Here is a 144,179-nt window from a genome sequence, read left to right on the forward strand (position 1 = left end):
AACCCCCCCCCCCCCCCTCCCCTCTTGGGATTACACTTAAATTCACATTTGACATTAGAGCCAGACAACTTAGACTTAACTGTTCTTTTGTAAAAGATCACGATGACTTATGTTGGTGTATCCCCATTTTTTGAGGGAAAATTTTCTACAAGCCCTCCAATGTTTTATGGTGAAAATTTCACCAAGTGAAAAATAAGAATGACTATTTTTATCAAATCAATCAATTAGAGGACTTGAAGAGTAATTGCTTAGGGGAACTTTATACCTATAAAAATTGTTGAAAATATTGAATTTCCTAAATCGGAATATGAGCTGAATAAGAATGACATGAAATTAATGCAAATAAATTTCAGTGCCATGAATATTCTATTGCTTGCTTTAGATACTAATGTCTTTCATAAAATCAAGTCATGTCAAAGTACTAACGAGATATGGGAAGAACTCGATAGGAGATTTGGAGAGACCAATGGAAAGAAGTCCACCACTTGGGAAGATTCATGCTCAAATGATCAGGTAGTGGAAAATTGTAGCCTAGTTGCTTTAATCGACAAAGAGGCACACTCCTCTCCTTCTACTTCTCATAATGATTCTCAAAATGATTCATGCAATAATTGTGATACATTTTGTGATATATATTGTGATAATTCTGGTAGTGAATCTTATGATAAATCTAATAATGATAACAAGCCATCTTATAAGGAATTACAAAAGAGATTTTTTAAGGCTCATAAGATTCTAATAAAGATATCTAAAAAGAAAACAATGTTGGAAATTGAAAATAAAAACTTAGCAAAACAATTAGAAGATTTTAGAGTCTCATACTTCTTGGGAAAAAGAAAAGATTGAAAAGGACTTAGAAATTAAGAGATTAGTAAACAAAAATGAGACATCACTGAAGGAATTAGAATCAAAAATTCTTGTTGGAAAAGAAAAGGATTTGAAAATCATGAAATTAGAAAACAAGAATGATACGATGGTGAAAGAGCTGAAAAAGTTAAGTTCCAAAATTTCGAGTGATAATGTAAAAGATCTTCAAATTTCTGAACTTGAATGTAAAGCAAACAAAATGACCAATGAATTTGTAAAATTACAAGTTGTTTGCAAAGGCTTAAAGAATTTAAAAATTCAAAACCTGGAAAGAAAGATAGAGGGTCGAGATAAGATCATCCACACATTTACTAGGGATAAAGAAAATTTTGATAAACTCTTGGGTTCTCAAAAGACGACTTTAGACAAGGAAGGTATAAATTATAATGGAATTGAAAATAGGAGAAGAAAGAACATATACATGGGGTACTTTGTTAAAACATCAAAATTCTATGCTAGTACCTCCTCCAGTTCGTATGCTCACACTACCTGCGTATTATGTAAAAATAAAGGGCACATTAAATTTGATTATCCATTCAAAAGGAAAGGTGTGAAACCTAAATAGGTTTGGAGAGTCAAAGAAAAATGGGTACCAAAAACGAACCCCAAAAACTCCTCCTTAGACCTCAGGATAGAGAATTTAGTGGAGCCAACCACATAAAAGAAAAAGGGTCGTGATGGCTAATAGGCTGGAGAGTCAAAGAAAAATGGGTACCAAAAACAAACCTCAAAAACTCCTCTTTAGACCTCAGGATAGAGAATTTAGTGGAGCCAACCACATAAATGAAAAAGGGTCGTGATGGCTAATAGGCTTGGGGAGTAGTATATGCTTAGAATGTAAAATCTTAGTATATGCCTTTACACTATTTTGTTATTCTAAGAATCCTTAGAGCAACAAGCCAATATGAGATTTCTTGTAATATATTCAATCTGAATTTAATACATACATACATACATATATATATATATATATATATATATCATAATTGGATAAATATAAAAATATTGGTTAAAGCATGCTAACGTTGATTTGTTCAAAGTAAAAGATTGAAGGCTTAACTAGCTAAAATGTAACGACCCAAAATTTCTAACCATTTTTTTTTACTGTTAAACTATATATCATAACTTTGATACGCTGTATATATATACTTGTCATCATCACGGCCCAAAGTGGATGTCGTGGTAACCTGTACATTCCATGTATATCATCTATGCAACGGAAAATCATAAATATCCAAACCATATCCCAAAATACACAATACCAGAATACTACTGATCCACCTATAATATATACACACAAGTACATCATTTCCCCAAAATACCAAAATACTAAGGGCTCTACCACTCAGCTCGAGACTCACCCCAAAACTATGTCAACTCAGCTGCCTCCTCTATCTCTAAGCCGACCCAGCATGTCTCTCTGGGTTACCTGAAATGTTCATAATGCTGGGGTGAGACACCTTTCAGTAAGTAAAAACATGTTATTACCAGTGTGTCTGAATAAAAAACATAATCTTTAATTAAACTATAAATGAGAAGTCATGTAGAAAGTATCTATATAATAACCCACACCTATGTCATTTAAAATACAGAATTTCTGAGTTATCTATTCAATCATACTTCTAACTATAATAGGTAATATATGTTTCATGTACATACTATATATATGTACATCATTATGAAAACTTACCTGGATGTCTGTATGTCATGATTTAACCCCTCATAACAGGGTTGTGCGGTCCGTAGACGGGACTAAACACTGGTTGGTCCAATAGTGCTAGCCTAACTGTATGCATATGTCTGTATATGCCTATAGCACGAAAGGCCCGCTCCAACTGGTCTGAATGCCAAGGAGCCCTATACTCTACCTATGACACAATCAACAATACCATACTCTATCTGAGACGTATGGTTGCACTTTCTATACTGTATAGCTACGGTATCGTACTCTGTAAATTGCTCTATTCCATTAGGGTCTGATACTATATAATATTATTTCTATATAACATCTAACTATTTTGCCATGATTCTATATAAACTGTATTTACCATGATGCTGTAATTCTTTGTATTAATCACGACGTTGTATTAACTATATTTCTGTATGTCATGGTTCAGCAAAACTCTATATAATCATGATTATATAAAATACTATATAATCATGATTCTGTAAAATACTGAATATTCATGGTTCTGTAAAATATTGTATATCTTAGTTCTGTAAAACCTATTTGATCATAATTCTGTAAATCTGTGTAAAATTCTGTAATATTCCAATATTTCTCATGCCACACAATTAACTAAAGTTCATTAAATGTAATCTGTAAGTTTGTATAATTGTCATGCTCTAATATGTTCAAAAATCATACTCTGGAAACTCAAGACCTAATACTATACTTTACTGATAAAGTTTCTAATTTAAATTGTATAATATATTTCCCTTACCTAACTGACTGGGAAACCTGACCCAACGCAATCCTTACGCCCACCGCATACCACACTCAAAATCCTATAAAATATACATTTCCAATTAACTCGAACTCAAAATAATAATTATACTCATATTTTCCCCAAGCTCACATATCCCACTATATTCATAAGATTCTAATCTACTAATCATTTATCAATATTACCTGATTTCCTGAGGAACACCTGTAAGGATACTCAACCCATGCCTGAGGTGTTTGGAAACCCAAACTCTGAAATCACAACACCCTAGTTTAATCAACCCAAATAGCAGCATATTTCCATTTTATACAAAATCTAAGTTTAGGAAAGCCTGATAATCATGAAAACCCTGAAATAACCTGTTTACTCTAATTTTGGGATGGTGCCTAAACTTCTCCAACCAAAATTCTGCTCTAGCTAAGTTGCAGAGAATCTCCCCAAGAGTAACGTGCTAGCTTCTGATAGTTGAAACGGGGCCAAAATCTTAGAGAAAAGGTGAGAGGGACGAATTTTAGAGAGAGAAATAGTAAAGAAACAATTCCTTTGCTGAAAATCTGATTTTTCGTATATATATAGGCTGCTGCCATGTGATTTTTTCGATGAAGGTATAGAGCTCATCGACAAACCAATGGGTCTGAATTACCCCCTCTCGGTATCTCTTTGTCAACGAAACCAAGTCGTTCATCAATGAACCCTACTTTGTTCCTTTTAAATTTTACCCTCTCTCTATTATTCAATCATAATAATTTTCGAGTCTCTACATTCTCCCCTTCTTATAAAATTTCACCCTCAAAATTTGCTATTTATGCTATACACCATCTTCTGAGGGAAAATTCACTAGTTATTTTATTAATTATCCTCACTTATGGCGGAGGAATATCGTGGTTACAATTAGGGTTCTAAGAGATTACAAGCATATACATAACAGAAAATTCTCCCATAACCAAAACACTATCTATCCTAAAACTCAACTTATACATCAACTACTTTGTACTATATAAACGATATCAAAACAAAACTTACTTTATCTTAATTATTGTTGTCTCTTCTCTGTCTAATACTGATCCCCACTGAACAGATGTGGGTATTTCTGTCGTATCTCCTCCTTTAACTCCCACGAGGCTTCCTCCTCTGCGTGATTCCTCCACAGGACTTTTACTAGTGGAATCTTCTTGGTGCACAACTCCTGTTCTTTCCTATTTAGAATCTGCATTGGTGTTTCCTCATATACCAAAGTATCTCTGAGTTCTCTCTCCTCATAACTAATCACATGGGAGGGATCTGTGATGTATTTTCTCAGCATGAAAACATGAAATACATCATGAATCCTAGATAGAGCTGGTTAGCTTGTAAACAACTAGACCAACTCTCTCAAGTATCTCGAATGAGCCAACAAACCTAGGGCTCAGCTCACCCTTCTTCCCAAACCTGATAACTCCTCTCAACGGTGCTACTTTTAGAAATACTTAATCTCCCACATCAAACTCCAATTTTCGGTGGTGACTATCTGCATAACTTTTCTACCGACTCTAAGTTACATTGATTCTGTCTTTAATAAGTCAGACTTTATCATATGTCTGCTGCACTAACTTTGGTCTTAAGCACTCGCCTTTCACCCATTTCATCCCAGTATAGTGGAGAACGACACCTCCTACCATATAATGCCTCGTAAGGTGTCATCTTGATACTGACCTAGTAACTGTTATTATATGCAAACTCAACCAGCGGCATATACTAGGTCCAACTACCCTCGAAATCTAGAACGCACGCTCGTAACATATCCTCAAGTATCTGGATCGTCCTCTCTGTCTATCCATCAGTCTAAGGATGAAATGTCGTGCTAAATGCTAACGGAGACTCCAAAGCTTCTTGTAAGTTCCTCCAAAATCATGATGTAAATCATGGGTCTCGATTTGAAACTATGGTTAGCGGCACACCATGAGATTGAATTATCTCCTGAATGTATAATTCTGTCAGTTTGTTCATAGAATAACTAATTTTAATTGGGAGAGAATGAGTGGTCTTCGCCAATCGATCAAGGACCACCCAAATAGTATTTTGTCCATGCAGCGCTGGCGATAGACCTATGACGAAATCCTTAGCTATATGATCTCACTTCCACTCAGGGATATGGAGTGGTTGTAACTATCCTGCTGGTCTCTGGTTCTCAGCCTTTACCTGCTTGCACGTCAAATACTACTCCACAAATTCTGCTATTTCCCTTTTCATACCGCTTCACTAAAAAGATTCTCGGAGGTCCCAATACATTTTAGAACTGCCAAGATGCACTGTGAAGAGATCTGTGTGCCTCCTCTAGGATAACTCCCCTAATTTCAACATTTTCAGGTACACACAACCTGGTACGAAACCTCAGAGTTCCATCATCTGAAATACTGAACTCCTCCCCCTATCCATCCTGTACTTTATCTATCAGCTTTACCAATTCTGCGTCATCCCTCTGAGCAACTTTAATCTTTTCCTACAAGGTAGGCTGTAACACTAGATTGACAATAAATGCGTGGTGATCATTCTCTATTAACTCCACACCGAGCATCTCCATTTCCATCCGAATCAGATGCTGAATCTCCACTGTTGACAATACTGCTCCCACTGATTTTTTGCTCAAAGCATTAGTCACCACATTTGCTTTCCCTAGATGGTAGCTGATAGTGCAATCATAATCTTTAATGAACTCTAGTCATCTTCTTTGTCACATATTCAATTCTTTTTTAGTGAGAAATACTTCAAACTTCTATGGTTAGTAAAGATTTCACATCTCCCACCATAAAAATAATGTCTCTAGATCTTTAGAACATACACCACTGCAACTAACTCTAAATCATGTACCGAGTAGTTCTTTTCATATTCTTTAAGCTACTGAGAAGCGTATACAATAACTCTCTCGTACTGCATCAACACACACCAGAGTACCCTCAATAATGCGTCACTGAATATAAAAAATTCATCCTCTCCTGACAAAATAGATAACACCGATGTGCATAGACAAGTCGCTGCTTCAACTCCTAGAAGCTCTACTCACACTTGTCGGTCCATTCAAATTTCACATTTTTTTCTTATAAGTCGTGTCAGTGGACCTAACAATCTGGAAAAGTCATCCACAAAACGTATGTAGTACCCTACCAGACCTAGGAAACTTCTGACGTCCTAAATGTTCCCCGATTTCACCTAATTCACCACCGCTTCTATCTTAATCGGGTCTACTGATATGTCATCCCCAGAGATCACATGCTCGAGGAAAGTGACTTGCCTCAACTAGAATTCACATTTTTTGAATTTAGCGTATAACTTATTTTCCCTTAATATCTATCTGCAATACCAACCTCAGATGATCCTCATGCTCCTAAAAAATCTTCAAGTAGACCAGTATATCATCAATAAATACCACAACAAACTAGTCTAAGTACTGATGGAACACTTGATTCATTAGGTCCATAAACATTGCGGGTGCATTAGTCAGATCGAACGACATTACCAAGAACTCATAGTGCCTATACTTGGTTTGGAAAGTTGTCTTCGAGATGTCATTTGCTCTAACTTTTACCTGGTGATATTCCGATCGCAAGTCAATATTGGAGTAAACCTGAGCTAATGAAATAAATCGTCGATTCTAGAAAGATGATATTTATTCTTAACTGTCACTTTATTTATTTCTCTATAATCAATATACATCCTTATAATCTCCTATTTTTTTTTTTTTCACCAACAGGACTGGTGCTCCCAAGGCGACACACTAGGTCTAATAAACCCTTTATCCAACAACTTCTACGATTGATCTTTCAATTCTTTTAATTCTACTGAAGCCATTCTGTAGGGTGCTTTAGATATTGGTGTCGATCCTAATAGTAAATCCACAGCAAACTCTATCTCTCGATCTGGTGGTAACCCAGGTAATTCTTTCGGAAACACATCTGGAAATTCTCTAACTACTGGAATATCAACTTGTTTTAATTCTTCCTTTGGCATTTCCTTTATATAGGTAACATACCCCTAACAACCACCCTAAAGCAGCCTCCTCACCTAAATAGTCGACACCAGCTATGGCAAGGGGCGCACACGTGATCCCGTGAATCTGAATTCCTGTTCACCTGGGGGTCTGAAAATCACTTCTTTTTTATGGCAATCAATGCTAGCGTAAATAGCTATCAGCTAGTTCATACCAAATATCACATCAAATCCCTACATATCTAATACCATGAGGTCGGCTGATAATACTTTTTCTTGAATACCCACTGAAAAGTTTTTAAGTACCCTTCTACACCTCACAGTTTGCAATAAAGGATTTGGGAGCTGCAAAGCAAATCCTTGGTGTGAGAATCATTAGAGACGAGGCCGATTGTACATTGAAGCTTTCATAGTCAGAGTATGTGAAGAAAATTCTCAGCAAGTTCAACATAAGTAAAGCTAAACCAATGAGCACACACTGGGGTAGTCATTTCAATCTAAGCAAAGAACATTCACTGAAGATTGAAGAAGAAAGGGATCATATGAGCAAGGTGTCCTATGTCTCGACTATTGGTAGCTTGATGTATGTTATGATGTGTACAAGGCCAAACATTGCACATGCAGTGAGAGTAGTGAGCAGATTCAAGAGTATGCCAAGAAAGTAGCATTGAGAGGCAGTCAAATGGATTCTGAGATATCTGAAGGGTTCATCAAATACATGTCTTTACTTCATAAGTGCAAGTTTGAAACTACATGGTTATGTAGATGTTGATTTTGCTCGTGATATTGATAATAGAAAGAGTACTACTGGGTTTGTATTTATTCTGGGTCATACAACTATATCTTGGGCTTCAAATCTACAAAAGATTGTTACTTTGTCTACTACAGAAGCTGAGTATGTTGCAACAACTGAAGATGGAAAGAGGATGATTTGGCTAAATAACTTCTTAGATGAATTGGGTAAGAGGCAAGAGATGAGCATTCCACACAGTAACAGTCATAGTACATTTTTTCTTACTAAAAATTTGGCTTTTCATTCAAATTCGAAGCATATACAGACACAATACCACTTTATTTGTTACCTTGTTGAAGATAAGCTGGTAATACTTGAGAAGATCTCTGAATCTAAAAACCTAATAGGCATGTTGACTAAGGGTGTTATTATTGAGAAGCTGAAGCTATGTGTAGCTTCAATTATAAACTTCTAGCTTGAGGACAAGAGGATGAGTTGCAGGGATGAGGGATTGTTCTTTTGGAGGATTGCGGTTGATGTTGGTGACATTAAAAAACCACGCAACATTATTTTGAGTCGGGGCATCATCCAGATCAAACACAATTAGGCTTCACAAAGCCCAACAAATCTCCCACTTGGAGACTAGTTCAGTCACCAACATCAACTGCAATCCTCCAAAAAAACAAGCTCTCATCCCTGCAACTTATCCTCCTGTTCTTAAGCTAGAAGGCCAACTGAAGCTACACATAGCTTCAACTTCTCAATAGTGACATCCTTAGTCAATATGTCTGTCGGGCTCTTAGATCCATAGATCTTCTCAAGTATTACCAACTTATCTTCAACAAGGTAACAAATAAGTGGTATTTTGTCTGTATATGCTTCGACTTTGAATGAAAAATCGTATTTTTAGTAAAAATGATTGCACTCTGACTGTCACTGTGTAGAATGTCCATCTCTTGCTTCTTACAATTCATCTAAGAAGTCATGTAGCCAAATCATCTCCTCTCCAACTTCAATTGTTGTAACATACTCAACTTCTATAGTAGACAAAGTAACAATCTTTTGTAGATTTGAAGCCCACAATATAGTTGTACCACCCAGAGTAAATACAAACCCAGTAGTATTCTTTCTAATATCAATATCACCAGCAAAATCAGCATCTACATAACCCTGCAGTTTCAAACTTGCACCTGTGAAGCAAAGACATATATCTGATGAACTCCTCATATATCTCAGAATCCACTTGACTGCCTCACAATGTTACTTTCCAGGCCTACTCATGAATTTGCTCACAACTCCCACTACATGTGCAATGTCTGGCCTTATACACGCCATAGCATACATCAAGCTGCCAATAACTAAGGCATAGGGCACCTTGCACATATGGTCCCTTGAAATAACTACCCGAGGATGTGTTCACTATTTTAGCTGCATTCATGTTGAACCTATTGAGAATTTTCTTCACATACTCTAACTGTGAAAGCTTCAATGTACCATTAGCCTTGTCTCTAATGATTTTCACACCAAGGATTTTCTTTGTAGTTCCCAAATTCTTCATTGCAAACTATTTTGACAATTACTTCTTTAGATTATTAATCTCCTCAATGCTAGACCCTGCAATTAGCATATCATCTACATACAACAGTAAAATGATATAAGAATTGTCAAAGAACTTAACATAGCAACAGTGATCAACTTCACATCTCTTGAATCCAATTCTATGCACAAAACTGTCAAATTTCTTGTATCATTGTCTTGGAGCTTGTTTTATGCCATATAAGCTCTTTCTCGGTTTGCAAATTAGATTCTCTTGTCCCTAAACAATGAACCCTTCTGGCTAAATCATGTAAATTTCTTCCTCCAAGTTACCATGAAGGAATGTCGTCTTCACATCTAACTGCTCAAGATGTAGGTTTTCTGCAGCCACCATTCCCAATACCAGTCTAATTGTTGACATCTTCACAACTAAAAACAATATTTCAAAGTAGTCAATGTCCTTCTGTTGGAACCCTTTGACAACTAATTTGGTCTTATAATGCTTGCTACCATCATGCTCATTCTTTATTCTGAATACCCACTTGTTGTGCAAAGTCTTCTCCCTTACTGACAATTCAGTCAATTCTCATGTCTGATTCCCTAACAAGGAATTCATCTCATCCTTCATAACTAACTCCCACTTGCTTGAATTTTCATCCTGCAAAACTTCATCATAACTCTTAACTCACCACTATCAATCAACAGGAGATAATTTAGAACGGGTGAATAATGTTGTGAACGTCTAATGGTCCTACAAGATCTACAGACTTCAGCTACAGGTAAACTTTGATCTACCTGTGATTCTTCATTTTCCTTATCCTCTTCACCCATTTTCTAGACAGTACTTTCAATCAATTCATCTAAGTTGACAAATTCAAGTTTCTTTTGATCTATCTCTGTGACATCTCGCACTATAGTTGACCTGTCCTTGTACATAGCTTGTTCATTAAATATCACATTTCTACTTCTAATGATTTTTTCTGTTTTATTCAACCCAAAATCAATAGCCAAATTTATCATCATCATAGCCAATGAAAAAACATATTTTAGAAACACAACCAAAAACTTTTAAATGGGAAAACTTTACTTCTTTATTGCTCCAAACCTCTTTAGGAAATCTGAACTTCATGAGAATTGAAGGTCCTCGGTTTATCAGGTAAACTGCAATACTAACAACATCAGCCCAAAAAGTTTTTTATAGTCCAACATGCAACCTCATACTCTTAACGCGCTCATTGAGAGTTCTGTTCATGCGCTCAACCACACCATTTTGCTGTGGTGTCCTAGGAATGGTCTTCTCCATCATGATTCCATGTGCAACATAATACTCACTAAACCCTCCATCTATGTACTCTCATCCATTGTCTGACCTCAAACATTTTACTTTCAAACCTATTTCTATCTCAACTATAGCCTTCCATTTCTTAAAAGTCTCAAATACATCAGATTTATTTTTCAGAAAATAAACTCATACCTTTATGCTTTAATCATCAATGAAAGTGATGTAATACCTTGAACCTCCAAGGGATGCAACCGGAGAAGGCCCCCACAAATTAGTGTGTACTAACTCTAATTTTTTAGCCTTCGATGTCCTGCCAGTTTTCAAGAAGCTCACTTTTTATGCTTTCCTAAGATACAACTTTCACACATGTCAAAATCAACGAACTTCAATTATGGTAGTTCCCCTTTTGACAATAGCATCTTCATCCATTTCTCACTCATGTGACCAAGTTGCAGTGTCATAAGCTTGTATTAGTACTTGCTTCAGCAACTGAAATTGTATCTCTTGGACTTGAGGTCATATATAGAGTACCAGTCTTCTTTCCACGAGTCAATACTCTAGCTCCCTTTGTAACCTTCGAAGTACCACCAACAAACAACATTGCATGCCCTTCTTTATCAAGTTGTCCAACAGAAATCAGATTCCTCCTCAGGTCAAAAATATGCCAAACCTTCTCCAGTAACTAAATAGACTCATTGGGCAACAATATCCGGACGTTTCCCATACCCACAACATCCAAGGGTGTACCATCAGCCAAATACACCTTACCAAAACCACCTGCAACATAGTTCTATATGATTTCTTGGTGTGGAGTGGTATGAAACGAAACTCTTGAGTCCAAAACCCAATCATCAAGCGGACTGTCTACTGCAAGAAGTAATGCATCATGTACCTCTTCTATTACAGCATTAGCAGAATCATCTTCATTGGTCTGATTTAGATTTACTTCTGTTTCAATTAGAATTTCTGGATTTTGATCTGCCCTAATTTGAATTTGTGTCAGTCATTACCTCTGCCTCTTGTCTCAAGGTTTAAGGCAGAACTAGATCCTGAGGTTTCACGTACATCTTTTTTGCGAATCACCTATGCCAGAATTAAATGTCGTATGTCATTGTACGTCAGTTTTTCTTTTCTTGTAGAATTGATTACTGCCATCCTCATTGCCTCCCAACTGTTTGGCAAGGAAGTCAAAACAATCAGTGCATGGATCTCATCATCAAAATCAATTTGTACAAACGGCAATTTATTTGTAAGTGTTAAACTCGTTCAGATGTTGTGCTACTAATGCATTCTCTGTCATCTTCAAATTGAACAGTTTTTTCATCAGATGCACCTTGTTGTTTGCTGATGGCTTTTCATACATACCAGACAAAGCTTTCATCACATCTGCTGTGGTCTTCTCCTTTACAACATTATGTGCAATAGACCTAAACAAAGTTAACCTAATAACTCTCAGTACCTGTCTGTCAAGAAGAACCATTTCCTCATCCTTCATAATCACATGTTTTTCCCCTAAAAGCGACAAATGCAACTTCTTCCCATAAAAATAATTCTCCATTTGCATCCTCCAGAATCCAAAGTCTGTGTCATTGAACTTTTCTATTCCAAACGTTTTTCCTGCTTCCTCTGTCATTGCTTCCACTTAAACCTAACTCTAGTCTTTGATATCAGTTGTAAGGAAATTATCACAAAATTCCCAAAAAAAAAAAAAAAAAAAACTTGTGAGAAACAAAATAGAGAAAAACACACACCAAAGAAAAAAATAATAATCACGCGCACAAGACAGTATTTACGTGGTTTGACAATTTGCCTACATCCACAGAGTTGTAGGGATTTCACTATTATTAGGGGGAAAATACAGAGTGTGGTCGTACAGTTTTTCCTTTTACTGAAGAGTTTTGCTCCACCCTTTTCTCTAAAGCATCACTCCACTACTATTTACATAATGGCTACCCACCTAATGAGCACAAAACAAGCGGTCATAGGCAAGCACAAGAGCTTGAAAAACTTAACTTATGATATCCGATTAAACCCCTTTTGTAGATATCTCTTCGCACTAGGGGGAGGGGGAGGGGGGTGGGAGGAAAGCTAAGAGGGAGTATCTCCGCATGGCTTTAGAGTCACTAACATGAAAGAGGATGACTTGAGGGTTTCTCGTCAGTTTCTTGTGGATGAAAATACTGGTCCCAACCATCACGTAACAATATTGCTAATAGATTTTTTAGGTCCCAATACTGTTACACTCCTAAAGTAGTGGGAACAAAAATTACAGTTGTAGCGGTTACTACAGGCCACTACCAACATTCACTATGGTCATTAAAGGACTATTGTGGTTGCTATAGGATTTTTATGATGATAAATAATTTTTTCTATCATTTTCCCTTTCGCAGATCAATCAATCTTGATCAGCTATGTGAACATGAAGGTGAGATGATGAGGATTGATAATGACACATAATCATAGTTGTTGAATCAAGATATGAATTTCAAAAATCAATTATAAATGACATGCATATATTGATATATGAACAAGAAGTGAAATAGTAAAATACATTTAAGTTTTGACATTAAGAAAAAAGTCAAAAATCATACATATGCATTCCCTAGACAAATGAAAAGTAAGAAAATGAGTCAAGAAATATTAAAATAAAAAATAAAATAAAAAAAAGAACTTCATGTTGTTTAAGGGAAGGAATCAAGAAAAAATAATAAATGAACTTCTAGCATTTATCATCAATTAAAAAGCAAATAAATTTCATGCATATTCTTTCTTGAATTAAAAAGAAAGAAAAAATAATAAGTGAGAGATAGTAAGAGTATTATGGTCATTGGTATGTACTTTGACATATATTATAAATAGAGGGAGAGACCTATCACTATGATTAGGTCTTCCATTTTACCCAATTATTCAACATGTATTAGGATTGGTTACTAAGAGATCTTGGGTTCTAGTCTTGTTGCTTGTGTTTATTGTATGATGTTTAAACAATTAGTGTATTCCCTGTAATAGGTGTTATCTATCATGTGTTTCTCTCCATGTGCTGTCAGGCTGCACATTAGGGGGAGTGTTAGAGCTTGATACACATTGTTGGCCCACACCCTAATAGTTTAAGCTTTTAGGTAAAATGGTAATAACATGGTATCAAAGCATGGGTTAAATTTATTTGTAACAAGTTAGGAGCATATCATATACATATGCTCCGACTTGAAAGGAAGTGTTGATGGTTATCTTAGTCATTTAGAATTATTAGTATGTTAGTGTTATGCTAATAAATGAGAGTCAATAAGGGTATTATGGTCATTAGGACAGGTATTATGGTCATTATGTTAGTGTTCCATTTTACCCAATTATTCAACAACTACTAGAAAATCCAACTTTTGAATCTTAACAATGCCAAGAAATATGAGAACCACCTTTGCTAATGCTACCCCTTCTTCATTACGATAGAGATGTCGAGCACTATACTTTCTCCATGAGTGAAGAATGTGTTTATGAAGGCAACGTAAGATCTAAAGTTCTATTTCTCCTCTTTTTTTAGCACAAAACTGATGCAAACAAGGGAAGGAAGGTAATTGTGTAAAAATAAAAACAATAAAAAAAAAAATGAAATGTTGTTTTGGAGGTTTTTAACTAATCAAGATATGTCAAGATACGACAGGTCTAAAATTGAGCAAAATGATGGATTTAGATTAGTTTGTTAAATTCATGAAGTGAATCAATAGATTTGGCAACAATTCAATTATTTTAGATTTTCTAGTCAGATTTCGAATCGATTTTGTGTGGAATTGATATGAATCATATGAATCAAATCGCGAATCATAATATTCTAATAACTATGCATGTAGTTATTTATTTTTTTGCTACATTTGCAAGAGGTGCAATTTGATACAAAGAATGTTGTGTTGAAAAAAAACTATTTACTTTGATAATATTAGTACTAATATTCCTATTCTATGTTATTAAACTTCAATCTTAATTCCCTTTCTAATTTTTGTCTTGTTCAAGTGTTAATACTTTATTTTGAAATTATTTTACAATTATAATACTGTAATTCTAAAGTAAAGGTTATACAATATAATTTCTTGGGCTAAGTTTCATAGTTCTTGTTATTTTTACTAATAAAATAGTACAACTTGTTTAGTTTACTTTATGCTTTATGTGCCTAATAGATTGAGGTAGTATATCTGATGTAGGATGAGAAGTAAGACCTTGGGAAGATCCTTATTGGAGAATAATTAAGAAGAATCAGGCCAAGGGATTTTTGGATTTAATTAGTAGTTTATTATGTGTTTAATTTAATCAGTATAGTATATGTGTATTTGGGGGCATGTTTGTAATATTTTTATGTATTCTTGGGGTATGTTTGTAATGTAATGTACTTTTAGGGGTATATGTGTAGTTTCATACGAAGAGGCTTTCTTACAAATAGTGTGTGAAAGTCATGTTGTAGGTAGTTGTTGATGAATTTGAATTGGTTTGAACGTGCAATTTCCCCGTGTATCTCCTATCTTCTCTCCCTTCTATCTCTCGTGGCTGCAGATCCCTAATGCGCCCCCTGCATCATCTGGTATCAGAGTCCAAATTAGATCTACATTCTTCCATTTTAGGACCCCCATATTTCCCTTTCACTGTTCTTCCTCCCCCTCTTCTTCTCTTCTTCTTTCTCTCTGTTCTATAACTTCTCTCTCCCTCCCTTCTCTACTTTTGATCTGATTCCCATCTTTGTTCTGTCCTGTTGCTGCTGCTGCTGCTGCTTTCTCTTCCTCTTCTTCTCTTTGTTTCTCACCCTTAATTATGTCTCTCTCTGAAAGAATAAACGATTGAAAAAAATATTTTCTTCATTATTTTGTTCATATGTACAATCCAATATATAATACGATTACCTATTCTAAATAAGGAAACAATTTCCTACTAAATAATATCAAATCCCCTATAATTACCCACTTTCCTAATTTGTATTTTATTTACAAAGATATTCGGGATTGATATTTTAACACTCCCCCTCAATTTGGATCATAAATATTAATCATCTCCAACTTGCTAATAATATCATCAAAGCTCTATCATCTCAACCCTTTAGTGAGAATATCTGCAATTTGTTCCTTGGTTGGTACATAAGTCATACATACAATTCCTTCTTCAATTTTTTCTTTGATGAAGTGTCTGTCTACCTCCACATGTTTAGTCCTATCATGTTGAACTGGATTAAGAGAGATGTTAATAGCTGTCTTATTGTCACTGTAGAGTTTGATATGAAGGTTCACTAGTACCCGTAATTCCTCCAATAGTTTTCGTAACCACAATCCTTCACAAATCCCTTACGCGACTGCCCTGAATTCAGCTTCAGCACTACTATGAGCCACCACATTCTGTTTTTTGCTTCTCCAAGTTACGAGATTTCCTCAGACGAATGTACAATATCCTGTGGTGGACCTTCTATCTTCTACTGATCCTGCCCAATTTGCATCTGTAAAGATCTCTACTTCCTTACTTTCACATTTCTTAAAAAAGAGTCCTTTTCCCGGGGATCCCTTGAGATATCTAAGGATCTTGTATACAGCATCTAAGTGAACTTCCTTTGGTGAATGCATGTGTTCACTTACTACACTGACTGCAAATGCAATATCTGGTCTAGTATGTGATAGGTAGATCAGCTTGCCAACCAATTTCTGATACCTCTCCTTTTCTACTGATTTTCCACAATCTTCAACCCTCTTTACTGTTTCTATCGAGGTTTCGTTGGGTTTCACCCTAGCATGCCAGTTTCAACAAGGAGGTCAGTAACATACTTTCGCTGAGAAACACTAATTCCCTTTTTTGTTCTTGCCACTTCCATGCCCAAAAAATACTGCATTTGTCCCAAGTCTTTAACTTCAAATTCAGTAGCCAGAACCTTCTTTAATCTCTCCATTTCTATAGTATCATCACCAGTAAGAATTATATCATCAACATAAACTATTAGAATTGTTCTCTTACCTCCTTCAGACTGTTGGAAGAATAGTGTATGGTCTGATTGCCCTTGTCGATACCCTTGATTCTTTAGTACCTTTGCGAATCTATCGAACCACGCTCTAGGAGATTATTTAAGGTCATATAACGATTTCTTTAGTTTACACACTCTGTTTTCTTCACCTGTTCTACTAAATCTTGGTGGTATAGTCATGTAAACTTCCTCTTCTAATTCTCCATTTAAGAAAGCATTTTTAATATCAAGTTATTGTAGTGGCCAATCTAAATTGGCTGCTAGGGACAAGAGAACCTGAACTGTATTTAAGTTTGCCACTGGTGCAAATGTCTTAGTATAGTCAATGTCGTAGGTCTGTGTAAAGCCTTTTGCAACAAGTCTGGCTTTATATCTTTCAACTGTTCCATCAGATTTACATTTCACTATGAAGACCCATTTACAACCCACTAGCTTCTTCCCTTTCGGTAAATCTATCAACTTCCAACTTCCATTTTTTTTTCTAAGGCTCGCATTTCTTCCATAACTGCCTCTTTCCATTATGGTATTTCTAAAGCTTCCTGAATGTTTTTTGGCATTTTCATCCTGTCAAGATTAGAGACAAACGCACGATATCCTGTAGACAAGCTTTTATAAGACATGTATTTCGATCAAGGGTATTGAGTACATGACCTAGTTTGTTTTCTGATTGCAATAAGTAAATTGATATCATCAGGTGCAGAATTATTAGAGGAAAACTCAATTACCAGATCAGGATAAGGCAAGGGCTCATGATTGTTCGGAGCCATCACTGGTTCCAAAGCTCTTGGTGCCTCAGGTATGAGATTCTCTCTCTCCTTTGTTTTCGGCTTTCTTGAGTAAACTAGTATGTCTGCGTTGTTTTGCTCTCCTACATCTCCCCTTGAGGGTAAGTGTTTAGTTGTGTTTGGCAAGTCAAGAAGTAATGCAATGGAAGACTCAATAGATGGGACAAGGAATGGAGTGACTGGAGTAACCGTAGATTCAGTAGTAAAAGGATCAAAGGACCGATCTTCACTCCATTTCTCCCCCTGAAGAGAGGGCTTTGGGAAATAAGGAGTGGTTTCAAAGAAAGTGACATCAAGACTAACGAATAGTCGTTTTGAGACCGGATCATAGCATTTGTAGCCTTTTTGGGTAGGTGAATAACCAAGGAAGACACATTTAATGGCACGAGGATCCAATTTATCGCGATGGTGTGCATGGACATGAACAAAAGCAGTACAACCAAAAATTTTCAGTGGGAGACTAGAAGGGAGTCGAGAGGTAGGAAAGTGTTCCTGAAATCTCTGAAGGGGGGTGACAAATGAGAGTGTTCGACTTGGCATTCGATTAATGAGATGTGTGGTTGTTAAGATGGCATCGCCCCAAAAATAATGTTTCATGTGGGTAGTAAACATTAATGCCCGGGCTACTTCAAGTATATGCCGATTTTTTCGTTCAATAACCCCATTTTGTTGAGGGGTATCCACACAAGAACTTTGATGAACAATCCCATTATCGTGAAGATAAGTTCCCAGGATCGTATTAAAATATTCTGTACCATTATCAGTACGTAGGATCTGAATATGAGTCTGGAACTGTGTATGAATCATGGTATGAAAATTGATGAAAATGGAGCGGACTTCAGTTTTGTCTTTCAGTAAGTAGACCCAACAAAGACGAGTATGGTCATCGATAAAGGTCACAAACCATTTTGTATTGGTGTGATTTAGGGAACGTGAGGGACCCCATACATCACTGTGAAACATAGAAAATGGGCGAGATGGTTTGTATATGGATGATGGGAAAGAAGTACGACGATATTTAGCAAGCTCACATACTTCACATTGAAACTCAGAAGCCATTTTATTTGAACAAAGAGAAGGAAACAAACGTTTTAAATATTGAAAATTGGGATGACCCATCTATGAATGTCATAACAAAAGTTCACTATTTCTAAAAGTAGATGCAGAATCACAAATTGCAATATTACATAGTTCACTCAAACTTGCCTCCTCAAAGTAGTAGAGTCCCTTATACGCTTTAGCAGTGCCAATCGTCTTCCCCAATGATAGGTCATGAACAACACAATGATAGGAAACAAATTTAGCGGAACAATTCAAGTCTTTTGTTAACTGACTGATAGATAACAGATTGCACAATAACTTGGGGACATGTAAGACCGATTGTAAAGTCAAGGAATCAGATATGCGAATACTTCCTTTTCCAACAACTGGTGAGAGAGAGTCATCTGCAATTTTTACCCTCAAATTCCCGGCATATGGTGAGTAGGATGAAAAATATTGATAAGACCCAGTCATATGATCGGATGCACCTGAATCAATTATCCATGGACATTTGTAACAAGATGTGGTTTTTAAAGCTAACAAATGATTACCTCGGTGAGCCAGGGAACCAGAGAAAGACTGACCCGATGTTTGCATTGATGAAATCATCTTATATAACTGATCCAACTGTTCAGGACTAAATGCACTGCTGGACGGGATATTGTTGTTCTCTCTTTGTGATCTTTCAGTTGATCCGTCAGTGTTGGCCTGGTACCCACGATTTTTTTGGTATTGTCTCGGTTTCCAATCTGTCAGTTTGCCATGAATCTCCCAGCAGGTATTTTTTGAATGACCTATTTTTCGGCAATGTTCACACCATATTTTTCCTCTTTGCGGTCGTTGACTAGGTCCCCCTAGGCCTTTTAATACAAGAGTTGAGTCATCTGGCCTAGCGTGTGGCCCATCTAATTTTTGGGCGGATACAGGTACAAGAGGATCCAGCCCAGCGGATTCATTTTGAGGTCGCAACATCACCCGTCTCCTGTTGTCTTCCCTCCTAACCTTTGCGAAGACTTTTCGGGTTGAAGGGAGAGGTCGCCGGCCAAGGATCCATCCCCTCACAACGTTGAGCTCTCGATTCAAGCTGGCAAGAAACTCGAAGACCCCCTCGTTTTCGAGCCTCCTTCGGTAGCGCGTGCTGTCGCCAGAGCACTCCCACTCCTCGTCGATGCTCAGATCAAGCTCCTGCCAGAGATGAGTCATCTCCATGAAATACTCGGTAACACCTCTCTCACCTTGCCTCATCTGTCACAATCGGGTCTTAATGTCGAAGATTTGTAAGTAGCTTTCGACATCGGAGTACGTCTCACGTACGGCTTCCAGACTTCCTTCGTCGTTGGCAAGAACAAGTAAATTTTTCCGATTGATGGTTGCATCGAGATGACGAGCCAAGCCATGACCATGGAGTTTTCGGACCTCCATCTTTGGAAGGCACAGCGTCGGAAGGGTTTGGTTTCCTACGCTCACCGGTAAGATAACCAAGCTTCCATTTTCCCTCAATCACCGGTTTCATGGACTCAGCCTATTCACGGAATTTTTTTCCGTTTAGTTTTTCCAATGAGAGTGGAAAGACTGTGTTATCCAGTCCATTCGTACGCCCACCGGATGTAACCTCTTCGTCACCGGTGATGTATGCAGAGGAGGTAGAGCCTCTACTGTTAGTCATCGTTTAGCTAAGTTTAAGAAACCCTAACTCTGATACCATGAAAGAAGAAACGATTGAAAAAATATTTTCTTCATTATTTTGTTCATATGTACAATCCAATATATAATACGATTACCTATTTTAAACAAGGAAACAATTTCCTACTAAATAATATCAAATCCCCCATAATTACCTACTTTCCTAATTTGTATTTTATTTACAAAGATATTCAAGATTGATATTTTAACACTCTCCTTCTCTTTGTTACTCTAAATTCCAATCCCAAATTTCATCCCCTTTAACCATCTTCTTTGCCCAGAAATTTCAGGAAAAAAAAAATACGTCTACAGCTGTCATCCCCTCAAAATCCCTGACTTCCAGCTCCTTTCTCATCCACCACCAACATCAGTGTAATCCCATCCCCTGATCTCCCTTCGCCCCAAGTTTCATCACTAGAAGGCATTCGTTGGCATGCGGTGTGTGTGCACCGACGATGAGCGTGCACCACATGCCAGCGACTGCGAGTGGGAATCTATCATACTGTTCTCCTACTTCCAGATTCATGAGATATTGCTCTAGCCACAATAGTTTGGGTTTTCTTCATGATGTTTTGACCTGCAGCGTGATATTTTGCATGTGGACTTGATATTTTGCCAGAAAGTTTTATAATTTGATACAAAAAGCAAAAAAAAAAAAATGTCATTGTCAGCATAAAAAATCAAGTTTTATTGCAGCAACTTGCGAGTTTTCAAAGTGAATTCGTTATATTTCAGCATGAAACTCAAGATCTAAGGTGAATTGAAGATACTTCTAGAAAAGTGGGAGCCAAAATTTATGGTTTTGCATGATTAGATTGAGAATTGTAGGCAATTGGTGATATATGGTTGCAGTATATATGAATAAATTCTGCACTATTATTGATCCTATGGGTAATTCCCAATTTTGATAATGACAAATACTCTGATATTTAATGGTTGCTAAGTTTATATGCAGGTTCTTATTAGCAGATATTTAATGATTGCCAAGTTTGTGCGCAGGTTCTTATTAGCAAGTTCATATGAAAGCATACAGCAACCTGAAGAAAAGGAAGACCTTGGCATACTAATTTGTTGTAATTTCTATTTAGGTTTATAATCTTAATTAAGAAAAAGTCTGTAATAATCTGCATATCATGCATATAGGACTATAAACTCAAGACCTTAGAAAGACCTTAGGGATCACCCTTCGGTGACCAAAAGTCGAGCGATGCCAGATTTTTTCGGTGTCCTCAAAAGACCTTAGAAAGACCCTAGGTCCCTGTACTAGCACATAAGATGTTCCCAGAATCACTTAACATATCAGGAGAGTAAACTGAAGCAAAATTATACTTAAATGAAAAACTTTGTGAGTGGTCGGGTGACCAAACCTGACAGTTCAAATTGCCTCGGTCAACCGAACCGTAGACGGGTCAATAAGTTGACGTATGTTCGGCAAATCAAACCAAAATGTATACATCTTCCACGGTCGACCGAACCTGTGTCAGGTTACTTTTCACCAACCCGGATGCCCGAATCTCAGCGTTCAAATCATGGTCGAGCGACCAAACTTGTGAGTTCAATCAACTGAACTTCAGACCGGGCACCCGAACTACGGTCTTTTTAAGGAATCGCTCGGTTCAGCAAATCGAACTACTTTTCAGGAGACTAAACCTCAAAAACACCTTTTTGTGTTGTGTCTGTTCGAGCACCCGAACCTTGGACTAGGCACCTAAAAACTCTCGAGTTGTTTATTTTTTATTTTTTACCGAGGTTAAAGTGGTTAAATGAGGTTAGTTTCTTTAAACAGGTTTAAAACTTTTTTAATAATACCCATTGAGTCCCCAACGGTTATAATTTTGCCTATGCCTATATATACAAGTTCATTTGCAAAATTAAGGGTGGATTAGCAAAATCATTAAGCCAAAATTCTCTCAAAATTTCCAAAACCTATTTGGCTCATACTACTCTCATTCACTCTCATACACTTATTCCTTGATTATCCAAGTATTCTGAGAGTTTCTAGATTGCTTGTCCTCCATTCTGAAAAGCCCACAACTCTCATTTGAAGTTTGTATTGTTTGATTTTTTATCTTGAAAGTTAGGCTAGAGTTGTTCTCACTAATTTTAATAAATAAATCTTGTGTGGAAAAATTCAGTAGCTTGAGGGTCTTTGCATTGATATTACAAGATTCCTTAGGCTTGCAAAAAATATTTTACAAGCTCGTTTTCAAACAACTTTTGTGCTTGCTACATTGAAGAAAATATTTTTGAATTTGTTTGAATATTATTGCTAGCCTCTTTGAAACACTGATCTGACATTGGTATAGTTGGTTTTCAAAGAATAACCTGTTTAAACACTCTAGTGCTTGCTTGAGAATAATCATTAGACTAAGTGTTGATTGCACACGTAGAGAACCGATCTTATAGTTCATACATTCTTGAGGTGCATTGATGCATTGATTATACTGTGTTTAGTGGTACATATTCGCTTATGTAAGAAGCATTTTCGTGTACGTAAATTTTCATACATTTGTTGTATTCCAAGCGTGGACCTGAAAATGAAGACTAGCCCTGTTGAATAGTCCCGGATTGGCTTAGACCCGATTAGAAAAACTAAGTGCACCATCCTAGTAAGGTGTAAGTTGGGGTTAGCCTTATGAATTTACCTAATTGTAATCGGTGCTGCTCCACCCGTTAAGTGAGCATTAGTGAAATCCTCGTACTTGCGAGCTAGAGGCGGAGACATAGGCACAGTTGGCCGAACCTAGATAACATTTTTTGTGGATGCTTTTAATTTCCACATTTTAAATTCCAACACATGAATGTTTGTATTTTGCTATTGTGAATGATTGGATTTATAATTGCATATACAGACCCTAAGTTGAGTAATACTGTTGCTAGATTAGTTAAACCTATGAGAGAAATTTTAAATACCCAATTCACCTCTCCTCCCCTCTTGGGAATACACTAAAGCTAACAAATATGGTGACAGCTTAATGGAAAAATGAATGGCTTTTTTTGCATACTTTTAGCAAGATATGAAGCCATTCCATACCTTTCTTAAGTTTTGGGGAAAAGTCTGCAAATTCAGTTTTGATGGAAGATGTCCTATGAATGTGATTTCTAGAAACAGAGTCACATGCATGCAACTTCATCTGGAAACCCATCCAAAGCCCTATGGCATACCTTGGATTGATAACACTACTTTACATGTTCATGAAATATGTTTTGCTCCTGTCCAAATGAGTGAATATTTTGCTTATGTTTGGTGCTATATCAGACCGATGAATATTGGCCATGCACTCCTTGTTTCTCCTTGGTTAGATGGAACGAGAAACAGAAGAACATAATAGAAATAAGACAGAAGAGAAATCAGAGATCAAACAGGGCGAGAAACAAAAGGAAGGAGCAGAAAGAAGATGAAATAGGTAGACGGCCCAGAAGAGAAAGAGGGGAACCAAGAAGCAGTTCTGAATTTCGAATAATAACTGTCTAATACAACACAAGCAAAATTTTTATATATCCAACGTCACAATCACAACAACTACTTACAAAATAAACCCAGAATACTTCAAAAACACAAAAAACCCTAAATTAACTAAACTTTTAAAATAATCAGAGCGACAATATAAGCATCTAAAATTCCCCATCGGTATTCTCCCTCACTTTAGTTAGCTTGTTCTTCCTTGCTTTTGCGCTTGGGTGACTCCCCTTAGAGTCCACTACTAATATACTTAGTTTTCCTATCAATAAAAAAAGACGATGGATGTGATCAAGGAGGTGATGAAGATTTTATTAGAGAACAATGTATTTGATGGCTATTACCTAGAGCAATAATGTATTTTATGGCTAAGTTATTGACCAAATTTACGTTCAAATAGCTGTAAATGGATATATAATCATTATACGTACATCTCCACTAGGAATTTATGCAAATGACGCATGGTGTTTGAAATACATTTGAACATTTGAATAGTTATCTGAGAATATAAAAAAAAACGATGCACTATTGTAGGAAAGCTTGCACCAACCTTTGTTTCTTGCAATGAAAGACAGTTCCTCAGAATCAAAAAGCTCACATTCAACTTAAGCTACTTCAACAAGGTAAAGTGATTTAGCCACTGCCTTTTCCAAAGGGTGAAGTGTCCACTTACTTTATTGATTCCCAACACTAAATCATGTTTTACCCATCAACTAAGTCATTAATATGTATCAAATTACTGAAAATTTTATAAGGGAGTGGAGGACATGATTTCAAGTAACAAAAAATTATGAATACCATACACTTATGCAAGACACAAAAGAACCAAATAAAATACTGCGTAATATGCATGTGTTTGCATGCAATTATGCATTAATTTAAGTTACCTTTCATTGAAAATATTGTCAGTCTCCTCTTTCAATACCTCATTCCAGAGAGTTCTTTCCATTATCCAAAATGTCCAGATAGATTGCCACACACCTAGAATGTGAGAGGGCTGCATGACACGAAATGAAGTATTAAGCAAAATTATGCTCAAAGTTCAACGGCATAAAATAACTCAACTCAGCTCAACCCAGTCCCTGTCTCAATCACATGGCGCTCACAAAATATTATGTGAATTTCTCAGTGTCCAGCCAAGGTTTAATGCTGGCTGCCAAAACACGTACCTCTTCACTTAGGAATGGCCAGGAATGCAAATGCCGAAGTACAGTCAGCAACATTGCATTTACTGAAAAGTTAATTAAATAACCCAATGTGATTTTTTTTTTTTTGTAGGAAGTTAGATATATAACCAAAAAACCAATTAAGAAAGACCTGATATGGAACTAAATTTTTAGCAGACAATGTGAATTAATAAGAAATAGAGGTTTGATCTCTTAACATACATGAACTCGTGATCATATTGAATGTCTAAAACCCAAAAATGCCAATGCAATTAGAAGAATTCTACAGAAGCGTAGTAAGTTTGATTTGAGATTAATCAAAATTGAACACAATAACAAAGTTTCACCTATATCAGCAAAATAAGTCTCTCCAGCATTTGTCAATGACTGCTCTAGTCTTCTTAGGCTTGCAAAGCTTCTGAACAACCCTTTCCCAAGTGGAGGGTTTTGGTGGCAGAAACTTCTGCAGCATCACTTGTAAAATTCTGGAAGCACCAATAAATCTATCACGCTTATGTAGCCGCACTACAAGCTCATCTAGAAACTCTTGCCCATCTTGAGGTGGGATTACCTTCTCTCTCAAAGTTCTCAAAAAAATGTTGCATGTGACTATGTCAGGATCATAGCCTCGATCAAGCATACTGTTTAGAAGTTCAACAGCATGGGAGATGTTATTTTTCTCACATAAGCTATTGAATAATATGTTATAAGTGAGCAAATCTGGTTGAGACTCAGACTCCTGGCAAAGCATCTCATTGAAAAGTTTTAAACCCTGTTCTATAGCACCAGCATTGCAGAAGCCTTGAATCATTGAGGTGTAAGAGACAGAATCGGGTTTACATCCTCTGCCCAACATGTGCTTCCACACCATCATAGCCTCCCTCAGCCTTCCATCCTTGCATAGGCCATGGATGAGTATGCTATAACAAACCTCATTATGAATACAATTACTACTTGCCATTTCTTCCCACAAGAGAATAGATTTTTGAGCTTCACCTGCCTTGAAGAAACCTTTCACCAAGGAGCTATAAGTGAAAGCATTGGGTGAGCAACCCTTATTCATCATCTCAATGAGAACTTCTTTTGCTCCCTCTGGTTTCCCTTCTCGACAGGGACCATCTATGAGAGCACTGTAAACAACAGTATTGGGCTTGCAACCCTTTTCTGTCATTTCTTTCCACAGTCTCATCGCCTGCTTGGGTTTTTCCTCCTTGAACAATCCACTAATAAGAGCCGAATAAATATACTCATTTGCACAATGCCCTTTCTCTTCCATAGATATTAATACAAGGGTCCCATCAACTGCTCTTCCTTGCTTAACAAGCCCATTGATTATTGTTCCATAAGTGACATGATTAGGCATACATTTTTTCGACAACATCTGATCCAAAAGACCAACTGCCTTGTCCAACTTACCATTAAGACACAAGCCATGGATAAGAATGTTATGTGTCACTTCATTTGGAACACAACCTTTGAGAAACATATTGTCTACAAGCTTGGCCGCACGAGTGATGTCTCCCTTCCTGCAAAGCTCGTTGATCAACACATTAAATGTTACAGGGTTCGGGAAACACCCCTCTATCTGCATCTCGTCCAAAAGTGAAACTGCTTCGTCAATTCTATCATCTTTGCACAACCCATCCATTCGTGTGTTGTAGGTGAATACATCAGGGATGCATTTCCGAAGTGACATTTCTCTAAACACTTCAACTGCTTTATCAGCAAATCTCAGTCTACATGCAGCTTTTATAATTAAGTTATAAGTGAGAACGTTCGGCATAATATTATTATTAGCACCAACAATAATTGAATAGAACTCCAGAGCACGAGAAAAAAGGCCTTCTTGGATAATTACATTAAGAACTGAATTCAAAGATCGAACAGTTCTCCTACAGTGGAACTCATCCACCATTCTATGGAACAAGTCCACCGCCTTCTCCGGTAAATGCGCCCTTCCATAGGCTTTGAACAACACAATGAAATTATTTTCCCTGAGAACTCTTTGTTCCCGTTTCATTCGACCTAAAACCTTCTCCACCGTCCCGAAGTCACCCAAATCGGCATAATTTTCAATGAGTGAATAAAAGGTTGAATCGCCTTGCTTATAAGAACCCATTTTCGGACCTGATTTGAAGATTTCTTCAGAGAGAGGGGGTTCAATTTCACCATCGTTTTCGTGTTGGGTCGCAGAAGCACTACTCGACGAAATGCTAAGAATCGAAAAAAAAAGCGAAGAGAAGAAGAAGCAGGGAGCTTACAAAACTTCGAATTCAGCCATTTTCGGACGTAGCAACAAATGGGCATTTCGTAAACAATCGGTATTTGAAGAACACTAGCGGATTGTGTCGGGATATTTGAGCATTTTGGTTCGGACTCAGGAGGATCTCTATGGGGTTTCTATGCTTCCCGTGCCGCGCCTGAAGAGTTTCTGGTGTGAAAGAATGATGAGACGAATTTGGAGTTTTTTCCCCATTTGTCCTTTTTAAAAAAAATATATATTTAATAATACCTCTCTCGGGAAAATAATTCCCGGAATAACCCTGACGTAATCTCGCTACTTAGAGTAGCGAAATTTAAACAAATCTCGCTACTTCAAGTAGTGAGATTTAAGCCACCTGTCATTTTGAGAATTTGTTTTTCAAAAAAATATTATTTAATTTATATATTTTAAAAAAAATAATAAATCAGGAAATAAAAATTTCCTGCATAATAAATAAGGAAATAAATTTTTTAATATATATTTTTTTAAAATGATAAATCGGGAAATAAATCTCCTTCGTAATAAATCAAAAAATAATACAAAATTTAATTCTTTCTCTTATTACTTTTGGAACAATAAATTTTTGAAAAAAAAATTCCTATTTAATTATATCTATTTTTTCTATTTAATATATTTTTGAAATTTTTTTTTTACTTAAAAGTATTGTTTTGTTCACTAAATTTAAATTTAGAAAATGTATACAAGATACCAATTTCTCTATTTGGTTCATAACAAAAATAAAATTTCTATATAAGATTCTCATGAGTTACATGAAATTAAAATTTTCATATTTTGTAAGCATTGTCACATGTGAGCATAAAGATAAGAGTGTCACATTTTTTAAAATTTTATATTCCTGAAAATATAAAAATTGTCATCATATATGGCTTTCTAATCACCAGTTAAATGTAAAAATAAATATCATGAAGACTTTAAAAAAAATTAATGGTCTATTTAATTATGGAAAATATTTTTAATATTTATTTTTAGTTTAAAAAAACAATTAAAAAATAGCTAATTTTTCATTTTTTAGAAATTTTTTCTAAAATAAATTAACAGTATAAAAAATTTGACACTATTTTCTTGTAGAAATAGTTCTATTTTTATTTTTTTATTTTTTAAATAATTAAAAATGACATTCTTTATTTTTTAAAATTCATATAGAAAAGGTAACATATATTTTTTACTGTTTTTAAAATTTCTAACTCTTATTTTCTTAAAATTCCCCGATTTATCATTTTTTAAAAAAATATATTAAAAGAATTCATTGCATAATAAATTGAAATTTTGAATTTTATTTAAATTACCAATTTTAATTGTACCTGAAATTAATATATATATATATATATATATATGTATGTATATATATTGACACAACAAAAGAAATTACTTTAATATTTACTTCAATACCAGATTTTTTTGTGATAAACTGCTTTTTCATTGTACAAAAATGAATATAAAAAAATAAAAATGATACCATACTTTTAATTTTAATTATTGAGATTAATTAGGTGGTTTGGATCACTTGAGATGTTCCAAAAGACCCATACATATTAAAATTATGCATAGTAAAAAATAAAAAAATAAAAAAATTAGGGGATATTTTAATTCAAGTAAATTATCAATTTTTGGGATTTTTTTTATAAAAAAAATTAAAGAACCAAAGGAATGCATACAAGGTAAGAATTATAGCTAATTATATGAATATTTTAGAAAATTTTAAAATAGTGTAATATATATATATATATATATATATATATATATAGTACATAATAATTTTATAAATGATTTTGTATTTTAAAATTTAAATAAATCTTCATAACTTTTTAATTTTTAAAATAATAAATATAAAAAGGGGAGATGCAAATGTTTTCTTAAAATAATTATTAAAGTTTTTTTTTTGTGTCAATATATATATATATATATATATTAATTTCAGCTACAATTAAATTGGTAATTTACATAAAGTTCAAATTTCAAATTTATTATGCAATAAATTCTTTTAATATATTTTTTAAAAAAATGATAAATAGGGAAATAAATTTATCATTTATTATTATTATAATAATAAGTCGATTTATTATTATAAAAATTTATTTCCCAATTTATCATTTTAAAAAATATATATTAAGAGAATTTATTTCTCAATTTATTACGCAGAATAATTTATTTCCTGATTTATCATTTTTTTTAAAAATATATTAATAATATTTTTTTATGGAAATGACACGTGGCAAAGTAGCGAGATTACGTTAGAGTTATTCCGGGAAATATTTTCCCAGAAAAGGTATTCTTTAATATACATATTTTTTAAAAATGGATAAAATCGGAAAAAACTCGACAAATTTGGGCGAAGATGAAGAAAAAGCATTGACGTTCTCACAAGTGCTGACTATTGGAGTTTTTTCCCGTTTTGTCCTTTTTTTTTAATATATTAAATAATACATTTTCCGAGAAAATATTTCTCGGAATAACCCTGACGTAATCTCGCTACTTGAAGCAACGATATTTGTCACGTGTCATTCCCACCTGGGAAAATATTTCTCGGAATAACCTTAACGTAATCTCACTACTTGGAATAACGAAATTTAAACAAATCTCGCTACTTGAAGTAGCGATATTTGTCACGTGTCATTCCCACAAAAAGAATATTATTTAATATATTTTTTTAAAAAATGATAAATAGGAAAATAAATATAAATTAATAATTTTTTAAAAATGATAAATCGGGAAATAAATTATTTCCCGATTTATTACGCAAAATAATTTAATTCTCGATTTATTATTTTTAAAAAATATATATTAAAAGAATTTATTGCATAATAAATTGAAAATTTGAACTTTATTTAAATTTCCAATTTTAATTGTACCTAAAATTAATATATATATATATATATATATATATAGACACAACAAAAAAAATTACTTTAATATTTATTCAATATAAGATTTTTTATCAATATTAATATCAATTAAAAAAATACTTATTATTAACACTGCAAACCTAGGAGTAGTAATTTTAATATTTATTTTATACCAGATTTTTTTGTGATAAACTGCTTGTTCACCGTACAAAAATGAATATAAAAAAATAAAAATGATACCGTAGTTTAAATTCTAATTATTGAGATTAATTAGGCGGTTTGACGTCACTTGAGATGTTCCAAAAGACCCATACATATTAAAAGTATGAATAATAAAAAATAAAAAAATAAAAAAATTAGGAGATATTTTAATTCAATTAAATTATCAATTTTTGGGATTTTTTTTAAAAAAAATTAAAGAACCAAAGCAATGCATACAAGGTAAGAACTACAGATAATTATATGGATATTTTAGAAAATTTAAAATAGTGTAATATATATATATATATATATAGTATATAATAATTTTATAAATGATTTTGTATTTTAAAATTTGAATAAATTTTCATAACTTTTTATTATTATTTCTTAAAATAATAAATATAAAAAGGAGAGAGACGCAAGTATTTTCTTAAAATAAAATTTATTTTGGATCGTCATAAATACTGCTTTACCCACGGTCAACGGCTAGTTTCAAATAATTATTATATATATAAATTTTCCAATCGCAGGACAGGTATAGAAAGTTTCCTAAAACATTCTTGATTTATAAATACTAATTACTCAAAACTAATAATAAATGTTAAATTTATTATGTAGAAAAATTTATTTCTTGATTTATCATTTTAAAAAATATATATTAAATAATATTTATTTCCCGATTTATCATTTTTTTTTAAATATATTAAATAATATTTTTTTTGTGGAAATGACACGTGGCAAATCTCGCTACTCCAAGTAGCGAGATTACGCTAGGGTTATTCCAGAAAATATTTTCCCCGAAAAGATATTATTTAATATATTTAAAAAAGAAAAAGACAAAACGGGAAAAAACTCCCGACTGTTGCCCCACAAGCCCACACCAACAATTGAAGAGGAAACGCCTGATGTGGCCTAAAGTCGCCTCCAGCTCCAAGAACCTTCGCAATGCTCAAGTTGGAGTGGTGGTGGAAGAAGTTGCTCTCTCTCTCTCTCTCTCTCTCTCTCATTTGTGCTTTTTTTTTTGACAAATTAGTCCACTAAAACATGATCCCTATATTAAATATTGCGTTTGCCAGCATAGATTTTAAATTTTAAATTTAGAAGTTAGACCACTAAAATATATTTGAATTTATATATTAAATATTATCTTTGCAAGCATGTATTTTAAATTTTAAATTTAAATTTGATTGAATTAAAACAAATTTCAACCAATTTTATATGATATCTTATTTAAATCAAATACAAATCTAAATCTAAAACTTCTATAAACATACATTAGTTTAAATATAAAAGGTTACATTTAGAATATAGATTTCACCTTACATTTAGATTTTGGTAGATTTTAACCAAATTTAATATAATTTTTTATTATATTTTTTCAAATTAATACAAATCTAAATTCAAAATCTCTCCTAAACATCACTAAACTTATCACATCACTATATTTCAATTTCTGCAAATAAAATCATGAAAGTTATTGGATTCTTTCAATGTCTTAAAAAATGCAACCAATATTAGGCAGGGATGTGATGGCTAAAGCTTGAGCACTAGTAGAGCCATCATCCACCAAATCAGTGATTAATAACTTTGTAATTTGAGTTCATGAATTTACAATTTTTTTTTTAATACCACGAAACCTCTATGCATGTTGACAACCCTATAGAGCCATAAGCCACACGAAAGAAACAAGAGGAGAGGACAATCTCTCGGACCATCAATGAATATACTTTTAGTTGGTGTTTAGTAATTAGGAATTAACTCTTTTTTTTATAAAAAAAAAAAAAAGAAGGACGGCACCTTCATTTATTTATTGATAAACCCTCACTTTTTGAGGAGGAATACCGTGGTTACAAGACAATCAAAAGGAGAAACAAAAGATAAAACTTCAAAGGTCTCCCAAAAAAACAACACCAACATTTATCCAAAACAAGATTACAAGACCAAGTAAAACAAAACAAAATAAAAACCTACAAAACAAATCTCACGCAACAAAACAAACAATAGATAAACAACATAAAACATAAATCAAAATCAACAGGAAATCAGCTAAACATACCTCATATAAGTCATACTCATCTTCTCCAGTTTATACAACTCATTGATAACTCTAGGGAGTTGACTACTATTTGTAAACAAACTATTCCTCCCTATAGCACCTTGACGAGCCAAGGCATCTGCCACTTTGTTCCCTTCTCTATACCAATGCTTTATCAAAAAGTCTACTCCCTCCAATAAACCAATCAACTGCTCCCAAAAATCACACAAATACCACAAGGAGCACCTACTGGATTTAATCCAATTTACAATAATATTCGAATCACATTCAATATCAATACTAGTATGACCCAAATATTTGCAAATCTTTATTCCCTCCAACACAACTCTTAATTCAGCTTCATTATTTGAACAAGAACCAAAATATTTTAAAAAATCAAAAACAAAAGAACCTGTATGGTCTCTAAGGATGCCACCACCACCCGCTCGCCCTGGGTTCCCCAAGCTACTCCCGTCCAAATTTAGTTTCAACCTCCCTTGCCCCAATTTTAACCATCTCATACATTACATTGTTTTAATTCTTTTATTCACAATTTGCACTTCTAGATTCTGCAATATCTGAAAATTAGCATCCTTTAGTTGAGTCATTCTTGTCATGTTCCTGCTCAAAACCTCCACCCAATACTTAATGAACAGCCACACATATGTACTACTTTCCAATTTTCCCTCCATTCTAGCTGCATATCTCCTTCTCCACAACCTCCAAACAACTAAACAAAGACATTTGGAATCTTTCTTTCTAACTTTGTTGTCTAAGGAAAGTAACACCTACCTCCACCGAAACCTTCCTCCAAACCTCAGTAGTAAGGTCTCCCTTATTTAACACATGCTCCATATCTTCTGGCATCCTCATCTCACAACAATTACACGCCGAAGCAAGCGAAACCCCCACCCTTCTCACCTTTTCATCAACACTTAAGCACTCAAAATCGGTCTTTCACATGCAGATGGCAATTTTCTTCGTTAATCATTTATTTCAAACCTACTTTGCCCAATTAAACTTTGGAGTTCTAACTCTAGTAACATCTCATGCGGACTTTGTATTAAAGCAACCATCCTTTTCCGTGAGCCATAACATAATGTCCGAAGAGTTTTTAAGATTTCCCACCTTTTCTATCATTTCTTCCGCTTTATTATACCCCAGAATCCTCTGCAAATTTTTCACATCTCACGCATTATTGATAACCAAATCTTTTAATCTAATATGTGAATGTGTACCATCTGGACACTCTGCAAACAAAAGTCCTGAATCTAGAAACTTATCATATCACAATTTTACATTTCCTTCTCTAACCTTCCACTTAGATTTACTTAACAGTTCAGGCATACCCTGCAGAACTTTCCTCCAAAAGGAAGAATCTGATCCATGAGGTCTGCAGAGAGTAATATGTCCTCCTTTCACATATTTAGCTTTAAAAAATCTAACCCATAAAGAATTTTGAGTTAATAACTACCAACTAAACTTCATGAACAAAGACCGTTGCACTTCTAAAATATCCTTTACTTCTATGTCCCCCTCCTCTACAGGAACACACAATTTCTTCCAAACCCTCCATTTCATTTTTTATTTTCCATCCTTAAAACCCTAGAAAAAATAAGCAAACATATCTTGTATATTTTTTATCACCAGTTTCGGGACATTTAGAACAACTAACAGATGCAATGACATACTCGAAAGCACATGCCTTAACAAAACTAGACGACCTCCTTGAGACAACAGTCTACTTTTCTAGCCCCCAACTCTCTTACTTATTTTTTTTGAATTAAAGGGTCAAATAGCAGCCCTTCAATTTATTATCCACAATCGGCACACCCAAATACGTAAAAGAAAATTTACCTTCACTATAACCGGTATCTTGAAGAATTTCTCTCTTCCTCTGAACACCCAATTTCTTTGAAAAAAAAAATAATTAATTCATCTTTATTCACCCTTTGGCCGGTCCAGTTTTCATACTCCTTAATCACCTCCATTATCTGTCTAACACATTTTTTTCCAACGTTAGCAAATATAACAACATCATCCGCATATATTAAATGCGATATAATAGGTGCACCACACGGATGTGCAAACGATAAAATCCGCTTCTCAGATAGTTTTTTTTGAATTAATTTAGAAAGAACTTCTTCCATGATGATGAAAATATACGGCGACAATGAATCCCCTTGCCTTAAGCCCCTTTTTGACTTGAAAAAACTTCTATAAGTGTCATGTATCATGACAGAAAACCATGGGGTAGAAATACAATTCTGAATCAACTTACAAAACCAATCTAGAAAACCAAGAGCATAGAAAATCTGGTCTACAACCTGCCACTCCACTTGATCATACACTTTGCTCATATCAAGTTTTAACACTATATTACCTCCTCTCACCCACCTGCGTAATAATTTTGTCATCTCTTGAACAAGAGTTATATTTTCAAAAATACTCCTCCTTTTCACAAAAGCACCTTGTTCTAAAGATACTAAATCACTTATCTCCAACGAAATCTTACCAACAAGGATTTTGGAGAAAATTTTATAGATTACGTTACAAAGGCTTATCGGTCGAAATTTCTCAAAAGACTGAGGATCCTATACTTTAAGAATAAGCACTATGTAAGATGAACAAAAAAATCGAGGCAACATATCACCTCTGAAGAATTCTCTTACCGCATCCATCACATCATTTTTAATAATCTCCCAACAGGTAATATAGAAAGAAGACCCAAACTCATCCGGTCCCGGGCTACTCTTCAAAGAAATAAAAGAAATAACTTCATAAACCTCCTCCTCAGTTGGTTCTTCCTTCAACCGACCTATAGACTCCTCAGAAACCACCGAATGGATATACCGTCCAGATTTGACCTTTGCACTAAACTATTTTGCCTCAAGAATTACTCAAAATAATTCACAGCATATTTTCCAACACCGAACCATCAGGAAGCACCATTGAATTTACACAAGAGTTACGCCTTTTTTGCATAATCACAGCATGAAAAACTTTGAATTTTGATCACCATCACTCAACCATTTCATCTTTGCTTGTTGGGAAAACCTAGCCTCTTCCCTTCTATACCATACCTCCAACTCAGCCTTAGAACACAAGGAACTCTTCTTCAACTGATTCCGAGTACTCTGTCTGTAGTAAATTCTCATATTTTCCACCATTTCCTCCAACTCTTGAATAAAACCACCAACGCGACCAAAAGTCTGTTTATTCCATACCCTAAGTCTTTGTTTTAACCTTTTCAATTTACCTGTCAATTTACACAATCCTGAATCCGCCACAATGTGTTCTCTCTGAGATGATTCAACCATCTCCAAAAAATCCTCATACGACGTCCACATGTTCTGAAACCTAAAAAGCGCTGGCCCATACCTCTCCATACTCGCACACAACTATAAAATGATAAGAGAATGATTTGAAGTATTTCTTTTCAACAAAGAAGTCTTAACTTCACCATATTTTATAGAGAAAACATTATTAATCAGCACTCTGTCTAGTTTTGCCCAACTTCTCATCAAACCTTATTGGTCATTACACCATGAAAATTGACTTCCTTCGAATTTGAGGTACAATAATCCACATCTATTAATACAACCATTGAATTCAGCCATAGGCGAACCCAAGCGAGGTCTACCTCCTACCTTTTCCTCATCAGACTGAATTACATTAAAATCCCCTATAACAACCCAAGCCACATCAAAACTCGACAGCCCCTGAAGCTGTTCCTATAAATCTCTTCTCTCAATATGATAACATTTAGCATATACAAAAGTAAGAAGCAAAGAGCCTCTATCCTCTGTTAATAAAAATGTCACACATTGATTTGAGGCACCCACCCAATCCACTGGGACATCATCTTTCCAGAACAGCCACATCTTCCCACCTTCCTTTACATTAGAGTAAAAGTTAGTAAATTACAAATACACCGCCCCACCTTCTTATCTTTTCTATATCTTGAAAAGGTTTCGAAATTGCTAAAATCGAAACTTTCTGATCTTTCACAATTTGTTTCAATCTTCTTTTTGACGTGTCCAACCCTCTTATATTTCAAAACATAATTTTATCCATCATAAGTTCAACTTTTGAGGCACTGTCTTAGCCCTCTTAGACTTTCTCACTTAACCATCATCTTTATTTCTTCCTTCCAACTCACCCACTGTCACATTACCTAGATCAGAGTGATATTCTTTTTTAGTATCAATGCAAACCTCCATACCTCCCTCAAACAACACATCATAATTATCCCTACACACGACACCCTCCACATCCCCCTCTCTTTCATCCACCTCCTCCACCAAAATCACTTTCCCATCCTTGTCCTTTTCAACTTTTTCCCTCCCCCCTTCATACACAACTCCGATTCCCTGGGTAGACCTAGAACAACCTCCCAATTCTACCTGCACCCCTACCACCCTTGACTTCTGGTCTTGACAACGATCGTCTTTCTCTCCACTATTTTTCTCTACCAAATTAACTTCATCCACTTTTTGAGAGCCCACATTATTAACCTCATTCACAATTTCTTTATTTTTCTCAATCCCATTTGACAGACCACTCACGTTTCCATCATTCCTCTCCTCCACCCTCTGATCCCAACTTTTCAAAACAAGACCTTCCTCTTGAACTATCATATTCTCTTTTCTACCCACTTCTTTCCAAATCATCTCATTTCCCTCCTTTCTCATACCTACCTTCCTTTTATCCTTAAGCTTAACTCCAAATCGACATACTATTTCAGTGTGACCTTGCCTACAACATTTATTATAATAGAAACTCCTCTTCTCATATATTACCTTTTTCCAATTCTGCTTTTGTCCTACCACCAATGGAAAACCCTCAACAGGGTCCTTCTGCAAGTCCACTTCAACACATAATCTCGCACCAGTAGCTCTTATTCTATATAATGTGGCATTATCCGTCCCCCGAAATCTACCAAATCTAGTGGTCAAACTCTACAAATAGTTCATTCTATATAAATATAAAGACAGACCTTGTAGGAAAATCCACTGATGTACGATCGATGGCTCCTTGTTTATATCAAAATTAGGAATTAACTTGATGAATCGAAATAGAAATGGTTGATTCTCATTCCTAATATTTTTTTTTTTTCAGTAATCTCATTCCGATTCTCATTCCATGCAGAAATGGGATTTCTCTTTTTCCAAAATTTTGATTCCTGACTTTTACTCTAGAATCAAATTCTAATTCCTAGAATCATAGTATGTATTATAATATGATAATTTATATTAATATAATATAGTATATATTACATAAATTTTTTTTAAAAATAATATTAATATTGTGATATCATTATTAATATTTAAAATATTTAAATATACTTTAATACAAATATTAAATCATAATTATTCTTTTTTTATTATACACAATAATGTTATAACATGTAAAAATTAATAGAATAATGTTAAATATTAAATAATATGATATACTTGTAATATGATTATTGATTTATTATATTATTATTTTTTATCTTAAAAATAAATAAAATAAAATAAAATATTTATCATCATCTGTAAATATATAATAATAAAATTTAATAATGATATAGTATAGAAAAATATTTTATACTTGTGCATATATATTATGATATAATATTATATATAATATAACAAGATATATACTACATAAATACAAAAAATAATATTAATATAATATTATATACAATATAATATATTACATAAATCTAAAAAATAATATTAATATTATAATATCATTGAATATAAATATATAAAAACATTTTTAATGTAAAATATTTTAATTGTTATTATTAATATTCATATTATATATAATATTATAACACAAAAAAAAAATAATATAATAGTATTTACATTATAGAATACTATGATATAATTGTGGTTATTATTATGTATAATCTTAAAATAAAACAAATTATTAATTATTAATATCATTAATAAAAATATATAATAATAAATTTTAATAATAATAATAATAAAATATATAAAAAAAATAAAATACTATTGTGTAATAAAATATAATGCTATAGTGGTTGTTTTATTATATTATTATTTTGTATTAGATAATAAATTATGTTATAGTGTTATAATAGATGAGATTTTTATTTACATTGAACAAATTACATATTAAAAATGATAATTATAAATACAAGATAAAATATAACATTAATAATATAGTTAAAACAAAATAATAAAAAAATAATAATAATAATAATATTCAAGAACATAATTATCAAAATAATTTTATTACAAAAAAATTATTTATTATATAGTTATTAATAATATTCTGTTTCCAATTAGCTCGACATTTAATGAACATATTAGAGCTAAACCAGCAAAAAGCTGTCTTTATTTATCTGGGTAGAAACCAGAGAGAACTTGGTATACGCACAAGTTGAACTTGAACAATACTCAAAAGTTTTACCTCTGCAGTACAAAATTAAGAAGCCACAAACTACACGACACTGCACTGCACTACCAGTTACATTCATAATATGATGAGGAGTTGGTTCAGGCGGCAGCATCAGCAGTAGAGGAGACCATCTCAAGGACGCGGACAGGATCCCCAACCTTAACAATCCTTCCCTTTGCTTGGGTCAGGGATTCAGGGCAAACCAGATTCTGTCCAAAGTATACCTGCAAAACCGTTCAACACCACATGCAGTTTTGAGCATTCCAATATTGATTAAATTTCATGAACAAATATTGTCATTTTGGATCTATGCTCTCAAATATAAATCTAAGATTTTACATTTGAGACTCACCCTTCCCTGTTGTTTCTGAGTTGGTCGCAAGACTGCATCTGACCGGAAGTTCTTGAGAGTTCTGGTTGGCTCAGACTCAGTAATCCCATTTTCTTGATTAATTGTGGGTATCTGTGGATAAAGCATCATCAATCTTCTAATGGGGTCACTGTGGCGAAATCAATTTTATTTGTGTGCGACAACAAACAAAGAGAATGTTTGGTATCATTCTTCAATCTTTTTTCTTTACTAGTTTCATATTTTTATTTCCTACTTTACACCAAAGCTAAAATTTATGATTTTCAATTGTGATTGTAAACTATACTTTGATACAACTGTTCTTAGACCACTAAAATATTGAGTTTAAAAATACAATAATTATGTAAAGCTGCATTTATTTTTATTATCATATTAAATTTTTAAATACATGAATAAACATGCCTTTGAGGTCTCTTTGGAACAAGGATTTTACTTGACAAAAGGAAAGAAAAAAAAAAAAAAAGTTAAGGAGGAGGGTTGTGTTAGGTAGTTGACAGCCAGTGTAAAATTTGTTAGATCACTATGATCTGAATCCTTACCGAATATTTGCTAGGGCGTCCCATACGAGCAACGCGTTGCACTTGAACCACCTGAGTGTAGCGAAAAGTGGGCGAGAGTGGGCTAGGTCGTCGCCCCGACACAACGCATCATGTCGGCACCCAGGTACGGTGTCAAGTATGCGAGGGTTTTTGTATCATTCTGGACTTGGGCAGGTAAAGACGTTAGTTCAGGAAACTAAGATTAGATTAGCAACTTGGAATATAAGGACACTTACGGGTAAAAGCATAGAAATTGTGAATACAATGATTAGAAGAAGAATTAATATAATTTGCCTTCAAGAAACTAAGAGGGTGGGGAAGAAAGCTAGAGAAATCGATAAATCAACATTTAAACTTTGGTACACTGGAAAAGAAAAACATAAGAATGGAGTAGGCATTATTATAGACAAAAACTTAAAAGATAGCGTTGCTGATATAACTAGAGTAAGAGATAGAATTATAAAAATTAAGATGATATGAGGACAAGAGATAATAAATATCATTAGTGCTTATACTCCTCAAGTTGGCTTAGCAGAAAATCTTAAGAGACAAATTTGGGAAGATATGGATAGCATTATACAAGGCATACCAGGGACTGAGAAAATATGTATGGAGGAGTTCTGAATGGACATATTGGAAGAGATAATAAAAATTATGAGAGGATACATAGAGGATATGGATATGGAGACAAAAATAAGTCTGGGGAGATGATCTTAGACTTTGCTATGTCATATGATTTTAGTATAATGAATATTTACTTTAAGAAGAGAGAAGAACACTTAATAACCTTTAAAAATGGACAAAATATAAGTCAAATAGATTTTTTTTTAACTAGGAGGGTCGATCGTTTATCATGCAAGGATTGTAAAGTTATTCTAGGTAAAAGCTTAACCACACAACATAAAGTCTTAGTGTTAGATATATGTATTAAAAAATGGAAGAAAATGGATAGAATAAACCAGTGTAGGAGAATTAGATGGTGGAACCTAAAAGGAGAAAACATAATAAAATTTAAAGATAAAATGATCAAAGATGGGGATTGGACCTTAGAAGATGGGATAGATACAAATACTCTTTGGAATAGATTAGCTAGTTCTATTAAAAAGATAGCAAAAGAGATTTTAGGTGAATCAAGCGGAAGATTCTCGAATAGCAAAGAAAGTTGGTGGTGGGATAAAGATGTACAAAAAATCATAAAGACAAAAAGAATTTGATATAAAACGTGGCAAAAATGTAGAAGCAGAGATAACTTTGAAAAATATAAGGAGGCAAGAAAGGATGCAAAAATGGCCATTAGTGAACTTAAATATAGATCATTGAATAGTTTGTATGATAGATTAGGTACAAAAGAAAGGGAAAGAAATATATTTAAACTTGCTAAAGTTAGAGAAAAGAAGAGCAAGGACTTAGGAAATGTAAAATGTATAAAAAGTGAGGATGATATTGTCTTAGTTAAGGGCGAAGATATTAGAAAAAGATGGCGAAATTACTTTAGTAAGTTGTTTAACGAAAACCAAATAGAAGACTTAAACTTAGAATTTTCAAATGAGGAAAAGACTAAAAATATAAGATTTATTCGCAAAATTAGAGTTATTCGTTAAGTTTGCACTAAAAAAAATGAAAAATGAGAAAGCTATGGGACCAGATAACATCCTAATTGAAGTTTGGAAATGTTTGGGCAAAAACGGAATTATATGGTTAACTAATTTATTTAATACAATTGTAAAAATTAAGAAAATGTCAGATGAATGGAGGAAAAACACTTTAATACCTATATAAGATATTCAAAATTATAATAACTATCATGGAATTAAACTTATGAATCATACAATAAAACTATGAGAAAGAGTAGTTGAACAAAGATTAAGGTCAAAAACGAAGATCTCAGAAAATCAATTTGGTTTTATGGCTCAGAGATCTACCACAGAAGCTATTTATCTTTTAAAAAGGTTAATGAAAAAGTTTAGGGAAAAGAAGAGGGACTTGCATATGATATTTATTGACCTTGAGAAAGCATACGATAGGATACCTAAAGAAGTTCTATGGTGGGTTTTAGAAAAAAAGGGTGTACGATGGAATAATAACTAGTGTAAAAACTATAGATAGAAGAAACTAGAGAATTTCCAATTACCATAGGTATACATCAAGGATCTGCTTTGAGTCCTTATCTTTTTGCTTTAGTGATGGACCAATTGACTAAGAGTATTCAAAAGGAGGTTCCATGGTGTATGTTGTTTACAAATGATATTGTATTAATTGACGAAATTAGGGGCGAAGTAGAGGCTGAGTTAGAATTATGGAGAGAAACTTTGGAATCTAGAGGCTTTAGGATAAGTAGAAATAAAACAGAATATATGAAATGTAATTTTAGTAATGATAGGAGGAATATTTGAGACAAAGTTAAACTTGATGATGAAGAAATAAATAGCACTTGTAGATTTCGATACCTTGGATCTATTATGCAAGCTGAAAGAGAAATTAAAGATGATGTAATGCATAGAGTTAAAGCAGGTTGGGTAAAATGAAGAAGTGCTTCAAGTGTACTATGTGATCGTAGAATATCCTTAAAATTGAAAGTGAAGTTTTATAGGATAGTTATAAGACCAACTATGCTATATGGATCAGATTGTTGGGCAATGAAGAAATATAATATCCAAAAAGTAAAAGTTACCGAGATGAGAATACTTAGATGGATGAGTGGTATAACATTGAAAGATATATTTGTGGTAAGTTATGCGTAGCTCCTATAGAAGATAAGATAAGGGAGGGACGACTCAAATGGTATGGACACTTACAACGTAGGCCTTATAGTGCACCTGTGAGGAAGAGTGACTTAGTTACTGTGGGTGTTAATAGAAGGGGTAGGGGTAGACCTAAAATAACTTGCGAGGAGATAGTGAGTAAGGATTTAATATCCTTCAATCTATCAAAATAAATGCTCCATGATCGCATAAATTTGTGGAAAATGATTTATATAGCCGACCTCACTTAGTGGGACTAAGGCTTGCTCTTGTTGTTGCTATTGTTGTTAGAAGAAAACTTGTTTCGAAAAATGCATATTCACACTTTTTTATTATAGAACCCCACATGCTAATGCTTCAAATAATTTAGTGACTTGCAATTAATTTAATATAACATATATTACAAGAAAGCTTTAGTTTCTATTGACGAGAAGAAACATCCATTTACTACTTTATAATTTACTACTTTATCGATTATAAGTGAAGTTTAAATTTAAGAAATTATAAATATAAAACAATATCAAATATAGAATGACATATTTTATACTTTTTGAGTCTTTAATGGGATTCTTGTTATTTGAAAAATAAAATATAGACTTTCATATATTAAACAGGAACTACAATGCACAGCAATAGAACATATTTTTTCTCCAAATTAGGTGTAAGAAAAAACACACACAAAAATTAATAAAATTGAAAGAACTAAGATACGATGGATTAATATTCTAATATAAGCCTAAAATCAGAATGAATAATTTCTATATTTCTTGAATAATTTTGTACAAGCCAATACAAACTACTTATAATACAATCTCCACTTTAAATATGGAAACAATCTCCTAAAAGAATCTCACTCAATAATATACAATAAATACCCCCTAAATCTCTCCAATATACACGAGATCTTCCCAATATACACATGATTTCTACACTCCCCTTCAGGTTGGATCATAAATATTGATTATGTCCAACTTGCAGATGAAATCATCGAAACTCTGTCGGGCTACTCCTTTGGTAAAGCTGTCTGCGGTTTGTTCCTCGGTAGGTACATATATCATACAAATGGTTTTTTCTTCAACCTTTTCTTTGATAAAGTGTCGGTCCACTTCTACATGCTTAGTCTTGTCATGTTAAACTAGATTGAGAGAGATACTGATGGCTATTTTGTTGTCACAATAGAGTTTGATAAGAAATTTCATCGGGATCTATAATTCTTCCAAGAGTTTCCGTAACCACAGTCCTTCACATATCCCTTGTGCAGCTGCCCTGAATTCAGCCTCAGTAGTACTTCGAGCCACTACATTCTATTTTTTACTCCTCTAAGTCACCAAATTTCCTCATAAAAAGGTGCAATATCCGGTGGTAGACCTTCTATCTTCTGCTGATCCTGTCCAATCTACACCTATGAAAACTTCTACTTCCTTGCTTTCACTCTTCATGAAGAAGAGTCCTTTGCCCAGAGAGCCTTTGAGATACCTAAGGATCTTGTACACAACATCTAGGTGCGTCCTTTTGGGTGAATGCATGTGTTAGCTTACCACACTAACTGCAAATGCAATGTCGGGTCTAGTATGTGATATATAGATGAGTTTACCAACCAATCTTTGATACCTCTCATTTTCAACTGATATTCTGCAGTCTTCAACTCTCTTTACTACTTCAATAGGGGTTTCACTAGGTTTGCATCCAAGCATGCTAGTTTCGATTAGGAGATCAAGGATATACTTTCGTTGAGAGACACTGATACCCTTTTTTGATCTGGCAACTTCCATTCCTAAGAAGTATCGCATTTATCCTAGGTCTTTAACTTCAAACTCAGCAACTAGGACTTTCTTCAATCTTTCCATTTCCACTGTATCATCTCCAGTTAGGATTATATCATCAACATACACAATCAGCATTGCTTTCCTACCACTTTCAAACTAATGAAAAAACATAGTGTGATCTGATTGCCCTTGTCGGTATCCTTGGTTTTTTATCACCTTTGCAAATCTGTCGAACCATGCTCTAGGAGATCACTTGAGTCCATACAGGGACTTCTTGAGTTTACATACCCTGTTTTCTTCACCTCTCTTACTATAACCTAGAGATATCATCATGTAGACTTCTTCTTCTAACTCGCCATTTAGAAATGCATTCTTAATGTCGAGTTGCTGCAGTGGCCAATCCAAGTTGGCTGCCAAGGATAAGAGGACCCGAATGGTATTCAATTTTTCCACTGGTGTAAATGTCTCTATGTAATCAATACCATAAGTTTGTGTAAACCCTTTTGCAACAAGTCGGGCTTTATACCGTTCAACTGTCCCATCAACTCTATATTTCATTGTGAAGACCCATTTACAACCAATTGGTTTCTTCCCTCTCCCAAATTCATAACATCGCAAGTTCCATTCTTTTCTAAAGCCCACATTTCCTCCATTACAACTTCCCTCCATTCAGAATTCTCCAAGGCTTCCTAGATATTCTTTGGAATTTTTATCCTATCAAGGTTAGAAGAAAAAGCACGATATTCTGTAGACATGCTTTTATAAGACATGAATTTAGACTAGGATATTGAGTACATGACCTGGTTTGTTTTCTGACTACAATGGGTAAATTGATGTCATCAGGTACAGACTTATCAGAAGGGAACTCATGGCCATCTATTACCTGATCGGGATTGGGCGTGGACTCATGATTGCTCGAAGCTATCACCGGTTCCAACTCTCTTGGTGCCTCAGGTATGAGGTTCTTCATGTGTTTTGTGTTTGGCTTTCTTGAGTAAACAAGTATTTCTGTGTTTTTTGTTTTTCTGCATCTCCCCCTAACTTTAAGTGGTCTTTTGTACATGATAGATCAGGAAATGATGCAATGTTGGACTAAGTGTATGACATAGATTCATCAACAGAAAAATCAAAGAACCGATCTTCACTCCATTTCTCCTCATGAAGAGAGGGCTTTGGAAAGTAAGGAGTGATTTCAAATAACGTGACATCAAGGCTAACAAACAATTTTTTTGTAACATGATCATAACATTTGTAGCCTTTCTGAATAGGAAAGTAACCAATAAAAATGCACTTAATGGCATGAGGTTTCAATTTATCCCCATTGTGAACATGAACATGAACACATGCAGTACAGCCAAAGATTTTCAAAGAGAGATTGGAGTGGAGTCGAGAGTTTAGAAAACATTCCTGGAGTTTCTGAAGAGGAGTGGCAAAAGAAAGAACTCAACTAGGCATTCGATTAATGAGATGTGTAGCTGTTAAAATGACATCACCCGAAAAATATTTTTTCATATTTGTAATGAACATTAATGCCCGAGTTACTTCAAGAATATGTCTATTTTTACGTTCACCAACCCCATTTTGTTAAGGGGTATCCACACATAAACTTTGATGAACAATTCCATTTTCTTGAAGATAATGTCCCAAGATATCATGGAAATATTCCATACCATTATCAATACATAAAATTTGAATGTGAGTTTTGTATTGTGTTTGAATCATAAAGTGGAAACTAACAAAAATATAACGTACTTCAGTTTTATCTTTCAACAAGTAAACCCAACAAATGCGAGTATGATCATCAATAAAAGTACAAACCATCTCGTGTGAGTGCAATTAAGAGAGCGTAAGGACCCCCAAAAATCACTATGAATCATAGTAAAGGGTCTGGATGGTTTGTATGTCAATTTTGGAAAGGAATTACGCTGGTGTTTTGCAAGTTCACAAATCTCACACTCAAATTCAGAAGACATTTTATTTGAACAAATGGAAGGAAATAAATGTCTTAGATATTGAAAATTTGGATGACCCATCTTAGAATGCCATAACAAAATTTCACTATCCCTAGAAATAGATGCAGAATCACAAATATCAGTTTTACATTATTCACTCACATTTGCCTCCTCAAAGTAGTAGAGTCCCTCACACTCCTTAGCACTACCAATCGTCTTCCCCAATGATAGGTCCTGAAAAACGCAATGAGAGGTAGGAAATTTAGTAGAACAATTGAAATTCTTAGTCAACTAGCTAATGGATAGTAAGTTGCAGGATAAATTAGGAACATGAAGAACGAATTCTAGTGTGATGGAGTCAGAGAGTCGGATATTCCCTTTGCCTGCGACAGACAAGAGTGATCCATCCGCAATTTTAACTTTCAAATTTCCAGCACAGAGTGAATATGATGAGAAAAGATGATAGGCATCGGTCATGTGATCAAAAGCACCAAAATCAATAATCCAGGGAGTTTTGAATTTAGAGGTTGAATTCAAGGCTTGTAAAATATTATCTCTTTGGGCTAAAGAACCTGAAGAAATATTTGTGGAATTTGAGATCGAGCAACTCGAGCGAGCGAGTGAGCGAGACATGCGCAAACAGCTAATTGGAGAACAAGCAAAGGTACAGTGACACCGTGAGGCGAGGGTTGTCACACACTCACAAGGCTCTGTTAGCTAGTGATGGGCGGTAGTTGGCGATGGTGACAAAAAATGAAAGTATGAAACCCTAACTCGAGAGGTCTTCCCTATGATGCAGAGACGGGGCGAATCGCAGACTGAAACTTTGTTGGAGGACCTCGTGAGATTCAGAGGTCATCGAACCTCTACTTTGGCCGACGATTTCCGCAATTGATAGCTAGGTTTAATCTCCTAGCTCTGATATCATGAAATTAGAATGAATAATTTTTGAATGAATAATTTCTGTATTTCTTGAATAATTTTGTACAAGCGAATACAAACTACTTATAATACAATCTGTACTCTAAATATGGAAACAATCTCTTAAAAGAATCTCACTCAATAATATACAATAAATACCCCTAAATCTCTCCAATATACAAGGGATCTCTCCAATATACACGGGATTTCTACAAAGCCCTTATTAAGTACTTTAAATCTCATTTCAAAAATACAAACATAGTGGATTTGTTCTAAAATTCAAAAATAGTCTACTAATTCAAAGTTTATTTAATTATTTTTTTTTACAAATACCATTAAATCTTAGTAAAATTTGCGCATAAGTATTTATGAATGCACATTACATCTTAAAAATCAATAAGCGATATACATCTCTATATTTTAAAAATAATTTCAATTACTTTTATAATTTAATGTACATAAATGTAAAAATAACCTGGTATACATATTTTTATATTTTATTAATAATTTAACTTTGACTTAAATCTATAATCTTAAGAATAATTTGAATCACTTTATAAGCTTAAATGTATGCAAACATAAATGTAAATTATATACATATTTCTATATTTTTTAATGAATTTGAATTAATTCTATAAATTTAGTGTATGTAAATATAAATAAAGGATAAAAAAGTCGTTGCCAATAATTTCGATTAGTTTTATAATTTTATTCATCTAAACATAATATAAGGATGTAAAGAGGGGAATAATGAAAGCAAAAAAATATTACATATGCCAGGTGTATACACTGGATTTAAAATGATTTTGCGATATATAAAATAAAATTAAAAAAAAAACTTAATTTAGTTAAATACATACACATGACAAAATCATATTCGATCCGGTGTATAAACTCGTGTGTCTAATAATTTTTCAATGAAAATAGAACCAATCACACGAAGAGAGAGAGACTAGGATTAAAAACATAATAATAATAATAATAAATTGAAAAAGACAAAAGAAAGAAAAAACAAATTAGCTGAAAAATGTTGCACCAGCACATATCCCTTCGAGCTTTGTATGATACGAACCATCAATGTCACATCCATAAATAGAACTTCTTCACAAGACCAGCACAGTTGCCTCTCTACTAAAATCCCAAACCCCATTTCTCCCTTTCTAAGAACCCTACACAACCAACCCAGTTTTCTTCTATTCCAGAAACCTAACAAGAAAATCTTTCTTTTGAAGTATGAGAAGAACAAGGAATGTTCATGCAAGAACCTCCCCTCCAGAAATTTTGTTGAATATCCCCTTGAAACCCCCTTCCACCCTTCAACATTTGGATGACTCTTTAGCATCGTCAATAAAGGATTCACTCGAGAATATTCCATATTCCACCAAATAGTAGCATGACAAAAAAAACTATCAAATGGTTTCTTGATGCATTGTCAAATTGTAGCCTCCCCAGGCCATTTGCACAAAGTAATAGACCAATTCATCACAAGAGTACAAGGCTGATTGCAAGAGTGATGGATAGATCTTAAAGAATATCATTAATGATATGCCCTAAATATATCAGCTCATAAAAGGAAGTCAAAACCCAGCAATCACTACCCAAGTCAAATCCTCTGACAAGAGTAATTAGCTCTAATCTAATAATGAAAGGAGAGATCTACGCTAACGCCTTAAAACGCCAAGAGTGATCCGCGCAGCGCTTTAAACCTCCGGAGTGATCCACGCCCCCGTGTCATAATGACGGATCACCCCAAGGGTCAAACCTCACTACTATAAAGAAGGGTGATGCAAACAAGCCAAGGTAACCCACTCTTAACCCACTTTACTGTTGCATTCAACCTCTTTGAAGCGTTCCCTTACTTAGGCATTAGAGTGATCTCTTAGAGTACACCCCAGATCCTCCAAGCCTGCTGTGTTTCCATCCTTTTCAAGTCATCAGAAGTCGAAGAGTGACGTCGCAAGTCATCACCAATTTTATCCCGCAACAGTTGGCGCCATCTGTGGGAACTTGCTTCTGAAAGGTACTCATCTTGCTCTCGACCTCTGACATTCAAATAATGCCAACTACTCACGACTTTAGCTCTGGCCCTACTGCTAGAAAAGAATCACCTCAATCAATCCACTCCACACCCACAGAACATTTAGGAGTCACTAGGGAGGAATGTCTTGCCTTCCAAAAGAAGATGGAGAATATGTTCAACCTACTCTTGCAGAAAAAGAGTCGGGAAGAGCATGTGCCCCACCAATAATAGGCTAGCCCTAACCAACCTAAGGAAGCAGAGGAACTAAAGGAGAGTAAGGAAAAAACTAACCTCACTAAGTAGGCGGAAGACGTGAATAGCATAGGAGTCAACGAGCAAAGATCGACCGAGTTGGAGGAAAGGATTAAAAAGATATACCAAATTGAGAAGACGATCAAAGAAGGCTGTGCCAACTCCTTCTACGGGGAAGCCTCTCTAAGATCCTCGAAGCCGCCATTCACTAAAGGAGTGATTGAGGTCCTGCTACCCAGCAAATTCAAAAAGCCAACCTTTGAAAGGTACGAGGGTTTGTCTGACTTGGTCGATCATCTGGACATCTTCAAGGTGTTGATGCAATTGCAGGGCGTACCTGATGTCATCATGTGCCAGGCATTTGCTGCAACCCTTAAAGGTAGTGCTAGAGATTTGTACCAAACCCTACGACCTGGATCAATCAGTTCTTTCGAGATGGAGCAGCTGTTCACCGACCATTCTCTCAGTAATTAGAGAATCATCAAAACGTTGGCTCATCTGATGAGCATGGTTCAGGGAGAAAGGGAGACACTAAAAAAGTTTATGCATCGCTTCATCACCGTGACCGTGGAGATCCACAACCTGGACATTGGAGGGGCGTTGGCAGCCTTAACCATGGCCCTTCAGTCAAGAAACTTCTTGTCTTCTCTAAAAAAGAGACCCCCAGCTGACATGGGGGAGCTGATGGCAAGAGCGCAGAAGTATATTAATCTAGAAGAGGTAATGGACACAAAAAGAGAGCAAACTTATTTGAAGAAAAAAAGTTCGAAGGATACAAGGGAGACCTCTAAAATAGGGAAGGGGCAAGAGAGTAACAAGTTGCATAGCAGCCCTAGGGGGTTAGGACATACAAGTAAGTTCCGCTTCTACCCTCCCCTGGATGTCTCGCATACCAAAGCCATAAGGGGTTCCGACCCAATCTAGAATGCCCAAGAAAATTGTTCCATAAAATTACATTTCTGTCAGTTATGTACTCAAACAATTTGTGTGCCTTTATTAAATTATCAAATTTTGCATACATACCTATAACTACATTCTCTCTCACACTATTCGATTTCAACCCAAAAAATGTGCACAACTCATTAGGCAAAGAAGAATCGACCCAACTGACGAGCAAAACTCGTGAGGCCAGAAGACTGCCCAACAAATGAGTATAACTTATTAGATGAAATCGGCCCAGTTGATGAACAAAACTCATGAAGCCAGAAAACTATCCAACAAATGAGCATAACTTATTATGCGAGATCGGCCCAACTGACGAGCAAAACTCGTGAGGCTAGAAGATTGCCCAACAAATGATCATAGCTCATTAAGCGAGATCAGCCCAACTGACAAGCAACGCTCGTGAGTCCAAGAGACTGCCCAACAAGTGAGCATAGCTCATTAGGTAAAATCGGCCCAATTGACGAGCAAAGCCCGTGAGGCCAGAAGAATGCCCAACAAATGAGAACAGCTCATTAGGCAGAGAAAACCCAATTGACGAGCACGGCTCATAAGGCCATATAACCGCCAACAAGTGAGCACAACTCACTAAACAAAAAAGACCCAACGACGAGCAACTCGGCAGAAACAGCTCAGAAAGATTTGCCTTGAAGGGCAGCTCGACAGAAAATGCCCACGAAGAGCTGCTCGGCGGAAATAGCTCGGCGAGAATTGCCTTGAAGAGCACCTCAGCAAAAATTGCCCATGAAGAGCAACTCGGCAAAAAATGCCATGAAAAGTAGCTCGGCAAGAAATGATACGATGAACAACTTGGCAAGAAATGTCACGACGAGTAGCTCAGCAGAAAATGCCCACGAAGAGCAACTCGGCAAAAACAACTCGACAAGAAATGTCACAACGAGTAGCTCAGCAGAAAATGCCTACGAAGAGCTGTTCGGCAAAAATAGCTTGGCAAGGATTGCCTTGCGGCTCGGCAGAAGTTGCCCACAAAGAGCAACTAGGAAAGAACAGCTTGGCAAGAACAGCCTTGAAGAGCAACTCGGCAGAAGCTGCCCACGAAGAGTAGCTCGGCAAAACAGCTCGACTAGAATTGCATTAAAGAGTGGCTCGGCAGAAGTTGCCCACGAAGAACAGCTTGGCAAAAACAGCTCGCAAGAATTGCCTTGAAAAGCAGCTCGGCAGAGGTTGCCCACGAAAAGCAGCTCGAAAAAATAGCTCGGCAAGAATTGCCTTGAAGAGCGGCTCGACAAAAGTTGCCCACGATGAGCAGTTCGGTAAAAACAGCTCGGTAGGAATTGCCTTGAAAAGCAACTCGGCAGAAGTTGCCCACGAAGAGAAGTTTGGCAAGAATTGCCTTGAATAGCGGCTTGGCATAAGTTGCCCACGAAAAGCAACTCAGCAAAAATAGCCTGACAAGAATTGCCTTTAAGAGCAGCTCGGCAGAAGTTGTTAACGAAGAGCAGCTCGACAAAAACAACCCAGCAAGAATTGCCTTGAAGAGTAGCTCGACAAAAGTTGTTCACGAAGAGTAGTTCAACAAAAACAACTCGGTAAGAAGTGTCTTGAAGAGCAGCTTAGCAGAAGATGCCCACGAAAAGCAGTTTAGCAAAAACAGTTCGGCAATAATTGCCTTGAAGAGCGGTTTGGCAGAAGTTGCCCACGAAGAGCAGCTTGGCAAAAACAGTTCGGCAAGAAGTGCCTTGAAGAGCAGCTCGGCAGAAATTGCCCACGAAGGGTAGCTCGGCGAGAATTGCCTTGAAAAGCGGCTCAGCAGAAGTTGCCCACAAAGGACAGCTCGGCAAAAACAGCTCGGCAAGAACAGTTCGGCACGAACAGCTCGGCGAGAACAGCTCGACAAGAGCAGCTCGGTACAAATACTCAATGAAAATACAGCTCGGCAAATCGGCTCGGCAAAGCCATGTTCGCCTCCACCTCGGCTCGGACTAGTCAATGCCCCTTCGAGTTCGACTCGGCAAAGCCAGGAGCGCCACAAGATTGGCTTGGGTAAGCCGAGCACGCCCCAAATCTAGCTCGGCAAGATGTAGATAAAGAAGTAGCTAAAAAGGGTGTAAATCGGCCCATCCCGCGGCGCTCATGGACTAAGCCCAAGTAAAAAATCTTCCATTAAGAAACCACGCATCATTACCTTAGATCGAGTTATCACCCAAATCAAACACAACTAGGCTCCACAAAAACCCAACAGGAACAACTTTCAAACTTTGGGAAAGTAATTCAAAACTTCGAAACTAAGGGGCGAACAACTGATATGCCCTAAATATATCAGCTTATAAAAGGAAGTCAAAACCCAACAATCACTGTCCAAGTCAAATCCTCTGGCAAGAGCAATTAACTCTAATCCAATAATGAAGGGAGAGATCCACACTAGCGCCTTAAAAAGCCCAGAGTGATCCGCGCTGGCGCTTTAAACCTTCGGAGTGATCCACGCCCCCGCATCATAATGACAAATCACCCCAAGGGTCAAACTCGCCACAATAAAGAAGGGTGATGCAAACAAGCCAAGGTAACTCACTCTTAACCCACTTTACTGTTGCATTCAACCTATTTGAAACGTTCCCTTACTTAGGCATTGAAGTGATCCCCCAAAATACACCCCAAATCCTCCAAACCTGCTGTGTTTTCATCCTTTTCAAGTCATCGGAAGTCGAAGAGCGACGTCGCAAGTCATCACCAATTTTATCTTGCAACAATCAACTTTAAGCTTACCAAGTCCCATGCCTTGAATGAGCCATGTCTTACGACACCATTGAGTTTTTTGGCCATGTCAGTTGTTATAGTGATCAAGTTAAAAGAAAAATATTTGAAGCATGATGTTGTTCTTTTAGTTGTGATAAAATGTCCACAAAATTTTATGCCATCAATGGCGTGGACAATGTAAATCTCAAACAAGCATTCCTTAATTCATTACCCTATTTGCTACGAGATGAAATAGCAAACTAGTGCACAAAAAAAGGAATGCCTCCAAGCCTAAGAATTACCTCATGACATTAGAGAACAAACCAAAAGAAGTTCATAGGAGATCCACAACCAAGAAGTTCATCCATAACATCATATCTACAAGAAAGAAGTGGGGAGGAGTCTATGATTGTCTATATCTACTCATCAAATGCAATGGCGGAAAATATTGCTCCTAGGAGGAAATAGATCTTAAAAGAATATCATCAACTTTAAGCTTACCAAGTCCCGCGCCTTGAATGAGCTATGTCTTATAATTACATTGAGTTTTTCGGCCATGTCAACTGTTATAATGATCAAGTCAAAAGAAGAATATTTGAAGTATGATGTTGTTCTTTCAGAAGAACAGATTTTGGGAAGCATTGTGATGATATGTCCAAAAACTTTTATGCCATCCATGGTGTGGACAATGTTGTTAAGACCGGAGGAGCCTATGGGTGGGCTTGATACCCATGGATGAACATCAACTTGACCCAAAAGTTTAAGCCTATTGGGTCAAATTGGTGTTCATCTATGTGTATCAAGCCCACCCATAAGCTCCTACGGTCTTAACAAGTGGTATCAAAGCCGACAATTCGTAACTCTGGGTGAGCGACATCCGGTCCTAATAAATGTAAATCTAAAAAAAAACATTCCTTAATTCATTACCCTATCTGCTACTAGATGAAATAGAAAACTAGTACACAAAAAAGGAATGCCTCCAAGGTGGCTGAGAATTATCTCATGGCATTAGAGAAGCTGTCCAACCAAAAGAAGTTCATAGGAGATCCACAACAAAGAAGTTCATTGACAACATCATCTCTACAAGAAAGAAGTTGGGAGGAGCCTATGATTGTCTATATCTACTCATCAAATGCAATGGCGGAAAATATTGCTCCTATCCTAGGAAGTTTAGAAATTCAAGTTTTAAATAAAGCTGAAGGCAAAATTTATAAAATTATTTAAAGAAAAGAAATTCAAATGCAAAACCGCAAACAGTTTCTTCATTTTCAATCTGCAAAAGGAAAGGACATTTCACCTAAATTTGCCGAAAGAATAAAAATAGTGTCTCCTCAACCAAGTCTTTTGTATCCTTGGACAAGAAGTCACAGATTTGTAAATATGTTCCATCAATGACTGCCATTCCATGAATTGTTTCTAGAAATTAACTATTCAGATTTTGAAGATGACGAGTCATCTCGAGTCTAACACTAAATTATTTAAGATTTTACCAGAAATCTAGTTCTCATTTTCCCAACCAAATCCAAGGGCCTCAATTAACCTCAGTACCTGTCTGAAGCCCCTAGTTGTAATTGCCTTCTTTGATACTCTTTAAACAGCTAGAGTCCTAAATCTTCACTCTTTCACTCATTCTAGTTACCTCATTCCTGAAGATCAAGACAGCCATGGTGAGAAATTTATCATAAGAAAAATAACCAAGCTCATGCTTATCAAACTTTTCCATAATATGATTCATTAGGCGCTTGGTTCATCTCTTGTTAAAAGAAATAAAATTAAATTTAAAAAAAAAACTCTCTTTTCTTTTTCATCTGCTCCATGACTAAAATTGAGATGGTCAAAAGAAGGTCGAACCAAAAGCAGTGGTTCTTCCTTTGGTCCCAAGCTCCTTCCTTATACCTATCAATAACAGCGTCTCCCTAAAGTCTTTAGTATCCAATAGTCCAATGTAATAATACCCCAGGGTTAACTGCTAATTTCGCTGACCATTTTCCTTTCTGAAAGAAAATGAAGATTCTAGACCAACAAAGGTAAGTCAAATGGGTATGAACCCATCCCATATCTTTGCCTTAAAATGAATTGGCATGGCTCCAAAAAGGAGGTTTCATAGAAGATACACGATCATCATGGGCATGTGAAGCATTTTAGGTTTAACAAAAGATCATGACAAGATCATGAAAAAACAAGATTGGATATCAATTACCAGCCTCTTAACTACCTGCTTAAAAATGATAAATTTTACAACAACAAAAGCATGTCCTATTTGAGCGACTTTCAAACACAAAAATCATATTCAGCACTGATGTGAAACTAAGATATTTGGCATTTATGAACTCATCCCGAAGATAGGCCAAAAACAACATTTTGCATCCCAAATATTCACCATTAAGGGACAACACACCCTTTAATCTTAAATTCTACCTTATACTTCTAAAAGACTATGGCAAGGATTCTCAAACCGATCATCCAAAACTATCTAATCTAAATTGATGGAATTCTCCTTTTGAATGAGAAGTAGTAAGAACAATTTCAATCATTTGTGCGAAAAAATGGAATCATGCCCCAAAAGAAGAGCATGATCGAACAGTCCACTATTGATTTTTAAGGAATGACTATTTAATACACTCTTCAACCTCACATTGCCTCCCAACTAAATTAGTTTGGTAGATTTACCAATTCCTGGGAATTGTCAATTACATGTCAAATTTTATCTTACGTCTGGCTCCCTTAAAGCCAACTCTCAGCTCTCATGAAGTACCTTCAACCATGGTAGCTAAATCACACCATGGCAATACATGATTTTAAAATGACTGCAAAAAAGCACTTGCCCTGGTGTAGATACCATCTAATGGATCAGAAATCCTACATATAGATGATAGCGACGAACATTGAGAAGCATGTTTGAAAATTTTCAAGGACAAAGAAGATTATGTTGATATTGGATACACAAGTGGATCCTTTTAATTTTCGGAGCAACATTATCACATTGCATAGAAATGGGTATATCCTTTCCTAAATATTACAATTTAAACAAAAGGTCCTTCCATATCCACAATTACTTCCTTCTCTATGTGAAATTTTGAGTTCATCATATTTGGGGAAAGAAAAATTCTTAGTCATTTTCTATACAAGCCCCAAGACCACCGTCTCCATATTCTCAATTAGGAGTACCCTCATTCCAAACTCATCATCGAATCCTAATGATCCCAAACACCACCACGGTCTTCCTATAAAATTCACAAAGTGATTATCCACACTTCTGTCCATAAGGGAGGCACCAAAAAAGATCAAGCAATCCTTGCAAGCCCTCCTTTTCAAATCATGGCTTCTCAATCACAACCAATATAAAGTTCCATCCCTATTACCCCTATATAAACATATTTTTTCCTTGAATTTTCTTTTTCAGAAAATCTTCATACGAACATTAATTATTGAAAATTTTAAAATATTTCTAATTTTATTTATTAGTTTCAATAATAGCTTAAGATGAATTTATTAAACTATGTACTTACGCTATTCGAGACTTCATGTCTTAATTTTTGTACCATTTTTTTTTTTTCAGTTTATAAGAGGCTTATTGCACTAAGCTACTGAAGAGAGTACTTCTTCCATTCTCAAAATCCTCCCTACCCATATTATATAGTTCAAAACATGCATTTTTATTATCAACAAGATTCCATTATTTTAAAAAAAAAAAGATAACTATATTTCAATCCTTATATATGTATTTTTTTTAGCCAATGCATAGCATAGGGTCTCTACAAGTATAGAATTACATATGGTCACAAACCTCCATAGATTTCAAAATATCAATGCCAATTTTACAATTTTAAATTAAAAAATCAAAAATATTAACTAATCCAGTGTCCTTTGATTTTAATATCTTTTTCTTTCAATACACTAAAATACATTCTTATTCTGATCTGATCTGAATTTTCAAAAGAAAAATAAATATATTTACAACTTGCATCAAAGAAAAGTAAAAATATTTTTTATTTTATTTAAGAAATCTTGAAGAATCTTCCAAAAAAATTAAAAAATAATTAAATTTAGAGTTTTGTGAATCAAACTGAAATTTTACTTCATCTTTTAAAGGTTTCTTCTTGTTTTAATATTAAACGTTCAATTAAACTTTCATCCATGTTTGGTTTAGAAAAAAGAATGAAACAAATTTATTGTTATTTAAAAGATAATGAAACCCATCAATTTTTATCAACTAATTGTTCTCAATTTATATAATCTTTGTTTTCAAAAAAACAAATCAACATACATTTACTGTCATTCTCAATCAAAACAAATTAACGCTTCTATTTGCAATAAAATTAGTAAACTTATCGCAAGGTAAACAACTTAATTAGCTCATTTGTTATGCTTGACACTCATGCAAACAAATCTACATCAATTATTTGCATGTAAACATCCATAGATCATGGTATTTTCCCTTTTATGATCAGATTTTCTTATTCTCAAAAATATATTTTTTAGATATTTTTCATTTTCAAGCTGCTTGTCATAAATTTTCATGTCCACTTTTAAAAAAATTAAATCTTGTTTCTTTTCAAGTATGAAATTACTCAATTTCAAAACTTAATTTTATATATATATATATATATATATATATATATATATATTTGTAGAAGTTTCGAGTAAAATTTTATCAATAGCACAAAAGCAAATTTTATCTCCCAAACTCTTCTTGAACTTACAATCTTTAATTACTAGCCAATGAAAGACACACACGCTATGCATGTGCAAAAACAAAAACAAAACAAAACAAAATAAAATAAAATAAATATTATAAAAGGTAGGAGAGACACATTCACATTCGAATTTTTAATCCCTTTTTTGAATTTTTATTTTTATTTTTATAAGTATATAGCATAGGAGCATATTGAAATTTTTGAATAAAATTATGAATATTAAAAATTGCCGCTGAACATTGAAAACTGTGACTAGCTAGTTTTGCTTTATCATTTATCAATAGGCTGATTCAAGCAAATAATTAATTTTATATTTAATATTTTAAAACTTGTTTAAAATAATTTTAAAAAATCTCAGATTATACGTTGAATAACACGTCTGCGAAGAAGCAAAAAAACTACCAAATAATCACAGTAATTTCTACATAAAACAGAATCAGAAATCAAATAAAATATAGTAAAAAAAATGCCTTTTTTTTTTTTCCCACATCATATTCTTTATCATATAAAATAGTGAGATTAAAAGCTAAACAAGTTATTGATCTCAAAATGCATTGCAATGGTTTTAACTTAACATTTTGAAAAATCAAAGTCAACTCTTGACCTATTTTTCTCCTTTTCCTTTTGCAGCAAATATACTATTAACGTAAAGCAAAGGAGAACAAAAATTAGATGGTAAAATTTATTAATACGGTTTTATATACTTGGTACCATAACATCAAAACGTATAGTTATGATAAAGCAAAACTAGCTATCAAAGTGAAATATTAAAGAGGTGGTCTACTTTCATTGCTTCAATTTTATGTTTTGTTTTCCAGTGTTATATTCATTTTTTTTTTATCTCTTTTTCTGTCAAAGTGGTAAGGACAAGCCATCAGACTCACCTCATTCAATTCCTTCAAAGATCAACCTTGGATTTAAATGGACACCATAGCGGGCATCGCTGCTCTAGGTGTCCAATGGGCACTTGATCAATTTACAGCCAGGTCCTCCATTGTCAAAAAATATTATAACATGTTTTATTACTCAATTGGCTAGTTTTGTTGAACAGGAAATGCCACCTATACCAAAGGGGGGCATTCTCTAGGGGTTGTTTGATATCATTGTAAAAAATTATTAAAACAAAAAGCTAGAACAAAAACTAAAAACCAGAAATAAAAGCTAAAAATCAAAAAGCAACAACTTATTTAGTGTTGGAGTGTCAAGCTTAGAGGAATCTAGGCCATCCATTTGATGGGATGATCAGACGGCTGCTGTGTTTTTATTTGTTGAGGGGCATTGTTGTAATTTTATTTTTTTTTTCCTTTAGTTGTAATCTAAACAGCAGGGGCAGGGGTTTTCATCTTGCGGTTTGCAGCTTCAGAACATTGAGCGCAGAGGAGAGGTTTCCTTTCCACAGCCGTGAGGGTCTTCAGCACGCAAGAGGGACCTGCAGCCGAGAGAGATCCTTCACCTACGCACGAGAGAAGGAGACGGCAGGAGGGCGTTCTGCATTGGGGATCTCCAGCGGAGGTGCACGCTCGGGTAAAGGGGAGGTAATGCACAGATCTAATTTCTTGGGAGGGTTTCTTTCAGGGAAATTAGGGAGAAGGATAGGAAGAAGCCTAGGGCTCTTCGCAGGTGCGAAGAGGGGGTTTTCTCGGGTCGTTCTTGAACTGATTTCGAGAGGAGATTGATAAGCCAAGAAAGGGTAAATCTGTGTATATGCGTTTATTTCCACCGTATTTAATATAGTATCTCCAAAGGTGGGTTCCTGCCGTGGATGTAGGCCAATTTTTGGGGCCGAACCACGTAAATGTGTTCTTGTGGATTGTGTGATTGACATGTTCATATTTTATTGAATTTATTGTGGCTTCACTGAATTTTGGATTGGTGAACATATATTTTTCTTGATCAGGCTTAGCACATACGCACACATTGAAATAAACAGGATATCATTTAGGTGTGATTGTGGTTGATGCTTAGGTAAAATCAGATTGTGGTTTGTTTATAATTAATTAAAATCTGAAAATTAGAATTAGCAATCAGCTTAATTACACACAATAAGTGGTATCAAAGTCTGACTATGTGATGGAGACCGCTAAGTTTGAAATAGAAAAATTCACCGGAAAAAATGACTTTGGTTTATGGAGGATTAAGATGCGTGCCTTCTTGGTACAGCAGCGACTTGAGGAGGCTCTTCTTGGAGAAAAGAAAGGGGCTTCCACTTCACAAGAGGGAAAACCAAGTTTACCCTCCGCCGACAAAGTGAAGCCCGAAATCCTCCAAAAGGCACATAGTGCCATTATCTTGTCCTTAGGAGACAAAGTGCTTAGGGAAGTTGCCAATGAGGATACGGCAGCTGGAGTTTGGTCAAAACTAGAAAGTTTGTACATGACAAAATCCCTAGCAAATAAACTCCATAAGAAGACTAAACTCTACACCTTTAGAATGACCCCTGGAACATCTATTGATGAACATTTAGATGAATTTAATAAAATTCTTTTGGATCTTGCTAATATTGATATTAGTATAGATGAAGAAGACCAGACAATTCTTTTATTGAGTTCTCTTGATTCCACATATGAAAATATTAAAGAAACTATGATGTATGGGAGAGATAGAGGCTGACCTTAGAAGATGTGCAAGCAGTTTTGCACTCTAGGGAATTGCACACTAAATTTGAGTCTAAATCAGGGTCAAGGGAAGGGTTAAATGTGAGAGGTAGGTGTGAAAAGAGGGACAAGAAAGGAAAAGACAAGAGGTCTAGATCAAAATCAAAGAGCAAAGCACTAAAGTGTTTTGCATGTCACAAGGAAGGGCATTTTAAGAGGGACTGCCTCGAAAGGAAAAAGGCTGCCAATGCCACCACCTCTGAATCAAAGGATAAGACAGCTATAGTTTTAAATGGGTATGATAGTGCAGAAGTGTTGAACGTCTCTGAGAAAGATTCAGGTAAAGAATGGATATTAGATTCAGGATGTCCCTTCCACATGTGTTCATTGAAAAAATGGTTTGAGTCCTTTACATGCTTAGAAGGAGGTCATGTTATCCTAAGAAACAATAAGTCATGTAAAATACAGGGTATTGGGACTATGAGACTTCTAATGCATGATGGGATTGAAAGAGTGCTAAGAGATGTGAGGTACATACCTGAACTAAAAAGAAACTTGATTTCTCTTGGTAGCTTAGATAAGACAGGGTACATGTTTAAGTCTGAAGGAGGTAGCCTAAAAGTATGTAGAGGTTCACTGGTAGTGATGAAATGGGTGCTAAAAAATGGGTTGTATACCTTAGTAGGAAAGACAGTGATTGGTGAGGCTTCACCTATCAATCACAGAGTAGAAAATCAGGTTTCCTTGTGGCATAAGAGACTAGGACATGTTAGCCAACAGGGCCTAAAGGAGCCAAAGGAATAGGGGCTGCTTGGGGATAGAAAACTTGAGGAATTGTCATTCTATGAGGAGAGTGTCTTGGGTAAGTCTACTAAGGTTAGTTTTAAGAAGTCCACTCACACCACAAAATAGACTCTTGATTACATACATTTAGAGTTGTGGGGGCCTGCTACGGTTAGTTCTCATGGTGGTTCTAGGTATTTTCAGTCAATTATAGATGACTTTTCTAGGAAAGTATGGGTTTATATTCTAAAACATAAAAGTGATACTTTTGAAAAGTTTAAAGAATGGAAAACCCTAGTTGAAACTCAAGTTGGCAGAAAAGTTAAAACACTGAGAACAGACAATGGATTAGAATACTTGTCAAATGAATTTTCTGAATTTTGTAAAGCTGAGGGCATTGCTAGACATAGGACTGTTAAGGATACTCCCCAACATAATGGACAAGCTAAAAGGATGAATAGGACTATTCTGGAAAGGGTAAGATGCATGTTAGCCACTTCAGGTCTACCCAAGACCTTTTGGACAGAGGCGGTGACCACTGTTGTATACCTTATTAATAGGTGTCCTTCCATAACTCTAAATTTTAAAACCCCTCAAGAAATCTGGTCGGGTAAGCCTGCTGATTATCAAGGTTTAAAAGTTTTTGGGTGCGTAACCTATGCCCACATTAGAACTAATAAATTAGAGCCTAGGGCTATTAAATGCATTTTTGTGGGATACCCAGAGGGGGTTAAAGGCTATAAGCTCTGGGTTATAGAACCTGGAAAACAAAAATATATTATTAGTAGGGATGTAGTTTTTAATGAAACTAAAATGAGAGGAAAACTAGAAAATTCATATGAAAGTGTTAGGCACTCTGATACTAGTGACCTGCAGCTTGAAGTGGAACAACCCTCCACTTCTCATAACAATTTAGAAACAGATGCTGCAGATTTTGAGGAGCAAAACTCAGAACCAGAAACCTCTAAATTAAGTAAAACCTACCTTCTAGCACGAAATAGGGAGAGGAGGGTCCTCCTCAAAGGCATGGGGAAGCTGATATGACAACTTTTGCTCTTTCTGTTGCTGAAACATAAATTGAGGTGGAGCCTAAGAATTTTAGAGAGATCATGGATAGTAAAGAGACTGAAAAATGGATTCTTACAATGCAAGAAGAAATGGAGTCTCTAAACAAGAATAAGACATGGATGATGGTACCTAAACCGAAAAAACAGAAACTCATAGGATCCAAGTGGATTTTTAAGAGGAAAGAGGGAATCCCTAGAGTTGAACCACCTAGGTATAAAGTTAGGTTAGTGGCTCAGGGATTTACACAAATATTTTCCCCAGTTGTGAGGCATAGTTCAATTAGAATTCTATTATCTTTTGTTACTGTACATGACTTGCATTTGGAACAACTTGATGTTAAAACTGCTTTCTTGTATGGTACTTTAGAAGAAACAGTTTATATGCAACCTCCAGAGGGTTTTGATACAAAAATGAATAAAAATCATGTATGTTTGTTAAAGAAATCTTTTTATGAGCTGAAACAATCACCTAGACAATGGTATAAACGATTTGATTCTTACATGATTCAAAATGATTTTCGTAGAAGCAATTATGATGGCTGTGTTTATTTTAAATCATGTGATAAATGTCATATATATTTGCTATTATATGTTGATGACATGTTGGTTGCTTGTGGAGACTTGGATATGTTAAATCAAGTTAAGTGCATGCTTAAATCTGAATTTGAAATGAAAGACTTAGGACCTGTTAAAAGAATACTTGGTATGGAAATAACTAGAGAAAGAAATAAAAAATTTCTCTACTTGTCTCAAAAGTCTTATATTTCAAAGGTGTTAAAAAGATTTGGAATGAGTTATGTTAAATCTACTTTTATTCCTGTTGCACAGCATGTTAAATTGTCTAGAAAACAGTGTCCTGAAACTAAAAATGAGTCACTGTTTATGAATAGGAAACCTTATGCTAGTATGGTTGGTACTGTAATGTATGCTACGGTATGTTCTAGACCTGATCTATCTTATGCTGTAAGTCAAGTGTGTAGATTTATGAGCAAACCTGGAAAACCACATTAGCATGCTTTGAAACAAATTTTTCAATACTTGTCTGGAACAAAACAGCAAAGATTAATATTTGGAAAAAGGAATATACATTGTAAAGTAGGGTTAAAAGGATATGTAGATTCTGATTATGCTGTAAATCTAGATACCAGGAAGTCTTTGTCTGTATGGTCTTTTCTTTTTTAGGTAGTGCTATTAGTTGAAAATCACACATTCAGTCGGTGGTAGCCTTGTCTACCATGAAGGCTAAATATATTGCCATGATTGAAGCCTTTAAAGAGGCTATATGGATAAAAAGACTGTGGCTAGAGTTAAGAATGTATAGTGGAACCGTTATAATTTATTGTGACAAACAAAGCACTATTCATTTGGTTAGGAATTATGTTTATCATGATAGGTCCAAACATATAGATGTTAGGCTACATTTTGTGAGAGATATTATTTCTAGTGGTGAAATAGAAGGAAGGAAAATTTCAACAGAGGATAATCCTTCTGATATGGTGACTAAAGCGGTACCTAAATCCAAGTTTGAACATTGTTCGAACTTGGTTAACCTTGGAAGTTGCTAGTGTTTGTTTTGCAGGAACCGCCATAGGAGACGCTAAGGAGGTGCAAGGGTCACAAGCTTGCCAAGGTGGAAAATTGTTAGAGCGTCAAGCTTAGAGGAATTCGGGCCATCCATTTGATGGGATGATCAAACGGCTATGGTGTTTTTATTTGTTAAGGAGGGGCATTGTTGTAATTTGCTTTTTTTTCTTTGGTTGTAAATTAAACAGCAGGGGCAGGGGTTTTCATCTTGTGGTTTTGCAGCTTCAGAACATTGAGCGCAGAGGAGAGGTTTCCCTTCCACAACCGCAAGGGCCTTCAGCGCGCGAGAGGGACTTGCAACCAAGAGAGATCCTTCACCTGTGCGCAAGAGAAAGAAACGGCAAGAGGGCGTTCGGTGTTGGGGATCTCCAGCGGAGGTGCACGCTCGGCTAAAGGGGAGGTAATGCACAGATCTAATTTCTTGGGAGAGTTTTTTTTAGGGAAATTAGGGAGAAGGATAGGAAGAAGCCTAGAGTTCTTCACAGGTGCGAAGAGAGCGTTTTCTTGGGTCGTTCTTGAACTGATTTCCAGAGGAGATTGGTAAGCCAAAAAAGGATAAATCTGTGTACATGCGTTTATTTTCACCGTATTTAATATAATATCTCTAAAGGTGAGTTCCTGCCGTGGATGTAGGCCAATTTTTGGGCCGAACCACGTAAATGTGTTCTTATGGATTGTGTGATTGGCATGTTTATATTTTATTGAATTTATTGTGGCTTTGCTAAATATTGGATTGGTGAACATATATTTTTCTTGATCAGGCTTGGCACACACGCACACATTAAAATAAACAGGTTTTCGTTTAGGTGTGATTGTGGTTGATGCTTAGGTAAAATCAGATTGTGGTTTGTTTATAATTAATTAAAATCTAAAAATTAGAATTAGCAATTAACTTAATTACACACAACATTTAGTTAATACGTATAAAACTAATAAAAATTTTTTAAAAAAAAATATTTAACAAATGCTCATTATTTTCATTAAATCAAATAGAAATTAATATATATATATATATATGATTTAAATAATAATAAAAAACAGGAAATTAGAAACCATTATAATGAAAATAGAAATCATTATATTTCATAATTCACTTTTTAGTGCTACAAGAACAATCTTATTGTACATGAAAATTAAAAAATAGTAAAAATAAATTTATTAAATTTTTTATTTCAATTATATTTTAAAGTCACATATTCATTTTATTTAAATTTTAATTAAAAAATACATAGAAAATGAATTATTAAATTCACAAAATTCAACTTTGCATATTAAAACAAAACAGCTAAAAACCGAACAGCTACATAAACAAATACGTTCTCATAGTCTTTGCTCTTCTTGAAATAAAAGAACCAACTTAGAGGAGAATCCAAAATGACTTTCAAAAACACCCAAAAACCCTAAAATGGGACGAGAGGCTCCCAAAACAAGTAGGATACCAGACAATGCAATGCTAAATGTTCTCCATCATCATAAATTTACTTACGCAAGCAAAACAATCGGGCATTCATCAACATGGAAAATACTAAAACATGCACTTGAGGTGAGAGGAGGGGAGGATATAAAAACATTAAACCTACCGGGAGGTTAAAAGCATTTCTTTTTCTACTCCAAAACGCTATAATGAAACACACATCATGCATATTAACTTCAGCAAGAAAATTCAGAACCATTGCTCTTTATATAAAATGCCTTTTTTTGATAGGAAACATGCAAAACAATCATTATTCTTATCAAAATTAGGTCAATTGTTAGTCAATGAGAGTATAAAATTTTACCTTGCAACGAGCACATAGCTTGACACCGTGAAATGTTAACTTGTTTATCTTGATATCCTTCCACAAGTCCTCAGAAAATGGCTGACAACCATCAACAAGGATGCTGCAACATAGAATTATTAGACTGACAATTTCCAAGGTTTGAAAACAAAGTTGGGGGGAAAAAACAGCACAAATTACATGTGAAAGGATTAAAAAAAAAGAAAAAAACCGCTCATGATTTCTGAATGAAGTTTAAGAAAATATAGAATAATTCAAGTACGTCTTTGGCTCTAACAATCAACTGGTTTGGGTTCGGAGAGATGCTTGCCCCGAAAAGCAGTACATTATCCTTGCTATGTACATTAAGGCGGTTGCATGTCAAAGATGTGAGGAAAAGAAGATTAATAATAGATACGTAAGGAAGAATTCAGAGTTGTCCCACATTGAAAGGGAGGAAGAAATTGGAGCACTTTGCCCAAGACCCAAAGGCTTAAGCTTTTGGTCAATATGGTGCTTATCCATATATTTAAGGCCTTGTGCCAGCCCCTTGATCGCTTGACATGGCCAAAGGCATGGAGACAATTAGCTCATATGCCGCTGCATCAAGAGCTAGTCCGTCATGGGCTGGGTGTGGCAGACAGAACATGGAGAGAGAAACAAAAGATAAATACCCATTACAGGAAATACAATAACTTTTTAAACACCATGCAATAAAAGCAGGAAACAATACTATAACCAAAGAACTCCTGATAACCAGCTCTGATACCAAGCTAAATGCTTAAGCTGTTAGGTTGTGGGCCACCAATGTTTGCCAAGCTTTAACATTAATTAATCACTATGTTGATTTTGTGAAACACATAGCATTCTCATTCAATGGTTGTTGAAGTGCATCACTACATGCTCAGCATGGTTAGAGATGGACATGGTTGGGGCCATAGTCTCTGACCACACTACTGCACTCGCTAGTTTCAATTACGCTGCAAGATATTTGGGCAGTTAACCTGGTGGCTTGTCAAATGCACCATATGTTATGTGGCTACATGCCTATGTTGCTCCAGTAAATTTTGTAGTGGTGTGCATGCCTGTTCTGCCTCTCCACTCACATGATTATAAACTTATACCAATTAATATGATTGTAGAGGATTGGCTGAACCAAGTGGGGCTTGGCGCTATAATAGTGAGGAAAAATTCATAGTTAGACCCTGTAACACCGAGATGCCTGCTAGCCCAACAATACAAATATCTAGATGCTATAAATTAGATTGAGGCACAAACTTCTAACATATATATATATATATTACTTGGGTCTAAAACGGTTGATTGGCAATGGCTCCTTGAGAAGCTCATTCAGTGCATCCAATGAACCCTACAAAAGATACATATGACAAAATTCAGAACTTCGATATTAAAAAACACCAAAGTCTGTTTGCATTTCATATGACTAACCTGGGATATCAGCAAGAATGGATACCCATCAGGAAAAGTAATTTTGAATCCATGAGCATAGTTAGGATCAACAGCCCTAGTTTCCGATGCTGCATCAAAAACATTGCAACCAACATTATCCTCATTCAATTGCTAAATTGCTCAAGCTTTTTTTAATTCTAGCTCTTTTCCTGTCCAGTAACAAGTTCAACCGACACAAGTGAATAAAAAAGAGTTGGAGGAATGCATTTTCATAGGACAACAGAAAAAAAAACCTTAACTGCAAACTCTTCAGAATAAGTGAAGACGATTTCTTTAACAAAAAACAGAACCTAGCTAAAACAACTTTGAGTGCCTGCAGGAGCATGTGAGAGGAGAGAGAGAGAGAGAGAGAGAGAGAGAGAATTAGTGCAACTGTACCAAAAAAGGACATAAAAGAGTCGTGGGACCAGTAAAAACAACCCCTGTTTTCACAATACGGAAATGAGGGGACACCTGAACTCTGTAATCCAGAGACCAGGAGGGGATTGATGTCAAGAGGTGAAGCTAATACACAAGAAAAAGTGGAAGATAAATACATAACAGAACTGTAGGTCAAACAGAACACTGATGTGAGTTGTGCTTCTTTTCAAGCCCAAAAAAAGTGGTACTCATGACTTGTTACACCAAATAATTTAAGGAAAAAAAATCTCCTCCAGATTAATCGAAGCATAACACAGTTTAGAAATATTTCATTTACCAAAACTAATATGAGCATTTAAATTAATAATTTTGAAAAGAATGGTATCTGATGAAACATACAAAAAGAGCATAAGTCCATTTGGATTATATGAAAGCAAAGGATTAAAAATAAAAAATAAAAAATTTCACATCACTTGCTTAAAGATGCTACTTTTTATATGCAACTAGGGTGCTACCTAGTACCTGCATTAAAACGGACTAGTCGAGTAGGTTTCCCTAAAAAATTTGAGAACCAATTCGCTGCTTCATCTCCCTCATCAAATACTGAACCAGACCACTCCCACACAGAGACACCATCAACAACTGCGCCTGATTTACTTAAAGGAACCTTTAGCACATCCATCCCAGGGGCCCTTAGCACTGTAAGAGAACAAATGGAAGAAAATTATCGATCAAAAATCAGTATCAAACTTAGAAAGACATTATATAAGGGTAATTTACAAAGGGATGAAAAGGCAGTAAATTAATTACTGATGCTACTACTGTTTAAGAAAGATGAGCAAGGCTACTAAGCACATACATGAACATGCATGCACATGCACATACAGAGAGAGAGAGAGAGAGATAGAGAGAGAGAATGCATCTGTCTGAGTGAGTTGCTATTCTTCGGCCACATTCCCTTTCAGCCAGATAATTTAAGAAAAATTAACTAGAAACTGCTTTTATAGATTTTTTTTGTCCAATATGATAAATACTTAGATCTTCCTAAATACATGAACTTCAATCATAGAATAGATATTGTTCAAATTTGAAACATATATATATATAATGTTTACGAGATCTATACATGAATGTTAAAGGAGATGTCATGAGGCCAAAGTTGCTAAGTTTACAAGGGTATCGCATCTGAACCACCAATTTATTGAAAAATATCATCCAAAATGGCCAGAATCACCAGTTCATTGATAAATACCACCAAAACTTGCCAGATTTTAATTTACATTGATAATGAAAGCCCACTCTAAGATTCTTTTTTTACAATCAAATAAAATAAATGTAAAAGCAATATTATTATTATCTGACCAGAGGGGTTCATCTCAAACATCAAAACATGACCAGAGGAAATATATTCTAAATTGAAAACCATACCTGCAAGAAATTTCATTAAAAAACAGAAACATAAATTCATAAAAATGATTACACATAAAATAATGATTTTACCTAAATAGGAGCTTTTTGTTGGTTGCCAACCCTCTAGAAAAGCCTCCTTTGGCAACTCTACCTCAACTAGAGCGAGCTTTGGATCAACTCTTTGAGTACATGCCCTCCCTTTGGAATTTATGACTACCCATTCTCTATCCCATCGGAATCCTGCCCATTTAAGAAAAACACAAATGAGATACATTGGCAGTTCTGAGATTCAAATTTTTATTTATTTACACTACCAAGTGTGGTGCAGGACTCATGTCAAACAATTTTAATTTTCTACTCAAGTCCAAACAAAAATTATTATTGAGCCATTTTTAAGCTTGCAATGTTTCTAAATCATCAAAAATACTACTTTCTGAAATAATAATAATAATAACTTTAATAATAATAATACCCTAGAATATTGATTCCTAAATAATAACATCCTGGAATCATGAAAATCCTAACAAGATACCCTAAATAAATAAAAAAAAATCAGAATACAATAAAAATGAGAAAAGTAAAATAACTCTGTTTGCATGCTGCATCGAAGTGTTTCTTGCCATTTTACGTAAACAAGTTGAAGAGGAACATCAAACATTGCCAACTTTTCATACCAAGGAAAATAGAAGAAAGAAAAAATTTATGAACGTCATTCGAAAAGAATTTTTCTTAGAAGTTCAGCATGTTTATCTTGATAATCCAAGATAATTTATCATGAATATAATGTGTTCTAATATAACGACACAAGACAAGATAGATTAGTTCAAGGTACGATGCATGCAATAGCAAGACTTTATAATTAGTGGGCCACTGGATCAAACCACATTCTTTTTACCTAGTTTATTAGTCTTTACATCATAAAGGAACAACAGTTACAGCCAGCGATCTTGAATTCAGCACATCAAGGCTAGCTGGCTGAATTTAGCAAAAGATATGAAGCACAAACTGAAAATGTAACACCCAATGTGCAAGGCTCCCACCCCAATAGGGTTCTGAGGGCATAATTTACACGGTTTTACCTCCATTACTATTTCCGTGATTTGAATCTATGACCACAAATTAAAATAAATATTATGTTTAGAAACAATATTCAACCATAAGCTTTCTTGTTAATAATGTGGTTGTTTTCTTTAAAACTTGGGAACATTCAGAAAATAAAGAGAATTGAAGCTTTGAGTGATCTTTAATTCAGCTTAAAATTTAGATAACACAATATAAATTTTGTGGAAGTTCAATGGAATAAATTAAAATATTTAAAAATGTATATACACCAAATTTTCCGACACATTCAGCACTTCCCACAAGTTTAGACCAAGTCCAAAAGAGGATTCACCTTGACTTACTAAGTTAAAAGACATGCAATTAACTTGTCGAGGCTAACCATAATGAGAGAGTAAATTATCATAACTATATCTAATAAACATTAGAATCCTAATCTGTCATAATCGATATGCGGTGTTGGGCCATACAGAAAGATCCTCTTGAACTTTTCAAAAAAAAAAAAATTCTATTTAAAGCTTATGCAAACCATCAATTTCAAGATAAACCTGTACAAATCTGCATCAGATATTCAAGTGTCAAACACACCAAAAGTTTAGTAAACAGAAGAGACTTAACACTTGACAGCACTTCTGCATAGCAATTCGTCAACTTTTAATCATTTGGATGACTAAAACTAGAAACAAAAAGAATTTTCTATAACTAATTCACCATTTTACCTAAAAGCTTAAGCTTTTAGGTGGCAGGCCAACAATGTATATCAAGCTATAAAGCACTGCCCCTCATTTGAGACGAAAATCCCCATTTCGTACACAAACAGATGAAATTTAAACGTGTGCATAAACACTGAGAATACAGTGCATTGCACTATGATGAACATAATGGCAGAAAATACAAATATCAAGACTTGAACCCAAGACCGACTTAAACTAGAGCTCTGGTACCATGTTGAGTCCCCAATTCACATAAAAACTTGAGCATTTAGGTGGTACCCTGTTTCAGAACAGAACAAGGCAGAACTGCTCATTTCAGTTTAGCGTTATCCCTATACCTATAGGAGCTTTAAACGAGAGTTAGTGTAAGCTAAGGGGGAGGAGCGATGATCTTCCAGCACGATGAGCTAAACAGAATCACTATGTCAATAAGCAATTAAACAAAGCCAATTGACCACTTTCCCGAGGACCCATTGAGAAAGATGCTAGATGAAAGAATAAAATTCATGCCTCTACTTAATCAGCTTGCTTATCCCCTTCTGTTACTATTGATTCAATTCCAAAGATGGAGTAAGCATTACCCAGTATCAAATTGAAGTTCCTTGTCTCAGCATCCTCCTTTTCTATTAGAAGGGGTCCTATTCCTTTGGCAAAGAAGGCCCTTCCTCAAACATTCAATCAACAGGTATAGACAAAAAGTCAAGCAGGTGAAAACTTTATCTCCAAAACTTCCTTGGCAAATTAAAACTCATGCCTTTCCTTAATCAATTACTTGTCACCTTCTCTTTTTATTGACTCAATTTCAAAGATGGTAATAGGAACTTAATCAATTACTTGCCCCCTTCTATTATTATTGATTCAATTCCCAAGATGGTAATAGTTACTCTCTGGAAACTACTGCCTTAGAGCTCCACGTATTTAGTGATGAGTTTGAACATTAAAAGCATGCAAAGGGATAGGTCATGAATAAGTATTGTATGAGTCCTTTAATCGAGTCCCCTTCTTCAATAGAAGCTTTCCAGTAGCAAGGTTTGATTCTCTTTTCACGATTACCATTCAAGTATTCAATATCTCCCCCTCCCTATTCCTTTATCAAAGTCTAGTAATTACGGCGCAAGCCAGTCTCTTCAAGTAGAAGCAATCATAGAGGTCCAGGTTTGAGCTAAGCGTTCTTGTATCATTGGTAGGCCAAGAGTAAGTGAAGATGGCTGTCTTTGTTTGTTTACAAGAAAAATCGTAAGCAAGTGCAAACAGTACAAATCTCTTCCCATACTCAAGCCTGTTTCTAGTTGCTCAGACTCTTGTTCTAGTGTGAGCCTTTGAAGTGCCCAAAGTTAGGCAATCAGCACAAATTCTTTTCAATGGATCACTCTCTCTTAATAACGGTATCTCTTCCTGAATATGATGCTTACCAATAATTGTACAAACCCACATACGTTTCCCTCCCATCAATCGGTATTAGTTGAAGTAATGGAAATTCACATATTTGTTTGATGAGAAATGAGAAATGAAAGAAAAAAAGATATAGGGATCTCCGAGATTTTGTTCCTTCTCATCCTCCCTTCAAAGAAAAGGGTAAGATAAGTATACATCTTCACATATCAAGTTATCCAAAATTTTCGAAAAGTAAAATGCCCTTCTGTTTTTCCCTATGGTATCTAAATAGTTTGTTAAATCACCATTAATAATTGACCTTCAGGCAACCAATGTCCGCAAACTACAAGTCATTCTTAATAATTTTATTTTACTTTTTCTTAATTAAATCTTCAATAAAATCTTACATATTTGGGAGCATGAGTTTAGGCTTGTATTTAGAATCGTGCAGATTTTAATTTTGCACAAATTAAAATTTAGGATATGAATTCCATGCACCCAAATGCAGTGTTAAAATATATCAAAATTTGTCCTCATTTAGTTTTTAAATATTTTGGGTATTTCTGATTTATTTGGAACATTTCCGACATGATTCCTTTATTATTTAATTATTTATATTTCCCAAAATTCCTTTATTTATCAATGATTTGAATTTTCCCATGTTGTTCAAATTGTAGGAAACAGTTTACTGAAATTGCTGGATTCTAGAGCAAAGTTATAGAGTTGTTATTATTATTATTTTGTATTTACTGTAGAGTCAGCCATGCAATACATGGGTTTATTAATTAGTAAATTTGAATAAAAAATTCAACAAAATCAGAACCTAGCATAACCTGTACTATCGAGGTATGTAAAATAATAATAATAATAATAATAAAATTTGAGTGTTGGAAACAGATGAGAAGAGGAATGGAATAAAAAAGTTTTGGGATACCTGCAGCCGTCAAAAGATTAAAATAAATAAAGGATATAATAATTTAAATAAAGGATTATTTAAGACCGGTAGCGTGTATGCATCACCATGATAATAATTTTAAAGAAAATAAAAAAATTTGTTCTTCACTCTTGCTAGAAACGATGGCCTTCTACTGGCGAAGGCCATGTGACAATCGCCAATGGCGTCGGCGGCGGCTGAAGGCCGAGTAGCGTGATGGTGGTGCTGGTTGCAAGAAATATGTCAAGTAGTGAATAAGACCTCAGGCGAGGTCTGTGAAATTCTGAAAATCTCAGGTGGTTCATAAAATATTTTAAGCCTCCAAGGCAGATCAATGTCTTTTATCCAATTAATTAACCAAAATAAGAATCAATTGAAACAATTTTTTTCGTACGCTAGCTAATCTTCTGTAAACATCAAGAATGCACAGCTGAGAAGTAAAGATACGGTTGAAATAATTAGTTTTGTCTTGTAATCTTATGTTTGGATGGCCTCTGGCCCCTGGGTATGCCCAGGTATATGTAGATTGGAATGTCGATTGTTTGCTTGGCAAATTGATGGGGCTTGTTCCACCCTAGCCTGGGTATGCCCAGCGTATATGTATATGTAGAAATTCCTTTTGATCAATATATTTTACCCTTCGATCAAAATATAACACGGCTCAATTCCCAAACAAACTAACTATTTTTCCTACTTTTTTATGCAACAAAAACATATTATATTTATGGAAAGTAATTTTCAAACAAATGATAAGAAATAATTATCATTGAGACATGCATATAAATAATAGTCGAAGAAAAACAGAGAAATTGTTCATGAAGAAACAACTAAAGAAATTAATCATGAAGAACAAAGAATAAAAGAAGACTACAGAGGGAGGAGGAGAAATGGGGTTATGAAGGTGGTCATCACCAGTAGAACTAAGGGATGCTTGAGGAACAGAAATCCCCCGGCATGATTTGATGGGGTAGATGAAGAGTGATGAGACGACAGCCACCGCTTCGGAGCCACCCTTTTCCATCCTCTCTCTATCTCTCTCAGTATCTCTGTGTCGGTTTGTCACTGCATATAAGGAGATAAGGTAGCTTGATTTCAAACGTGATAGAAATGTGTAGGCAGGTTTTTTTTTTTTTTTTTGGATTACGCACCGTTTCCACGTGTTTGGCAGATTTTTGGACGGACAGCAAGTGGAGGTGGAGACGGTGCGTTGGGTCACTAGAAAAGAACCGAGTTTTTTAGAGTTTTTTCCAGTTTTAATTTTTTTAAAAAAATATATATTAAATAATATCTCATTCTGGAAAGTATTTTTCAGAATGACCCTAACATAATCTCGCTACTCTAAGTAGTGATATTTAACCAAATCTGACTACTTGAAGTAGTGAAATTTACCACGTGTCAACTGGAGAATTATTTTTCTGAAAATAAATCTCGCTACTTGGAGTAGATATATTTTACCAAATCTCGCTACTCTAAGTAGCGAGATTTTCCACGTATCAATTTAAGAATTAATTTTGTAAAAAAATATTATTTAATATCTATATTTTAAAAAATGATAAATAAGGAAAAAACTCGGTTCCTTGTGCTGTGGTGTTTTTTGGTTCATTGGATGGATCGTCTCGGGTGGACAGCCCCAAAATGTGCAGAGTTGGATGGCCCACGTCAGCTCAGATTTGTCAGTATCTGATTGGACAATATCAAATGGTTGACAGAGAGTTTAGTCTCTTTGGACGGCAGCAAATCCCAAGATGGGATTTAAAATTTTTTATAGAAATAATTACTAAATATGTTTATATACGTTATATTATTTTTATTGCTTATTAACATTCGTAGTTGATGGATGCTAGCAAAAATAGGATGGTAGGAAATAATGGCTATATGCAGGCTACTGTGCATGCTCTGCAGCAACTGTTCAGAATTCTGACCTGCAGATCACATCCATTATACTGACATGCACAATAAAAATGTAATTCATCTTTTTAGTAATTCATTTCTTATAAAAAAAAAAAAAAGTTTCTTTAATAGGAAGGCCTAAGGGTGGTTATCGCTTGAGACTAATTAAGAAAGAGGAAAAGGAGGTCATCTGTAACACAATTCCTTAGTCCCAATTTTAAGTCTTAGTTACTTTTAAAAATAAAAATAAAAAAATTAAATCTAATTTTATTGATTTTAGCCTATTTTTTAAAAATATCTTTACTCATATTAATATTTAAATTAGAAGGATCCGACAGTTTCATTTATTAAGCCAAATGACAAAAATACTTATCATAGATAGTGCTGGATCTTGGGGATAATAATAATAATAATAATAATAATAATAATAATAATAATAATGCAATTATAATTTTACAAAAAATTCATTAATATTGTATTGCTGCCCCCTTATGTTTTCGGATCCATTTAAATGTTTATTAAGATCAAGCAAGACAACAAAATTAAGAAGTGTATCCTCATATACTATTCAAAATTTTGCATTTAATATTTTTCATAACAAATTTGTATGATATCCCCCCCATAGTACAAGCATGAAGTTATCTTTTACTTTACAAGCCAAGAATTAATTAAAGTATTATACAATATATATTGGAAATATTTTTTACCCTTTTTATAAAATATTAAAACTCAAATCCATTTCTAAATTCCAAAATTATGATTTATTTTAATTTCTCTTTTACCTACCTAACTCCTAATCTTTCAATTTTTCTTTTTTAAAAGATTTCATAATGATAATGATAAATTACAATAAGACACGTAAAAAGTGAATGCTTAATAAAAATAAGTTTAACAAAAACTATTGTTTAATAATTTTTTTTCGAGGGGATTTTAGAAATTAGCTCAGCACTCATATGCTAATATATTAACTATATTTAATTAAATAGGAAAATATTTATATATTTTATTATTGAGTAGGAAATATTTAAATGTTATGTTCCATTTATTACCGCTACCTGTAGCACAAAGAGAGTCGATGATCCATCAATTTATCATATTGTTTTTTTGATCGAAAAGTAAATATATTGATCAAAATGAGTATTTACATGGAACACTGGACAGATATAGGAGGGGAAATGAACTCCATCAAAATTACAAGCAATAAAGTTAACACTCAGGATATTAAGAGAGCCTGAGCAAATGTAGGGACCTTTTGGCCTAGTACTGTATATATATGTTTCTAAATGGTCACAATCAACTCCATTGGAGATATGAATTTTCCTTCAAACATTTTCCTATTTCTGGCATTCCATATGAGATAAATAGTAGAGGCCAAACCAACTCTCTTACCAACCAAAAGGAACAATATAGGTTTCCTTTAAACCCAATACGCCTTTCACAAGTAGGTAGTTTCCTTATAATTCCCAGCGAAAGAGTAAAAGCATGTATAGGGGTACTTCCACTCTTCCAAACCACCATGGACCAAGGAACCGTAGTTTCTTTAGTTATCCAGAAGTTATAGCAAATGAAAGAGTTAGAATGATCGAGGTCCCATTCCTCAAAAAGCTGAAATAATGCATCCAGGTGGTTTCGCACATCTTCACATAATCTGATTCTTAATTCTATTGAGCTTTTTGTATAGTGAGAATTCATCATTTGATATCCTGGCCTCCCACAGACTTGAACCTTTCAGGTAGATTTGATTGACGCATTTGGACCAGACAAAGCCTTTGTAGAGTGGATATTGCAGAGTGTTTTTGTGAGCAAGGAAAGATGCCAGGCTTTCAGATCCAGCACACCTAGACCACCTATCATTTCACATTCCCTCTCCTTTCCCATCTATAATTTCACAGTCCCTCTCCTTTCATTCAATAGTAGTTGCAGGTCACCATCCGAGGGAATGTCGTGTAGTTTTTGTTGGGAGAAGTGGGATGCATTAAGAGCCTTTACAGGTTTTTTTAGGCCCTCAGATCCCCCAGAATCCATCTCTGATTAGCAATCACCCTGGCCAATTTGCTCCAAACAGTACCATTTGTCCAAGTAAGGGAACACCCTAATGATCTCAAATCAGATAGACTAGTCATTACTCCTCCAATGACTACTACAATTATACTTATGGAGTCTTTTGCTCATTTCAAAACTTATTGTTCTTGATGTTGAGAATTAACATGAAATTCCCCAAGTGTCTGCGAGGAAGATAGGCTGCAGCACAGAAAAGTCGTTAACTGTTACAAAGATATCTGATGGGGAAGATGAAAACGATGATTTCAGCGATAAAGATTTTAAGGTGGATGTGGTAGCTGGTCGCCCAGAATATGGAAAGAATGGGGGTAGAAGAAAACAAGTAGCAACAATTGCTAAATCGACAGCAACAGCTGCATGAAAGAAAAGAGGACAAGATAATAAGCAGCAGCCTCAGCTATTAGGCCAGAAGCTGCTGACGGACATTTTGATGCCTACAGAGAATCCATGTATTTCACCAGAGAAGAAGAGCAATTCAGTGTTCGGCAGGGTAGGTGGTAATGAAGAGAAGGCAGCGAGGAGCTGAGAGAAAGTGAATTCTGATTCTACTTCTCCTTCAGACGACAATCCCCCTTCGGATTGTCTTTACATTTCCTTATGTTAAACGGTTTCACCCTTCATGAATCATACAAAATGAGCTAAAATTTGTAAATTATTTCCTTCTTCTATGTTATTAACATGTTCTAGCATATAGAGTTGGGACAACACTGTCCTGCATTTAATGTTTTTTAACTTTTACTTCTTCATCATATATGTATTCATTATCGATAGGAGTTAATAGAACTTCCTCCTTTACAGATCATAGGTTATTATTTTCGTCTGGCTTATGTTTGACTTTCTACATTTTGGATTGTCATTACATTTCTGATTTGATGATTGGTTCTATTGTGCCTTTGCTTAGCATTTGGTTTGTGCATTCAATGATTCCAAAGTATTCCAATGTTTTCCCTCGTTTAGTTCGAATTCCATTTCATTGAAGCTGTTCATTCATATCTAAATTCGCAACTTGGTATTAATTAACAAAAAATCTTAATTTATATTTAAAATAAGAAGACATACCCTCTTTTCCATATCAATCTTATTATGAACAAAAGATTAATGCTCCATGCCAAGGAATCTATTAGTAATATGTTTGTGGTCAAAACATTAAAATTCTTATGTTCATGAAAATTTTGTATCTTCAGTAACACAATTCTGAAGCATTCGAAAATCGAAGGATGCAATGATGCCACGAACCAACTGTTGTAGAAATACAAATGGCTCGGTATGCACTTTTTAGGATTATATTTTTTTTGGTAGTTCTAAAGATAAATCATCATATCATACAGCTCTTTTACTGAGTATACATTTCAACCCTATTCAAGTTGAATTGCACCTAATTGAATTCTTTCCTTTTTCCTCGGGGGCCCGTTTGGTGTTACTTTCAATATTGTGTAATTAAAAGTAGAAATAAAACCTAAGAAGCATACATAGAGAGACTAAATTATATTTCACAACGTTATATTCACGATATTTGTATACATTGAACCTATCAAAATACTATACTAATTTCGGAAGAGTCCTGTTTACAAATTGAGCATATCCATCTACGCACCTATGCAAATAAAACATTATTCAAATACAATTGATACCAGTATGTTCACAACGTTACATTCACGAGAATCGTATACATTAAACCTATCAAAATACTATACTAATTTCGACAGAGTCCTGTTTACAAATTGAGCATATCCATCTACGCGCCTGTGCAAAGAAAACATTCTTCAAATACAATTGATACCAGTATGTTCACAAAGTTGCATTCACGAGAATCGTATACATTGAACCTATCAAAATACTATACTAATTTCAACAGAGTCCTGTTTACAAATTGAGCATATCCATCCATGCACCTGTGCAAAGAAAACATTCTTCAAATACAATTGATACCAGTATGTTCACAACGTTACATTCATCAGATTTGTATACATTCAACATATCAAATTACTACACTAAATGATACCTGCTTGTCACTTTACCTATTGCTGCTCTATATATTCAGAATTAGAAAATTACATTATGTACAAATGATACTCCAAACAAGTAGAAATAAAGGACAAATGATATATTCTATACAAATAGATGCTGTACAAATGAAGTCATTAATAAATACATTATGCCCAAATGAATAATGAATAAATACATTATGTACAAATGAAGTTGTAAACATATATCTGATGTACAAATGAAAGTATGAACTAATTAACAAATACATATATCGGCTACTCGGTACCGCATGGAGGTCGTCTCCGGTGTCGGGGTGGCTGCCATCTGCGTCTGCCCTCACTTGGCTGCTCGTCCGCGTCTGGCGTCCGGTCACGTCAAGGGGCTACATGTCTGTCGTCTCTGCCCATACGCACTGGATGATTCCTCTCTAGGTGAAGCGGACGGGGAGCTATGTCGTATGTAGTCTCTGGACGAGTCCGAGCTGGTAAGCCGGGTGCGTCCACCTCCTCCGCATCGAGAGTGTCGTCTAGTAAGTATGACATCGACGGCGTCACGACAGAGTCAGATCGATAATCCTCTGGTCTACTAAAGGGTCCCGCAAAATCAGCAGCTGTCGATGGGGCATATGGTGCGGACGGCCCAAATACATACTCCTCATGTACAATGGGCGGTGAGAAGGCTGGACTCGATGGACGGCTGGAGGTAGTTGCTCGACCCCCTCATACTGGAGCTGCTCGACCACCTCGTGGGGCCAAGGTCCGGCGTGGGGTAGGGATCCGTCGCCCGTCCTCGTAGACAATGTCCAAACCAACTCTCGCTAAATCGCTGACAGTGGGGTCTGATGATAGCGAGTCGACCTAGTATAATACGTCAGCCTGCAGCATACGAAAATAGTGGTTACAAAATTGAACTACTAATGTAAACGATAACAAATTAGGTATACGTTTGAATAAGCGTACGAGGCTCATGTAGACCGCCGCAGTCCTATCTATGAAGCGACATGTGATGGACCTGTACCACGCGTAATACGAATCCTCCAGACGCATCGGGCCATCTGCCCGCACTCCCACGACAATGTACTCGCGCCTATGTACCCACATACTCAGGTACATGGCGTGCTCCGCAGCCCAATCTGTGTTCCATTGACCGCGACCATCAATCTCGTGCAAGTCCTCCCCACGTACATCGACCCCCGAAGTACAGAAGCGACCGAGAATGCCCTGTCAAAAGCCAAACTGGCGCATCACTCGGTCTGGGAGATGCCACTCGACAATATGAAAACATATGAGTGGCACTCGAGCAACCCTGAGGTCCGACCCAACTGCATAACCAGTAGGTAGGTCAGCAACAATGTCATCAGTGTAGGGTGCCCATACGAACTGCGCGTATACATATAGTAAATGTCAGAGGTGGGATGGGAATATATGCAAATATTGAAAAATACTATCAATACACATAACCGAGACTACCTCGTGCTCCCGGTGCATGTCTAGCTCGAATCTGTACTAGGGCAGCGCGTGTTGCGCAACATTAGGTGCCAACAACTAATCCCTCCACCTGTACACAATAAAACGTAAGTTAGCAAGGTGTAACCACTACTACGTACTACAACTAAAGGAAATGATTTTAAGTTGAGTTACTAACCTCCACGCGAGTGGAGCTGGGTTAATCGGCCGTTCGTTCTCGTCCCTCTAAATAAGATGTCGGACACCGCGGCGCGTAGGAGCTAATGACGTGAATCTCTCCCATGCCCAAACCTACAATAAGCGGAGTGCTCCTCCGATCTGTGAGTGCGACACGTCAGTGGCGCGGCACATCTCCCGGTACAGCCAGGCTAACGTCGCAGCACCCCAACTATAATGGCGTATCTCTCCTCGCTCCACGAGCAGTGGAAGGAACATCAAGTGTGCGTAACTCCCCGATAGGTTGCAGAACAGCGTCCCACATATCAATCGCAGCATGTGGGCACTTGCGTGACACGCTATAGTCTGATCATCAGCATTAGCCGAAAGCAGGCGAAACATCTCCCCCTCTAGAAACCGCATGCGAATGCGGGCACCAACAAGCTCACCATCTGGAGGCACCACTCCTAACAATCTCTCGCACGTGCGGCGAAGTCCTCCCCCCTGACCGACGCCTCCATCCTGTACTGGTCCAGCTGTACGACCAGTGACGGGCAACCCATTAATTGGTAGCCCAAACAACACTGCGACATCCTGTAATGTGATAGTCGCCTCCCCGTGCGGCAAGTGGAAAGTGTGTGTCTCTGGCCTCCATCGCTCGACCAACGCGGTCGCAAGATGCCAATCCAACTAGATATGGCCAATCTAATATATCCCATAAAAACCCGCATCACGTATCCAATCAATAATGCAAGAATCTGCGCCTATCCTATCCTGTACACTCTGATTGCCACCTTGGCAATATAACACCTCAACATGCGAATCGGTCCACGCCAGACTGGACCGGTTCCGATCGCCCATACTCAGTACAGTAGTATCGGACGGCCCTGGATTGATCCTACAAACAAGCCAGAATATTGAAAGCATTAACATAGAAATCACAAGAATTGAGTATCTGTCCCCGGTGCATTGTATGGTGGAACCGAACAAAAATCTCAAGGTTTATCCTATGTGTACAAATGAAAATATCTCACTAAGTTTTCATCTGAACATACACTATTCTCAATTGATGGACACAGTGACTCAATTGCTCAGAGACAAATTGAGCATGGAGCATTCGCATGTTCACCGAAAAATGAAAGCGGTCTGAGGATTTAACATTTGGAAACAAATTGTTCAGAAGGAAGGAGTAGAATGGCAGCTGAAAACTTGCCGTGACGCGAGGAGTATGAGTACACAAATCCCAGATAACCTATAAGTTATAGGTCAGTGTGAAGGTCCAGCTGCATCCCCAGGTTGGGTCCTTCTCAGACATCTTGTGCGGTTATGTCCTTCTTTACGGCATATGCTACACGTGATATGTTTCCGACCTTCCCGAGCATACATCTCGTTATATATACGTGAGCTCCTAGGCCGACCTTTATGTCGAGCGTATGCAGGATTTGCCTGCAAGTTTGGCAACGAGCAAGTTGGCCAATATGCCTCATGCATGATTGGATAAAATTCTGTAGCATATGTTGCATAGTGCTCGGCAGTGATCTAATATGGCTTAACAAACTGGCTTACATTTAGCCGTGTCTCGGCACAGGCTGTAAGAAGGTGCGAGCAGGGATAGTGTAAAGATTGCCACTTCTCGCAGGAGCATTCGCGCCTCTGGATGCTCAAAGTTTGGACATTGTTTCCTTTATGGGGTCCCCGCTGCGCGATCGTGATGCTAAAAGTACCCCTAGACTGGTTGAACGTCGTGACTCGTTGTCCGGTCGCCTTCAGCTTCCTTCTTTCCATCACTAGCAATATATGCGGAGTTAACGTATTTTCTCTAGATATTGCATTACGAGCAGACTCCCGTCGGCTATTAAAGTAATGTGCAACGCGATAAAATGTTAGTTGCACGAGAGCCGTTATGGGAAGGCTATGTGCGCCTTTTAGGACGGCGTTGAAACATTCGACCAGGTTGGTGGTCATGTTTCCATACCTCTTTCCACCGTCGTGGCACTGAGTCCACATATGAGGAGGGATCTGATCAAAGAACGACTTGGCTGGCTCTCCACCCTCGTCGAATATCCTCTCCATCCAGGTGTCAAATTTTCTCACCTGATGCTCCCTTCCTGCTCGCTCAGCCATGCGCTTCATATTGACACTCTGCACTTTTATATTAAAGTTGCTGACGACATGTCGAAGGCAAAATCGGTGGTGCGCACATGGTGGTTGCCAATCAGGATTGTGTTGCACCGCAGCGATAATCCCTGGATGTCGATATGATATGAGGCAAATTTCGTCCCTGTCGGTAATCAAACGCAGAGAACACAAAAACCAATTCCATGTGTTGAGGCATTCCTCTTGCACAATAGCGAATGTAAGGGGAAATATTTGCCTATTTGCATCGGGGCACGTCGCAATAAGGAGTTTGCCCTTGTACTTAGTGTACAAGTGTGTCCCGTCCACACATATAACGGGAGGGCAGTGATGAAAACCCTGAATAGATGCTGCAAATGACCAAAATACAGATACGAAGGTTGCGCTGTTAGTGTTACCTGGAACTGGAGTTGACCTCCACCTGACTATAGTCCCAGGATTGTACGCGCGCATCGCTTCCATCCACTTCGGTAACGTTTCATACGATTTATCCCAATCACCGAAGACTTGGGCTATTGCCTTCTATTTGCCCAACCAAACCTTCTTATAAGAGATTGAATACCCGAATTGACGATCAATGAACTCCTTCAATGTAGCGATCGACGTCGACGCATCTCCCCTGATCATATTCACTATCTCCCCAGCAATGAGGGACGACGTGATTTGGTTATGGTCTTGCGATATAAGTTCATTCAGACAAATATGCGGACCACTATATTGGGTGATTTCAAAAAAACGGAATATCATCCGATACATGACACGCAATCTCCACGCGCAATCGTGGTCCTTACACCTAGCAACCCACAACTCAGGAGTAGATCGCACCACATGGAAGTCATGGTGGGTGCGAGCATGATATATTCGCACTGCGGCGATCAGCTGATCCTTCAAACCGAAGAGCATCCCCTTACTTAACTCAAACGATTCTTCCCAACGAGTGACCCGTATGGGAAGCTCATCAACCGCAGTTAAATCTGCAGCAACTAGGTCAATATGAACGTACATCGAAAGCTCACCGATGAATTGCGTGTCAAACGTTGCGTCATCCGTGTCATGGTGAGGTAAGTTCACATCATCGGGGACATCATTTAACCCCTCACCCATTTCCTGCTCGTGCATGTGTTCATCTTCAATATAAACATTGTTCGTAATGCTCATGCCCTCGTCTAATGCATCGTTCGCAATGGCAAACAACGATGTTGGTCCCACACTCGGGACGTCTTCGCAACCTCCCTGCGGAAATGTGTGAGGAACAGGTGCTTCGTACTCCGATGGCTGGAATGACGATCTCGGATATTCGTTAAAATCGACCGTGGACATAGCACGAACCTCCCCACCAACATCGACCTAATGTGTTTGTTCGGTGTCTTCACCGACTTCACCTAATTGCTCCACGGGCTCATCTAGTTGCCTAACTGCAATTACACCCACTTGAGGAATAGTCTCGACATACAATTGCATCGTTAAATATGTCTTACCGACACAGTGTGCGTCCAATACAATGCGCAACCCATAATCATCTGATATCGGAACAGCCTCATAGAACGCTGTATTATTTAACTCTCGCGCAGGGTATCTTGTAGTTACCCGCAATGCATATTGATCTGGATCAATATGCAAATATTTATATATCTTCATATATAATTTACTTAATTTACACCTACGGCCAATTCGAATAAGTCGAACTAGCCGACTACTATACCTAACACCATCTAATGCGGTTATAATGTTCCCCCCTATGTATAAAAATATCGTGATTGGATCACTGCTTGAGCTTCCTACCATTTAGATTGGCGATCGGGAAATAAAAAAAGCCTACACAAGACAAAATTGTATGTATAAGTGATGTGTAAATGAGACGAAATAACTAATAACTATAAACCAAATAGATGTATACAAATTCTAATGAATGAATGAACTTAGAGTTTGGACCTAACTTTCCCACCAAGAAAATAAATAGATGAATTCAACGTCTATGAATAAACAACATGAATATGTATTGATTTTCCCCATATGACATATACTTCAGATTTTCCCAAAATTGTAATTCAACTTAGAATCCAAAGAACTATGAAATGGTGCTCTTAAGAGTAATTTTTCCAAAATGGTACTTCGTACTCTGCCTCATTATGGGTTGAGTTGCCACTTAATTTGAAGTTCAATTTTGTTAAGTAGCCTTTTGAGGATTCATTGCTAATCCAAACAGCCATACTCAAAGGAGTTGAAGGGATCTTTTGGAAAAATGTTACTTAGGACGCATAACATCCCGATTCATGAAATGGGAATGGGATCGTCTTATGGCAAGTGCTTTAAAATGTGAACACTACATTTATATCGATATATTGGTGAAAAATACATAAATTTGAGGAGGAAAAAACTCATTACTACTCTCCTCTAATAATGTGACCTTTTAGCTATCATCTCTACGGTGTTCCCAATCAGCGTCATCGACGGTGACTAGTCGAGGCCGGCTTCGCCCTCGTACCATTGGATCTTTAATGGTGCTCTGTTGACTGTGGCCTCCTTAGGCACCCCCCACCCTAGGATCTTATACATATGGGGCTTGTCTCATGATGAATTCCCCACCTTATTTGCTCTTACTTCCTTTGGATAGTTTTATTTATTTATTTTTATTTTAAATATAATTTTTGCAAGTTTCAGTTTTTTAGTGTGATTGGTGAACTAAATTATTAGGTAATTTTAATAAAGTATATTAATTTAGACAAAGGCACTAATCTTCCCAAAAATTTGATAAAAAGACAATCATATATCTTAAGGTTTCAAGAATTTTAAATATTTTACCAAGAGTTTTAAGAATTTGTAGAACGTTCGCTAACATTTCAAGAATTTCAATGATCTCTCTTGAGATTTGTTAAAAATGCAGAAATCTCACTTTAAAATTTGCAAAAAGACAAGTTTTTTTTTAAAGATAAATTTTATTTTCTTTTGACAAACATCAAATGAGGTTTTTAACATTTTTGATACTTTAGGAGATGTTCGTGACATTTTTGAAATTTCAGGAAAGATATTTGTCTTTTAAGCAAACTTAAAAAAAATGAATATCTTTTATCCTATTAATTATTGTATTCTAGTAATCATAAGAGAGGGAGAGGGGACTTAATACCGTCACTAGGATCTCTTATTTGACAATTAAAAATTCACAAATGATACTCCTTATATTATAATTATAAAGTTCTATTCTAATTTATTCCAAATGTTTCAAACATGCGGCTCAACTTGAACTTTATTATGTGGTTGCTTCAAGGTATGAGTTTGATTCATTAGGAATTGAAACTAAAATTCAAGGAAAATTAAAACTTGAAATTAAATATAAGAAACATCAAAAGCACGTGTATATATATACTCTATGCGTTATCTATGAAATATATCATAGGCATTACATTCTTAAATGAGCTAAAATTATTAAAGTTTGTGTAGGAAATAAAATAAGTCAAAATTTAAATTCTAAATTTCGTTAACTCATAGAAAAGTATATGCACTAAATACGATAAATGACAATACAATTTATAATTACAATGTGCACTCACATTAACTCAAAGCATCAATTAAAACCATACAATTTACATGTTCTTGAAAAACTTTAGTGGATGTGCCCAATTATATTAAAAACAGTAGAAGAAAATTCAAGGATTGAATAACAAAATTTCCCATTTTGAAAGTAAACCATATGATCTAATTATAATTGCACAATTATATTCAAACGAGTAGAAGGAAATTCAACAAATTTAGTGAGTGGAGGAAACTTCAACAAATTCTAGGGCAAGAAAGATAATGCATTTTACAATGAAACAACAATCCAAAAAAAATAAATAAATATTGAACAACAGTTTGAATGGAAAAAATAAAATATTATCGGCAAAAAATTAAATTCAAATACCAAAACAATGAAATACAAACCTTAAGAGTAATGTTTATCCACGAATCTTTTAACACAAATCACAAACTCTCTCTCCAATTATCAAAGCTTTGGATGAAATAAAAATAATTTAAAAATCTATGCACTGAACATGGAAAACATAACTTACCCCATCTCCTTATATAACTTTTGATTTGATGAAACCCGCAACGGTCACCTGCTACGGAGTCTTCCTTCAATGGTAACCTGCTCGGCTCTACAACAGGGTTCGCGCAAGAAAGGAGGAAGAACGGGTGAGGTTATTCTGAAGCAAATCTTGCTACTTGGAGTTGGTAATTCAAAGCCGGGTGGATGGTAATTCAAAAGGCAGTTGGCAGAGCATTAATTATCCCAACAAAATCTCGCTACTTGGAGTAGCGAGATTTACCATGCGTCAAAAGGCAGTTGGCAGAGATTTACCATGCGTCGAAAGGCGGCTGGTAGAGCATTAATTATCCCAATTAAATCTTGCTACTTGGAGTAGCGAGATTTGCCACGCTTTAGCACGAGCCCTTCAGTCAAAAGTAAATCTCGCTACTCCAAGTAGCGAGATTTGGTTAAATATTGCTACTTGGAGTAGTGAGATTACGTCAAAGTCATCTGGGAAATACTTCCTAGAATGAGGTATTATTTAATATATTTAAAAAAAAAAAAAGTTAAAACGGGAAAAAACTCTAGTTTTTTATGTTAAAATAAATAAATTGTATTATCCCGTTAATTAAAGTTATCTTTGCAATAGTAATTATATTAGTATTTATACTAATATATGAAATGAAAAATATAACTGAAATAATAACTAATAAATTAACAATTAAACTAATTAACAGATTAATAAAAAAATTAAGAATTCTAATACGCCCCTCAAGATGAGCCATCTTGCGGTAAAAAGATGATGAAAAAAAAAAAAACTCTATTAATGTGAAGCATGACAGCAGCGGAGAAGGCATGATTCATAGGAGAAGATGTCAATGCATAAAGCAGTGTGCCGGCGAAGATGAAAATTGCTACGAAGTGAAGACTAAAAATATGGCCCAAAACAAAAGAAAAACCTATAAAAATTTCCTTCAAAATTAAGAAACTCCAAGAGATCAACTATCTCTGCGAAGGAGTGACAAAACATGGCATAGCCGGAGCGGGAATGGCTGACCAGCAAATCAGACCCAATACAAGTGAGCCGGAGACGAGAAACGGAGACGACGACACGAACTAGAAGATCAAACCAGAGATAGAGTGGAGAGTTGCTAAGTCACTCAGAAGTGCGAAGCTCCTGACCGGCAATCACGAGAATCAACTTCAATTGAGATAATGGAACAGCAGATATGGAAGGAATTTCCTGAAGACCTGTTCCAGAATTCCAACTGCCACAATTTTTTTTTTTAAACTAATAGCAACAAACAACATCTCTACTCAACAATCAGAGATAAAACAAAATTTCATCCAAACTTCAAAGAAAAACCCGAACAAGACCAAGAAGCTGATGCTTGGTTCACTGGATTCACCCATGTAATTAGGTTCATGAAAGTGTTTCTACAAACTGTTGGAGGCTTGCAACACCCAAACTAAAGAGGTGAAATTCAGATGGCGAAGAACTAATCAACGGTGACACACTCCTAGCCGAGCTTGACGCAAACCGCAAGACAAGTCTTGATCTTGTTCCAATTGTCGGAGCATTGTGAATCACCAGCTCCTTTGTGTCATTCTTTCGAACACTTGGAGCACACACATGAAATGAAACCATACTAAACAATATTCCCAAAATTTCAGAGCAAAATATGGGAGAACAAAGAAAAAAAAAATGTATGCAGAAGAAGAATTAGAAAATCAGAAAATCTAAGGAGGGGAAGCGAATCACCAAAAGGGGAAAGAAGAAACCAAAGAACTGAAAATGCAATGAGAAATGCCTAAACAAAGAAAACAAGAATAGAAGATCGTTGAGACAAGCAATTTCAAATTGCGCAAAATACAGAACACCTCGCCCATCTAACTCTTTGGCGCCTTTAGAGCAACAAAGCAGTAAGGAATCCACGACTCCGAGTGAACTGTGGTTTTGATAAAGTGGTTTTAGAGGTGACCGTCTATGATAGAGTCGCGGTGATTGCCCATCACGAGAACGACAAACTGGGGTTCCAAGAATACAGTTTCATAGGCATCATAAGAAGCTTTAAGGGTTTCAACATGACCAGTGATCCTGATCGTGAACGGGAACCCATGAGTCTTGATTGCAAGAATGGTTTACTTGCTCTTCGAATGCTGGAAGCCGAACTTGAAGTTGTCACCTCCGATGGTGACGGCATCGACGGAATCTGGAGCCGCAGACATGGCGAACGCAAGGGATTGCAGTGGGAAGATATTGTGAAGCCTGTGGAGATTTAGAGAGCGTCAGAGTGGAGCGGAGAGTGCTCTGAGATGCAAGACCGCAAGTGGAACTCTTTGCAGGGAACAACGGAAGAACTCTCTAGTTTTCTTGAAACTGAGAGAGAGAGAGAGAGAGAGAGAGAGAGAGAGAGAGAGAGAGAGAGAGAGAGAGAGAGAGAGAGAGAGAGAGAGGAAGGAAAATTCTCTGATACCATGTTAAAATAAATAAATTGTATTATCCCATTAATTAAAGTTATCTTTACAGTAGTATTTATACTAGTATATGAAATGAAAAATACAGCTGAAATAATAACTAACAAATTAACAACTAAACTAATTAACAGATTAATAACAAAATTAACAATTATAATATTTTATGAGAATAATAATTTTTTAATAATAATAAAAAACACACATACACACACACACAACTATACGCACAAATGTGTTAAATAAAATCGTTCGATTTATTATAAGTTAGTCTTCATAGTATGCATGATTTTCAAACATGGAACATTATTGTCTTTTGGATAATTTTTACTACATAAACCAAATATCTTTCATTGAAGCATACACAGTAGGCGTGGCGTTTATACATAAACGTACCGACTAATCAAAAGACAATTTCTTTAGTATGCATGCTTTTATATACCTCCATGCAAAGTTATGCAAAATTTATGTAAGTTGACCGATATTTTGGAAAGCTGATTATAACGATAAAACCAAATATACGAAAAGTCAATTTCTAAAGAATGCATGGATTTACGTGGCTCCCATTCAAAATTTACACAAGCTTTAAAGACTTTTGAAAAGTTGATTTATGATCATCAAATTAACTATCCAAAATTTTCTTTCATTAAAGACTCAATTCATGCAAAATTTACATAGGCCTTATCGACTTTTGAAAAGTCAATTTTTGTTCAACTAGCCAACTTTCCAAAAGTTGGTTGAAATTTGTATGGATAATTGTGAGAATCTTTGCATGCAAATTTTATGTAATCCTTCATTAACTTCTCAAAATTTGGTGTGTTAAAATTTCACCCTCTCCGCTCAATTTTATAAAATAGTTTGACTTACATTTAAAGTATTTGAGAAATAAATATAACAATATATAACCAATAAAAGGGGTCATCTCTTACATGCAAAAATCACATCAACTAATTAATTTTCAAAAGTTGGTTTATATTTTGTATGACATTTTACATGCACGTTCATGCAACCTTTATGCATGACCTAAATATGCAAATGCAAAGCACATTCCGATTGTCATACCACGTGCGATCGCAAAGAAAGACTTGTTGGGGATTGCATATAAGAGCAATTCGTCAAAGCATTTCCATGATAATAATCTTGGGAAGAAGTTCAACCTTGCTGTAACAACAACCAAAAGTAAGTTAACTTTAGGGTCTGTTTGGTATCGTTATTGTTTTCTATTTTCTATTTTTATTTCTTCATAGTGAAAAAACATATTATAAAAATGCATTTGTTTATGCTGTCAATTTTTCAGTTTCTGCCCATGTTGGGTTTCAGCTATTTGTCAAAAAATTGAAAACCATATTTTATAGTTTTCAACTTGATGGCTTAACTAGACTTTTCAATCTTATTTTAATGATAACAAAATGAAGGATGCTTTAACATGTAGTGTTGAGTAATATGTTTTTAGGTAAAAGAACTCTCAATGTTGATAAACTAAAAGCTCAATGCTAATCTAGTGAAAGCTCCTCAGAATATCAAAGGCAATGGACGACAAATGAAGAAGTTAAGGGCAAGCAAACCCAAAGTCAAAAGTGAACCTCAAGAGGCTGAAGAAGGCTGAAGGACCTACTGATTTAAGGAGATCATAATTAGAGGGACTGTTGTAAGTACTTTTAAACAAAATGTCATTTAGATATATGAAACTCTCATAAATCAAAAGAAACAATTTAACTATGACAGACGACTGTCAATATTCTAGCAAACGATTGTCAGCATTCTGAGTTTCAGATTTAACCATGGTAGACGACTGCCATGTCGTGGCAGACGACTGCCACGTGGAGTATATTTCAGATCTCAAACGGGAAGTTCTCTTTTAAAATTTTGAATTTTAAAATTAAGTCAACAATTCTTTTTCAAATATTACCTAACTTGATGGGGATATTGATCTTCCCGTTTGGTATTTAAAATTAGGGTCTGTTTGGTATCGTTGTTGTTTTCTATTTTCTATTTTTATTTCTTTACAGTGAAGAAACATATTATAAAAATGCATTTGTTTATGTTGTCAATTTTTTGTTTCTGCCCATGTTGGGTTTCAGTTGTTTGTCAAAAAACTGAAAACCATATTTTATGATTTTCAACTGTTTTAACAACTTGTTGCCAAAATTTTTAATGTTTAGAAATAGTTTTTTAATTAAATTATTCATTTTATACATTTATAAATTAAAATAAAAATTGAATGATCATAAGAATTTAAATATAATTAAAAGAATATATATATATATATTAAAAAATAATACTAAAACCAATAGCAAAATACTTTTACTATTTTTCAATTGTCATGCCCAATAAAATTTTTATTATAAAGTAAAATTTGAAAATAGAACAATTAAATAAAACAATTATAATAAATTTTATTTTTTAAATTTTTTAATGTGTATTATTTGTAATTTTATTATTTTAATTATATTTTTATAATATTATTTGATTCCAAGATGAAAATGAGCATTTTTTTAAATTATGTTTTAAATTTGTATTAGTTTATAAATGTTAACTAAACACATTACTAGTTTCTACTTTTTAGTTTTTGTTTCTAGTTTTTGGTTTTCGTTTCTAATTTTCTTTTCTCTAATTTTTGATAGCGATACCAAATGACCCCTTAGTTCTGGACTCGGCCAAACACACTATGCAAAGGATATGGCTAGTAACTATTCCTTGAAAATTTGCACAAACGAATGAGAAATCAAATTCTTCAAAGCATGTCTGTAATAACCATCATGTGAATAAATTTATATATAATGGTTACTATTACAAGTTAAAGTAAGGTAAATTTAGTTGCTATTACAAGCCTTCTTGCTTTGAAGAGTTGAGTTGTTGCTCGGTTTCCATACACTGCATGGCTAGCTATGCAAATATCATGTAGGTTTATGTAATTGGGAGAACTAACTTTTGGAAAGTTGATATATGTAGAATGCATGTCATGGCCTTCACGCAAAAAAATATGTCGGCTTCTTCTCGCTTCTTCTTCCCATAAAAGGCCAAAAATACAGTGCCTTGAGTACAAACTGACAATAAAATATTAGTTTAGCAATTCAAAGTTTCTACTTAGATAAATAAAAATTAACAAAAACACTACCAGTGTAGCAACAATAGTAAGTACTAGTAGTAGTGGCAATTAAGAAGTCAAGGATTGCCAGTTGTCAACAATAATATTCTAGTAACTTTTTTTGCAAAAATAAGTAAGTCATGATCATATCATATCACTCCTAACACGTAGAGACCTGAAGAATATAGTAATTAAATAATTAAAGGAAGGAGAAAACGGGAATTTCACAAAAAGAACAATCAGCAGGATCTCATCGACGAGCGTAAAGCGTTTGTCAACGAACAAGCTTCTTGGGCTCGTTGACGTAGATGCGTGTCTCGTTGACGATACATTACCAAGAGGCTGATTTCAGGGCCTAAAATTCATTGACGAGGGGTAAGTGTTCGTCGACGAACTCCCTTCTTGGACTCGTCGATGAGGTGACGTGTCTTGTCGACAAATTCGCACTTTATAAATATGCCAAATTCGGGTTTTCAGCGAGAACCTGCATGCAAAAATCCTCTCTCTCTCTCTCTCTCTCTCTCTCTCTCTCTCTCTCTCTCTCTCTCTCTCTTTAAGTTTCGTCTCCCCCTCCTTCTCTCTAGATTTCTGGCTTCGTGTTTCACCGGTTCGACGATCGGAAGCAGCCACGCTACTCTTGGGAAGATTCTCTACAAGTTTGCTGGAGTCGATTGTTGGTTAGACCAACTTGTGCATGATCCCAAAATCTAGGTAAGTTGGTTATTTTAGGCTCTATAAATTATTTGATATTTCTAAACTGAGGAAAATGTGTTAGGTGAGATAATACTAAAATTTTGTTAGGGAAAATGTAATTTCACGATGTTGAGTTGGGGAACACATGGGGTGTAGATTTGGTTTAAATTGTGGGCTTCTCAATAAGAAAGGTAAAGGGATAAACTAAGTCAGCATTTTCATGAAATAATTTATTATTATACAATATTTATTTTCAGAAAAATATGTATGATATGAAACTGTGTTTGGAAATACTACTGTTGAATAAGAAGATGGTTTTAATACATTTTATTAAGAAATATGATTTTTGTTCATATTTTATGTTAGAACATTACTTATACTTGTGTGGCATAGTATGATTTTCCCATGAAAGTTATGTTATACCAAAATATTTTGTTTTCTTTAGAATATGCATATTACTGCAGTTTTCAGAAAAACCATAAAAATAGCACAGGAACTATGGTTTTGAAATATTATGTTAGACAGTATAGAAATATTAAGATTCAGTATGATATGTTTTATGCCGGTGCAGATGCTGTGGTTTATACAATATGATATGCCAGCCCAGATGCCATGATTACATGTTATGATATGTCGCGCAGATGCTGTGATTTATGTTGGCATAAATGTCGTAAATATGTATGTTATGTCAAGAATTCATGAAAATATGATCATGTCACATATTTCTATAAAATATGAAATAGGTATGTATCAATATCATGAAATGTATTATATGTTATCAGAACCTAGATGACTTTGTTTAGTTTCACGAAGCATGGTACCGTAGCTATATGTTCAAGATCATGATTATGTTAGTGCTACCACACATCTCAGGTGGAGTGTGAGAGATGGCAGTCGATGTGGCTTCATGGTAGTGCAGGTGTCCCACTAGCAGTCCAAGCCTGGTGAGGGCAAGCCCATTGTATTTAAAAACTTATGTTTGACTTAACGTGATCGACCAACCATTGCTAGGTCCCGCTTTCAGGCCGCATAACCCTATCATGTGGGGGGTAAGACATGACACCAGCTAACTATCCATATTTAGTATTATTTTAGTATTGTACAGTTATATAAGATGATTTACATGTTACAGAAATATAGCATGATGTGTACGTTACGACTGATTATGTTTATTCAGAAATTAAATAGACAGTTTTTACAGATATGATTTATGTACTGTTTATATTTACCACGAGATTACTCATGTTGCCACACACTGATGTTAGTTTATTTCCTTTACTGAGAAGTGTCTCACCCTAACATTACAAACATTTGAGGAAATCCCAGTAGGAGGGCGGGTAAAGCTCCGCAGCAGTAGAGGTTGACCGTGCTACCCCGTCAGAAGGGTAAGTAGGTGAGCTAGGGTCAGATGGATTTTGAGATTATGACCCTAGGATACTTTTTGGGTCTTTTTGTGGATGATTGTATATATATGACAGATTCAGTAGAACTCTAGTATGGTTTTTGATGTTGTATGACACATATGTAATTTTATGTTTTCTGCTGCTTCGGTATCAGAGTTGTATGACAGGTATATCCCTAGTACCCATGGATCCAGGTTGATCACGATTATGACTGTTTAACATGATATCAAGATTATTATGTATGTTATTATGCGAAAAAGAATATATATATATATATATATATATATATGGAAAAATAGGCAAGTCATTATTGTTTGGTATCAAAGCCTATGTTGCTAGGTTTTGTAGATTCTAAAGTGTAGCAAAAACAACACTAGAGTATAGGAAAAGGATTTGAGGTTTATGTTCTGCAGTTTGGAGGCAGAACTTCCGTGGTGGTTTCTGTGCCTTACTTGGGGTGACGATTTTAGGAAAGTCATAGTAAACTATTGCTAGATTGTGTTTCTAAAGTGTAGAACTAAATCTCGAATTAAGATAGGGATGTCAATATAGAGGGATAATATGAGATTTTGGTTAGATACATTAATTATAAGGGTAGGGTCCCTAAGCAATGTTTATTGTCTTTACAAGATGAACCCTAGTGGTGGCAATGCTCATGCGAGCAGTAGTGAGGGTGCAGGGCCCTCGAGTGCAAGCGGTGTTGATTTAGATGCAGTATTATGCAGTGTGGCTTAGCAACTCATGGCTGAGATCGCATGGAGCTCTAGAGAGCAGGGAGGCCCATCTACAGACCACGGTGCACAATAGAGAAATTCACCAAGATGAATCCTCCGACATTTTCAAGAGGGACTGATTCTGCAGTTGCTGAGAACTGGATGTAGGAAATTGAGAAGGTTTTGGTGGTGCTGCATTGTACGGAGGAGAAAAGAGTCTTATTTGCCACCTATAAACTGACAGGAGAGGCCGAGAGATGGTGGACTATCGTAAAACTATTGGAGGAGTAGAGTGCGGTGCTTATAGTTATGACTTGGTGCCGGTTTAGGGAATTGTTCTTTGATAGATATTTCCTAGCCACTACTAGAGAAGCCAAAGTGGAGAAGTTCTTGAAGCATGGACAACAAACAGTCTAGCAGTATGCAGCAAGGTTCATAGAGTTGTCTTGCTTCGCCCCGTATAGCATTCCCGATGAAGCAAAGAAGGTGAGACAGTTTGAAAGAGGTCTGAGGCAAGAAATTTATAAGTAGGTAGTAGTGTTGAAAGTGCAGGACTTTGCTGAATTGGTAAACAGAGTAGTTGTGGCTAAGGCTAGTGAGCAGATGGGTTTAGAGGAGCAAGGACAGAAGAAGAGGTCTACGCCTTCAGGCCTTCAGCAGGGGTTTAGTTGGGGCCAATGGAGAAGAAGAAATTATGGTAGAGGACAGAGGCAGGAGACTGGGGGCTGTGAGGTTTAGGGAGTGCAGACCTACCCTTAATGTCAGACATATGGGAAGAGACACTTGGCAGAGTGTCGAGTGGGGAGAGGTGTCTGCTATGGCTTTGGTAGACCGGGACATTTGGTGCGAGATTTCCCTACACCACCTGGTGTCGCTCCTGCTCCCAAACCTTATCGGGGAGGTTATCAATCGCCTCGTGGAGGCTAGCAGAAGAATGTAGCTCTAGTGAGGTTATATGCTTTGACGCCGAGGTCGCAGACAATGTTGTGACAGGTACCATTACTGCTTTATCATATCAAACTATTGTTTTTTTTTATACAGGTTCCACCCACTCTTTTATGTCTGCAAGATATGTTAAATTGTCTGGTGTTGAGACACAGTTATTAGATGATGAATTGTCAGTAGTAACACCAACAGGGTCAGTGGTGAGGTGTCGTAGGGTGCTCAGGGGTTATCCAGTAGAAATGTAGGGGAGAGTATTACCAGCTGACTTAATTGTGCTAAATGTGCATGGATTCGATATAATAGTCGGTATGGACTGGCTGGCATCTAACTATGCTAATATCGACTATCATCTAAAAAAGGTGATTTCCAGACCACTAGGAAAGCCATAATTTAGATTTGTAGGGTTGTGGGTGCATTCCCCACCTCAGTTAGTGTCAGCCATGCAGGTAAGAAGACTACTTCTAGATGGATGTCAAGGGTTTATAGCCTATGTAAAGGAGATAACAGAGAATGAATTGAAGCTTGCCAGTACACCAGTGGTAAAGGTGTTTCCAGATGTTTTTTTAGGCGAACTACCTGGGTTGCCTCCCGACTACGAGATATATTTTTCTATCAACGTACTTCCAAGGACGGCATCGATCTCTAAAGCTCCTTACCGAATGGGTCCAGAAGAATTGGGAGAATTAAATGATTAGTAGCAGGATTTATTGAATAAAGGGTTTATTTGACCTAGTGTATCACCCTGGGGAGCTTCAGTTTTATTTATGAAAAAGAAGGACGGGTCTATGAAGATGTATATAGATTACAAGGAAATAAACAAAGTAACAATTAAGAACAAGTATCCTATATCCCGTATAGAATATTTATTTGATCAACTCCAGGGGACCCAAGTCTATTCCAAGATCGACCTCAGGTCAGGTTGTCACCAGGTAAAAGTTAAAATTGAAGATGTTTCAAAGACAGCTTTCAGGACCAGGTATGGGCAATATAAATTTCTAGTTATGCCATTTGGTCTAACGAATGCTCCTGATGTATTCATGGATTTGATGAATAGAGTTTTTCACCAGTATTTAGACCATTTTGTTATTGTTTTCATTACTGACATACTGGTCTACTCGAGGAGTTTTTGAGGAGCATGAGACGAACTTAAAGTTGGTACTTTAGATTCTCAAGGAAAAGAAATTGTATACCAAGCTTAGTAAATGTGAATTCTGGTTAGAGAAAGTTGCGTTTCTGGGGCATGTTATATCAGGGGATGGAATTTCAGTAGATCCTAACAAGATAGAGGCAGTGGTGAATTGGGTCAGACCAAGAAATATTCAAGAAATCAGGAGTTTCTTAAGACTAGCAGGTTATTACCATCAGTTTGTAGAAGGATTCTCAGCTTTATCAGAGCCTCTGACACGACTAACCAGAAAGAATGCTAGGTTTGAGTGGAACGATGTTTGTGAGTAGAGCTTCTAGGAATTGAAACAGAGGCTCGTCACTACGCCAGTATTAACCATTCCATTAGGAGGTGATGGTTATTTGATCTATAGTGATGCGTATTTGAAAGGGCTCGGATGTGTATTGATGCAGCAGGGTAGAGTAGTAGCATATGCCTCTAGATAATTGAAAGAATATGAAAAGAATTATCCTATTCATGATCTAGAATTGGCTGAAGTGGTTCATGCACTAAAAATTTGGAGGCATTATCTATATGGAGAGAGATGTGAAATATTTTCAGACCATAAAAGTTTAAAGTACTTCTTCACGCAGAAGGAGTTGAATATGTGGTAGAGAAGATGGTTAGAGCTCATTAAAGATTATGACTGCACCATCAGCTACCATCTAGGTAAAGCAAATGTGGTGGCTGATGCGCTGAGCCGAAAGTCCATGATAGCAGCATTATTAGCAACATAAATTCAGCGCCCGATCCAAATGGACTTGGAAAGGCTGGGTGTGGAGTTAGTAGAAAGTGATCACTAGACATTTATTGCCAACCTGGTGATGCAGCCTATGCTATATGAAAGGATTAAAGCAACCCAAAAAAATGACGCAGATTTGGTGGAGTTGATAGAGAAGGTAGAGGAAGGAGAGGGGGAGGAGTTTAGTATTTCATATGATAGAGCTCTAAGGTTCCATACCAGGTTGTGCTTGCCTGCAGATATGGATATTAGCAAGCTTAATCGATTCTAGCTCTTTTATCGTTCCATCATTTTTGTTTTTCAATGATGTGTATTGTTTATTTACTTTGACTAGCATCTTATGCACTTTGAATAAATCATTTTGTAACTATTCATAAGATGGCATGCTTTCATCATTGGATTCATTAGATGAATCACTACAAGAACTATTTAAGGATTTGGATGAGGAGCTTTCCTCATCGTCCCAAGCCATATAGCAAGTATAAGCAACCTCTTGATCACTTGATTCACTTTCTAAACTACTTAGATTATCCCATGTAGTGGCCTTCATAGCCTTTTTCTTTTTCTTCTTAGAATCTTTCTTAAGTACTGGACATTCTGGTTTTATGTGTCCATCCTTTTTGCAATTATAACATGTGGGGATTTTATTTTTTGATTTCTTTGTATTGGTTTTTTCTTCATTTGATTCAGAGTTTTGGATTCTTCTTTTGAATTTGTTCTTTCTTCTAAGAATTCTTGCTAGCTTCTTGGATATATAGGCTAGTTCATCTTCATCCATTTCATCTTTATCCTGATCGCTAGAGTTTTCTTTTGAAGCTTTGAAGGCTATAGATTCTTGAGCTTTAGTTTTTCCACTTCTTTCATTCATTGCCATTTCATATGTGAGGAGAGAACCTATGAGTTCATCTAAGGTGATGTTTTTCAAATTTCTTCCTTCGGTTATTGCAATGGCTTTCGGTTCCCATATATGTGGTAGCCCTCTAAGAATTTTTCTAATCATTTCATAGGTGGTGAATGTTTTTCCTAAGGCATTAAGTGAATTAATTATATGGGTGAACCTAGTATACATGTTTGTAATTGATTCATCCGAGTTCATCTTGAATGCTTCATTCTCGCTTGTGAGAACGTCTATTCTACTATCTCTAACATCAATGGTTCCTTCATAAGTAACTTCTAATTTATCCAAAATGTCTTTTGCTGATTTACATGCCATGACTCTATTGAATTCATTTATATCAAGGGCACAATACAATGCATTCATAGCACTAGTTTGTAACATCCTATGATCATTGTTGGTCCATTCTTTTTCTTTTTTGGGTATTTCCTTGCCATATACTATTTTAGTAGGAATTAAATCACTATGTGTGACAACCTTCCAAGCTTTCCAATCCATGGTTTGTAGATATATTCTCATCCTTTGTTTCCAAAATGTATAATTTAAACCATGGGTAGCCTAGTTGAGGATTGACTCTCTCCAAAGGGAGCTACGCCTATGTGAGCCATTAAGATCTTTGTATAGCTACTAATTAAGATTTGCTATAACCCCTCTCCGATACCAATTGAAAACTAAGGTGTAGTCCCAAGAGGAGGGTGAATTGGATTTTAAAATTTCTTTTAATTCTTTTTAATGAATTCTTGACTTCTTATTGATTTATCAAATACACAACAAATACTTAAAACAATATTCAATCCACAATCATATACCAACAACGTAACCAATACAACACAAGTACTTAAACAATCAAGTAACTAATCAATCAACCAAACCAATCAATTTTCCAATCAACCACAATATCCAAACTAAGATATAAGATTCAGCTTTTGTTTGTTTGCAGCCCTATATATATGAAAGTTTGATTCAAGCCCTGTGGTTAATGCAAGCCTTGTGGATAATTGATTTCTCAATATGAAGCACAACACTCTTTCCAAGAATTTAGACTTCAAACAAACTTTCAGTTAAAGAGTCCTTAGGTGTTTCACCAATTAATGTACTTCCTTACAATTTCCACAAAGTATGGATCAACCAACATACTCCCTTTTGCTTTTAGCAATCCCAAAAACAAATTAACCTTAATTTTATTTAATATCTAGTCCACATAGTGTATATGATTAAGGAATTTAAAAAATCCACACAGTTTATATATGCTGAAAGTAAAGAGAGTAAGGGAAAGAGAGAGACACCAGGTTTTTACGAGGTTCGGCTTATCCCCAGCCTACGTCCTCGCTATTGGTAAACCACCAAAGGATTTACTAAAGCAGTTCCTTTTCTAGGCGGAACAACACCGTTACACACTCCTTTAGTAGGCTAGAGCCCGCCTCTCCAAGTGATACCCCTCAGTCAGTCACTCCTTCAATTAGGATAGAGCTACACCTCTCTAAGAGATACCCCACACTTAGCCAATGATCCAAACACCTTGAAATGGTAAAAAATGTTGTAATAATATAAAAGAGTAGCTGCGTACAAGAACACTCTCAAATAGAGTAGATTAGTACAAATTCAGCACTATGTACTTTAAGAATTTAAATATCAACATGAAATAGAATTGAAGCTCAAGTATAGAATTCACCAATATTCTTCTTAGATGAGGATTAGCAGTAGGAATAGATTAGGAAGATAAGCTTTTTTAGAAATTCAACAATATCAGCTAGGCAAAGATTTGAGTAAGAGAGAACAGCCGGTTTACAAGATAGCTTTCAGTAGATTTTCCAATTCCTTGGCTCTTGGTATTATTTGATTTGTAAAACTATGTATTTACAAAGGTTCTAAGAGGAGTTTCCTTGTTCCCCACATTGCTTGGAGTGTCCCCTAAGTTTTTATAATGTTTACCTTTAAAAAACTAATTTTTTGAAATTTCCCGTTCAGTTCAAAAATTTAAATTCACATAGAGTTAGTCGGCTAGACAGGCGACTCGGTATGCAATTTTCAAAGGGTTAGCCGGCTGGACAAGCGACTGAGGTCTTTCTGTCTGCTAGAAATAAATTCCATTAAATCATTAGTCAGCTGACTCAACCACGTTAAAAAATGTCAATTGGATGGATAGATTAGGTTGTTAGTCGGCTGACTGAACTCAATTTATTTAGGTCAGTTGACTGGGCAGTTTATTTTGACCAATATAGTTTTGTAAGTCGGCTGAGGAAACCCTGTGCAAATTGGTCATTCGGCTGACCAGTTCATTTTTCTTATTTTTCACTTTTAGTTTTCAAAATTAATTTTGCTCTCTTACTTTGATCTTTTATAAAACATTTTTCGGGATTTTAAAATAGGTCTCTAAGTCTATAAAGAGCTTCAAAGTATTTCCAATGATATTTAAACATTAAAGCACTTACATAAAGACTTCTAAGACATTTGGATATTCTTGACTCTTGAGTCTTTATGCTTGTGTTTTGAGCTCTCACTCTTTGCATTTCTTTGACTCTCTCGCTTTATTTTTCTTTGGTTGTCTTGTCTTCAAGATTTAAGCTTTTAGCACATTCTCTTTAACATCCACACTCTCATACTTTTCAAGCTTTAAAATAGTATCTTGAAATCCATGTTTTAAGCTTCATATGATCATCCTTCTTTGAAGTTTAAGCTTGCAATGGATCTTTGGCCATGCATTTACATGCTTGATCCTTGTAAGTCCTGTTATATCATTACTCAACCAAATATGCTAAGTTTCTCTTGTTTGTTAGTATCAAAATAGGATGTTAAGCCTTGTAAGGCCAACAAATTTACATAATTTCCTTACCTGTGTTATTATCCTTTTATAACTGATGTTGGACCCATTAAAACAAATGTTGGTATTTTTGGCGCATCTCCTCCTCCAGCTCCCACGACACTTCCTTCACTACATAATTCCTCCATTGGACTTTTACTAGTGGTATTTTCTTGTTGCACAACTTCTGTTCTTTCCTATCTAGAATCTACACTGGTATTTCTTCATATACTAAAGTATCTCTAGGCTATATCTCCTCATAACTGATCACGTGGGAGGGATTTGGTACGTATTTCCTTAACATAGAAACATGGAATACGTCATGAACCCTGGATAGTGCTGGTGGTCAAGCTAACCTGTAGACAATTGGACCCACTCGCTCATGTATCTCAAATAGGTCACTATATCTAGGACTTAGCTTACCCTCATCCCAAACCTCATAACTCCCCTCAGTGGTGCTACTCTAAAGAACACATGGTCTCCCACATCAAACTCTAACTTCGAGCGACAAGTATCTACATAACTTTTCTGCCGACTCTGGACTGCATTGATTCTGTCTATAATAAGTTGGACTTTATCATACGCCCGCTATACCATCTCTGACCCCATAATCTGTCTTTCACCCATTTCATCCCAGTATAACGGAGAACGTGTAACGCCCCGGACCCGCCGCGTGGAGCTCGAAGTGTTATAAGATCAAACACGCATCTCTGATGCCATTCACATTGCGGAATTAATTAAATAATCTCAAACATAATACCAGAGTTCTATATTTACATATGCAAACCCATAAAGTACAACCACATCCTCCATATTACACGACCAGAATAATTAAACATAAAACTATACATATCTGTTTCTTTAATTATTTTCATTAATTAATTTTTTCAGGCTGTTACATTCATCCCTCCTTAAAAGAATTTCATCCTCGAAATTTGTTAATTATCCATTTACACGACTAAAAAGCCAACTAACCACATTCATTCATTTTAACCAATTCAAACATATACAGCACCGAGTCATACAAAGTTAAACAAAATTAATACACATGCTAACATAAACATATTACCTAGGCCTTTAGTGTTGTCCTCCTCTAGTGTACCCAACATATGGACACGTGTCAGGGCACTGCTGCCGCGAGGCACCGGGTTGTTCCTCTGGTTCTGGTTCAGAGCTGGTGCATTGTTCAGCGATTCTCGACATTCCCAGATATATGACCATATTTGCCTCATCTATAGCATACAACACCCCTACTCCGACATTCTCCCCAATGCCACTGATTACATCTAGGGTAGTGGGGGCATAACGAATTGCCCTATTGTCCCCGATCATTCCTTTCCAACCCCTGACCTGCAGCATCTCTGTCCACGACCCTCGTATGACATTTTCTTGGGAACGAGGAGATGCAAGTCTTTTCCTTCATTCTAATGCCTCTAAACCTCTCTCCAGACTCAACTCTGCAACAGTTGCTTTCTCCACCAATTCTGCGAAATCCTAAATCTGCAAACACACCATATGCTTGTGAATCCTCTGATTCAGACTCCTTTCAAACCACCTCATCTTTTGGTATTCATTTAGAACCATAGAAGGTGCAAAGCGAGATAGTTCTAGAAATTTAGCAGTATACTGTTGAATAGTGAGACACCCTCAGACCCCTTTCATACCACCTCATCTTTTGGTATTCATCTGGAACCATAGAAGGTGCAAAGCGAGATTGTTCTAGAAATTTAGCAGTATACTGTTGAATAGTGAGACACCCTTGAGTCAAGCTGAAAAATTCTTTCACCTTCATATGGTGGTGGCAGGAAAGTATTGATCATAGACGACCTGCTTGAAACGACCCCAAGTCATCACTATAGGTATCATTCGCTGTTCCTCCAACAGCTTCATCGTATGCCACCATCGTTCAGCTTCTTTGACCAGTTTGAACGTGGCGAAAAGAACCTTCTACTCATCGATGCAGTTCCCCACTGCTAGTATTTTTTCCATGTCTTGCATCTATGTCTCAACCTTAATCGGATCAGTACCACCCTAAAAAAATGAGGGTTTCATACGAGTGAATTGATCAATGGCACAACAATGATGCATTGGTGGGTAGCTTGATCCCCCAAAATCTCGTCTCATCTCTTCCCTAACCTAATGAGCTATTCCTTGCAATGAACGAGAGATGTCAATCTCATCCCTACTAGAAGCTCCCAATTCGCTTCCTTCTCCTTCATCCACGCCTTTGCCTCTAGGATCCATCCCTGAATATAAACATAATAGAGGCAAATTTAGAATCTCAACATCTTAATATATTTGACATAATCATAAAACATGGAACCAATTTAATATCTAAATCCTTAATTAAATATCCAACATCCATTTATCCACAATCATCTTAACTTTCAAATTCAAATTCCAAATTTCAGTTTCTCTGCTTGGAAACATCACCGTCAATGGATTTACCATGGTTTTCTGAAACCATCAACTGATTCAGAAAATCACAAAAGTCCGTCAAGGGATTTCTTCCTCTAGGCTATGAAAAAAACTTAAACTCCTGTTAGTACCTTAATCTACCCATTCCTACCCTTATCCAAGTCAAACATATACCCTGGTATTAATCCTCCTAAAGTCCGCAAGACCGTTATGCTCTAATACCAACTGTAACGCCTCGGATCCGCCACGTGGGGCCCGAAGTGTTATGAGACCAAACACACGTCTCTGATACCATTCACATAGTGAAATTAATTAAATAAGCTCAAACATAATACCAAAGTTCTATATTTACATATGCAAACCCATAAAGCACAACCACGTCCTCCATATTACATAACCAAAATAATTAAACAAAAAACTATACATATCCATTTCTTTTATTATTTTTGCTAATTAATTTTTCTGGGTCGTTACAGAACGACACCTTCTACCATATAATGCCTCGTAAAGTGCCATCCCAATGCTGGTCTGGTAGCTGTTATTATACGTGAATACAACCAGCGGCATAAACTGGGTCCAATTACCCCCGATGTTTAGCACACATGCCCGTAGCATATCCTTTAATATCTTGTTGGAGTTGGTGTGATCCTAAGAGGGGGGTGAATTGGGTTTTTAAAAACTTTTCAGCTAATTAAGCATTTCATATAGGCATACATATACCAAAATTAAAGTGCAGTAATTTAAATAAGATAGGGAGAGAGCGACTCAAGATATTTGTTATGGAGGTTCCACCAAACTAACATACGTTCCCACTTTGGGCATGCCCCCCAAGGATTACACTAACATTGCTCGCTTAAACGGGTGGAGCAGAATCCATTTACATCCTCTTTTTACGAAGCAAGGAAAACCTCAGTCCAATTTTCGGCCTGAACCAAACCGGTCTCACTTGTGAGACTAAGACTCCCCAGTTTAATTTTCAGGATGAATTGAACCAGGCTCACTTATGAGGCTAAGACTCCCCAGTTCAATTTCGGGCTAAACCCAAGCGATACATGAAAAACATTTTTGTATATATTAAATTGATTCTAAATAGAAGTTGAGATGTACAACATTTAAGCTCATAAAATATGCACTCTCTAAAGATATGAAATAATGCTCACTAGAGAAAGGGTTCTATCAAATAATATTTTCAATCTTTGAAAAATAATGTATATAATATGCACAGAAAATATTTAAACCCAAATAAAAATTCCTCCACAAAAATATTTATCAAAGCAAAATAATGTGAAGAACTTTTGATCTTACTCTCAAAGATTGTTTATTAAAAATGAAGGTTTGAGAGAGTAAGTGCTTTTGAATAAACAAAATGCCAAACAAAAATGCTCTCTTGTAAAATAAATTTTCAAGAATGAAAGCAAGAGAGTTTTGGAGAGTAAAAGATTTGCCCCAAGAAATAGTTTTTGTAATAAAAATTAGTTTGGGGAACTTTGATTAACAAAATAATTTGAGAGGATTTGGGAATTAATCAAAGTTGCTAATTTTGACAAATGAAGGGGTATTTATAATTTTTTAAAAATTATGACCGTTAAGGACCTATTGGGAATTTTAAAAAACGTTTAATTAAATTTTAACCCCAATTACCGTAGTTAATTCTGGGTAACCCGAGAGTTTCGATTGCCCGGACCTTAGGTTCAGTCGCCCGAATAGACACAGATGGAAAGGGTGTTTTTCAAGTTTGGGTGCTTGAGCCTAGGTTCGGTTAGCTGAAGTTAAGGAAATTTTCCAAAAGATCAAGGTTCGATCACCTAACTAAAAGTTTAGTTTGCCAAACTTCATGGCTCGGGTGCCCAGGCCTATTTTGAACTGAGAGTTTGGTCGCCCGTACATAGTGGGAAAAGTTACTTTAAGTGTTCGGTCGACCATGGACAATCAGTTCATTTTATGTTTGGTCGCCCAGACCAAGTCAACATGTTGACTCTCTACACATTCAGTCGCCTAAACCTATTTTGAACTTTAAGAGTTCGGTCGCCTGAATCCCTTTTAAAATTCAAGTTAAGTTCAGATTGGCCTCATAAGATTTGTCCTTATAATTGTAAGTGTGATGCATGGGGACCTATGGTCAATCTACAGCCAAGGCTTTTCAATTAAGCCCAAAAACCTAGCATCGGTCGACCGAAGCCCTAAGGTCTGTCTATGGTTCTATTTGAGTATTAAGATATATCATGCATGATGTATGCAGTTATTACAGACCAACATATAAAAACTAAAATGCATTATACAAATAAAATCAAAATGTCTTCTTATTGATATTCTTTGCTCTTTTGTCTTCATGGAAAACTCCTGATCATATAAGCTTTATGTGTCTTTGGCTTCCATTCTCAGTCCCCTTATGTGTGTGTTGAATTATAATCTGTTCAATCACTAGATACATACATAAGTAACTTGCGGTTTGTTATTATCAAAACCAAGGATCAGACTCAAAAAGGTAACATATCTGGATTGTCTTCTCTGTCTGCCCATCAGTCTAAGGATGAAATGTTGTGTTGAATGCTATATGAGACCCCAAAGCCTCCTTCAAACTCTTCCAAAACCGTGATGTGAAATGTGGATCCCGATATGAAACTATGGATATTGGAACTCCAAGGGGTCGAACTACCTTTTATATGTATAACTTTGCCAATCTTCTCATAGAATAGTTAACTTTAATAGGGAGAAAGTGAGCAGTCTTCGTCAGTCAGTCTACAACCACCCAAATGGCGTTCTGTCCATGCAACGCTGGTGGTAACCCCGTAACAAACTCAGCTATCTCCATTTTCATGTCGTTTCACCAAAATGACTCTCAGAGGTCCCGATACATCTTAGTGCTGTCAGGATGCACTATGTAAAGGGGTCTGTGCACCTCCTCCAGAACACTCTTCTTAATCTCAGTATCTGGCAGGTGCGCACAATCTAGTATGGAACCTCAGAGCTCCATCATTTGAAATACCAAACTCCTCTCCTTGACTGTCCCACACTTTATCCATTAACTCTACTAATTTTGCATCATCTCTCTAAGTAGCTTTAATATTTTCCTACAGGGTAGGCTATAGTACTAAGTTGGCAATGAATGCTTGGTGATCATCCTTTACTAGCTCCACACCGAGCCTCTCCAAATCCATCTGGATCAGATGCAGGATCGTCACTACTAACAATGCTGTTCGCACTGATTTTTGGCTCAAAGCATCAGTCGCCATGTTTGCTTTTCCCGGGAGGTAACTAATGATACAGTCGTAATCCTTAATAAGCTTTAACTATCTCCTTTGCCTCATATTCAATTCTTTCTGAGTAAAGAAATACTTCAAACTTTTATGGTCAATAAAAATCTCATATTTCCCACCATACAAATAATGCATCTAAACCTTTAAAGCATACACCACTACAACTAACTCTAAATCATGTACCAGGTAGTTCTTTTCATATTCCTTATATTGACTTTTTGGTTCATCTTCTGTTTTGATTATGACTAACCACAATATCTCATCTATGTACTTTAAGTATTTGAACAAGTTTACTTTTCTAAGCATGAATAACAGATGAGAAATGGATGTTAAGAAGCATTTAAAGGAGTCATTCTTTCGACAAAATCCATGGAATTGTCAAGGGGCAAAGCATGAAGCCTTCACTTATTTTAAGTTGTATTTTTATTTGGGTCTATAATAATAATCTATCGGTTTGCAATAATTAATGCATGGTATACATGGTAGGGACTATAGCTCAAGACCATAGATTGACCTTAGGGATCACCCTTCGATCGACTGACGCCGGATTATTCGAACAAATTAAAAATCTCAAAGACCTTAGACTGACCATAGGACCCAATATATTGCATGAAATAGCCCCCATATATCTTAGAAGTGATAATCATGTGAATAGGAATGATTTCAAATGAAAATAGGACTGAAATACACAAAGTTGGTGTGTTCGGTCGACCGAACCCTAACACATAGAGCACTTCGGTCGACTGAACCTCTCTAGGGTCAAACAGTTGACCATCTGGTCGACCAATTCTAAAATGAACTGCAACGCCCTAGTTGACCGAACTGGCATGTAGGAAATCCCAATGCTTTGGTCGACCGAACTCACAGTTGTAAAATGGCCTAGTTGACCGAACGTTCATCTTCGGTCAACCGAACTTAGCCTGGTCGACCGAATCTTGGAGGTTCAAAAATCACCTCAAGTATGATTAACCATCTCCTCGGTTCAAAACACCCTACTCGAACGAACTGAGTAACCCGGTCGACCAAACCCTAAAAATGGTCGATTGAACCTCTCAGGTTGCTCAATTTTTATCGAGGTTGAACTCGGTTATTTTTAATTAAACTTAATTAATCTTTTTCCAAACTACCCAATGTGTCCCTAACGACTATAATTTTTCTCATATTTATATTTAGGTCCTCATTTGCAAAAATTAAGTAGAGATTAGAGATTAGATTAAATTCATTTTTCTCTCTAAAATTCCTTGAGCATACAAGCCTATATACTCCACCCTTTTTATTCCCTGAATATAAATATACAACAGAGGCAATTTAGAATCTTCACATCTTAATATATTTGACATAATCACAAAACATGAAACCAATTTAATATCCAAATCCTCAATTAAATATCCAACATCCATTTATCCGCAATCATCTTAACTTTCAAATTCAAATTCCAAATTTCAGTTTCTCCACTCGGAAACATCACTGTCGATGGATTTAACATGGTTTTCTGAAATCGTCGACTGATTCAGAAAATCACAGAAGTCTGTCAAGGGATTTCTGCCTCCAAGCTATGAAACAAATTCAAACTCCTCTCAGTACCTTAATCTACCCATTCCTACCCCTATCGAACTCAAATCTATACTCTAGTATTAATCCTACTAAAGTTCACAAGACCGTTATGCTCTGATACCAACTGTAATGCCTCAGACCCGCCACCTGGGGCCCAAAGTGTTATGTGACCAACACGCGTATTTGATACCATTCATGTAGCGGAAATAATTTAAACAACCTCAAACATAATACCAAAGTTTTAAATTCACATAAGCAAACCCAAAAAGTACAACCATATTCCCCATATTACATGACCCGAATAATTAAACATAAAATTATATATATCTGTTCTTTTAATTTACTCACAAAACTACCTCGCCCTGGAGCTTTCTAAGCTCGATCACCTGGAAGACCTGAAAAGATTAATAAATCGACGGGGTGAGACACCTCTCAGTAAGGAAGAAATAATTTACAACAGTGTGTGGCTGAAGTGTTTGATATAATTACCAAATACATATACAACCGTATTTCACCATCAAAAGCAGCTGAGAGAAAATGCACCCTTAAATCACATCATTATCGATTTTTCGGTCATCCAATCACATACGTACATACATCATTATTTTTATAGATAATTCTTGAAAATAGGGAAGTCTTCCTGCCCATACAAGTAGATTTCATCTGCTCTAGTGCTAACACCAGGGCACTCACCTTTCTCAATAAGCCCTTGGGTTATGTATCTAGGTAAAGTCTCCGAGAATAGGGAAGGTCACCCACTCATAGAAGTGGCTTCCCTTTTCTATGGTATCCAAAAATAATTATCAGAGTACTCACCTTTCTTAGCAAGCCCTTGGGTGGAGAATTTTAATTTACCAAAAATACTTAAGTAATTAAAGTTACACGCAACCAATGACAATTATTTCGTAGAGTTCCACACATATACATATACCACAACCAACCCACACAGGATATACACATTTTCCATTCTCACCCACACAGGGTCCATATCCACACAGAATGCAACGTTATACAACATACACGTCCACATAGGACTATCATACATACAACATACATGTCCACACAGGATTGGTCCTTACAGGACTAATCAACCACATAGGTTACACGGTCCACATATGACTAATCATCACATAGATCACAACACAAATCACCCTGTTCATGGTAAATAGGTAAACAAACTCCTCATACCACTGCCAATGTTTACCTTCCAATCTAAACGCCTATATAACAACCTCCTCATACCACTACCAACGTTATATGAAGGTTATATCAAGTATGATATAATGACCTCCTCATATTACTGCCAACGCTATATCGCAATTTACATGAACCACATCACAAATCAAAAGCAAATCCAACCACTTAACACATCCACACATCTACCACAGTATATACAATTAAACAATATCCACAACCAACCAGCATTTCCAGCCAAACAGAAATCGCAGTCTAGACAGTATTCACAATCACAATAATTCATCATCCCACAGTACTCGCAACTATATTATTTTCAAAGCTATTTTCATGCCACACAATTTTTCTCAATATATTATATATTCAAAAATAGTATTTTCAATACCTGTACATTCAAAAAATTATACCTAAATATGTTGAATTTATACCCAAAATTAGTTGGTTTAAAATTAATAAAAATGTTATAAAATATTCCCCCTTACTTGTTCCTCGAATTCCTGCCCAAACCGAATGGAAATAAGACCCTGTATTCCAAAAATCCCAACTTACTCAAATCTCAGAGAAACACTCATTTAATACATCCTAAGCTCCAAATAATTATATTTAACAAGGAAACTCCAAAATATCATTCTTACCCTGATTTTGGCATGTTTCCCCCAAAACTCCAAATCAACGATTAGCTCTCGCAACTTTGCAGAGAATGATCCTACAAACCTCGTGGTGGTTCCAGATCATCAAATCGAGTCAAATCCAGACGGCATCGAAGAGAGAAGGCAAAGGGGCCGTTTTCTAGAGAAAGAGAGAGAGAGAAAGAGAGAGAGAGGGAGAGAGAGGAGAGAGAGAGAGAGAGAGAGAGAGAGAGAGAGAGAGAGAGAGAGAGAGAGAGTGTTCATGCAAAATTTCGTGGAATCATCAACGAGCCCAAGCACACCGTTTATGGATGAAATCGAAAACACGTTGATGAATTTCAGTAGTGTAAAATCCCTCTCGGTAACTCCTCGTCGACAAGACATGTGCTCTCGTCGATGAGCCAAGGTAGAACGCTTGTCAACGAGACCAGTTGGTTCGTCGAAGAGAGAAGGCAAAGGGGCCGTTTTTTAGAGAAAGAGAGAGAGAGAGAGAGGGGAGAGAGAGAGAGAGAGAGAGAGAGAGAGAGAGAGAGAGAGAGAGAGAGAGAGGGAGAGAGAGAGAGAGTTCATGCAAAATTTCTCGCTGGAAAAAAATGAAGAAAACTCTATTTATAGGCAGGGATTCGTCAACGAGACACGTGGAATCATCGACGAGCCCAAGCACACCGTTTGTGGATGAAACCGAAAACACGTTAATGAATTTCAATAGTGTAAAATCCCTCTCGGTAACTCCTCATCGACAAGACATGTGCCCTCGTCGATGAGCCAAGGTAGAACGCTTGTCAACAAGACCAGTTGGTTCATCGACAATTTCTTGTTGACACCCTTTAAAATATTTCTTTCTCATCTCTTTTTTCTTCTTTTATTATTTTAAATAGTTAAAATTTTCTGGGTCGTTACAAGTTCATACCCAATATTATATCGAACCCCTGCATGTCTAATATCACGAGATCGGCTAGTAGTATTTTCTCCTGAATACCCACTAGATAGTTTTTAAGCACTCTTCTACACCTCACTATTGATCTAGTCAGCGTGGCTACTAATAACTCGGCATCTAGCAAGTAGGTTTCTACTCCTCATAGTTTGATATATTCAGAAATTTAAAGGAATGAATACCAACTTTACTTAAAAGAAAAATATAAAAATTTGTACCTGATTATTTTCCTAGAACCATTTGGGAGCAGGCGCCATCCTGTACTGCGCATGACAATCTCACGCCAAGTGTCCTAGTCTACCACACCGGTAATAGACATTCCTTCCAAATCGACATTCTCACGAATGTCTCCAACAACACCTTAGACTAGGAGGGCGTGATGGATTACCCTGTTAAGCCCAATCTCCCATTTCTTGTCTCTAGCCTCCACCGCCTCCATGCTTTTCCAAGGCCCCTGACTAGTACCTACCTAAATGACAGGAGGTGTAGGCCTCTTCCTCTGGTTCAAGTTCATAAACTCCTCTACCTGGGCATCTCTAGTGGAAGAGTCAATGTATCGATCATAGAAAATTTCTTTAAAACGGTTCCATGTTAGGGTTGCTAAATTTGGCCTTTGTTCTTCAAGTAGTTTCATCGACATCCACCAACGCTTGGCCTCCCTAGTCATTTTAAAAACAACTTACAAAACCTTATGCTCGTCTGGACAGCGGAGACTTTCCAATATGCCCTCCATCTTTTGGATCCATTCCTTCGCAACGATTGCATTAGCTCCTCCCGTAAAAGTTAGGGGATCCATACAGGTAAATTGCTCCATAGGGCAGCCCTGGTTAGCTGGTGGGCAGTTTTGTTCCCTAAAGTTTCACACAATACCTACCATGACTTGTTGGCCTACCTTACGCAACATCTATTCAGAGTCACTGCCATGCATGTTGAAAGTCCCTACGTTGCCACTACTTCTAGTATTCATGTTGCTATTCCTAGGGCCCATTCTGAAAGAAAATAAACATAGTCTGAGGTCCCTATCTTCTTAACATAACTAATATATATTTAGCTGACTAAAATATCAGATTATCAATTAACTTAACGTTGTTACTCCCAATTTAATATTCAATCCTATAATTTAGAAACATAACCCGACAATAGTTTACTATGACTTTCCTAAAATTGTAACCCTAGGAAAAACATAGAAACCACCACGAAAATCTTGTTTTCAGGCTACAGAACAAAACCTTAATTTCTCGTCTTAACTCTCCAACTTTGACTCACTAAAATTTATGTTCCTATACTCTTGTATTGTTTTCATTGTACACTAAAATCTACATAACCTAGCAACCTAGGCTCTGATACCAAAATATAACATCCTAAAATTTCTGCTATTTTTTTTTCACATAATAATTATCATAATAACTTTGACACCATAATATACTAACAGAGCCAAATTCCACCCGAACCCATAGGTTATGGGGATATACCTATCTATATGTACATGTCGTTTATACAGCGGAAACTATAATTTACACAACCATAATATATATACAATACCAGAGTTCTATTAAGTCCATAAATACACATATAGTCATCCCCAAAAACATCCATAATATCCTAGGGTCATAACCCTGATAATCCATCCTGAACACAATCTCACAACTTACCCTCCAGACAGGGTAGTAAAGAACAACACTTTTTACCTCGGTGCTTGATCTGCTCTGTTGACCTGATTGGTCACACTCAGTTTTGATTATGACAAATACTCTTGGTGCTGATGATTGTACTAAGTATTACATGTAGGTTCACCGTGCACGTGTATTAGGGCTAAAAGACACATTATGATGGCGTGCGGTGTTCGTGCCGAAGAATGAAGAATTGTATTGTGTATTTGTATTCATTATTTCATTTCTTCATTTTAGGATGTAAATTTAATTATGGACTGTGCACTCCTATGGTTTGTAATAATTTGCATCATGCATGGTAGGTAGGTATGCTCAAATCGATCAAAGTTGGACTTTAGGTACCTACACTAAGCACAAAAGTTCCCAACATCACCTTTCATATCAAAGGAATCAAATCAAGGCTAAAATAAATTGAATGGAAGTTGTTGATAGGGTTTGGGCAACCAAACCAATGCCGTGTAAAACGGCTCGGGCGATCGAATCAGTCAAAATGTTGACTTGGTGTTCGGGCACCCGAACCTGACTTGAACGGGTCTTCCCTAGGCACCCAAACTCATGACAGAGCACTTTTCAACTACCCGGATGACCGATCAATTATGTTCAAATTAGGCTCGAGCGATCGAAGTGGTTAGTTCGGTTAACCGAACTTCGAACCAGGCACCCGAACTTACGAACATTTTGCTATTGACTTTCATTCAACCAACCGACCATAGCTTCAGGCAATCAAATAGTTTTCTTGACTGTCTCTATTTAGGCACCCGAACCTCTGGTCGGGCACCCGAACCTCGCTGGTTAAAATAATTTTTATTGATTTTTTAAATGGGGTAAACTGGGTTAATTTTCTTAATGACTTTTGAAACAATTTTAATTACACCCAGTGTGTCCCCAACGGTAAAAAATCCCCCTTGCCTATATATACCCATTCATTTGTCATAATTAGCAAGGATTAGCAAACTTGATTAAGGAAAAATTCTCTCAACATCCAAAACCCTATATTAGTCAAATACTACTTCCAAACACTCATATACTCCTCATTATTGATCTCTTTAAGCATCGTGAGTATCTCTAAGGCTATTGTGCTTAATCTCTCTAGCTAAAACTCTCATTTATATTATTGCTTGATTGATTTTATTTAAGAGTTTAGCATTAAAGTTCTTCCACCGATTTCATTTGAAAAATCTAGTGTGGAAAGACTTTGAGGGTTGTGGTTCTTGCATTGTCTTTACAAGATACTTAAAACAAGATTTTTGTGTGCAAAAATCCTCTTCAAAAAGCTAGTCTTTCAAACAACTCCATTGTGCTTTGCATATTGAAATATTTTATTGAATTTGTTTGATTCAACTTGCTTAGCATATTTGAAACCATTATCTGATCTTGAAACCCTGAAATTCATACATTGTGTTTCAAATTTTGCTTGGATATACACTCTAAATCTAGATTGAAAATCTATACGTGATTGAGTGTTAAGCACACATTAGAGCACTAAGCATATTTACATATCATTCGTGTTTGTAATATTGATTGAGTTGTATTGGTGCACACATCTGCTTGTCTAGAAGCATATTTCTGTGTACACACGTTTTATACACATTGGTTGTACAGTAGGCGCGGGCCTGAAGAGGGAGACTAGCCCTATGGAATAGTCCCGGATTGGCTTAGACCCGGTTAGGAAAGCTAGGTGCGCCATCCTATTTAGGCGTGTTGGTTGAGGTCAACCCCTTGAATTAACCTGGTTGTATAGGTGTCGTTCCACCCGTTTAAGTGAGCATTATAGTGGTAATCCTTGTACTAGTGTGGCCAAGGCGGGGACGTAGGCAATGTGGCCGAACCTTGATAACATATTGTGTGTACTGATTACTTTCTGCACTTTACATTTACTGCACGTATATGTTTGTTTGATGATTGCGTAGACTGACCTTAGGTTGAATTACATAGTTGATAAAACCAGTTAACCTAGGCAATAAATTTTTAAATACCCAATTCTCTCCACTCTTGGGGTTACACCAAAGCTAACATTTGGTATCAGAGTCTCGTAACTTAGACCTAAACGTCACTTAGTAAAAGATCATGATGGCTCGTGTTAGTGCATCCCCTTCATATGAGGGAAGATTGGTCACACACCCACCAGTATTCTGTGGTGATAATTATGCTATATGGAAATTCAGAATGACTGTGTATATGAAAGCTTTAAACTTGAAATTTTGGAAAGTCATTGATCAGGGTGATTGTGTGCCTATGAAATCTATTAGGTGTACTGATGTTCCTAAATTTGAGTGTGAATGGAATGATCATGATAGGAACTTAGTACAGGTAAACTTTAATGCCATGAATACCTTACTGCATGCATTAGATTCTAATGTTTTTTGTGAGGTTATGGCTTCTAGTAATGCTAAGTAGTTCTGGGATGAACTTGAGAGGAGATATGGTGCACCCACGCAAAAGGAGGTCATCTCTTCGTGTGACTTCAGCTCCACTTAACTTGGGGGAGGTAATCAAAGTTTTGTTGCTTTAACTAATGATGTGGTTATCTCGGCTCCTTCTACTTTAGTAGATAAATATGAAAATGATTCATGTGTTGATTTGAATGATATGTTTGATTGTGAATCATATGATAGTAGTGATAGTGAGAGCATGCCTACTTATGAAGAACTGCAAATTAAATATATTAGGTCTTATAAGTTACTTGTTAAATCAAATAAGAAATATTCTATACTGAAAAAAAAAGTATGATGCATGCATTAAAGAATGTGACTCAAAAGTTCTTGCTGAAAGAGAAAATAATTTGAAAATTAAAAGACTAGAAGGCAAGAATGAATCATTAGAAAAGGAATTAACTATTTTAAAATCTAAAGTTTCTAATGATGATAAAAGGACCACTTGATTGCAGATCTGGAAAATAAAGCAAACAATATGTCTAAAGAACTTATGAAACTTCAGAATGTTTGCAAAGAATTGAAAAACTCAAAAATTCAAGATCTAGAGAAGAAAATAGAATACTAGCCTAAGATCAACTACACGTTCACTAGAGGCAAGGAAAACTTTGATAAACTATAAGGTGCACAAAAGATGACCTTAGATAAGGAAGGTATAGGTTATAATGAGATTGAAAATAAGAAAAGAAATAACCTATTCATGGGGTACTTTGTAATATAATCAAAGCATTATGCTAGTACCTCCTCTAGTCCATACACTCACACCACATGCATCAAAAAATTTGATTGCCCAATTAAAAGAAAATGTGTGAAACCCAAACAAGTATGGAAAATTAAAGAATCACCAACTCCTAACCCAACGAGAATAAAAGGTAGAAAAATGATATGGGTTGTTAAGAAAGAAAACCCCTTGAAATTCAAGGAAGAATTTGCTTAAATAGTAATTACATGATCACATAATTCTTCCTTAGCAGTTAGGATTAGCTATAAGGGTAGTGTCTTCTAAAGGCTTAGGAAGTGGTTCGGGGTTAACAATGTACAATCTTAGTATATGTCCACTATTTAAAATCTTATATACTAAGGATTTTGAAAATTCAAGCCAATCTACAAATGCAAGTATATAACCAATCTAAACTTAATGCATATATTCATTGGTTAAAATATAAAATCATTAGCTATAGTTTAATTAAAATCCGCTTCCAAATGGACAAAAGCATCCTTACTGGGTATATTATTATTAATGCTTAATTCTGCTTGAATATACAAATCTAAAGTTAAGCATATTATGTCCATTGCACACATTTGAGTTTCAGGGAATCCATCCCGATATATATCAGTTAAACCTAAACTCATTTTTGAATATAAAAGCCTTAACCTTACTTTAGTCATCACTTTAGGCTTAAAGCACTATTGATCATAAATTCCAAATATTTCTGGTGCTTATTAAAAGACAATTTTTTTTATCAAAACTAGAGGCACCCACTAGGGGATTCAAGTTTCACTGTTAAATTAAAAATTCCCTTTGAGCTTAAATTATAAATTCTCTAATTTTGGTTTATATCCTCCATAGGAAATCTTTACCTTACCACGATCACATAAGGTAAAGATTCATCCTCTTAATGGTTTGTATCCTTGCTCCAAATTTTTGATCATACTTAAAGGATACTTTTCAATCACCAAAGAGAATGTTCCAAAATTCATACTCTTCTAGTTGCACTTTATCTAAATTGTTTGGACATTTCCTCTTCCATGCAAATATCTTGAATCATGTCCATTCATAATGAATACTCTTTGAACATAACTTAAATTTTAATTTTTCAAGAGTATTAATCCAAAATTTCCTTTATGAGCTCTCAAACTTTATATAAAATCATTTAGAGCTTCATCTTTATGAATTAATTAAATGGCTAAAATGATTAATATAGGTTTCAATCTAGATGATAGAACAAATTTCAAAGAAACCTATGCACGAACCTTAACATTCAAAGCCATTTGAACTTAGGCTTCTCACGTATTGTAAATCATAAGAAAAGAGACGATATAGGCTTAGATCTCTCAAAGAAATGATCATTGTGACTTTTTGGTCCGTTAAGCCTAAGAACTCAAAGCCAACCTAGAATTATTGAAACTATTATAACTCTTAGTTATTGAACTTGAAGATGAAAGAAAAGGCATAAATGAGTTGAGTGCATAACTTGGGGGAGCATGTATTCTTTCATGATTATATACATTAAAATGCTCTCAATTTTTATTTATGCTTATATGTCTGCATGCCTTTGTGAGAACAACTTTGCACTTATCTCATAACTATCCATTGTTAATTGCTGGTCATGTCATATGTTGGATAGTTCATTTATTTTGTTAGTTGTTGATTGAACTATTAGAAAGCATGCTTGTATTGAAAGCCTCTTGTATGGCGGATGCAGTGATATAGTTTGCATGCTAGTTGTGGATATTAGGTTGTTGCTTGCTTTATATGACTTATTTGTTGAAAAAAACCCATTATCAGGTACAAGTGTAATGGGAAATGTCCTATTTACAGTCGGTATGCTGTCGAATTTTCTATAGACATTTGCCCAAAAGGTTGAAATGACTTTTAAAATTGAAAACTTTGTGTGCATATAAAGTTAGAATCTTAGATTTTAAATATTTACGCTTAGTTCATTTACTTTAAAATTTTAAATTCCTTGGAGCTGGTTGTGCGTATACATTTAAAGTGCCTAGATATTAGCAGGTCCTTATGGATTGATCTCATTTTCAAACAAAATGCTGCCAAAATCTTTTGAAAATTATTGCATATAACTATATCATTTCTAAATGCTAAACTTCTTAAAACTTGAGTTGTGTTTCTAAAGTAATATTTGAATTTTACTCAAATTGATTTATAAAGAAAATGCATATTCTTAAGGGGGAGTCACTTAAAATTAAAATCATTAGGCCCTGAGAAATAAATAGGTATTGTGCTTTCATTCTATATATCATTTGGAAAATACATTACCTATGTGGTATCAATGTGCATGCTTTGGTAAAATCTTTATTTGATATCTTGCTCATTCCACACTACCACGTAGTTATAACACTTGGTATCAGGCCCACATGTTTTCATTATTCTATACTGTGTGAAAATACATGTTTGTTTTGGCAACTAAAGATGATTATGATAAAATTTACATTAAAATATTTTTGAAAGGATGAGTGAAAGCCAAATAAAAATTTAATCCTCATCCTTGCATAATCATCCATTGGGGGAGTATAAAATATTAAGATTATTTATGTGCTGCATGTCACTCTTACTGCCTTGATGCACAATCTGTTTGGATTAATTAATTGAAAATTTCTATATATTGTTTATGAAAATTCCAAATAGGTCACTTAGGTACACGGTTATGATTGGGAATGGTCTATTTTTAAGCGGTGCGCTGCAAAATTTTTTCAAAATTCCTCCCAATCCACCTTTTATATCTAAATGACATCCTTTGCCTTCACGCTTTATTGTTTAACCCTTTTTGTTGTTACCAAAAGGGGGAGAAGAGACAAAAGTGGGCTAAAATAATGCTTAAGCATGCTTAATCTTTAATTACCCACTACTTTAATTATCTTTATGCATAAAGTCAAGGGGAGCCTTTCTTAATAGTACCACTTTTGCATAAAGTATTTGTCATCATCAAAAAGGGAGAAATTGTTAACCTGATTGGTCACACCCAATTTTGATTATGACAAATAATCTTGGTACTGATGATTGTACTAAGGATTGCATGCAGGTTCACTGTGCACGTATATTCAGACTAAAAGACACATCATGATGGCGTGCGGTATTCGTGTCGATGAATGAAGTATTGTATTGTGTATTTGTATTCATTATTTCATTTTTTCATTCTAGGATGTAAATCTAATTATAGACTGTGTACTCAAATGGCTTGAGATAATTTGCATCATGCATGGTAGGTAGGTATGCTCAAATCGACTATAGTTAGACTTTAGGTACCTACACTAAGCACAAAAGTCCCCAACATCACCTTTCATATCAGGGGAATCAAATCAAGGCTAAAATAAACTGAATGGAAATTGTTGAGAGGGTTTGGGAAATCGAACCTATGCCGTGTAAAATTGCTCGGGCGACCAAATCAATCAAAATGTTGACTTGGTGTTCGGGCACCCAAACCTGACTTGAACGTGTCTTCCTCGGGCACCTGAACTCATGATAGAGCACTTTTCAACTACCCGGGTGACTATCAATTACGTTCAAATTAGGCTCAGGTGACCAAAGTGGTTAGTTCAGTTAACTGAACTTGGAACCGGACACTCGAACTTACGAACATTTTGCTACTGACTTTTATTCAGTCACCTGAGCATAACTTTAGGCGACCAAACGATTTTCTTGACTGTCTCTATTTAAGGACCAGAACATCGCGGGTTAAAATAATTTTTACTGATTTTTTAAATGGGGTAAATTGGGTTAATTTTCTTAATGACTTTTGAAATAATTTTAATACCCATTATGTCCCCAACAGTCAAAAAATCCTCCATGCCTAAATATACCCATTCATTTGTCATAATTAGCAAGGATTATCAAACTTGATGAAGGCAATATTCTCTCAACATCCAAAACCCTATATTAGCCAAATACTACGTCCAAACACTTACATACTCCTCATTCTTGATCTCTTTACGCATTGTGAGTATGTCTAAGGCTATTGTTCTTAATATCTCTAGCTAAAACTCTCATTTGTATTTTTGCTTGATTGATTTTCTTTGAGACTTTAACATTAAAGTTCTTCCACCGATTTCATTTGATAAATCTAGTGTGGAAAGACTTTAAGGGTTGTGGTTCTTGCATTGTCATTGTAAGATACCTAAACCTAGATTTTGGTCTGCAAAAATTCTTTTCAAAAATCTAGTTTTTCAAACAACTCCATTGTGCTTTGTATATTGAAATATTTTATTGAGTTTGTTTGATTCAACTTCCTTAGCATATTTGAAACCCTGATTTAATCTTGAGTTATTCATATATTATGTTTCAAATTTTGCTTGGATATACACTATAGATCTGGACTGAAAATCTATACGTGATTGAGTGTTAAGCACACATTAGAGCACTAAGCATATTTATATATCATTCGTGCTTGCAATATTGATTGAGCTGTATTAGTGCACACATCTTCTTGTCTAGAAGCATATTTCCGTGTACACACGTTTTATACACATTGGTTGTATTCCAGGAGCGGGCCTGAAGAGGGAGACTAGCCCTGTGGAATAGTCCCAGATTGGCTTAGACCCAGTTAGGAAAGCTAGGTGCGCCATCCTGTTAAGGCATGTTGGTTGAGGTCAGCCTTTTAAATTGACCTAGTTGTATAGGTGTGGATCCACCCGTTTAAGTGAGCATTATAGTGGTAATCCTTGTGCTGGTGTGGCCAAGGCGGGGACGTAGGCAATTTGGCCGAACCTCAATAACATATTGCGTGTACTGATTACTTTCTACACTTTACATTTATTGCACGTGTATGCTTGTTTGATGATTACGTAGATTGACCCTAGGCTGGATTTCACAGTTGATAAAACCAATTAACCTATGCAAAAATTTTTAAATACCCAATTCACCTTCCCTCTTGGGGTTGCACCAAAGCTAACACGCTCTTTTATCTGGGTTTCCTGAAATATTTGTAATGGTGGGGTGAGACACCTCTCAGTAAGAGATATAAACTAATATTAGTGTGTGGCAACATGAGTATCGTCGTAATATAAATATATACTGTACTTGGTATACTATATCTACTAAATAAGGAAAACATGTACTTAATTCAACTACATTTAATAAATCTGATAAAAATGTTCTGTATAAATATGAATAAATCATATTTCATATAACATTTGTATACATAAAAATTATTTGTTACAACTGCATAGTACTGAAATCACATCCTAGATGGATAGCTAGTTGATGTCATGTATTACCCCCACATGACTGGGTTGTGTAGCCCATAGGCGGGACCTAACAATGGCTAGCCTGTAACGACCTACTATATTTTCTATATATATTTTATTATTAAGTTAAACTGTGCTGATAACTCCTAATGGAATAAAAACATCGACCTAAGTAGCGAGAAACTAAAGTCAAGTATCCATAACCATATACATATACAATACAATACCAGAGTGTTAACAAGCTCCCATAGTATAAATACACAACTATATCTCGCAAAATATACCTCATCTGAGACTAGAACTATACAAGGAAAACCTTCCCAAAACAAAACTCACTCTAACCACAGGCAACACTAAAACCCCTCTATTTGCAAGTCTGATCTGCTCGCCTCACTAGATCACCTGAAAAACATAAGTTAAATGGGATGAGGTGGCGCTCAGTAAGAAGAAACATGCTATTACTAGAATGTAGCAAATAAGTCATACACTTGGAGAATCTGATCTAAGTAAATATCAAAATTAATGGAATCTGCAGAAAACTCACATGTCTATTATAGTATAACATACACCTAGGTTGTTTAACATAATCTGGTTTTTCTGAATAATCTGTTCAAAATACTTCTAAAATATCTAGGTAAGACTAATTTCTAAAAATTTGACCATACATATATAATAAAATTGAGAAAATTCCCTAGATGGATAACTGAAGTCATGAATTAACCCCTCATGACAAGGTTGTGTGGCTCGAAGGCGGGACCCAACCTGACTGGTTGACCATGGTAAGTCAACTGAACTCCGACAGTTAGATCGGCCCCCTCAACCCATATCTGATAGGGAGCCTGTCCACAACATAGATACGATCGACTTCTGAATACCACCTATTATCTGAATAGGGGTTACACTCTAAACTGAATATAGCCACGGTATTGTGCTCTGCTGTTGAATATGGTCCATTAGGGTCTGATACTATATATAAATAACTGATATTTCTAAAATACTATTTTTACCATGATTTTACAATAACTGAAATAACCATAACATTATATATATTCTGAGCTAAATAAACTGTAATAATTGGATATCTGAAATGTCTGCATAATTGAATAACTGAATTTCCTAATTAATTGTATAAACTGAACATTATGATTTTGAAATAAGTACATCATCATATTCTGAAAAATAATGTAAATTTTATATTTCCGTACGTACACTGAAAATCGTTATATTCTGAAAATTATGGAAACCGTGTACTGGGAATAATAAACTCACCACACCATTAAACATTAATATTGTTAGGCTATAAAATTGCATAAATAATATGAATAATAATTTGATGAAAAATATATAATTTATACTGAATCAAAGTAGGTTTGCCTAACATAACATATTTCCTTTACCTAATTTTGGCTAAACCCCCCTACTGTATTAGGTCCTGCACTTGCAGAGCTTCCTACTCAACACCCTAAAAATCATATATCCCAGAACAAAATATTACTATTTCTATATCTACTGCATTTCCTACAACTGCTGGAAAGTCAAATTTCAATAAAAAGGCCTTACCTTGAATCTGAGATGAAATCCAACTTCGTCCCACCGACGATCCGCTCTGGCAGACTTAGGGAGAACTTCCCTAAGAGCATCATGGTGGCTTTAGATCGTCGATTCAGTGAATGACGGGGCCGAAATCGAAGAGAGAGAGAGAGAGAGAGAGAGAGAGAGAGAGAGGAGCCGTAGGGAGAGAGAAGAGAGAGAGAGTTCCACTGAATTTCTATGTAAAAATCCTCTTTTAACACTTTTTATACTGTGGCTTTCGTTGACAAGCCACGTCATCTTGTCGATGAGGTCACGAAGAAGGTTCGTCGATGAACACCATCTCCTCGTCGACGAATTTCAGAATTTAGAAAACAGCCTCTCGGTATCTTCTCGTCGACGAAATATACCCTCGTCGATGAGACCCTATGTTATCCTCGTTGACGAATCCCATGTATTCGTCGTCGAGTCCTTGATTAAATTCCTGGATTATTACACCCGAAGTGCAACGTCGTCGACGAATGCTTGCTGCCTCCTTCTACTTCTGTTTCCATTTCTCTCCCTCTTTATTATTTAAATACCATTATTCTTCAGGTCACTACATAGCCTACCACGCTAAGTCAACTGATAATTCTATAAGTATGATTGGTATACCCAACCTAGTTCGGACTGCAAAGGGGCAACTACTCCCACACTGATGCACAATCAACTATCCAAACTCCTACACTCTATCTAAGATGTGTGGTAGCACTGCCTGAACTGATAGTTATGGTACCATGATCTGAATCTAAACTAAACCATCCAGGCTCTGCTATCATATAATACTTTTCTCATATTATAATTATGTTCTTAAATAACATATTCATATATCTGAGATAAAATCTAGTTTTTACATATTTTTGAATAAAAGCTGTCATTTCATAATTTCTGAATATACTGTAATATTAAAACTAATCACGACATCTGCGCCGACTGAATATCTCGGCATCTACACCAACTAAATAATATGACATCTGCGCCAATTGAAAATTACATCTGTGCCAACAAATTTTAATAATATACATGAAAATATAATTTCCGTATTGTTTATAATTTTTCTAAAAAATGTCATTAAAAACATGCTTGTTCTATGTTTATATGAAATATTCTAACATGCTATTAATTGCAGTAAAAATCTATACTCATGCCACACATAAAAGAGTACTATTCTATAACATATTATCTGACCTGAAAACATATATTTTTTGAAAAAAATAATATTAGATCTGTTTTCCAAAGTTTACTCATTTCCATTTCAATATTCCCAAAACTATACGTAATTTATGAATTAAATACTATATATTGAATAATGTTTTTCTGAAAATACCTGACTTAATTTATCTCCTTACCCGTTTCCTGTTACGTGTTCTGAAACTCTAAATCTACGCCCCACGGTATTCAGAGCTTAAAATCTTGAAATTATATTTTTCCCAAGTCAATCAATTCAATCTCCTGAATATTATCATTTAATATTCCCTAGGCCCCAAATATTCCAAATTTACAATTAAAACTAATATTTAACACTCTCATCTCAGTTTTGGAGTAATGTTCCAAAACTCCAAACTAAAAACTTGCTCCGGTGAAGTTGCAGAGAACCTTCCCACGAATCTCGCGGTGGTTCGTGATCGTCAAAACAGGGTTAAATCAGAGCGGAATCGTAGAGAGAAGGAGGAGGTTATTTGTGGGTTTAGAGAGAGAGAGAGAGAGAGTGAGGAAATTAATTGTTACAAACAAATGAGCTCGTGGGTCTTTATAACCTCGGCACTGCCAGACAAAACTGTCGACGGTTTTTTTGGGTGTCACAAAAATCGTTGACGGTTTGGTCTTTAACCAAACCTTTTAACCATTTACCCTATTACCCCGACATGGTAAAAAGAAAATCGTCGACGGTTTTCTACGCCCCTCTCCAAATCGTCAACGGTCTGGACTTCCCAAATTGAAATTTTCTTTTTTTCTTATTTATTTTAATTTTATATTTTTTGGTCTCTACAAAGGAGGTATTTTTATTGACCTCCAATAGAAGGGATCCACTTTTGAATTTGAAATTTAAAAATTCAAAAGTAACCATCAATAACTACCAACTACCAACTATTAATGGCGAGGCTTGGCATGTAGCATCAAAAGGAAATGGGGCATGTCCAAAATTCTTAACCAAACAAGCAAACAACTCAATTTTTTGAATTTTGGCTGAGTTAGTGATCACCTCCTAAAGGAGTCGGTCAATTGCTTATTAGGGCACCAAACAAATTTTCTAGGAAAAGTGGTTGGTCGATTGCCTTAACTATTTTTTCATTCTTTTTCATTTTTGTCTCAATTTTTTTTTATAAATTCAAATTAGTATTGTTCTGTAGAGTAAAAAATGAATACCGATAAAGGGAATCCTTTCATTTCCAATTATGTTAACATTCCTCTAATTCAAATCCTCATACTTAAACAAATATAAAAAATGAAAAGTCATGAGCGTTACATTTCTAGAATCTTGAAAGATGCGACGAGCCAAACAAATCCTAAGGTAAGGGGATACAAATTTTATTGAAATATCAAACATCGACCAAAACTGAACCAAAATATGTTTCAGTTTGGTTTTTTGATTCTTAGTTTCAGTTTGGTTTTTTGATTCTTAGTTTAAGCTTTGATTTTCAAAATAAAAAAAATTTCAATTTAGTTTTGATTTTAAGCTAAAAACTAAATAAAAAAAAAACCTAAAAGCCACTTGAATAAATTATGTGTTATGATTTTATAATGATTTTATATAATATTAGTGTTAAAATTATGTAATCATATTCATAAATATTTAACCATTTTAATAATAATTTTTGTTCTACACAATCAATAATACAATACTTTATTTTGTTTTCAAACAAAATTTTATTTTATAGCTGAAAATATATGAGGTTATAAAATACTTTGTTTTTCCTTTGTTTTTTTGAGTAAACTCCTGCAATACCTCATGAGTTTTCTTAAAATAGTACTCTACTCTCTGTGTTTTCAAAAATTATCAAAGAACGCCTGAGTTTACTTTTACTGACAAAATGAATCTTCTATTAGTTGACAGTTAGTCAGCTGTTAAGTAAGCATATACATACATATATATATATATATATATATATATATAAAATTTTTGTCATAATAAAATGACATTTTAAAATGAAACATGTTTAACAAATTAAACCTAATTGATTCATAAATTAACTGACCTATTTGGTTTAGTCGTTTTGAATCAACAAATTGACATCGACATAAAAAAATATTTTTCAACTTTTTAAAAAAATATAAAAAATAAAAATTACTAATAAATTATAAAAATATCTAACACTTATAATAATATAATTTTTTATAAAAATTTATTAATTAAATATATAATAAAATAAATAAAACATTGTTGAATATTTTCATAACTCTGACTAATGAGATAAACTACCCGCGCCATTCCCGCACCTGCTGGCTGCTTGAAGCATTGAGCACGAACATTCCATTCACAATTTTAAGGACGAGTTTCACCGATGAACAATTTGAGTTGTTTTGAGCTTTGAACTACTCCACTAACTATTGACTGTCGTGACTACCAGTTAAATGTCCTTCGCTCAGCCTCTCTTCTCCGTCCCTGCACCTCCCTCCACACCCACTCAGTGTCACCGATTTCCCCTCGAACGCAAGAACCAATCGTTCAAACGCACAGTCCTCAATCTGAATCTCGCCGCGCCGCCTCATGGGTCGAATCCCTTCGCTCCCAAATTCGTTCCAATTTTTCTGCGAAGCCATTTCCACGTGCATTCAAACGACTTCCGCTGGCATTCAACCGGACAATTTTGCTTTTCCGGCCGTTCTGAAGGCCATCGCCGACCTTCAAGACTTGAACGCTGGCAAGCAGGTCCATGCCGCAGCCTTGAAACTCGGATGCAGTGCGTCCTCGCTGACCGTGGGTAATACCCTTGTTAACATGTATGGAAAATGTGGAGATTTGGGTGATGTCTGCAAGGTGTTTAAAAGAATTACTGAGAAGGATCAGGTGTCTTGGAACTCGTTGATTGCTTCGCTGTGCCGCTTTGAGGAGTGGGAACTTGCGTTGGAGGCGTTTCGGTTAATGCAATTGGAGAATATGGAGCATAGTTATTTTAGTTTGGTGAGTGTAGCACTCGCATGTTCCAACATAGGGAAGCGTGATGGCTTGCAGCTTGGGAAGCAAGTTCATGGGCATTGTTTAAGAATTGGAGACGACAAAACGTTTACAAACAATGCTTTAATGGCTATGTATCCCAAACTTGGGAAAGTTGACAAATCTAAAGCTGTATTTGAGCTTTTTGCGAACCATGATAAAGTTTCGTGGAACACCATGATAAGCTTATTTTCACAAAATGCTCGCTTTTATGAGGCACTGCTTTTCCCGCGCCTTATGCTTGATGAAAGATTGAGGCCTGATGGGGTCACCATTTCAAGTTTTCTCCCTGCCTGCTCTAATTTAGAGTTGTTAGATATTGGGAAGGAAATTCACGCCTACGCCTTGAGAAATGATGAATTGATTGAGAATTCTTTTGTGGGTAGTGCTTTAGTAGGCATGTATTGCAATTGCCGGCAAGTTGAAAGCGGCCGTCGAGTTTTCAACAATTTCATAGACCGGAAACTAGGCCTATGGAATGCTATGATTGCTGGTTGTGTGCAGTGTGAAGAATTCTCTGATAGAGAAGGTATTCATGGGTATGTTGTGAAATTAGGCTTTGAGAAGGATGTATTTGTTAAAAATGCAATCATGGATATGCACTCTTAAGATGGGAAAGATTGAAGTTTCAAAGAGTATATTTGATAGCATGGAGGTTATCAATTTCGGCCTTGGTGCCTTCCAGCATCTGGGATTTCCGGTTGAGCGCGGCCCGAAGTGTTCGTCTCTCTTTTCTCAGAGCCACCACTTCTTTTTCTAATTGCATGAGCAAAGTCTTCAGTTGTTTGATTTCCCTGCCGTAGAAGGTAGCTGGCTTATCTTTCCTCTGTTTCGTCTGCTGATTTTCTATCATCGCTTTCTCCTTCGGACATGGCTCCCCTTGCAACCTTTGCAACAAGTCTTTTCTAGTCGATTTGACATAAGTGGTAGATGTTCCGGAAGTCCCTTTGAATTGGGGGTTCACTCGATTGACCCACCATGCCTCGTAGCTTCCTTTAGTTGTGAAGGTTTTATCACCTGGGTCCACCAAGTGCACATGGTTTCAGGCCACAGTAAATTTTATGATCTGATCTTGGGCATTTATTGTTGCATAAGCAAAGTCTGATTTTGCCAACCCATGGGTTGCCGACACAAATTAAGATGCCCCAACCTGCCTCCTGACCATCAAAGGAGTGTATGCTACTCCTCCCATAGACCTAGTAACAGGACTCATGGGAGATTTCCGCATCAGTATATCATATTGGAATGACTCATCCACGGTGCTTGCCAGATTAATCCTAACTTGTGCAATTTTTCATTTTAATCGGCCTTGCTCCGCTGGACCATGTGCTGGGCCCCTTCAAACTCGGCTAAAAGAATTCTGAGAGCCGAAAAGGTGCTACGATACCCTCCTTGGTCGCCTGGCAGGTGACTAGAGAACCAAACGTAGAGTAAGAGAATGCAACACTTCAATCGTTCCTGACCTTTGCTCCTACACCCGTTAAGAGATTGGAAAGTTTTTGCCAAAATGTCGGGAACCAAGTTAACTCCATTCTTTACTTGTGCCATGAAAGAAACAATGGCTCGATCAATGGTTCCCAGTTGAATAAATAAAAAGCTTTGAATATAGCAAAGATTTAAACACTATATTTGAAAAATAATATCCCTCAATAATCGTTGACGAAGGCCCTCATACTCTTCGTTGCCAAAATTCAGAGTCTTGTTGATGAAGAGATACCAAACGTGTTGTAAAATATTGGAATAGTGTTTGTCGAGGAAGAGGAAAAGAGGGAGAGAAGAAGGAGAGAGGATAGGGAGAGTTGAGAGGTCAGAGAGAGGGGAGAAGGGGTTTTGGAAAGCATGACATTCTGACCAGTAAGAATGCCAAATTTGCATGGGATGATGAATGTGTACGGAGCTTCCAGGAGCTAAAACAATGGTTCGTTTGATTTTGGGGTGAGGTGATTTTTGGGCTGATTGGAACCCAAAATGAATGAAAAAAAAATAAATTTGTATTTGAATGATCATTATCTTTTATTTGCCTATATACTTAAATGATTTATCTAGACCCTTTTTGCTGTTGCCAAAAGGGGGAGAAGTAGGCAAATATTTGTCATAGTGGCTTCACATTTTTCAGGTGATCCAACTAGGCGAGCAGATTAGGCTCGTGGGTAGAGCAGCAACACAGGCTATGGGCGGCTTGAGTTTGATAGCAGCAAAGGCTTTGGGTTCTTGGGATTTCACGAGCAGCAGCTGGAAGCTTGGGTCCTCAGCTATATCAATGAAATCGTAAACCCATGCACCGAACGGTCAAACATTTCCTCGAAATATAGAGCACTTGGGTTCTTCATCTTGAACATTAGCATGAATGTCTGCATCCTCGTAGACGAGTCCAAGATGCCTGCTCGTCGACGAGCACTCCACCCTCGTCGATGAGACCCTACTGAAACCTCTTTTAATTCACTGGATGCATTAGATAAGACCTATCCTACGTATGAGATGATTAGGAAAGTCCTTAGGGGTTTGCCTCTTGTTTGGGAAGCAAATGCTATAGCCATATTTGAGGGTAGAGATTGATTAGTTGGTAGACTCGACGTCTGGGCATGAGCTCCTGAGCTTTATGGATGCATATTCGGGGAAAGGGCATGTCAGCTTTAATTGTCTATTTAGAAGTGTCAGAGGCTTAGATAGGAAGATGAAGTGGGTAATCAGATGTGAGGTAATTTTAGAAAATGAAGAGGTATATATAGATTCTCGTATATTTGGAGAGCCATGGGGAGATGCTATCGAAATTTATAATGACTATGATGAATGAATTTGAGCGGTTGATCGCAATGTAAATGCAACATTCCTAAATGGGATAGGATTCAAAGTCACTACTTCATCCAAATTTTACGAGGTTCGACTATCGCCCCTACGTCTTCGCCTTAGGTAAACCATCCAAGGTGGTTATGTCATGTTTGACTTAGCCTGGTAGGCCAGTCAGAGTTAACTCCGGTGCATATAATGGATTCACGCATTGCTTTATGAATCTCGCTACTTGGTGTAGCGAGATTTAAACTAAATAATATTAAAATTGAATACCTAAGCTAAATATATTTCTGATTAAATATTTTAAAACCGTTTTCCTGTTCAACAATAGTCGAAAAAGTTCGAAATTTTTTTCGGAGGTAGCCTTTGTTATGCCATTCCCATAATGGAAAACATCTCCAAGGGATCTCGCACCCGATTGATCACCCTCAATAGGGTAACGACTGCCAATAGAAGAATATATATATATATATATATATATATATATATATATATATGTCCCAAGAGAGCCCCCTAAGACCTACCCAGCACTTCAAGCAAAAGGATCCAACTGGTTCAACGATAAGAAGCTGCCACGTTGATCTTAGGGGGATTCTCTATAGCTTTATCTGAGCAAAATTTTGATTTGAGAAGTTCGGGAAGCTACCACGATGATCCTGGGGTATCTCTTCGATTCTTCGATGTTCGTCGCTTGATTTAGCAATCCAACGTTACTGCGTGGATCAGGGGAGGAATCTCCACGTTTTTAGCAGATCGAATTTTCGTTTTGAGCATTTTAGAGGCCTTTCCTGTGCAGCTTAGGTGGAGGGCGAAGAAGGCCCTCAGAATCGGTCGACCAAGTGATTTTGAACTATGAAGTTCGGTCGACCAGGCAATTGGGCTTATAAAGCATGAAATGGCCAGTCGACTGGGGATATTCAAAACTGATCGAGAACGACAGGAGAGCAAAAGAAGAAGACACTTAACTTAAGTTGTATATGCATTTATTTTTATTATTTTAGTCACAAAGGTACCGTATATGTTAAAGATAATAGGATTGATATGTTGACTAGTGAATACGAAACCTTTAGGATGAATTCGGATGAAACCATCACAAGCATATACACTAGGTTGATAATATTCCTTGGGCCCCAAAAACTCCAATGTAACCATTAAAACTAATATTTAACACTTCTCTCTAGCTTTCCGGCTTCGTTTCTCCCTAGTTCGACGATTAGAAGCTACCATGATGATCCTAAGGAGATTCTCTACAACCTAGCCAGTTCGGTTGACTGAACCCAAAACGGTCAACTGAATCTCAGAGTTTTAGAAATCACCTTATGACTGGTCAACCGAACTTGTAGTTCAAATTCTCCTTGGTCGACCGTACTAAGCACCATGGTCGACCAACCTTCTCGCGTGCATCAAGGGATGGTGAAGACCTTGTATGGTGTTCAACTGGAAGGTATGGATGAGGCTAGCTGGAGAGAATTAGAGGAAAAGACTGTAGCTACAATACGATTATGTTTTGACGTTGCTTAATTCGTTAAAAGAAATCTCAAACATCCCACACTGTTATCATTAACTAAAACCATGTACAACTCATCATTGGATAAAGGCGACCCACCCATGCATGAGCTCACACTGCCTTCTCCTCTCTTCTACCCTGCAAACTAGCTAACCCTAAACTCTCCTTATCCTTACTCTTTTCTCACTACCAGGTCATCACACCATCTTCCAAATTCGTCAAAAGGACCCACCAAATTCTAATGGCAAACCTGAAAACGGCTATCCCATTTGAGACATCTCGAATTTGAAGTTTCATGTCTTCTCTCTCCTTCACCTAGAGTACTTTCTTACTAAAAAGGATAAAATAGCAGAGCTCATTGACAAGGCTCCTTTCATCGTCGACGAAGACCATTCTTTGGCTTGGTGACAAGACGCATAGGCTCGTCAATGAGAAGATACCGAGGGATTTTTGAAAATTCTAAAATCTCAGGCTTGTCGATGAGGTCACTCTCTTGGCGATGAACGCCCTTCTTCGGCTCGTCGATGAGAACTCCCACTCGTCGATGAGGTTGGCCAGGTCAACCTAGTTATAAATAGAATATTCATTGCTTCATTGCTAAGTTGTCTTAATTCTTTCTCTCTCTCTCTCTAGAACACGAACGAGCCCTCTCTCTCTCTCTCTCTCTCTCTCTCTAAGATTTCGTGTCGTATGTTGCTGGAATCAACGATCCAATGTCGCTATGTGGATTAAGAGGAGAATTTCTACAGTTATAGCGGATCAAATCTTTGTTCTGAGGATTTTCAAGTTTTCCCCTAAAATCGAGGTAAGGATATGATTTCGTTTTTGGTTCAATAGATATGTAGTAGTTGAGATTATAGTGAAGTATTGTTCTTCGGTTTTTAGGTTTCGAGGATCCCGTGTCGTTGTTTTGGATCGATTCATTCGTGTTTTGATTTTCGAGATTAATGTAAGGGGATTTTTTTAATCAGTATTTTTAGAAAATGAAACCGCTAGATATGTAGCTTATGTTTATATGAATGATATGATTGCTTATTTGCAAAATTTCACTAGGCAGATATGTCGGTTCTGCAGTTTTACGGTTTTGGCTAAAATGAGGTTTTTGGCATATAATCTCCAAATTTCTTAAAATTACTTTATTTTCATTAAAACTAAAGTAGGAGATGCTTGAAACTGTTGATTGTAGCAAAAATGATATTTTTCGAACTAGTTTATAGGAAATATATATTTTAACCAAATAGGTGTGACATATGATATAAAATGGTACTATAAGAGAATATACTGATTCAGTTAAGTACGTATATGAAATATGGGGACTGAGACCCAAACGACTTTTAGGAATGCAGAAATGAGATGCTGGTTAAATACCATGCACTATGTATATAAGGGTTAAACAGAGAGGGTATGTGTTGGTTTATACCTCAGTATAAATGAAAGAAAGTATGTATGAAAAAATGTCTGAATGAGATTGTGAAAATACTGGAATTGCACGGGTTAATGTGTTTTATGGTAAATCGTATATATGATAATTGGGACTACAACTTGTCACTTAGAGTATAAGAAGCTTAATGTTATATGAAGCCTTAAAAAGCTTAAGCGCGGTATTGTTGCTAGAACAGATGGATATAGTGCAATCACACACATGTTTTCAGTGTGGGTATCTAGTAGTAAAGTATCTAGTAGTCGGCTTGGTACGAAGGGCCATTGGTCAAAAGGGATCAGGGTGGTGATGGCCAAGTCGGGCTGCAGTATGTTATGATGTCTGACAATGCCTGCACGAATAGGGCTCGATCAATGTTTAGTTATCGCACAACCTTGGCCATGGGGAGTTACTAGCATAGTTATGATAGTTTCAAAGTTGGACAGTGTTCTAAATATGCATATATATGATTTAAAAGCTTTAATGGGCAAAGTCACAAATTTGAGTATCGGGCGGAGGGACTATGCAATGTATGGACCCGTACCCTACCCTAACCTTGGGAACTCTCGCTTGTTACAATGCTGAGTTATCTATTGTAGGAATTATATACATATCTCCTATATTACAGTACTAAGAATGTTGTGAATGTTAACTGCCACTAATGGTTTAAACACATGTTGTCACACACTGATGTAATGTCTTCCTCCTTACTGAGAAGTGTCTCACCCCAATATTACAACCTTTGTTTAAGGAGTTATAGGAAATCGGCCCTAGTATTCTAGAGAGACTGTGGAGCATAGAGTCTTGTTAGTTAACATAAGTTTCCATAGCCTGGTTGGCTTTTTGGGAAATACAGTTTATGTTTCACGTACGGATGAATGTATGTAAGGAATAGTTAGATACTCTGGTACGTCTATTAGAATCCATATGAATGTTTATGTTTTTTCGCAATATATGAAAGTAAAGATTAGTATAATATACCTGTATGTCCTTGTTTAGAGCGGGTATTTGATGTATGTTATCTGATTGTATAGGTTATGTATGAATAGTAGCACTCTGGGGCCGTATTAAGGGTCGCGGCGTTACAGGTGGTATCTGAACCATGGCCAGTCGAAAGTGTGATGTGAATTGCACTGCCTGGTTATGGATATGCTTAGAGCTTAGGTTGTTAGGTTCTATAGATTAGACTATACTAGAGTTCAAGATGTGAATATGGTTATCGAGTGTAGCTTTGTACACTTAGAGACATAAATTCATTGACAGACTTCCTGTTGTGTGCAAGTTCCTAGATGTGTTCCTAGGGGACTTACCAAGATTACCTCCTGATCGTGAGGTGGAGTTTGGTATAGAGTTGGTTCCTGGAACGACGCTAATATCGAAAGCTCCATATCGTAGGGCTCCAGCATAATTGAGGGAGTTGAAGGAACAACTACAGGAGCTTCTTGAAAAGTGGTACATTCAATCGAGTGTTTCACCCTGGGGAGCACCGATGTTGTTTGTAAAGAAGAATGACGGGTCAATGAGGATGTGCATTGACCACAGAGAACTTAATAAGGTGACAATAAAGAACAAATACCCATTACCTAGGATCGATGATCTGTTCGACTAGCTTTAGGGCACACAGATCTTTTCTAAAATCGATATGCAGTCTTGGTATCACCAGCTGAAGGTGAAAATAGAGGATGTTCCAAAAACATCTTTCCAAACTCGGTACGGCCATTACGAATTCATGGTTATGCCATTCGGTCTAACAAATGCAGCTGCAACATTTATGGATTTGATGAACTGAGTTTTCCTTGAATACTTAGATCAGTTCATCGTGGTACACATTAATGACATCCTAGTATATTCTTGGAGTGCTGCAGAGCATGAAGTTCATCTGAGATTGGTATTGCAAGTGCTTAGGGATAAGAGGTTATACGCTAAATTGAAGAAGTGCGAGTTCTGACTAGAACAAATTTTGTTTCTAAGGCATGTAGTGTCCAAAGGAGGAGTATCAGTGGATCCGAGTAAAATAGAAGTGGTGGTGGACTGGGCGAGACCGAAGAATGTTCCAGAGGTCATAAGTTTTTTAGGTCTTGCGGGTTACTGCCGTCATTTTGTATAAGGTTTCTCCAATTTAGCGGGTCCATTGACGTGACTCACGAGAAAGAACATGAGGTACGCTTGGACTAATGAGTGCAAGCTGAGTTTCCAGGAGCTGAAATAGCCACTAATTACTGCTCCAGTTTTGACCATTCCATTTGGGGATGGTGGATTTGTTATCTACAGTGACGCCTCCAAGAAGGGTTTCGACTATGTTCTAATGCAGCAAGGAAGGTATGTTGCATAAGCTTCTCATCAACTCAAAGAGTACGAGAAGAACTACCCGACACATGATATGGAATTGGCAGCTGTAGTGTTTGCGTTGAAAATCTGGAGGCACTACCTGTATGGTGAAAGGTGCGAGATTTTTACTGATCACAAAAGTCTTAAGTACATTTTCACCCAGAAAGAGCTGAACATGAGGCAACGTAGATGGCTTGAGTTGAAAAAGGGCTACGAATGTACTATTAGCTACCACCCAGGAAAAGAAAATGTGGTTACTGATGCTCTGAGTCGGAAGTTTGTGGATATGTCAGTCTCTATAGTGGGAGTTCAACATTAGATTTGTATGGACCTAGAAACGTTGTACTTAGAAGTGATATAAGGAAATCACCAGACTATTCTTGCTAGCTTGGTGGTACAACCGACCTTATAGGAGAAGATCCAAACAGCTCAAAAGGAAGATCCAGAGCTGGTTGAGGTTATGGAAGGAGTCCAAAGTGGGCTCAAGCCAGATTTCAGTATCACTGGTGATGGGATTTTGCGATTCTATAACAGGGTATGTGTACTAGATGATGTCGGGAATAAATGGGTCATTCTAGAGGAGGCACACCGTTCGCTCTACACCGTATATCCTGACAGTACGAAGATGTACCAGAATTTGAGGAAATCTTTCTGGTGGTCGAACATGAAATGATAGATTGCCCAATTCGTAGAGTAGTGCCTGACATGTCAGCAGGTCAAGGCAGAGCACTAGAGGCTAGCAAGACCACTTTATCCACTTGACATCCCCAAGATGAAGTGGGAGCACATCTTGATGGATTTTGTAACAGGGTTACCTGCATCGGTGCACGGACAAAATGCCATATGGGTTGTAGTTGATCGGCCAACAAAGACTACACATTTCTTTCTAATTAGAGTCAGCTATGCTCTTAATTGGCTGGCTGAGTTTTATGTGTAGGAGATTGTACAACTCCATGTTGTCCCTGTTTCTGTTGTTTCGGATCAAGACTTACATTTTACGTTTTGTTTCTAGAAGAGTCTACAGGATGCCTTGGGATCACAACTGGCGTTAAGTACATCTTTTCACTTACAGACGAATGAATAGTCTGAGAGGACTATTCAGATGTTAGAAGATATGCTATGGGCATGTGTACTAGATTTCAGTGACAACTAGATATGGTATCTACTGCTTGTCAAGTTCGCGTATAACAATAGTTACCAGGCCAGCACAGAGATGGCACCTTACGAGGCATTATATGGTCATCGGTGTCGATATCTGTTGTACTAGGATCAAGTAGGTGAGCGGAAGATACTGGGTCTGGAACTGATTCAGCAGGCCTCTACAAAAGTCGAGTTGATTAGGGAAAGAATTAAGGCAGATCAGAGTCAGCAGAAGAGTTATGCTGATATTCCCCAATGAGAGTTAGAGTTTGTGGTAGGAAGTATGGTATTCCTGAAGATCACTTCGATGAAAAGGGCGATGAGGTTCGGGAAGAAGGAAAAGCTAAGTCCTCAGTATATTGGGCCTTTCGAGATCCTGGAAAGGATAGGTTCGGTTGCTTATCGAGTGGCTTTACCCCTAGCACTATCTAGAGTCCATGACGTGTTCCACGTGTCAGTGATGAGGAAGTACGTGTCAGATCCATCACACGTGCTGAGTTATGAACCTCTTGAGATCAGTGATGCTTTATCATATGAGGAGGTACCAGTACATACATTAGATCGGAAAGTTCAACAGTTACAGACTAAGGAAATACCGCTAGTGAATGTATTATGGCGTAACCATGTAGTGGAGGAAGCTTCATGGCAAATGGAGTCAAAGATATGCCAAAAGTATCTGTAGTTATTTTCTGATGGTACGTAAGTATGTATAGTAGTATAGGTGGTTTAAGTTAAATTGGCATGGTCTTCAGGAGAGTTTTTTATGTGTATGTAATCTTCCAAAACATCATGTTGTAACCACAATATACCTCTGCCATAAGTAAACGTAGATAATAAATTCAGGCCAGAGCTACTTTGTGGGTAGCTGCTGACTCCTATAGGTCTCCGACGTAAGGTAAAGTATGCTAGGTATTGGTTGGTGAATTTTGGGGATGGAATTCTTATAAAGAGGAGAGATTGTAGGGACCCAAATCCGAAAAATAAATAAAGAAAAAGGAAAAAATAGTAGAGTTCATTGACAAAGTTCCTTCTGTGGCTTGGCGACGAGACGAATAGGCCTGTCGATGAGAAGATACCGAGGGATTTTCGAAAATTCTGAAATCTCAGGCTCGTTGACGAGGTCACTCTCTCGGTGATGAACGCCCTTCTTCGGCTCGTTGACGAGAACTCCAACTAGTTGACGAGGCTAGCCGAGTCAACCTAGTTATAAATCAAATATTCATTGCTTCATTGCTAAGTTATCTCAATTCTCTCTCTCTCTCTCTCTCTCTCTCTCTCTCTCTCTAAGATTTCGTGCCGTTTGTTGCCGAAATCAACGATTTGACGTCTCTACGTGGATTAGGAGGAGAATTTCTACAGTTATAGCTGATCAGATCTTCGTTTTGAGGATATTTGGGTTTTTCCCTAAAATTGAGGCAAGGATCTGATTTCGTTTTTGGTTCAGTAGATATGTAGTAGTTGGAATTATAATGAAGTTTTGTTCTTCGGTTTTTAGGTTTCGAGGATCTCGTGTCGTTGTTTTGGATCGATTCGTTCGTGTCTCGATTTTCGGGATTAATGTAAGGGGATTTGTTCACATTAGTATTTCTAGAAAATGAAACCACTAGATATGTAGCTTATGTTTATATGAATGATATGATTGCTTATTTGCAAAATTTCACTAGGTAGATATGCCGATTCTGCAGTGTTACAATTTTTGCAAAAATGAGGTTTTTGGCATATGAAATTAGAAATAGCTTCCCAAGAGGGGGGGTGAATTGGATTCTAAAAAATTTCTTTTGATTCCTTTTAAAATACCTTAAACTTCCTTTATTTCTTTTAACCAATTCTTGACTTGTTTGTTTAATTCTTTAATCAATCAATAACTTAGTTCTTTTATCCAATCAATAACACAATTAAGCAATCAATTAATTAAAAAATATTTTCAAGCCAAACAATCAATTTATTTGCCAAGTAAAAGTTAAACAACAAACAACCAAACCAAGATATAAAGTATTCAGCACTTTGGTAATACAACAACTCAAGATGGTTGTTTGTTTATATTTTCCAAATTTAAACCAAGCCCTGTAGTGAATGAAAATTTATGCTTACTGATGTAAAGCCCTGTATAGATGAATCAAATCACTCTTTCCAAATATTTAGAACTCAAATAAACTCTTGGTAAATTTATCTTTGGGATGTTAACCAAGTAACGTACTCCGGTAAGGTTTCCGCAAGATATGGTGTAACCAACGTACTCCCTTTCGGTTTCCGCAACCCAAATCAAAATTAAACCTTAAGTTTGTTTGCCAAATATATGTAGTTTATATGATTTTCAAATTTTAAACCATCCACGCAATTTAAATATGATGAAAATAAAGAGTAAGGGAAAGAGAGAATGAGACGGAGATTTTTACGAGGTTCGACTTATACCCAGCCTACGTCCTCGCCTTTGGCAAACCACCAAAGGATTCACTAGTTCAGTTCCGTTGACGGGTGGAACAATACCTATTACAACACTCCTTGGTTAAGGCTAAAGCTTGCCTTCTCCAAACGATATTCCCTCGTTTGGCCACTCCTTATATAGGCTAGAGCCCGCCTCTCTAAGCAATGTCCCCTTGCTTAGCCAATGATCTAAACAACCCTTGGAACGTCAAAGAACTATAAGAAACAAAAGATAAGATCTGCGTACAAGTATACTCTCTCAAAGAGCGAGTTAGTACAATTTCAGCACTATATACTTTGAATGAAAAATATCAATATGAAATACAATGAAGCTCAAGTGTATAATTCACCAATATCCTTCTTAAAAAAGGATTAGCAGTAGGAACTTAGAGAAAGAAGGAGCAGCACTTCAGAATTCTCAGCAAAATAATTTTTCAATGAGTGAACAAGAGAACTTAGGAAGAACAAAAGTACTTTCAGCTTCACAAACAGATTTTTCAATTCTTGGATGAGTTTTGATTTGCAAAACCATGTATTTATAGGCTTTCAAACTTGTTTCCATGTTGAAAAAGTTTCCTTTAAGTATTTCCCAAAATTTTAGAAAGTTTAGAGCTCAAACGGCTATATTTTAAAATATTAGAATTTTAAAAATTTTCCCGTTGAACAGTATTCAGTCGTCTGAAGTGTCATGGTCAGTCAACTAAAGTTCCTTAAACCCTTAAAAAATTGAACTGGATACAGGGTCAATTGACTGAAATCAGGGTTCAGTCATCTGATGTTGCAGGTTCAGATGACTGAAGTCGCAAGTTTAGTCGTCTGAACTTGCTGCTGTAACTTTCTGCCTGTTCTGTCTTGTTCTTTATTAGCAGTGACCCCGATTCAATGTTTTGGCCATAAAGTTTTATATATAACTCCAAATTAGGTGTTCTTGGTGTCAAATGAAAGCTAAGATAAAATCCTACAACTTTCATGTTGACCACGTTTCAACATAATGAGGTTTTGATAGTGCAAAAATGCACCTTAATACGGATGTATAAAAACTGACAGCAAATGGAAAAACTCTTTTTGATGCTTTTCATTCCAAAAATGACTCTAACCTTTTTAAAATAATTTTTGACCTTATAAAAATATTTTCTAGGTATTTTAAAAAGTATCTAGGTCTAAGTTAACCTAAGAGTTTCAAAATATTTCAAACGATATTTTAAACATTTAAAGTACTTACATGAAAACTTCTAAAACTTTTCTTATTCTAGGTTCTTGAGTCTTCATGTTTTGTTTCTTCAAGCTTCCATCTTTTCTTCAAGCTTTCATATTCTTTGAACTTTCTCACTTTGCTTTTCTTTGGCTCTTTGGACTTTAATATACCTTGGCTTTCAACAACTCATTCATGTCCTCATATTCTTCAAGGTTTCATATATCATCTTTAAATCCATGCTTTGACTCTTTTAAGCTTCATTTGACCCTTGTGAGCACTTTGACCTTACTTTCTCATATATGAGCCAAGAAACAACATTACTCACACAAATATGTTAAATTCAACTTGTTTGTTAGTATCAAAACAAGATAAGAAAATTTTAAGCCTTATAAGGCCAACAACAAACAATCTCCAAATTTCTTAAAATTACTTTATTTGCATTAAAACTATAGTGGAAGATGCTTGAAACTCTTGATTGCAGTAGAAATGATATTTTTTGAACCAGTTTATAGGAAATGTATATTTTGACCAAATATGTGTGGCATATGATATGAAATGGTACTATAAGAGAATATACTGATTTAGTTAAGTACGTATATGAAATATGGGGACTGGGTCCCAAATAACTTTCAGGAATGCATAAATGAGATGCCGATTAAATACCGTGCACAATGTATGTAAGGGTTAAATCGAGAGGGTATGTGCCAGTTTATACCACAATATGAATGAAAGAATACATGAATTAAATTGTGAAAATTCTGGAATTGCACACGTTAATATGTTTTATGGTAAATTGTATATATGATAATTGGGACCGCAACTTGTCACTCAGAGTATAAGAAGTTTAATGTTATATGAAACCTTAAAAAGCTTAAGTGTGGTACCATTACTGGAACATATAGATACATTGCAACCTTACACATGCTTTCAGTGTGGGTATCTAGTAGTCGGCTTGGTACGAAGGGCCACTGGTCAAAAGGGAACAGGGTGGTGATGGGTCAGGCTATAGTATGTTATGATGCCTAACAATGCCTGCACGAATAGGGATCGATTAGTGCTTAGTTATCGCACAACCCTGCCTATAGGGAGTTACTAGTATAGTTATGATAGTTTCAAAGTTGGACGGTGTTTTAAATATGCATATACATGATTTAAAAGCTTTAATGGGTAAAGTCACAGATTTGAGTATCGGGTGGAGGGACTATGCAATGTATGGACCTATACCCTACCCTAACCTCGGGAACTCTCGCTTGTAACAATGCTGAGTTATCTATTGCAAGAATTTTATACATATCTCCTATATTACAATATTGAGAATGTTGTGAATGTTAATTGCCATTAATGGTTTAAACACATGTTGTCACACATTGATGTAATATCCTCCTCCTTACTAAGAAGTGTCTCACCCTAATCTTACAACCTTTGTTTCAGGAGTTACAGGAAATCGGTCCTAGTCTTCTAAAAATATTGTGGAGCGTAGAGTCTTGTTAGTTGACACAAGTTTCTGTATGAGTACTGGGTTGTTAGCCTGGTTGGTTTTTCGGGAATGTAATACAGTTTATGTTTCACGTATGGATGAATGTATGTAAGGAACAGTTAGATACTTTGGCACGTCTATTAGAATTCATATGAATGTTTATGTTTTTTCGCAATAGATGAAAGTGCATATCAGTATGATATACCCATATGTCCCTGTTTAGGGCGGGTATTTGATGTATGTAATCTGATTGTATAGGTTATGTATGAATAGTAGCACTTTAGGGCCATATTAAGGGTTGGGGCGATACAATATAAGTATTCCCTCAGAACTGGGGCATATCGCACTCTGAAGAGTTCATGTCTCCCTTTGAAATCATTGGGACAGAAAATCGAGAAAATAGTTTATAAAAATACACTCCCTAGGTTTTGAAATCTTTGTAGAATTTTTTAAGTGAAAAGGTAATATTCCGGGAGGTTTCGGGGTTCATTCAGGACCTCAAAAATATTTTCATGATTTTTCTAAGTCTTTTTTGAAATTTTTTGATTTTTTTCAATAACGAAAAGGGAATAGAGGAAAAATCAATGAAAATTGAACTTGATTTGTGGCACTCTTGTTATTTTTTAGAATTTCCAAGTGTGATACAAGTCTTTAACTCTTCAAAATATTTTTTTGAATTCTCTAAAATTTTTCCAAGTTTTTTACGATTTTTGTTGAATTTTTCTTTAGGAAAAACAATTTTGAAATTAAACATTTTTTTTTTTTGGAATTTTTATGAAATTTTTCGAGTCCAAAAATATATATTTTTTTAATTTCGAAAACACTTTGGAGATTTTTGTTCAAAATTTTCAAGTGCAAATCAATTTTAAAACTTCAAAATATATATATATTTTAAATTATTAGGAATTTTTCTGAATTTTATGTGTTTTCTACAAATTTTTGGAGATTTATTAAATATTTAAACATGAAAACAAATGGAGATGAACCAGTTTTGTATTGGTTTAGCAGGCCCGAGCTGGTTCGGAGAAGGACTGTCCAACGGGGGTCAACCAGATTAAGGTCCCGATTGAGACCAGGTGGACACATGGCAACATCCGAGCTGGGGGGTGCATACTGGTGGAGGATGGGTTACATGGCTCAATCCCTGATCACCCATGGAGAAAGGAGATCTAGAGGGTGGCAGTGAACAACTACGATCATTAATGCGAGGGGAGTAGAATGGTCACGTGTCACATGGCATGCAGGGGAGTATCTGCCTCAGGGTATGATGGCTACAGGCATTAAATTCCTGGGAACAAGACTCGTCACGCGTCAGGTACAGGGTAATCGCAACCGTTGATAGAGATCAACGATCCAACGGCAACGGTTAGACGCATCAGGGCTGCTAACGTGGTCAGATCGTGACCATGCTAGGAGGCTTTGATCGAACGGTACGTAACAGGTTATGCACGGATTGTTGATGTGTCATCATCATGGCCATCCAGAAGAAACCTGGATCGAACGGTAGAGAAGTAGCTGCGTCATGCTTGTTTCGTGTGGAGGTGGAGGTGCTAGGTGTCATACGACGGGTAGATGGAAGAGACTCCGTCAAGACTCCAGGCACGACATCATCATGACCATTGAGGCAGAACAAGGTTCTAACGGTGATGAAGGAAGTGTGACCAAATCGCTGACATGGCTGCATTTGAGGTGTAAATAGGAATCACATATCCAACGGTCACGAGGAGGTTTTGCACGCGCCTTGATCGAACGAGGGAAACAACTCCATATGTCTTAATATTGCGATTTCGAGACTAGGAATACTTAAACTAAAAATTTTGTTTTGTCTCATTTTCATTCTTTCATCCAAAAACTCTCTCTCTCTCTCTCTCTCTCTCTCTCTCTCTCTCTCTCTCTCTCTTGTTCTCTCATTCTCTCATTCCCTTTTCTGTTCTTCTCTGCAAGTGAAGCCCTAAGGTTTCTTTTGCAACTCACTCCACCCTCAATGTCTTTTCTCTCTATCCCCTTTCTTTCTTTTCTATTTTCATTCTCTCTGTAATGTCCTCGAGTGAGTAGGAACCCTAAGGTTCCTCGGCAATCCGCCCTACTCCTCTTTTTTGATCTCTTTCTCTAAAACTCCAGAGCTTCGCTCTCAGCTCTTTTTTCTCTCTTGAGAGCTTGCAACAATAGATCCAGTGCCCTCTCCTCCTCTCTGCGGCTCTAGATTCCGAGACCCCCATCTTGCTTTCTCTTGTCTATTCCACTTCTTCTTTCCTTCCTTACCCTGTTTTCTATTCTCTATTAAGTTGATGTCATAGCTGATTTGTCCTTATCATTGCAGGTGTTGAAGCATTTGAAGATGCTCAATGGGATGGAGTTTAGATGCAGGACCGGAGAATGAACCTAGCCGATACCCCCTTTCAAAAGCTAAGTGTTCGTTTTTTTTTTCTTTTATCTTTGTCTTATGTTTTGTGTTAGAATTGATGTATTCCCAAGAGGGGGGGGGGGCGTGAATTGGAATTTAAAAACTTTATCTCCTAGGTTAAATGAAATACCCGTATGATACAACCTAGGGTCTTTTTATGCAGTTCCAAATGCGCCAATAATATAACATGCGAAAATTTAAATCGAGCGCATCATTCACACCATAACATACATGTACGGTAAATATAAAGTATAGAAATATAAACAAGGCACACGACATGTTATCAGGGTTCGTCCAACTATGCTTATGTCCCTGCCTCTAGCTCGCAAGTCCAAGGATTCCACTAAAGGTTCACTTAACAGGTGGAGCGGCACCAATTACAACTAGGTCAATTAGCACAGGGCTCACCTCAACCTT

At 36.1% G+C, this 144,179-nt stretch overlaps 3 protein-coding genes and 1 long non-coding RNA gene across 4 annotated transcripts; 2 read left to right on the forward strand and 2 right to left on the reverse strand.

Annotated features, from left to right (window-relative positions):
- Positions 1-24,667: 24,667 nt before the first annotated feature.
- Positions 24,668-27,183, reverse strand: LOC131157974 (pentatricopeptide repeat-containing protein At4g20090-like). Its single transcript, XM_058112460.1, has 2 exons — positions 25,294-27,183; positions 24,668-24,777 (listed from the first exon to the last, which is right to left on the reverse strand). Exon 1 carries the CDS (start codon positions 27,063-27,065, stop codon positions 25,299-25,301), a length of 1,767 nt encoding a protein of 588 aa, XP_057968443.1. The 5' UTR covers positions 27,066-27,183; the 3' UTR covers positions 24,668-24,777; positions 25,294-25,298.
- Positions 27,184-38,631: 11,448 nt separating this feature from the next.
- Positions 38,632-73,891, reverse strand: LOC131157121 (uncharacterized). The gene is made up of 9 exons (XM_058111020.1): positions 73,871-73,891; positions 73,635-73,784; positions 68,733-68,882; positions 67,755-67,931; positions 66,852-66,940; positions 66,707-66,771; positions 65,424-65,526; positions 39,076-39,186; positions 38,632-38,947 (listed from the first exon to the last, which is right to left on the reverse strand). The coding sequence occupies exons 2-9, from the start codon at positions 73,741-73,743 to the stop codon at positions 38,822-38,824; spliced, it is 930 nt and encodes a 309-aa protein (XP_057967003.1). The 5' UTR covers positions 73,744-73,784; positions 73,871-73,891; the 3' UTR covers positions 38,632-38,821.
- Positions 58,967-64,254, forward strand: LOC131157122 (uncharacterized). The gene is made up of 2 exons (XR_009137229.1): positions 58,967-59,152; positions 63,627-64,254. It is a non-coding gene; the product is annotated as an uncharacterized LOC131157122 (long non-coding RNA).
- Positions 73,892-126,350: 52,459 nt separating the features above from the next.
- On the forward strand, positions 126,351-128,705 carry LOC131157942 (pentatricopeptide repeat-containing protein At3g57430, chloroplastic-like). The gene has a single exon (XM_058112410.1). It carries the CDS (start codon positions 126,631-126,633, stop codon positions 127,684-127,686), a length of 1,056 nt encoding a protein of 351 aa, XP_057968393.1. The 5' UTR covers positions 126,351-126,630; the 3' UTR covers positions 127,687-128,705.
- The last annotated feature ends 15,474 nt before the right edge of the window (positions 128,706-144,179 follow it).

This window comes from Malania oleifera, chromosome 6, assembly GCF_029873635.1.
Source record: "Malania oleifera isolate guangnan ecotype guangnan chromosome 6, ASM2987363v1, whole genome shotgun sequence".
NCBI lineage: Eukaryota > Viridiplantae > Streptophyta > Magnoliopsida > Santalales > Ximeniaceae > Malania > Malania oleifera.

Coding starts and splice junctions, on each gene's coding strand:
- LOC131157974 (XM_058112460.1), bottom strand. CDS start 27,065: ATGGGTTCTTATAAGCAAGGCGATTCAACCTTTTATTCACTCATTGAA.
- LOC131157121 (XM_058111020.1), bottom strand. CDS start 73,743: ATGGAAAAGGGTGGCTCCGAAGCGGTGGCTGTCGTCTCATCACTCTTC. Junction 68,883..73,634: donor AGCATCCCTTAGTTCTACTG/GTGATGACCACC, acceptor TTAAATGGGCAG/GATTCCGATGGGATAGAGAA. Junction 39,187..65,423: donor AGCTATGTGCTCGTTGCAAG/GTAAAATTTTAT, acceptor CTTTATCCACAG/ATACCCACAATTAATCAAGA.
- LOC131157942 (XM_058112410.1), top strand. CDS start 126,631: ATGGGTCGAATCCCTTCGCTCCCAAATTCGTTCCAATTTTTCTGCGAA.